Raw genomic sequence first — 140,780 nt, 5'->3', positions numbered from 1 at the left:
AGAAACTGGACAAAATATTTGGGGGGGAACCCACATTTTTTTTTTAAGATTTATTTATTTGTTACAGAGAGAGCACATTAGCTGGTGGGGGTGGGAGGTCAAGGCAGAGGGGAAGGGAGCGAGAGAATCTCAAGCAGACTCCCTGGGGAGCTCGGAGCCTGACTTGGGCTTGATCCCACGGCCCCGAGATGATGACCTGAGCTGAAATCGAGTCAGACGCTTAACTGACTGAGCCACCCAGGTGCCCCAAACCCCACATTTTTAAGACGTTGAATAATAGGCCACATCGCGCTGAGATCCCCGAGAGAACAAAAATGGGTGATTGTTTGGCCTCTCTGCCTGGACGAGCTTTCCACATCATAGTGCAGAAAGCAGGGGCCCAGGGTAGCAAGAAAATGTCACCGGGCTAAGGAGACAGAGACGGCAGAGTACAAACCGAAGTGGCTGGAATTTGCGGAGGTGGGAACTCCGCAGAGAACAAACTCCAGAAACCAGATAGGAATCTGCCTGAATCTCTGACTAACCATGAAGCTGTGCATGCACAAGGTGAGAGTCCACGAAGCAAGACAAGGAACAGCTATCAAAGAGCTGTGACCTTGACCATCCCCAGAGCTCACACAGGGTGAGGAGATGTTTGAGCTCAGGCCAGCCAGATGGGAGAGATACGTGCCACAGATGAAAACAACATTAGGGTAAGCAAAAGAAGTCAGACCAAAAAAAAAAAAAAAAGACTGCGTATTGTGTGATTACATTTATAGGAGATTTCTAAAAAAGGTGAAAACTATAGGGACAGAAAGTAGATCTGTATTTGTCCAGGGTTGGTGGGGAGGGATGGGGATAGACCGCAAATGGACACCAGGGAAATTTGGGGGAATAAAATGGTTGTATTCCAAAGCAGGAATATTGTGATGATTACACAACTGGGTAAGTCTACCAAACTCACCAAACTGTTAAAGGGAAAAAACTCCTGGCACGCTACCGGGCCCCGGCCGACATGGAGCACATGCCCATAACGGCAAGTGTCTGTGTGGCCAGGAGTGCCCGTCAGGACCTGAATTCTATCCTCCAAGGGAGCAACTGCAGTTCCCCATAAGGTGGAAGTAGTATGTCTGGGCTCGAGGACTAGCGAGGCCAGAGGGCAAAGGTAGCACCAGCAAGTTGCCCAAACTCATGCCGCTTACCGCTCACTGGTGCTCTGGTACCTGTCCCTAAGCTCTCACCATCTCTAGCCACAGGGATGGGAGGCCCTTATGATTGGATGGAGAAGGAAAATAACCAGCTTGGTTCACAGGTGGGATTGCTCAATGTAATATTCATTTCTGGTGGGCGCGGTCATGAATCATCACAAACTCAGTGGCTTGAAACAACACAAACTTAGTATCTTACGGGTCTGGAGCTGGGAATTCTGAAATGGGTCTCCCTGGGCTAACATTGAGGTGTTGATGGGGACAGGCCTGCATTCCTTCTGGAGACTGGGTGGCGGGGGTGTGTGGGGGGGAATCTGTTTCCTCGCCTTTTCCAGGTTTAGAGGCCACCCGTGTTCCATAGCATGTGGCTCCTTCCTCCTGCAGAGCCAGCAGCACGGGGCTGGAGGGTTGAGGCCTTTGTGCACTGACCTCCTTCTGCTGCTCTGCGACCTTCATCCCATCCCCCTTTCTGTTGCTCACACGGACTCTCACGAGATCCTTGGGAGGCCACTGGGCCCACTCAGGAATTCAGGGTCATCCCGCATCTCAAGACCAACTGGTCAGCAACCCTAATGTCATCTGCAACCAAAAAGTGGCCTCTTTGCCAATTAAAATATGCAATTTAACACATTCACGGGTTCCAGGGATTAGGACATGGCGGTCTTTGGGGGGCCACCCACTGCCTTTGGTATGTGCGTGCAAGCCAAAAGTGGGATGTGGCCATAAGGCATCCCCGTCCAGGGGTGGCCTTGAAAGCGCCGAGTCAACATCTGCAGGGACAGAGCTTCGGGCGGTGAGCCTGGTATGCATTTCATGTGGAGAGAGAAATGGCCCACAGTTAGACTATATGGAGACTGATGAGCCGGGGTGCAGGACTTGGCAGCTTGGTCAGGGGTCTGAAAGAAGAAAACTGGGGACAAGAAGATCTAGGCAAGAAGATGTGAATGAACCTAAGACAATGAGCACCAAGAAGAAAGATGTTTGTGTCCCATCTGAATGCCCTCCAGAAAGCATCCAATACATCCCCAACAGCCAAGCAGACAGACCTTGACCACCAGCCCTTGTCATCAGCTACCCTGGAACTGACACCGTAGTCTCATGAGCTGATAGGCCGCAGAGGCAGGGATGGAGGCTAGGCTCGGGCCCAGCTGCATGGGGCAGGGGTGGGGCGGGGGGCGGGGAATGCACTAAGGCTGATCCACCTACTTCCTCCACCAGTGTCCAACCTTCTCCCTCCCGGGTCCTGCTTCCTCCCACTCCCCAAAGGCGGTGATCCCGAGAACACTTCCTAATAAACCGCACCCAGATCTCTGTCCCCCACTCCCTAGGGAACCCAACCTGGGTCAAGATGCTCAACAACTATTTGTTGGATGGAACTGAACTCACCTGCTTCCATTGTAATCGGGGTCCTCCTTCTATCCTCTGTGGACGAATGCAGCTGTGGCACCTGCCCAAGGCTAAGGATCCAAGTCTCCAAGGATGCAGTTCTTTCCTAGAAGATTGACCCCAGAACTACCCCCACTACCTTCCCACCTTGGGGCCTCAGTAACTCAGCCCACAAGGCTCATCATCTACACAGGAGACACCTGCTCCCAGCGCGGGTGACACCATCTTGCCAATGATGGTATCCCAGAGCACAGGGCAGGCACCACCATTGAACCGGACGAGTAGGTAGTGAGTAAGGACGGGAGGCCGTTAGAGCACCTTCCCTTCAGGGGTCTCCGCTGACTGCCCCATCCAAGCATTCCCAGCCGCGAGCTCCGCGTCTTCCTTTGCTGGCCCTTAACGCAGTCTATTCTTATTTTATGTGTCATTTGTTTACTTACGTATTGTCTGTCCTTCTAAAGCATAAGCTTCATAAGGGTAGGACCCTCTCTATCTGGTTTGTTATTACATCCTCAGCGTCTAGCACAGCACCTGGCCCTGTGGATTAAGAGCACACATTTGAAGACACGCAACCTCTTTCGACCGCCTGCAGGCTGTGGAACCTCAGGGTCATCGGTGAGCCTCCGGGTCCTCATCTGCAAAATGAGCATACAGGGAGCTGTTGTGAAGATAATGGGGTAACCCAGGAACAACGCACTGAGTGTGGTGCACACGGAAAAACACGCATGTGCAGGTAAGGGCAGCACAGAGCCCCTGAATGAACCAGAGGCAGAGGATCTGCTGGGGGAAGATGCTGGAGGTTTGGAACAGATGCCGAGAAGAGGAGGAGGTGGAGCTGTGGGGAGCGAGCAGCTGACTCTGGGCACCATGGCTCTGTGGGCACCAGACATCCTTGCTGTGGGATTTCCTCCACTGGAGCGCAGAAGCTGGTGTAGGGCGGAGAAGACAGGTGCCTTGCAAATCCCTGGCTCAAGTTGGGCCGGATGAGCAGGGCGGAAGGACAAAGGGGCAAAGCAGCTGAGGGTACTGGCAAGAGAATGCCTGTGAGGATGTCCTGTGTGGTCTGGAGGTCTGGAGATGGGGAGCTGGGAGGCACTGCTCCACGTGGGAAAGTCTAGGGAGTGGAGCTTGGGGTGAGGTCAGCGGGGGGTGTGGTGGGACGGAGGCGGGAGAGGACTGGCAGCTTCGGAAGCTGTGGTCAGGGAGTGGGATCCCGGAGTGCAGTTGGAGCCGGCGGGGTGATGACAAGGCCCAGGGTGTGGGCGGCCGGAGGGGAGCGGAGGTGAAGGTCACGGGTGAGGAGGAGGTGTGGGGAGGGACCCACAGTGCTGGCAGCCCCCTCCTGTCTCCTCCACTCGCTTACTTCCCTTCCTCTCTGGGGCCCCGCTGCCTGGTTTCTGGAGTTCTGTCCAACCTCCAGCTGACTCACAGATGTGCCTCTCTGGCCCTCACCTCTTAGCCTCAGTTCCGGCTGTTCTGTTTTGCCCTCCACCTAACATGGGAGCAAGCTCTCACCGCCTCTGGCGACCGAACATTTCTCAAATGGAGCTTGTTTTCTTTCTACCAAATCCTTCCCTTCCTTAACCACCCTATCATTGTTTTCCCAGTCCCCCAATCTTTATGTCGCTCATTTCCTCTTCTTTGCCGGTTTCGCTCCCGTCGTCCTCTCTTACAGAGCCTCGTGAATTATTCTGTCCATAACGGTTTTAAGCTAAGCCCCTTCTTTCAATTTTCAGAGCTAAAATCTGACCCAGGAATTGGCAGCACAGACCTGAAAAGTGAGGGTTGAGAGATGGGCTGAATCCATGGTGAGCGGGAGAAACGCGGCGGGGGGAGGGGAGGTGCGGGGAAGAAGTCCTCCGATGGGGTAGAAACAGCCGACAGCTGTGTAGTCGGGCAGATGTGAGTCCTCAGCCTGGCTCAGCCAGCTCCATGGGGGGCTGCACACAAGTCCCTTCACTCGGCCTAGCAGATATTGTCAATACTCGCTGAAGTTAGCTCTTAGCATGCCTGACCCGTAGTAGGTACCTGCCCTATGCTGGCTCCTTTCCGGGAGAACTGGCCCAGCTCTAGCCTTACCCGCAGTGCACCGCATGGCATGATAAGCTCTGGGCCAGAGTTAGGCCCGGCTGCAACCCGGACGAGCCGTGCACCCGGCTTCTGAGGCTCCGTGATCTCCTCTGTCAAATGGGGTTAGTAATATCTGCTTTGTCCCCGGCACAAGGCTGTTGGGAGAATCAAATATGGTGATGCACGTGAAGGGCCTTTGCAAATGAGGATGTTTGAGTCTCAAGCGAGCTAGCCAATGATCATCCTGATTTACTAATAGATGCCTACTGCCAACATGTACCCCTTCAGTCTGGGTCCAAGGAGAACCCTCTCCCTTAAATGCTATTTTGTTCCTATCATTCAGAACCTTCTCAGCGGAGGCTTGTCACTGTAGACGGTGGCTGAGGCAGGAGTTCTGGAGCAAAGCTGCTCAGGCCCTAACCCCTGTCTCTAGAGCCACCAGCTGTGTGCCCTGGACATGTGACCATGACGTGACCCAGTTTCCATAGCTGAAGGGTGGGGATGGACAGTGGTGATAGGACCATCTCACTGGGGAACTGTGAGCATTTAGGAGCGGGCCTGGGGGCTCTGAGGACAGAGTCCGGCACACACAGCGAGTGCTCAATGTTAGCTACTAACCTTATAATCAGACTTTTCACGAGTTCACCCCACTACCCGAAGGTTGTCCACACGTTCCCCCAAATGCGTGGGGATCTCTGTCATCTGCTCTCTTGAGATGGTCACACAACCAGATGTCCCAGGTTGAGTGTCCCATGGCTGGACCCCCATCCACAGTGACCCTTCCCCTTCCTCAGTGCTTCCCAACTTTGTTTTCTCTTATTTTTTATGCTACATACAAACCCCACCACCACAGGCAAAACTACCCAGAAAAAAATGTTAAAAGTAATTGATGGTTTGGTCATTTGTCACCTCGGCCTCCGGGAGAGGAGACCTTTGTGCGAGACGTGTGACAGGAAGGGAGGCCCTGGGGTGGGAGAGGGGTTGGAGCGGCTCTCAGAACCTACAGGGGGCCCCAGCGACCCCTCTGTCGCCTAAAGTCTCTGTTTGCTCTGGGCAGACATCGCTCGCCTCTGCCTCCAAGCCGCAGCACACACCTTTCCTTGCAGCTGGGGCGCTCGCCAGCCCCCCTGCGCCCCGCCAAGGCCCCCTTTACAATGCAGGTGGACACTGGCGCTCCCACTGGAGCCCCCCAAGCCAGCTCCGTGCCAGACCAAACGATCCTCTCTGTGGACACGCACCTCCCGGCGGTCCTCGCTTTTACTACTCGAATTGTTACTGGCTTTGAACGTGTGCCCTGCCTCTGCTGTCCGCGCTTACAATGTTTCTTGCCTTTGTTTCTTTCCCTCGGTGACACCCACCCCGAACACTGTACCTCCTACCGCACGCTTTGTTATGTGGCGTGGGGCATAGAACGGTGGGAGATTTTCGGGGTTTGCAGTAGAGAAGGTGAGACAGACGGGAGAGGCAGGCGTTCCCAGGCAACTGTGAGAAAGAAGATGTTCGGGGGCGGGGAGGACAGAAACATGCCTGGGGGCGCAGGGCCGGCCACAGTCACTCCCGAAAGGGCACCCCAGGCCCCAGGAGGCTCCGCGGGCCAGGCTGGCCTCTTGCTCTCAGGCACTTTAAACAGGGGAGCTGCCCTACGAAAGGGGGGGGGAGTTCATCCTGGAAGCAGGGGCAGGGAGCAAAGAGGGAAGGCCATTTAGCCGAAGAGCAAAAATATCTGTCATGGGGGAATTTTGGAATGTTTGTGCCAGAGGCAGAGAGGAGGAAAGCGGTAAGTCTGAAAAAAGCTGCCTCCGTCCGGGGCAGCGGCGAACCCCGTCATTCGAGACCACCGAGTGCCACCTAGTGGATACCTGGGGAAATGCTCCCTGCCGGGGGAGGGGGAGGGGAGGTGCAGGCTCAGGCAGGTGGCTTCTTAGAGCTCAGGATGCTGAGAGCAAGGGTTAGGATTCGGGTTAGGGCTAACTCTGGGCCAGGTGCTTACCTCCCTGAGCTCGCCTTACTCCGTGCTTGGAGGACTCTGGATTCCAGTCCTGCCTCAGACACCAGCTGGGAGACTCTGGATCAGAAACTGTCCCCTGGGAAGCAGGGGAGGGTCCTTCCTTCTGCTCCCATGTTCTGGGATTCCCATTTGCTGCCCGCCCCTGCCCTGGCTGTCCTGCCCGCCCTCCCTGTGGAACTGGGGTGAGTGTGGAGGAAAGGCAGACTCCCCAGGGCATGAGGTCCATCTTTAAGCTTTCTATTTTGCCACCAGCCGAAGACTAGCTCCGATCATGGATGCCAGGCTATCGGCACGGAGCTTTGCTGGTGTTAAGTGCTCCAACAAAGATCTGTTGGAGGAAAGAGCCCTGGATCTTGAGTCGGGACTCTAGCCTAGTCTAAACATAAGCACCTTGGGGATGAGAGGAGAGCAGTTCTTCTAGAAGCTTCTCCCTGTTCCTTAGATAAAATTGGGCTCTCTACAATTCTACCCCATTTGTCTTTGTTTGGCCGTCTGAAGCAATTCAGAATAACTTTTTTGTTGTTGTTGTTCCGTACCTGCAAAGAGTTTTCACCTTCCCTGTAAATATTGTCATTTTGGGCTAAATGTGCCCAACTTCCTTCATTCTTTAGACCAGTGATTCTCAACCAATGATTTTGCCCCTCAGGGAACATTTGTCTGGAGACCATTTGGGTGTCACACCTGGAAGAGCGAGGCTGCTAGTGACATCTAGTGGGCAGAGACCAAGATGCCGCTCACCTCCTGCAGGGCTCCGACGGCCCCACCCCCCAGCACACAGACAAAGACTGATGCAGCCCCAAACGCATTAGTGCTGAGTTTACAGAACCTTACCTGGGAGTTCCGAGACTTCTCGGCATCCCAGTCCCTCAGGCAGACGTTTTCCATTTGTCGTGGATATTTCTACCATCCTATGTAGTACATAGTACAGAATCCCAGGCCAGCTCTGACCAGCCTAGGCATCTTGGGGGTCTACCTGCTGGGTATCTCTCAGTGGAGCCAAAAGACTACATCAGCCTCCTTAGCAATCCTTTGCTCATACAGCTGGTACATTTTTGAACAAAGCACTTATCAACTCAACCATGCATACAATTAAATTCAAGACACATACTACCTAGAAAAGCTAGTATTATATTTTCACACACACACACACGCACACACACACAGATATTGGGTAAAATGAACATTCCTATCAGATGGATTCAGTTTTAAATAATTACTATTCTATAACTATGTTTTTCTTAACCATTCCCCTCCACAAAGAAATGGCGAAGCCCGGCTGGAGCTCTCTAGAGCAGACAGAACAAAGAGAAAAAAAAGGATGCTTGTCAAGTAAAATATGAAAGGCGTGCTCCAAGCTCCCCTAATTACATCTTGGAAGGGAAGCTTTGTCCTATTGACATTCAGGATCATTTTTCATAAGCTCAGGTTACCCCCTTGAAGATTTTTAGGAAGTTTCATGATATGGAGACGTTGTTGAAAAATTGGCTGCTTGACGTCTGCTAAGCAATGAGATTCAGAGATCAAATCCATTCCTGCCCACTTCGCTTTGAGCAGCGCCAGTTATCTTGGGCAAAATGAGTTGGCAACTTTAACTTGGACTTTTAAGAAGGCAGATGGTTTACCCTGCTCTTGTGTGTGTGGTTTTTTTACAAAGGATCTCTGAGGAATCTTGGCTGAAGGTGTGGATCAACTCTTATATCTGACATATTCTGTGTTCATAAACATCAGAGTATTTAGGGGACAACAGATACAGTTTTCATCTTCATAAACTAGAGGCGGAGGAAATAAAATCGCTTTCACCAGACCCTTAGGTCTTTCCTTTAGAATATAAAAATTCTAAAGTAAATTGTGGGTTCTTCTTGCCCTGCCCTGAATTTCAAGTGTTTGACTGCTTAAACTATCATTAAAACTTAATGAAATTAAACTCGCTTGGCTCTGTTGAATCTTGATTTATGCACATCTGTTTATCTGCTCATGGAGACTCTGGAGGAGGCTGTTTTTATATGGGGTCAAGATATTAAGACCTCCTGTTTCTGCGCTAGGCCTTCATTCCTGGGAACAGGAGTGTCTAGCAAATAGGAATATATTATAAATCACATTTTTAGTGAGAATGACAAAGCTTAGTAACCCTCGCCTTAGGGAACCTGTCCAATTTGTCAGTTAAAATTTAGCCTTCTGATATAAAACGAGCCCATTCATGTTGTGTGAGGGCTGATTCCCCGCGGAAAGAATCTGTTTGGGAGCTGCCAACAATGCAGAGTGCTAGTAACATAGGGCGGAGTATGTGGACCTCTGCAGAAAGCTTTGCAGCGTTTCCTCAGTTTACCACAGGGCCCCTCCATCACTCATCCCCCGCCCGGTCTCACAGCGGCAGGCGGACGAGCCTCTGAAAACACAGGGTTCACACCCAGGGGAATTTCTGGGCTGCAAAATGAGGACACGTTTTGGAATCTGTTACTTTCGTGAACCGGACGGTGGAAATGTCAAATCTACAAACAATGACCAAAGTGAAAAGCAGTTCATTGAAAGGAGAGGGTGAAGACAGACGCACTTCCGTCCACGTTTGGGTCTAGACTAGACAGGCCCTTCTGGGATGGGAAGAGGAGTGGGGGTTGATCCTGAACCCTATCATTTGGTGGTTCGGAGAGTGTGCCGTGGACACGTCCACCCAGGGTCTGTAGGCAGCCGTGCAAGGGAACTTTGTGCTTAATAACACCACCACTTTGGGGAGGAAAGAGGATGTGGTCTCTAGGCCCACAGCTCCAAATACTTTGTTCCCTCAGTGCCCCAGACGTGTGGTCTCCACACCCAAACCCAGGGGGAGCCCAGCCCCGTTGCCTCTGGGCTCCCGGGGCGAGCAGCTCTCGCCAGCCCAGCCGCCACCAGGGACGGCACCAGCCCTGCACCCAGGCCACCTGTCGCAAGCTCTGACGCCCACAGGGCGGCTGAAATCACATTTCCTGCGACCCCCGCCGCAAGCCTTCTGAGTCAGGACCCCCGTGTCTCGGTGATTGGCCGCTCCCCCAATCAGGAACCACAGAGCAAGCCTCAGTGGCTTTGTCCAGTCGGACATCCAACATGGGCGTCCTCGAGCCCTACGACCTCAGTGAACAGCTAGAACACAGGTTGGAATCTACGGAAACGTCCAATCGGAAATAGCCCCTCTGCTCAGGTCCCTTCCAGCCCCCGACACGTCCCCGCAGAGCCTCACGGACCCGCCCTCTCCCCGCTCCGTCTCCTCCACCTCTGACTGCTGAGTGGCCCTTCGGACGTTGGCCTGTTTCGGCCCCAGGCCGGCAGCACCACTGCGCGGACAGGGCCCAGAGGCTCGAGCCCTCAGGTCTCACCCGACACGGTCTGTGTCGACAGAATGTGAGAACTCCACTAGGCCCAGACTGGCCTGCGGCTCGGCAGGGGAAGACAGCAGGACCGTCCGTGAGCTGAGCTAGCAGGAGCGAGAAGCGCACAGGGCATCGGAGGCCCTTGACTGTGGGCCCGCTGAGCTTCTTCCTGGTTGTATTGCTTTGGGTATTTTGGTTAACCGCTCCGAGACTCAAGTGCTCTATCTGCAGAGCAGGGAAAGGGAACATCTCTCTGCCTCTTCTCAGGGGTGAAAATGCTCTCACCATGCCCAGGCCACAGGCAGGGAAAGGCGGGGGGGCTGGTCCTGAGCCTCTCTCCTCTTCCTCCCATCCCCTCCCCTCCCCTCCCAATCTGAGCAAGGGGAGAGTGTAGACAATATTCTACATGGGGAGAGGATAGACAGTATTCTAGTTTTGTTCCTAAGGTCTTGGCAGACGTGAAGGCCTGGGTGCCCCCAAGCTGAGTGTGGCTGCCCCAAATCGCCACAGACACAAGGCACCCAGCTGCCCCCACGAGCCACCTGCAGTCCCCCACACTGGAACGAACCCCCCAGCCTGCAAGCCCTATCCCTTCAAACGGGCAGCTCCATGCACGGGTCTCAAAGCAGGAGCCAGCATGGCCAGGAGGGAAATTCAGGCACGACTTTCAACCAGCACCTCCATAGCCCCCTTCCTCTGGACATAGGGACTCTTCCCCAAGCCCTCCCTGCCCACACCCCAGCCGCCAGGACCGGCCCCGATGATGCTTGGGCTGCCAGCTTGGGACAGGCCTGACCAGGGACCAGAGGGTCCAAAAGTCTGTATTATTGACTGTCCCCGTCGACCCTGAGAAAAACCCACAGGTCTTCCTAGACCCTGCCCCGGCCCCTGGCTTTAAGGAGGCTTAGGATGGTTGTACCCTCAGAGACCTTAGGACCTGACAATGAGGTTTCCCCCTCGCTTGCCTACGGAGATCTCCAAGGACCAAGAGTATTGATGGGGGGGGAAGAGGTAGGGAAAAGAGAGACTCCCTCTCTCCCTCCTGCTGCACCCCCAGTGCCCCGCTATCCAAGGACAGCCACCACCCTGCACTCCCCCACCGCCAAGGCTTCACTCCCTCAGCATCTCTTCATTCTTCAAGACCCACTTCAAAAGCCACCTCCTCCAGGAAGCTCTCCCTGGTCCCACCTTTTAACTACCTGAGCCTTTCTGCTCCCACCCGGTGCTCCAGGCACCTCTCACTCGCACGTGACCTTGGCCGTGGCTTTCCTATCTCCCTTCACACAGCATGTCCCTACGAGGACCGTGTTTATTTAACTTAGAGACGTTTCTGACGCTCCTCTCCTGGCTGGCATTTCACGAAATTGCTCTCACCTTGGAGGTGCAAGCTGGGCCTCGGAGCAGAGGACCTGTGCCGTGAGACTTCTCTCCAAACCTGCTGGGTGATGGGAGACAAGCGCTTTCTCCCCTGGGGCCTAAAGAGAAGGGGTGGCCGGGACGAGGCCTGTGGCCAACCAGGCTGCAGTCCTGCAGTCCTCTGCCTCCCTGGCCTCTCTAACATCCGCAAGGTGCACCAGTCCACCTGGGGGGCGGGGGAGGGGGTTGCTCTCAACAGCCCTGCCAGGCAGGTTCTGGGACTGACCCTGGCTGCTGGAGGAGGAAGCTGAGGCACAGAGAGGTTAAGCCACGGGCTCGGGTCACACAGCGTGGAAGGTGAATGGTGGGAGTCTCCTGCTGTTGGCCAGGCTTGGCTGTGCGGTAGAGGGCCTGTGTCCAGCCTCACTCTCGCTGGGTGGCGATGGTCATCACCGACACTATTCAGATCAGGTACTTGCAGTCCTGAGGGAAGGAGGCAGTGGTGGAGAGGGTTTCTGTGAAGGTGGTCTGGATCTACGAGGAGGGCCAGAGGCAAGACCCAGCTGGGACAGTTCACCTCTCGTTAACCTTGGCGGGGACCCCCCGGGCTGGTGGGCGCAGGAGGAGAAAACGCTGACTCACTAGGGCGCCTGGAATAATAGGAAGCTGAGACACTCCCTTCAGGCGCGACCACAGCCTCTGGCCCCAGGCCAGGCCCACGTCCCTCCCAGGGTTGCATCAACGTGGAGACCTTTCCCACCTCTGCACCCCACAGCACCCTGGAATTGGTGACTCACACCTCCTCCCAGCCCTGTCCGTGTGCCACGAAATCTGGACATCATCCTGGGTCCAGTAGGGAGGCTTTACCTCTACTCCGATCTGTTTGTCAAACGGAAAGGTTGCTTTGTGTTTAAGTCAAACTATCCTTAATGCATTTTCCATTCTCTACAGAAACCGCAGCCGCTAATTTAACAAACACACACACACACACAAACCACGAAGCGCACGTCTCTTGCCTGGTTGACCATTTTCTTTGATCCATTAAAATCTGAGAGCCGGTGGTCCTCCTTCGTCTCTAGAGTGAGGCAGAGAGGGAATAATTATCCATAAAGTGGCCATCCAAGTGTTTGCTTTGTGATGAAAGAAAACTTTTGAGAACTTGGAATAAAGAAGGAATATGTAAGCCTCTCCAGATCCCATCAATAATAATATAATGAATTAATGATTTACTCAAGTTTTATATGTCTATTTGCTTTGCTATTCATAAGCATACAGCGTTTCCTTAGTAACCTTGACATCGGACCAAACTTCATTTCTCTGGGAACTGAAGGGCACCTCTCAAGGAAAGGCTCATGGCTTCTCTGGCTTTTTTCAGTGTTTGCAAAAGAGAAAATGATGAATGGGTATTTTCTGAAGGAGGCATTTCTCGTCTTTCCTTTCCTTCCCATTATCACTGAGATCTGACATTTGAAACACCTACTGTATCAACATCTAATTCTACCGCCTCCCTCGCAAACGATGCCTTCGGTCTTAACCAAATAGCATCCCTGTCGCCGATGGGTGTCATTCATTTATAGGTGTGTGGGCATGCGCACACCCACATGCATATATACGCCATCAACGTCTTACGGACACAAATGTTGATTTGTTTCCTTAGTCGACTTAAAAAACGTCAGCACTCTTCATGCCTTGTACGGGACTGTGCCTAGACTGAGTAAGTGCTTACACAGGGTAGGTCGAGGAGGATGGAAGTTTCTGGATGTGCCAACTAGAAGGCCATTTATCCACAATAGCTCAAGTGGCAGCAAGTCAAATTTCCTTGGCGCGAATGCTTGCAGAGGAATCTGGTCAGACAGACGAGGGTGGGTGACTAAGAATAGAATGGATATAGATGGAGACACATGCCCAGCTGGGGAACATTTTCTTTGATCTGTCACTGCTGCCGAGAATCTTCTTGTGGGGAGGATTTTGTCATTTTCCTTTTGAGGGACAGGTTACAAAAGAAAGGGAACAGAGTGGGGGAAGGGCAATCTGCTTGCTGAGGAAAAACTAAAATGGGGGAGCCTGTGTTTTCTAGCAAGCAGGAGCCCAGGCGCTGAGAACTGTTGCCCCATATCAATGAACGCCTTTCAATGTTATAGGCTTTTCCTTCTCTGCGGTCGCTGCCCTATCTCAGGTCTGAGGAGCACCCATCTCAGTCCCGTGAGGCTTTGTGGTAAGAGTGGCTCAAGGCAGGAGCCCTCTGTTTGCACCCAAAGAAAGCATCCTCGGGGGCAAGACGCAGCCCTAGGCCTTGGAAAGCCCCTGGCCTGGCCAGCTAGATACCCGGACAGCAATAAAACGGGGTGCCGTGATAGACAGGGAAGCACACAGGGGTGAGGGCTCACTTGGCCTGAAGGGTTTTGGAAAGGTGTTACCTGGACACAGAGGTTGAAGAAGGCGTTGGCAGGTGTGCAAGTCAGGGGACTTTATGGCAAATATTGGAGTCCCAAGCTATCATGTCCTTTCCCGGGTCAGCAAAATACCCCCACAAGCAAACAACTCAGCGGGGTTAACCGCTCTGCTCCATCACCCCCATGGAATCCTCTCCTGGTCATTGTAAAAGCCGGTGAGGATTTCGCTTCTCAAATACACATCAGTCAGCTAGTCCTGAGGATGTGGAATATTAATGTGGGGTGAGTGGTCCCAGCTCTCACTGCGTGGGCCAGAGAGGTTGGACGACTGAGCAGGGAAGGAGAGCTAACCGGAATGGCCCGATTTTGCTGATCCCTGATGTCCTGTTTGTCTGAAACTCACTGGGGATCTGAAGTTTAAGGCGGGAAATGTTAGGACGTCCTGAGTGGAATCGAGTTGGCCCAGAGCTCAAACCATGAGAAATCACCCAAAATTTCCCCTGTTTTTGTTTTGTTCTCTTTTTTGTTCATTTGTTTGTTTGTTTTTACCAAACTTGGGCCTCCCTTGTCTACAGTCTGACCCAGGTTTTGAGGGAGAGAGCCCAGCTTGCTTGAAGGCTTGTAAGGGAACCCGAGACCAACCTGTCCGGCCTCCCACCCACTCAAGTTTTCCAGTAAAAAGAGTGACCAGCACTCTTTATAACTGCTCCCATGACAGGGCAGCCGACCCGCAGCCAGGTGCCCGGCAGATGAACAGGGAATCAGAGCTGGCTAGCGGCAGGGAGGGGCTGGAATAGCACTGTCCCCCCTTACCAAACGTCACCTCCCTCTCCCCACCGGACCCACAGCCACCAAGCTCAGAAGTGAGGCCTTGGAAGGCTCTAGAAACTCCCTGAGCCACGTCTCCGCGCCATCTCAGAAATGAAAAGAAATGGCTGGCTTCACTTGACTGTGTTCTGAAGGGCTTGCAAAGAAGAGTCAAAATCAGCTGCTTTAAATCACTCTGAGAATGGAATATTCCTTGTCGTACTGCTGTTCCTCTGGTTGGATTAAAGTCAGGCAAAGAGGGGATCTGAAACATTTCTGTACATATCGTGAGGCACACGCGAGGGGGTCCCCGGTCCTCTTCAGCGGGTGGAGGCTGCCTACAGCTTGTTTGCCTTGTCATCAAGCAGGCGCCTTTTGGGGGGCCCCCGTCACAGGGCTTTCCTGGGAGCACGGTGGGGGTCTGGCTTGCAGATCTCTGCCCAGCCCCCGCCACCCAGCAGGAGAGCCAGTCATTTACCGCGCGTTTTCCCTGGGACCCCTCTCTCTCTTTTTTTCTAAAGACCCCGTCAGGTGAACTTCAACTGGACATTTTAAAAAGAAAGATCCACTGTAATCAAAGCAGGTGGTTTTAGAATACAGTGTCTTGATTAACCCCCATCTGAGAACATACGTTTTTCAAAGTATCAAGAGGCTCTAGAGTGTCAGGGTGAGGGGCAGAGAACCCGGCCCTGCCCGGTCCACCCTCCAGCAAATGCTGGTGCTGACGCCACGGACCACTCCGTGCCTTAGTCCCCTTCAGCCATCTGTGTTGGAGAGTTCTGGCCTTCTGCCCAGCTCTCCCCGTCCTTGTGCCCGTGGCCCTGGTGTCCACAGGTCGGGCCGGGCTGGTCTTACCGTCAGCACCTCTGGGAGTCAGACTCACCACTCCCAGGAAGCAGCGATGAGCTAGCTGGCTCCTTCTCGGGTCTGAGGCATCTATCAGCCCAGGCCCTCCCTGAGGCTTCATTTCCATGACTAATATTTTCCAGGGTTGACCCTGAACTACACACTAGGGTCGCTTCTCAAGACAAAACAATAGCAACACACTCCGGCTTGGGTGGCTGGAAGTTAGGTCACCATCCGGGGCTATCTGTGGGTTGGGAAGACAAACACTGGTGCCCCCGCCCATCCACCCCTGCCCCCATGAAGGGATTACAGTCTGCAAACCTGAACACAATGCCATTCTGTATCCATCGCCTGCTCTGGGGGACAAAGAATCACTTTCAAGATGGGGTCAGCCAAAGGAAAACTAGACAACTTGCCCCTTGACCCACGGGGCAAAGGGCAGGTCGGGCGCTTCTCCAGTGGGGGGTAGGATGGTAAGCAGCCAAGGCAAGACTCGGTCTGGTCTGCTGGGTGGAGGACGCCAGGCCAGGGATGCACAGGCCCCTACAGGCAGCGCCCACAAGGCCTGACTCCTGCGTCCCCCTCTGCTTGGAAGGCCCTTCTCCCCTCATCTCTCTCCTCCTCTTCCTCCTTAGGACAGAGCCTGAAGTCAGAGTCAGAGTCTCTCACTCTCTAGCAGTACACAGATTCCTTTATTTCTTGCTCTGCTGATCTCCACAGAAAGATTCTCTCTCTTGTTCCGGAACATTCCTTTTCAGCATATTCTGTTCTTGTTTTATAAATGTAGTATCTCCACCCATCTCACTAAGGGTCTTCATCAGCAGTCTCTGGGATTCCTGTTGTTTTATCTCCTGCCTTTTCCCTTAATTCTCTGTCACTCAGGGATTCTCCTCTGGTTGCTTTGGTCCTGATGCTGCGGAGCGGACCAGGCCCTATGCCGGGGGAAGGCCTGAGTGGTGGGTTTCAGGCGGGAGCCACCAGTGGACAGCGGCTCCCAGGTGTCAGAATATGGAAAGCTGGTCTTTAGGGAAGAATTCTGGGGGGACAGTGGGGGACAGAGGCCGAACCACTTGGGATTCTCAGTGAGTGTAGGGTTGGCTGTTCTGAAAACCGGATTTGAATTTATCTTGGGGAGACCGGTGCTCAAATCTGCTTCTACCAGGTACAGCTTGGGCAAGTCTCTAAAGCTTCTGATGCCTCTATGTTCTGGTTTGAAGGAGATAATTCTGGTTACATTTTTACGGACCCTGCTCCCTCCAGTCTGTGTAACAACCACCTTACCCAGGCCCTGCAGCTGTGATGTGTACTGCTCATCTGATCACTGCCAAGTTAAGGGGCGTTCCGCCAGGTCTGCAGGACCAAGGGCCCGGGGCATCCGGGCCCGTGTGCCGCTCATGGACAATGCCATGTTCTTCCTTCCTCCATCCTTTGTCTGCTGCACAAATCCCCCCAGCGCTTCCTCAAGGACAGACCATGTGTGGTTCCTCCTAATTGCAATTTACCTCATTTGCATGTGGCTTTTTCATTATAATTCCCTGAACCCAAGCAGCCATGTTGCTAGGGCAACAGAGAGCACACTTTCCAGCCTGCTCACTGCTGTCTGGGGGACCCCTGACACAGCGTGGTCCGGCTCCAGCTGTGCTCTCGGCCCCCCTTCCCCCCCCCGCCCCGCCCTGAGAAGCCACGGTCTGCAGAAGCCTCCTGCCTGTTTTGTCTGTCTCTCCACAGGGGCTCCATGACCTTTATGCGCGCCCAGACTCACGCGTCCCCTCCCCAGCCTGGAGCCTGCATCCCTCCCCCACACAGCGAGCCCCATTCCCATCGGTGCCAGCTGGGCTCGCCTCGGGGGGTCTCGTGATGCCCAATGAGATGATGTGCGTGAAGCACAGAGCCTGTGGAATCCTGGGGACCCGTGATGACAGTTACCTGTTGTCATGCTCCAGCGGGTCTCAGTGCCACACCGGGAACTCAACCCACGTGTGTTGTCTCACCAAGCTCTGTGCCCCCCCCTTCCTGCATGGGCCCCCCAGCCCCTCCATCTCCTCTCGCTCCAGCTACCAGCCACCTGCCTCTGTGCCCGGATGGCAAATGCTTCCTCCCCTTAAAACAGCGTTTAAATTAGAACTCAGGTGAATCTAATTGAACTACGGCTTAATTACAGCCCTTGGTTCCCAGCACGCTCTGCTGGGAGGGAACCAGTGAATGCATGAATGAGTGAGCCTCCACTCTGTTCCCACCCCTACAATCTACTTCAGAGATGTGAATTTTGGGGCCACTTCACAGTTTAATTGGGGTAATTGGTGACGAAGGGCGAGGGCCAGATGCAGTGAACCAGCCCATACAGAACCTCGAGCCACTTTGAGCCATGACTTCCACACTTTTCCCTACAGCTATTAAGCGGACCAAAAGGCCGAACTTGCCCCGCAGACCCCCCCGGAGGAAGTATAACTGTGCTGTGAGATTCACGGAGGGAGGACAAGGTGGGCGGGGGAGTCATCTATGAGGGAGTAGTGTGAGGTCAGGTGCCTAAACTAGCTAACTCTTACCCAGCTAGACTAGTGAGCGGTGGCCCGCCCGACCACGGCATGTGGCCGGCCCCAGGATCGTCCTCATTTCTGACAGAGGAGCGATGGGAGGGGCGACCGGGGCGAGAAAAGCCCAACAACAACTCTCCACATGACAGACTGAGTATAAAAGGTCGCATTTCTAGAAGCTGAGCTCATTAACACTTTTATGGGGGCTGGGGGCGGGGGAGGGCGTGTTAAGTGACAAAGAAAGGAAAAAAAAGAGAGAAATTCTGCCTTTTAATTCCAGCTCAGCATCTGACCAGCTTTGTGACCTTGGCCAAGTCATTCATGTGCCCTACGATGTCATTTTCTCACCCCTTGCCCAGGATCTGGTAGGTTCTCTGTAGAAATTGTGGCCGAGGGGCGCCTGGGTGGCTCAGTCGTTAGGCGTCTGCCTTCGGCTCGGGTCATGATCCCGGGGTCCTGGGATCGAGCCCCCACCGGGCTCCCCGCTCGGTGGGAAGCCTGCTTCTCCCTCTCCCACTCCCCCTGCTTGTGTTTCCTCTCTGGCTGGGTCTCTGTCAAATAAATGGATAAAATCTTTAAAAAAAGAGAAAGAAAGAAATTGTGGCTGAGACCCACATCCATTGTTTGGGTGGGGAGAGCGTATGACAAATTACAGGGGCCGTGACTGCTCGTGAGGACGGCCAGCTCGCAGGTAGGACTTGGCGCAGGACTAGGTACTGCTCACCGAGCAACCACAGCGCGGGGCGTGCGTGAGTGCTCCCACGTCCGCCACCAGGAAATAGGGAGCTGAGAGGACGTGTCCAGACCCAACAGCTGTCAGGTAAGAGGCTGCAAGTCTCTGGGTTTTTCCAGTGGTAGGTTGCTTGCTTGGAGCCATTTTCAAAGGCCATACCTGTATCTCCCGGAAGAGATGTGATGTTTTCTGCTGGATATGCCTCTAACAGCTATAGTGGCATCGCCAAAAAGAGAGAGAGAGAGAGAGAGAGAAGAAAGGATTCTTTTTGAGGGTGCAGGGTGTGCTGGTGGGGGCCCCAGAGAGGCTCTTCTGCCGGAGTGAGGGCCGCCACAAGTCATGCTATTTTTATTTGTTTTTGTTTTTTTGTTTCTACTAAGTGTATTCCTCCTGCCAGAAAGCATGATCGCTGAGCTTGAAGCAGCCACAAATCTGTCTTGCCGAAGTGAGTTAGTTTACCTTTAAGTCTGTCCAGAGCGGTTCCCAGTGATTTCCAGGTTGGCTCCAGCGAGGAGACAGACGCGGAGAGCCATCCCCACCGGGGCCCCGCCCCAGTCACTCGGATCACAAGCATCCTGGGTTTCTAGAAACCTTTTACAGAAGTGAACATGCCTTACCGCGGCGTTTCCATTGATTTGTTGTGTCCCGTTTCGTTAGAGGTTTGGGAGTTTGTTTTGCTTCACACAGTCCCCGAAAAGGAATCCAGGGCGAGACCTACCCAGCAGATAAGCGTCGCCGCGGAGGCCGCTCCCTTGCCACGAAACGTGTGTGGCCCGGGCCCTTGCAGATAAGCCAGCCGTGCCAGGGGAGCTCGGGCTGGAAACACACGGCGCAGACCTGGCCTCGCCCCCGTCCTGCCAGCGAGCCCCGGGGCTCTGCAAGAAGGGCGCAGACTTTGCAAATGTTACATCTCAATATCGTCAGTAATTGCTTTCAGTGCCATCAGAGGCTGTTTGCTGTTTTGTTTCTTTCGCCCCTGTTTATGCCTCCGCTCTAGATCCAGGGGCGAGGGCTGCGCTCAGAACAGTAACCGCGCCGATGCGTCTTGAAAAAGTAACCCACTTCACATTTGGCACACGAGCTCCTCAACCCTGGTACTCTCCAGGCTTCTTTCCCTGGCGTCCACGCCCGCCTCCCTCGACTGCCTTTCAAGAGGGGTGGGCGTGCCACACAAGAGCTATTTCTCGCACACATGTTCCATCCTGGAGCCTGGCAGGCTTTGCCAAAGATGACTCAGGTAAACATGTTATCAAGCCGAGCTGCCAGGAGCCCTGCGATGATCCGGCCAGTACAATCACGCCGGGCAGCCACCTCTACGCACCTGCGCAGCTCCCAGAAATTCCCTGGCCTGTCTGCACTAGAATTGGGAGGTGGGAGAGAAGAGCAGCTGTTGGTTTCCCCCCCCCCCGGCCCCCCACACCCACAGCCCGGGAGGAGGACGAGGAGAGTGTGAGCGGAGCACAGAGGGAGAGGAGGAAAGCCGCTGAGCATCAGGAAAGACTGGGGGTGCCAAGTGCTCGGCCGGGGGCTGGGAGGGCGGCCAGGAACAACACAGATGTGCCCACGCCTTTGAGGAGCGCGTGGTCTAAAAGAGGCAACACAGATACATTACAAGATGACATAAATAACAAGAAGACTCATTGTGCCGTCGCAATGTATGGCAAGTTCTAGAAAGAAAAAAAGAAGGAAACGAGAGGAGATGATGAAAGGCTGTGAAGGGGAACTGATGGGAATTGGGAGAGGGGTCGAAATGGACAGTTTGCAAAGGAACGTTTGAAAGGGAGTCCTGGGGGAGTGGAGCGAGCCAGGTGACGAGGGCCCGGACGAGCATGCTGACCGAGGGGACGGCGCAAGGGCTCCACTGTGGGAAGGGGTTTGGGCCGTCTGAGGAGCGGAAAGGAGGCTGACGGACCCAGAGTAGCGAGAACGTTGGAATGACACACGTGGAACGTGGCAAGGGTGACCCGCAGATCTGTGAAGCATTTTGCATTTTTGTAATCCGGGAGACAATAGAATAACATCTTTAAATTGCTGAAAGGGGAAAAAAAACACCCTGCCAATCTTTTTGTAGAAGATATTTTTTTTCAGAAATGAAGGCCAAAGCAAAAATGTCTTCAAAAGCTAAGAGAATTAGTGACCAGGAAGTCAATACACAAGAAATCCCATGACGTCCTTCATGCTGAAGGAAAGTGACCCCAGATGGAAGCACCAACCTACAGAAAGGAATGAAGAATAGGGTCAATATAGAGTAACATTAACTATCTAGAGCAATAATAAGTGACCAAAGGCTAAAATGCGTGATATCTATGGCACCAGGAAAGGGATAAATGGAATCATGGAATATGTACCAAAACAGACCATATGCTGGGCCCTAGAGCAAGTCTCAACAGATTTCAAAGGGCTGAAATCACACATTTCATTCTCTGTGCATTCTCTGACCACAGTGCAATTAAACAAGAAATTAATAACAGAAAGATAATTGTTGAATCCCCAAGTGTTTGGAAATTAAGCAATACACTTCTGAATAACTCACAGGCCAGAGGAAACATCACAATGGAAGTTAGCAAATACTTTGAACTGAATGATAATGAAAATAAACGTATTGAAACTTGTGAGAAGCCACTGAGGAAGTGCCCAAGTGAGAATTTTTAGTTTTAAATGCATGAGCTAGAAAATAAGGGGGTTGAAAGTCAGTGATCTAAGCTTCTGTCTCAGGGAAGTAGAAAAACCCAGTAAATTAAATCTAAAGAAAATGGAAGGACCGTAGTAATCAAGAGAAGAGTTGACATCAGTGAACTAGGTAGGAGAAGTACAACAGAAAAAACAGCAAAACCAAACTAGGTGTTTGAAAAGATTAACAAAATTGATAGTCCCGTCAAGACTGATCACGGAGAAAAACCAGAAAACATAGCCCCAGATTTTTTTCACATCGATATTGGAAATAATAGAAGGCCATCAGTACAGAGCCTGATACATTTTAAATGGGATAACAGGATATTATGAAGAACTTTATGCCGATAAAAAGGACACCCTCAAAGAAATGGACACATTCTCTAAAAACCACAATTTAGCAAAACTAATACAAGAAGAAATGGAAAATCCTAAGCATCCTATACTTACAGTTTAAAATAACCAAATCTGAAATGAAAAACCTTCTCACAAAGGAAACTCCAGACTCAGATGGCTCCATGAGTCATTTTCCAAACACTTAAGGAAAAAATAATACCAGTCTCACACAAAGTCTTGCAGAGAAAAAGAAAAAAGAACACCTCCCAACTCATTTTCTAAGGCTGGCAAAACCCTGGTATTAAAAATTGACAAGGACATTACAATAAAAGAAATTTACAGCCTTATATCTCTCATGAATATAGACGAAAACCCTACATAAAACATTAGTAAATCAAATCTAGAGATACATTAAAAGGATAAATCTTCTTGACCAAATAGCTTATTCGAGAAGTGCAAGGTTGGTCTAACACTTGAAAATCAATCAGTGTAATTTGTAATAGTAACAGAATAAAGGATAAAAAAGTATGATCATGCCCATTGATGCAGGAGAACATCTGATGTATGTATTCATGATATAAACTGTCCATCAATTAATAATAAAAAGAAATTTCCTTGTTCTGATAAAGAGCATTTTTAAAAACTCTATGGTTAATGTAAATGAAACTACTAAGCACTTTCCTCTTGCCCACTATCACCATTTCTGTTCAACACGGTACTGCAAGTCCTAGCCAGTCCAAAAAGGCAAGAAAAAGAAAGAGATATAAAGATTAGGAAGGAAGAAAGTAAAACTGTTTTTATTTTCAGAAGGTATAATTACATACTCGAAAATCCAAAAGAATCTGTAAACTACTAGAATCAATAAATGAATTTAGCGGCATCACTGGATAAAATGTCAATATATGAAATTTAGCCTATTTCTACATACTAGCCAATGACTAGACAATGAAATTAAAAACAACTTACAGTAGCATAGAAATATAGAATGCTTAGGAATGAATCTTTTGAAAGATGTGCAAAATTCACGCTGAAAACTACAAAACATTTCTAAAGAGAGATTAAGGAAGGACCTAAATGAATGGTGAGATATACCACATTCATGGACTGAGAAGTACAGTATTGTTATGATGTCCAGTCTCCCAAAGTGATCTACAGATTCAGTGTAATTTCAATCAAAATCCCAGCCGTGTTTTTGTAATGGATATTGACAAACTGATTTATATGGAATTGCACAAAACCTAGAATAATTGGGACAACGTTGAAGAGGAAGAACAAAGTTGGAAGACTTACCCTAGTAGAGATCAAGATCTACTAAAAAGTAACCAAAATTAAGTGGTAGCAATTAAACAGTGGGATTTTGCTGTTAGAGTAGACATAGACCCATGGGATCAGATTCAGAGTTTAGAAACAGACTCACACATTTACGTCCACTTACTTTACAATAAAGGTACTTAAGCAAGACAACGGAGGAAAGGTTGTTCTTATCAATAAATGATGCTGAACTGGATATGCATGCAGAAAAGAGCAGATCCTGACCCCTACCTTGTAGCATGCACATTAATTACCTTGTAGCATGAACATTAATTCAAGATGAACTATATTCCTAATGAGAAGGGTAAAACAATAAAGCTCCCAGAAGGAAACATAGGAGAATATCATCATGGCTTTCAGATAAGCACAGATCTCTTGAATGACATAAAAGCCATTAATCATAAAACAGCTGGTTTATAAATGGGGCCTCATGGAAATTAACAATTTCAAATTAACAAATTAGCAATTAACAAATTCATTAAGAGAAAGCAGTAAGTGAGTGAGAACACAACCTGTAGGCTGGGAGATATATTCAGAGGATTCATAACCAGGATATATAAGGAAATTTTACGAATCAATAAGAAAAAGACCAGCAACTTGATCAAAGCTGGACAGAAGACTTGAGGAGCTCTCTCACTCAGAATTTTCAAAGGACCAGAAAGCATAATTGACGGGGCTCAGCCTCATTAGCCATCACACACACAAAAATTCAAGTTAAAACCACAATGAGATATGAATTGGTTAAGAAAGTCCTTGAAGTCATATGGCCAACCCGAAAGGCTAAAATGAAAGTGTCAGCAATTCTAGTGTTGGCGAGGCTATGGAATGAGTGAGCCTCCCATGCGATAATGTAAATTTTACACCCATCAGAAATGGGTGCCTGCAATCCACTAAAAGACACAGACGAGGTAGTACATGGCGACTTTGTGATAAATAAATCGTAGTTCATTCACACAGTGGAATACTACACAGTGATCAAGAAGAATGTCTGAGGGGCGCCTGGGTGGCTCAGATGGTTAAGCGTCTGCCTTCAGCTCAGGTCATGGTCCCAGGGTCCTGGGATCGAGTCCCGCATCAGGCTCCCTGCTGCTTGGGAGCCTGCTTCTCCCTCTGCCTCTCTCTCTCTCTCTCTCTCTGCCTCTCATGAATAAATAAATAAAATCTTTAAAAAAAAAGAAGAATGTCTGAGACATAATATTGAACCAAAAAAGCCAGATACAGAAGAGTACATCCTACATAATTCCATTTACATCAAGTCCAAGGCTAAGCAGAATTATGGCAGGAGTTAGGATAGTGTTCACCGCTGGGTGCTGGGCCATGGGAGCTTTCTGGATCCTGGAAATGTTCTATATTTGCCGGGGGGGGGGGTGTTTACATGGGTGTATACACATATAAACATTTTTTCTTTTTAAAGATTTTATTTATTTATTTATTTATTTATTTATTTATTTATTTATTTGAGACGGTGAGTGAGAGAGAGCGAGTAGGCGGAGGGTTGGAGGGAGAGGGAGAAGCCCACTGAGTGGGGAGCCTGATGTGGGGCTCAGGCTTGATCCCAGGACTCTGGGATCATGATTTGAGCTGAAGGCAGACGCTTAACTGACTGAACCACCCAGGGTCCCCCATTCTTTTCTTTTTTTAAGACAGAGAGAGAGAGAGAGCGCGTGGGCACATGCTAGCGGGGGGTGGATGGGGGAAGGGCAGAGGGAGAGAATCCCAAGCAGGCTTCACGCTCAGCATGGAGTCCAGCGTGGGGCTCAATCTCACAACCCTGAGATCATGACCTGAGCCAAAATCAAGAGTCAGATGCTCAACCAACTAAGCCACCCAAGCGCCCCAAATATAAACATTCTTTAAGTCGTGTGCTTAAGATTTATACAATTCACTCTATTTATATTAAACCTCACTTCAAAACAACAAACTAAGACCCAAGTGTAGAAATTGCCTTTTTACGAAATTATTGTAGTTGAACCAAAACTTCTATGAGCCTGATCAAATATTTTATTAGCAATGTTGCACATATTCTCGTGGGGCAACAGCTCCATTCGGGCTCCTGCCTGTACCCACACATGGGTCACATGGGCAAAGCGTGAAACACAGCTGGTCCAAGTCCTGGTCTTGTGATCCCCCTGGACCACAGGAGCACAGGAGGCTTGGCCACAGGAGCACAGGAGGCTTGGGGGGAGCTGCCACCACACCCTTTGTCACTCTCTTCCCTGTCCACCAAGGACGCTGTCATGAGACAGTTAGGGAAGCGATGCGATATCCAGTTTCTCACGCGCTCCTGAGCTCTGATGAGGTATGAGACTTCGTGCCTTGACCCCCCCAGGGTATAGCTGCAGGATATGAAACCACTTTGGGCAGTCTAGGGTCAGCTCCCTGCACCAGGGCATCCAGCCATTGGGATTGTCACCTGGCCCTTTGTCTTGCTCTTGCTGGCACCGGTGGCTTCTCTCCCTTTCGCTGTCTACGTAAGTAACAAACCGTGTGAATCCAGTAAGGCTCATTGTTCTTCACTGCTGGTTCCATCAGGCCTTGGCCTCGCCTTGCCTTGTGATTGCCAATTCTTACATATGGAAAGTGGATCGTTCGTATTCTAGGGGCTATAAAGGGAGCTGGTATTTACCGCAAGCTGTGTGTCGAACACCGCACTAGGCATTACGGCTGTAACTGAATTTCCTCGTTACAGATTTGCCTTCCGCTCTTTTGGACCACGATCACGCTCTCTGTTTACCTAATGCTTTGTTGGCATCGCGATCATTTCTGCCTGTTCTGTGGGTTTGCATCCCGCAGAGACTAGGTGGGCAGAACATCCAAGTCAAGCCCTTAGGAATTAGCCCTGCTGATCTGCAAGACACCAGCCAGAGTAGTTCTGAGAAGGGGACGGTGATCATTGTCCCTTAGAGGCTGCCCTCCACAGATGGAGGGCAGTTCAGAGACAGGCTGAGCACGCAGGAGGGTATCTGGAGTGACCTAAACTGACAGGACTGTATTTTTCACCGTATGCTGATGGGGAAGGTTGGGGGCAGGGGGCTGTGTGTCAGGTGCCATGCTCGGAGCTTTCGCTAGTGGAATCGGGGTCCCCGTATGAATCGCACAGAGGTTTAACCACGTGCCCACACCACAGAGCTCACGGCAGTGGAGCCAGGACTCAAACCCAGGCCATCTGCTTCGGCGGCTGGGGTTGAGACACCAGCTCTGCTGGTCTCAGGAGCTGGTGCTCCTGTCCCACGCCGGCCGCCGAGCTCTGCCCCGCCGCTCAGCCAAATGCGGGGCTGCTCCGGGGACAGGGCCCATCTGACTCATCTCACTGAGCAGGATTGTGTCAGCCACGCCCCGCGGTGGTGGTGGCGAGTCAGCGTTTGTGCTACTTTGGTGCCTCCTTGGAGAGCCCTAGAACACATCAACTTTGGTAGGGGGGCGCGTATGGCCAAAGGAGGAGGCTACTACCTTATCCCTCCACCGAGAAAAAAACAGCAGAGACTGGCGTAGGGCATTTCCTAGAAGACAAACATTTCAGTGTTCATTTTCAGGTGATTTCTTTTTCTTTCTTTCTTTTTTTTTAAATTGTGATAACATCTACATACTATAAAATTTACCACTCTAACCATTTTTAAGTGTGCGACTCAGGGGTGTTAAGGACATTCACACTGTACAACCATCACCACCAACCACCTCCAGAACGTTTTCCGCTTTCCAAACTGAAACTGCTCCCGTTAAGCCCTTCCTCATTCCCTGGCACCCACTACTCTACTTCCTGTCTCTATGAACTTGACTTCTCCAGGTACTTCGGGTGAGTGAAATCACACAGTGCTGTTCTCTTGTGGCTGGCTCATTTCACTGAGCAAAATGTCTTCAAGCTCCATCCATGTTGTAGCAGGTGTCAGGATCTCCTTCCTTTTTAGACTGAACAATATTCCACTGTGCAGATGGACCATATGTTGTTTATCCATTCAGCCACCGAAGGACATTTAGGTTGCTTCTATCTTTTTGGCTCTTGTGTCAGGTGATTTCTATTGTCATATTCTCTTCACCTTTTACAAAATAATAATTTATGCCTCATTAAAAAAAAAGATATGAGGGGTGCTAGGTGGCTCGGTCGGTTAAACGTCTGACTTTTGGTTTCAGCTCAGGTCATGATCTGAGGGTCCTGGGATTGAGCCCCCCATTGGGCTCTGCGCTGATTGGGGAGTCTGCTTGAGATTCTCTCTCTCTCCCTCTGCCCCTCCCCCTGCTCGTGCTCACGAGCTCTCTCTCTCTCTCTCAAATAAATAAATAAATCTTAAAAAATAAGCAAAAAAGGATATGAGATGACTTCCTCTAAAAAACATGCTTTATTTAGAACAGTATAGAGTAAGATAATGGAGATCAGAAACAAGGAAGGAGGTAAAATTAAATTTTAAATGTCAGCTAGGGTATTACTCAATTGGACATTAAATTTAGACTTGAGCTTCCTAATGGCCAAAGTGAAAAGGAATATATTGAGTCTCAGGATTCTGAAAGCATACGGTGGTGCCTTTATTAGTAAAGTCAGTGGAGTTAAATTATGACCGATTCATTGGAGGTTTCTTTGAGAACTTATTTCTCTAAATATTTGTGAAATTGAAATGAGTTCTGTCTTAAATATCCTGGCGCATAGAGGAAAAACTGACAAAAGAGATGAAAACAAAACTTAGTCCAGTAAGTGGCAAGAGACAAGTAAAGAAATTGGCTTCTTCTGGGCCTAAAAGGCGGCTACACTATTACCCTGCGGGCCACTGTGCCTCATTCACTGTGCCTCCAGGCCTGGCTCTGGACCTGTGTTATTGAAGATGCACAATCAAGATTTGCTTAAAATTAAAAAAAAATAATAATAATCGTGCATGAAGTGACATTTACTGAGAGCCCACGAAAGAACCAGAACAGGTATTCTCTGAGCTCCTCTGCCCGGCCAGACACTGGGCACAGTAGTTTACATTCACCATCTTACTTCCTTTTCCCCAAAGCCCCATGAAGCAGCAATGAGTGGACCCATTGTTCAGATGAGAACACTGACACAAAGAAAAGTCTGAGGAGGATCTTGACATGAGCTGGAGAAAAGTGCTAGGCATTGGGTGTGGCCCTATAGGGACGGGAGGAAGGGACCCCTTTCCAGGCATTCAGGGCCAGAGGCGCGACTTCTGGAAGGTTTTGTGCCCGTGCCACAGAGGAGACTGTCCTGGGGCCTGCGTCCATGCCTACTGGTTTGGTTATTGTTGTGCTGTTGTTTTTATCCTAGGGATTTACACACAATAAAATTCGAGTGATTTTTATCCAACGGAACTGAATGTAGTTGGTAAGGAGGAAAGACTGGCTACACAGAGTTCATCAGAGCTTAGGCGGAAGGTGGTCTCTCCTGTGTGTCTGTCTGTGGTGGAAAGAGCCTAGGAGGGCCCCAGAGGAGGAATTGCTAGGCTGGGGGAGTCCCTGAACTTCTGAGGCTCAGGTAGGTCCTCTGCCAGGTGGTATTAGTGGTAAGGACCTCCCAGTGCTGCCTGGAAGTGGTGTATGGTCTTTCTCTAAAGAAACCCATCCTCGTCCAGTCGGAAGTGTCTTTTCTCTTCCAATCTCTGTTAGAAACAGACTTTGTGAGCAGCAGGTGGCTTCCATCCCAGAGCTCCGCAAGCCCGCCTCCTGCGGCCGGTGCCCTGCCTCTCCCCTCCCGCCCCCCAACGACCAGCCGAGGGAGCCCGGGGCGCAAACCTGCCATGCCAGGCCTCACCTCCAGCTTCATCTGTGTTCCTGTCGCATAATAAACAGAAAGCTTGGCAGGAAAGCCGCAGACCGACCCCATAAACTATCTCACGTTACCCCAGGTTAGTGTCCTCCACCAAAATTTGGTGGAACAAAGAGAAAAAAAAAAGTCATTTTTCCCTCCCGTGGACCAGAGGAAGTCTGGAATGTGGACAGTGGCCCCTAGACCACCGTTGGGTTAATTGTGCTGGGAATGGATTTCTTCCTGTTCACCCACAACACTAATGTTCTCAACACAGACCAGAGGGGGTTCTCTCTTGACGTCAGTGCCATTAGCACATGGCCTGGGGATGCCGGGCACTTTCTGGGCTGTGATTTTTGGTTTTGGGAGGGCGACGTGCTCAGGTTTCCAGGGTGACACTGCTGGGGGCGCTGCGGCAGTTCCTGACAGTAAAGGCTCATCGAGGGAGACAATGCAGAAATCATTTCTTTGTACAAACGCAAACTCTTCGCGCTGGGGCAGGCAGGCTCTGCTCTCTACGGCAAGAATTAAGCACCTGCAGCGTGCATAGCAGTGTACTAGTCAGAGAGTAAAGGATGTCCAGGAGAGTTTCTTCTGGGATCTATCTGCCTTTGCCCACAAGGAATGCAGAGTAGGATTTCACCTCCTAGGAATGACCCCCGATCACTGGCTTCTTGACAGACAGACTGGAATAATTCACCCATAAAGGTGCAGGATCTGGGGCAGGGTGGCCAGGGCGTGGGACTCAGTGCTGAGAGGGAGGGTTTCATGCAATAATACAATGTCAGGGTCATAGTTGTTGGCCGATGTCACCATTATAGTTAGCTCTGGTACCTGCTTGGATTTCCCGTTTAGGACCTTGGCCCTTGGCCACTACTCTGAGAGGTCTGTTAGCAGGCTGTTAGCAGGCTGTTAGCAGGCTGTTAGATGGCCACGTTTGCTCTGTGACATCTCAATGGCTTCTGGGTCTCACCATCCAGGTAACCCCTTCTTCCTTGGTCCTATTCAATGCCCAGAGCTCTGCATGCCTGTCTCCTGCCTCCATCACCTCCCACCCCTGCTTGTCCTTCTTCGTAATAGTCTTGCCCAAAGCCAGGACTCCTGGGAAGACTCTAGGTTCCTGTAGGGGTGTGGGGGGAGAGAGAGGTGCTGGAGGGGGGCTTCAGGCTTCCCTACAGCATGGGCTTCTGTGATATACTTTAAGGTTATCCCGGGCTCACAGGCAAGTGATTAAGGTGACCGTACACAGACACCATGTACTTTGTCCCGAATTCCCTGCAAAGGGAGGGAGGTGGACATCTGCAGGGTAACGGCACAAGGGAATTATTCCACCACCCCCTCTGCAACAGCCCCGGGCCGTGCCCCCCCCTCCTGGCGCTCCAGCACCAGTGGCTGCATCGGCCCAGTTGGCGGAACGGCAAAGTAGGGAGAGGCCCTTAGAAATGTGTGCCTGCCAGATGCGGCGCCAGAGGCCAGGAATCGTGGTGATGGTGGTGGAGATGGGGTTCATTTAAAGGTCTGGTTTGGGGACTGGTTCCCTGCCTCCAGCAGCCAAAATATTTGATCCAGCGGTACCAGGGCCCCTCTGAGGACATACCTGCTCCAGATGACAGCTCTCTGAGCAATGGCCAGGCTCCCTGAAGACCGGGGGAGGGGGACCGGAGGGTGGGGCTGCATCTGTTCCTCAGCATCGTGACTATGGCCAGGACTCAGGGAACCAGCCCAGGCACAGGTGCGTCAGACCCTGAGCTATGTGCTCCATGGGAGGGGGGGAGGGTACAAGGTGGGGGGGGAAGGAAGTAGAAGCTGGCTTTCTAGAAGAATCTCAGGAAACCCAAAGGGAGAATGGCCGAAGCCCCAAGGGAAGCTTTTAACTCTTTTCAGCTCCCCTGCAACTACCCTGGCAGGGCCTTGGTTCCAAGGAACATTCTCAGACTTGACCCAACAGAACGAACAGGCAGTGGCAAGGGCCACCAGACTCCCAGGTCCAGCCGTCCTGGGATCAGTGCGTGTGGGGAAGACCCCGCTCGCCGGCGGGCAGCTCCTTCACACTGGAGACCTGGTGCAGAGGCGAGCCTGGCGGCTCTCCAGGGGAGTGGGTGTCGGGCTCCCTGCTCCTAATAACCACCTTCTCTGGGTGAGTTACCTGCACACAATTAATTATGCAATTATCTAGGCTGGGTTGAGAAGAGCAACCATCAAGTTGTCAAGATAGGCCGTGGGATAAGAGCGTTTCCACTCTGCAGAGTGGAAAACATTCCTTTCTAATTTCTAAACCCCATATGGCTGGCCGCAGTTAAAGCAACATCTAGTGCTTTGGGGTTATAGCCCCGCTTAGGCATGTATTTATCATTTTTAAAACCTAAACCGTAGTTACGGAGGTATCTAGCGCTTTTTATCACTGTGACTGCTTCTCACCCTGAAAGCTGGCAGTGTTAACACAATATGGCAAATATAGAATCTGAAGGGGAGAAGGCGGTCCTCGGTGCAGACCGGAGGCTGGGGGGCGAGGCAGGGGGAGGAAGCTGATGCAGCTCCTGGTCTTTGCCAACCCCGACCTGCAGGCACAGGCTTCACTTCGGAGAGGACACTCTCGGTAGAGGGCACACAGGCTCCTGGGGGCGAGACCAAGGCCTCAGGCCTGGTTTGGGGCAGATGTGAGGTTGGGTCTTGCACCCGTGGGTGTTGGGCCTTTTCAACGAACGACCTCTTTTCCGGTGAGGCTGAAGTTACAGTATGGGGGAAAAGAGGAAGGTGAGAAGGGGCGGATTTAGGTTGGATCGCAGAAAGAAGTCCCGCAATTAGACCCTAGACTATCTCGATTCTTGAGAGACCAGGAAGCCCCCCGCCACCCCGCCCGAGACTGCCCCTTCTTTAACTGCCACTGCCAGCAGCGCCCCCCGACCACGGCGCTGTCACGGGTCGCCAGGTGGCTTGATGGGCCTGTGTGTCTGTGGTGTGTCATGTTGTGGTTGCTATACCAGATACCGCAGACGGAGGCTTTCCCTTCATTCATCCTTTGCAGTTCTGGAGGCTGCGATCCAAGATCAAGGTGCCAGGAAACTTGGTTCCCGGGGAGTCTCTCTTCTGGCTTGTAAACAGCTACCTTCTCATTGTGTCCATATGATGTCCATATGAGATCTCTGGGGTCTTTTCTTCTTCCTACAAGGACACTGACCCTATCAGTTCCGGGCCCCTCCCTGATTACCCTGAATCACTCCCATAAAGGCCCCATCCTCCAAGAGTCACACCGGAAAGTGGGGTTTTAACATACGAATTTGGAGGGGGGGGCCAATTCAGTCCACAGTACGGTGCTTTTAAATTTCCCATCCAATAAACATGTACCGAGAGCCTATTCTGTGCCTGACACTGTGACAGGGGAAAATCCCGAACAAGGATGAGTCCCTGCCCTCCGGGCGCTGGCCCTCCGGCAGGCGGCAGGCCCTCGAATGGGCATCTAAAGTACTGTTCAGCAAGCAGGTCCCACTGGAGGATGGATTCCAAATGCACAGAGGAGGGAAGAACTGATCACACCTGGGAAATTAAGGGAGGCATCTCAGAGTAATTGGCATTTCACTTTTAGAGGTAAAAAAAAAAAAATGAGGGCCGCCTGGCTGACTCAGTCGGTAGAGCTTGCAACTCTTGATCTCGGGGTTGTGAGTTCGAGCCCCATGCTGGGGAGAGAGAGTGCTTAAAAAAATCTTTTAAAAATTATGGTAAAATACACATAGCCTGGCAGTTATCATTTTCGTCATTCTTAAGTGTGCAAGTCAGTGATACCAAAGACATGCACAATGGCGTTGTCCCTATGCCTTCTATACCTCAATGTTTTGCATCCTATCCTACCCATGGAACACTGGCTCCCTGAAACATCCCCTTGGCCCCTGGAAACCTCTGCTCTACCTTCCGTTTCTATGTAGTTTTCCTCTTCTAGGTACCTACCCCTTAGAAGTAGAACCATATAATAGTTGTCCTTCTGTGTCTGGCTTATTTCCTTCTTTTTTATGGATGAATCATATTCCATTGTAGGGATAGACCATGCTTGTTTGTGCAGGCATCTGTTGACGGACTCTTGGGTTGTCTCCATCTTTTGGTTGTTGTGAACAATGCTGCTCTGAACATGTATGTACAAATATCTGTTCTAGTCCCTGCTTTCAGTACTTCTGGATGTGCACCTACAACGGTTGGCATTCTGTGCTCGGTCTTGTAGGGTCAGGAGAAGTTCACCAGGCAGAGAAGGTGGGAAAGGGTGTTATTCAAAGTGGAGGGATCTGTGTGTGCGAGGAAGTTCCATGTGTCTGGACCCTGCGTGGAGTGGGTGGGGGAGTGGTGGGGAGTAAGTGGAGGGCCAGTGTGAAGGGTCCTGTAGCCACACCACGAGGTTGGTGTGGGAGCCCCTGAAGCATCCGGGACCAGCGGGAGCTCCATCCGATCTGGGTTTTGGAAGAATAGCCTGGCAGCTGTGGGATGACTCAGGTGGAATGAGTCACCAGTGGGTGGGGGCGAAGCGAGGCGACTGACTGACTGACCGAATGAATGAACGAATGAACTAAAGAGAGTAGATGAAGGAATGCGACCAGGTGGGGCTGGGATCCAGGGTTCTCTGCTCTAAAGGAGCAAGTTACCAGGGAGCAGCGGGACCTGGAGTTCTGAGAGTGTCTAGGATGGCCCATGGACTGGCTCCAGGCGGAAGGGACCTGTGCTTGTCTCACGGGGCGCCAAATACACCATCTGCAAGACTGCTCATAGGGCGATAGCCCTAGACTCCGAGTCCCTGCAGAAAGTCAACAGGAACAAGCCAGGGTGACATTTATCGGCAGGGAGACCAAGTCCAGGAGGTTTTAATGATTCGAAGTAATCACTTCACTTTGACTCGTACTGTGGACCCTCTCTCATACATAATTTTATGCGTGATTAAAGTACCATGGCCTACATGACACCGAGTCATGCAGGAGATGACACAGATACAAATAAACCAGCTGTGTTAAAAATGGATCCCTCGTCATCACGCGCCAAAACCTTCTAATGCCCCCTAATGTTGAATAATTAAATCGTGGCACCTTGAACTTGCAGTGGCCACGGGGAATCACCGCTGAATTCTCCAAATGGAAGGCGGCTGCACTTTGTCTGCCACTTGCTGTCACTCAGGATGCTTGTTTTCACTGGAGCAGTCATGTTGAGGTGGATGATTCCCTGTGCTCTGTGTCCCCCCCAACCCTCCCACCCCCAGCAGCAATTCCCAGGGAAACAGGTGCCTCCGATGGAGCTGCTCTCCTCAAGACTGAGACCAAAGGGACATGCAAGGCACATGCACCCACACTCAGGTGTGCCTCATTTCTGCAAAACATGAGGAAATAACGTATTAATTCCCTATCTATGATGTCCAAGAAGTATATAAGCCAAAAGATGTATTATGGAGCAGGAATTTTAAAAATATACGTGCACATGTATGTACACACACACACCACGCTATCATTTTCCCACGGCTGCGGCAACAGATTATTTGCAAACCGAGGAGTAGGTTAACAGAGCAGATATGTATGCTCTCCCGCAGCCAGAAATCGAGGTGTCAGCAGCGTTAGCTCCTTCTGGAGGCTCTGAGGGAGCATTCTTCCCGGGACTCTCCCAGCTTCTGGAGGTTGCTGGCAATCTTTGGCTTGTGGGTGCGTCACTGACCTCTGTGTCCCTTTCCACGTGGCCATACCCTTTGGGTCTGCGTGTTGAGTCTCTCTCTCTTTTCTTCTATAATCCCACCTGTCATTGGATTTAAGACCCACCATAAATCCGGGGTGGGCTCACCCAGAGATCCCCCACTTGATCACATCTGCAAAGACCCTATTTCCAAGTAAGGTCGCACTCATAGGTGCTTGGGATCAGTACTTAAAGCTATCTTTTGGGGGGAGACTATTTAACTGCCTACACATAGATAGTACCTTCTAATTTTGAACTTTATTTCACTTATCAGAGGCTGAGGGGATGTCGCTCTAGCCCCCTCGCCTCACCTCAGTCCCCCTGGCCTCCTCCAACCAGACGTGGGAGCAGGTGCACAGGGGCTCCCGCTCACACTCTTCCCCTTCCCTTGCCTCCCCAGCCTCTAGTTCCTGGCTCTGATCACTTGGCCTCTCAGTGGCCAGAGCCCTGCCTGGAAGCAGGTGACCACGCCTGGGACTCCAGGTCAGACAGTCCCGGGATTATGCAGGATACACGCTTCAAACGTGTGTCGTATGAAGGGAAGTCTGTGCCCTGAATGGTGGGGATCCAGGAGAAGCCTCAACTCCGGGAGACATATTTGGGCTTGAGGTTTGGAGAATAAAGTGGAGAATAAAGCAAGTCCATTTGTTGTAAGCCGTGAACACAAGGTGGAGGCTGGTTTTGTAGAACAGTCCCAAGGTGAATCCTTTGGTAAATGAAAAGTTCCTTTTGTTAAGGAAATAATTGCCTTGTCTTTTGCTCCCCATCCCCCATCCCAGGGATCAGGTGTTTTTTATCTTTGGACCCTCGCCACCCTTCCGCCCACCCCGCCCCCGCCCCACCCAGCAGGGTCCTTCAACCCATCTTGCTAAGTGCTTGTTGAGTTGAATTAGAAATACCATAAGTCACTTATTAGAAATAATCAAGGAATCATCGTTACTATGGTTTGGTGTAACAGGTATGGTGGTCACGCTTTTAAAAGCCCTCATCATTAGAAACGTATATGAAAAAAGTGTTTAAAGTATTTAAACATGAAATAACTTGATGTCTGGGATTTGCTTTAAATTATTCCTGCACTCTGCCCTCAAGATGGTGGAGAGGAAGTCCTCATCCCTGAATAAGTCCCCGGCTGTGCATAGTGCCTTCCTCCCAAAGAGGACAGAATGGACACAGGGTGAGAGTGACTTCACGTGGAGAAGCCTGACCGACGCACCTCACCTAGGTGATGAAGGTCAACACTGACAATGACCAGCCCTGTGGACGGCAGATGCCCGGACAGGAGGGGCTGGGAAGGGCACTTCCCTTCGGTGGTCATCCCGAACCCATAACCCAGTCCAACCATGAGAACACCATCAGGCAAATCCCAGTTGAGTGGCATCCTACAAATATCTGCCCAGTACTCCTCAAAACTGCCAAGGTCATCAAAAACAGGGAAAGTCTGAGAAACTGTCCCAGCCCAGAGGAGCTAAGGAGACACGACAACTGAACGTAACACGGGATCCTGGATGGGGTCCTGGGGCAACAAGAGGATATTTGGTACAAACCAGTGGAGCCCGAATAAAGTGCATGTTTTAGTTAACAATGACGTATCGTGGCGCCTGGGTGGCTCAGATGGTTCGGCGTCTGCCTTCGGCTCAGGTCATGATCCCAGGGTCCTGGGATCGAGCCCCGCATCGGGCTCCCTGCTCCTTGGGAGCCTGCTTCTCCCTCTGCTTCTCTCTCTCTCTCCCTCTGTCTGTCATGAATAAATAAATAAAATCTTTAAAAAAATAAAAAACAAAACAAAACAATGACGTATCGATATGGGTTCATTAATTACAAGTGTACCAGACTAATGCAAAATCTTAGCAATGGGGCAACTGGGGGCCAGGTGTATGTGAACTCTGTCCTATCTTGACAACTCTTCCATGAATCTAAAACAGTTCTAAAAAATAAAGTTTATTGAAAAAAATATTCCTGTAACATAAAAGGAGCTGGGGGGGGAGGGGAGAGATGAAAGAGGACCAGCAAAAAATTGGTAATTATTGAAGCTGGGTGATGGGTATGAGAGGTTTCATAGACTCTTTGATGTACTTGAATGCATTTTTTGAAAGTTCTACAATAGCAAGTTTCAAGAAAGTAAAGTCACAGATCTAGTACACTAGGGACAGCAGCATTGTGGATCCGTGCTAGTATATCAAGAGCACAGGACAGGCGGTGACACTGTGAATCGACACCGTGAATTCTGTAGCGATGGGAGTGGAGGATCGTCCCAGGGATGCGACAGGTGTCTTCTTGGGAGAAGACAGCCCTGAGCTGGCCTGGCAGAGGGGCTGAGGATGAAGTGTGTGCGCACGCGTCCGTGTGTTCGGGGGGACAGTTGCAGAGGCGTTCCTGACACATAACAGGCGTTGTACAAAATGTGATGTGAGATTATTCGGGGTCACGGTGACTGTCCCCACACTCCCTAAGGGTCATATTATACAAGTTCTGCTGCGCTCTACTTCTCCCTTGAGACTTCGCAAGTCACTCAAGAGTCACGTTCCGTCTCATTCCACTTCCAGGAGGACGGTGAGCAGCCCCTAGGAGCCCATCTCTTTGGCATGAATGATGCTGGGAAGTGTGACAGGAGATGAGGACTTGTTGCCAACACCCAAACCCAGACGTCATCTGGGCGAGCAGAGTGCAGCCAGGGACAGGGGCACCATATGCGAACTGGCCCAGGGGGACGGTCCAGCTGTGGTCCAGGAAGTGACCCGAGGACAAGTGGACATGACCTCTAGCTGCTGGTGTCCCCAACAGAAGGAGCAAGGAGTCTGCAGTGGCAGCCAGCTCACACGAAGCCACTTTAGGTGACTCATAAACCCCTCTGGAGTCTTGCTGTGTCCACGGCTTGTCCACACAAGACTAACTGAATAAAGAATGCCTTCTTCAACTCTATTTGTAATGATAGCGCTATTTCCTGGGGACCTAATGTGTGGTGGTCCTTGTGCTGTTTATGTAATCAGATCATTTTGTCCTTACCGCCGCCCCCATGAAGTACAGGGAATTATTTTCATCCTGTAGCAGAGAGAACCAAGGATCTGAGACACGAAGCAATGTGCCCAAGGCCACACAGTTCGTGAGTGGCTGGATTTGACCTTGAGCCTGCAAAACCCACAGAGCTTTTTTTTTTTTTAAAGATTTTATTTATTTATTTGAGAGAGAGAGAATGAGAGAGAGAGAGCACGAGAGGGAAGAGGGTCAGAGGGAGAAGCAGACTCCCTGCTGAGCAGGGAGACCGATGCGGGACTTGATCCCGGGACTCCAGGATCATGACCTGAGCCGAAGGCAGTCGCTTAACCAACTGAGCCACGCAGGCGCCCAGAGCTTTTTTTTTTTAATGTGAAATTTAATATCATCAAATCATCATTTCTTCGAAACACAAACTGATCTTGTAAAATGTTAACGGTAGGATCTAGGTGGTGGGTACCCTGGTGGGTCCAAACATACACCTCTGCTGTATGTTTGGAAATTTTCATGATAAAATATTGGGAACGAAAAAATGTAGCATGATTTCCAGGTGTTCTTTTTCACCTGAACAAACTTGAGGACCTTGATGGGACTTAGGAAAGCTAACCTCCTTGGACTCTTGGTGACCGGGTGGTCACCACCTTAACACTGGTCCCTCCAGGACGCCAGGTGACCCAGGCTGCAGTGCTCCTCTGAATATTAGTGTAGGTTCCCTTCATTCAAAACAGACACAGCTTTCCGGTAGAACATGACAGCAAAGACCTTCTGGAACCTTCCCTCCAACTTTCTTCTGCTACCAAATCAGCAAAGACAGTTCGGTCTAAGGTCTGTGTGCCTTTGCCTTCTCATCCTGCTTATAAACTTGCTTTCCCTTTAGTGACTCCCTTCAATTATTTTGTCCTAAGGCTGCAATTAAAAAGGGATCACTGTGGTCTGGGGCCCAGAGGCCCTGCTGGTTCCCATTAGCTGGGCCCCTAATGTAGCCGAAGCTGGGCCCTGGTAGTAATTACTTGGCAAGAATAATGGGACACTTATTGGTCCATCCGGTGCCCAACCCAGAGCGTGATATCCAATATGCAAAGTCGGGCTCTTGTGTAATCTACACAACTGTCTCCCCAATCTCTCACGGGTGGCTAAGAAAAGGAAATGCAGAGCGCATTGGTGTGGCCTGACTGACAGAGGCCATCGCTATCATCGTCTTCCTCCTCCTCCTCCTCCTCATCATCACTTTGAACGGGCACAGGTACGCAGCACTTGACAGGTGCAGAGCCCTTCTGTGCTCCTCGTCTCCGGCGCTGCGGGCTGCCATCGAGGGCGGCGCGGCCGGGCAGGGATCACTGCCTCCACTTTGCAGGTGCAGAAACCGAGGCTGGGCGGATGGCGGTGGTTCGCGCTGCTGGCCCGGTCTGACTCGGCCTCTCTGGCTCTCTGAGTCACGCGGGGCAAGGGCCCGGCTCACTCTCTTCCCCTCTGCTTTTCCTCCTGGCAGCTCCTTGCCCTCGGCGCTTTCCCTCTGCCCGCTCCCACACCCCCCCCCGCCCACCCTCAGGAAGGTTGATTGGCCAACGTGGGTCACATGCTCTCCCGAGAGCCAATCAAAGACAGGAGGCGTGGCTCTGTCCGCCAATGCCAGCTCCCACCCTAACCCCTATAAAGAGAGTGGGAAGGCCTTTTCCAGCGGTCCTTGCTTCTGTCCTCCCACTCTGCCCCACCCAGGAATCCCCCGAGCAGGAGAAACCTCCCTCTCTGAGGGCGTGGGCCCCAACTGTCTGGCTCTTGCAGACTTGTCCCCCAAATTGCAGGCAGGAAACCAGAACCCCAAGTGGCCTTCTCACTTCCTGCCCATCACCCTGAGGCTTCCATTCCTGTGATCGAACCCCAGGCCCCCCCTTCCCTGCCAAGACCCCAATTCACTGGCATTCAGAGCTTCTCGGATGGCTCCTTGGATTGTTCCCGTTCTCCCCCTTCCCACCACTTCAAGATGCCCAGGCCCCGCAGGTCTCGTGCCTGGCTGGCCCTGGCCTGGCTTTGACAGACCAATGCCCAGAATGAGTGACCTCAGAAACACAGGGAGGTCCCAAAGGTGGCTAGAGACTACATTCTGCAGTTGGAGTAGTGCTCATTTCAAAGACCAGAACACCAGCCACTTTGAAATCCCAACAAGGGTGACATTCCATGTGGGGCTGAGATCTTGGCCAGTGCCAGGGTCCAGGCTACTGAGATGAGCCGGAACATGGGAGGAGAGAGGCAGTGGGGTCCCTGCCTAAGACGATCCCCAGGGAGGATCTGGAGGAGAGGCACGTGTGGAAGCGAGGGGCCCTGGTGCTGAATCCCCGTGGGTCCCAGCGTGCTGCAGAGCTTAGGCTGAGGCTGCTGGGACACCCTATAAACCCAGTCTATCTACCTCTCTTCTGACCCAGGGCTTCACAGAGGGATGGAGTTTGGCGCCTGATAAACTGAATTTGAATCCCGGGTCCCTAAAAAGCTGTGTGACTTGGGCAGTGGAGTTCCTCTCTCTGAGTCTGTTTGCTCATCTCGAAATTATGTCTGATCATGCCCACCTCGCTGGGTTCTGGGAGCAATGAATGAAGCACCACAGGCCAAGTGCGTGGGGACTCACTGCGCCCTGGTGGTCTCTCCTTCCTGCTGAAGGGAATCGTTATTTCTCCCCTGTGATTTCTAGAAGGGACCAGGATCCCATACGGAATACTATCTTGCCTAGCGGGGCTGGACGTGGGGCATGGAGTGGGCTTGAACCACACTTGTCAGAGGGCATCGTGGTATCAGAAATGACATGGGTGGGAAGCTATTCCTATACATGGGCTGGGCCCCACCCCAGAGCCTCCCAGGGGGCAGGAGGGTCTCTAAGAAGGCGTGAAGGGGCATTCCCAGGTGCTTTGCTAGAGGAGACCCCCCTTCTTGAAAGACTCATGCACAGGCCATCAGGAGGATCACAAAACTGTTTATTTTCCCACCTCTGATAAGAAAAGACGGATGCAGGGTGCAGAGAAAACCCAGCCACTCCCTTGCTGACCACACAGGGCCCACACACAAACCCAACAGGCTCTGTCTTTCTTTCCCGAAGAATTTTTTCTGCTTTAACAGAACCGTAACGCACCTTCTAAGTGCTCCCCGAGGCGTCGTGTCGTGCTGCTTCTGGGCAGAACTGGTCATACCTGCTACTCGACGGCAACCGTGTCATTGGACATACAGCATCCGATTGGCAAAAAAGGTACCAAATGTCAAATTTCATATGATCAGTGCAAGAACTGGTTTTCTCCTGGCATCTAGACTGGCTGCCCCCTGAAAAATGTCTTTCTTTCCTTGGTCCTTAGCAATGCTCAGCCCCCAGGCAGAGAAAGGGAGCAAATTTTAACCTTTGCGTTAAAAAATAAGCAAGGTTTTCAACAAACAGTTGAGTAATTGGACTCGTTATTTAAATACCAAAATACATCAGATGAACTTATTCATCTGGCCCAGCTTAATACATGTTGGCCTAACACTAAAACAAATACATCAGTTTAAGAAATGTCACCAGGGATAGGCATGGTTGGTATGGCAATGACTTGGCCTGGAGGCACAGGCATGGCTGCACCGTGGACAGGCCCTCAGAACCAGTACTCAGAGACAAAGATGTGCACATTGACCACGTTTCGGTGGGACACCACACCCCCGACCACGTAGTTCATCTCCAGCTTCAGGACGGCATGGAATGGGCCCACAATGGGCCGCACCTGGCGCACGACACCTGGGGAGAAACAGAAGGCATCTTAGACCCCCTCAAGGCCCATGCTGAGCCAGATGTTTTAGTCCCCTGCCTAGCATTCACCTCCCAGTGGTCACCCCTGGGCTCTGCTTCCACCTCCAGGGGACAAATGACAGTGAGCTCACTCTGGCCATCTACCGGACAGAGGATTTGGAAGAGCCTAGAAGCAGGCCTGGTGTGGAGTGGATGCCCAGTAGACGCTTGTCCCCCTCCTTCCTACCCACCGTGCCCAGTTCTGACCCTGGGGAAGAAGCAAAGCAGATGTGATCCTGTCTCCTGTGATACTGAAGATCACAGCGGGGTCCTGGAAACCCTTTAACCAAGCAGAGCTGTCTCCATGGGACATGCCCCTGGACCCCTCGCTGTCCATGCCTCTCTGGAGGGTGATACCTGAGCTCACCAGTGTTGCTGGCAACCGATGACCAAGAGGCCGCTCTGCCAACAGAGCCCCAGAGCAGGTCCAGTTTGAGCAGCGGAGCTTGGCCAGGGCCGTCAGCAGGAGGACAGGTGGCGGAGGGACCACACAAAGGCCATGACTGGCGGCCTCTTCTGCTGAGGCTCAGAATACAGGGCACAGACAAAGCTCAGCTTGGAAGAGGGAACAACTCGAGGCAGATTTGCAGGGGAGCAGGACTGGGGGGGAAGAGTGGATTCCGTAACTCTCTCCAAACCCGTGCCTGGCCATCTCCCTGTCTCCAGGCCAGGCTTTGCTAGCGCAACCTTGCCTCCGCGGGACACCCAGAGGCTCAGAGCGAACTTTCCTGCCCTCTGGGATGAGATGGATGGGGCTAGGGTGGGCATTACCCTGGCCGGACTGTGGAGAAGCTGCTGCCCTTTCTGGGCCTCGGCTTTTTCAGTGAGCAAATGATACCATGTGACCCTGTGTTTCTGCAACGCACAATCCAGATGACCCAGCGCGGCAACTGCCCAAAGGATGAGCTGCAGGTGTGCAGGGCCGCCTCCCCGCCAGACTGAGGGCTCAACCTTCACCTCCACCTGCATCCATACATTCCTCCATAGGCACCAGGAGCCGTTCTCAGTGATACAGAGAAAATAATAGAATCCTGGTTTCAAAGCCCGTGAAGGATCAAAGTTAAGTGCCATGTTCTCTAATAGAAGTCCAGCAGAGGAGAATGGAGGAGACGGAGTCTGAGAGAGTCAGGGAAGGCTTCTTGGAGGAGGGGCTCCCCCCTGCCGAGGAAGCAACGCAAGCAAAGTCTGCAGGTTGATGGATTCCCGGGGCTTGCGGCCGACCAGGTGCCACCAACAGCTGTTGACATTTAGGAATGAATGACGTCCAAAGTCCTTTCTCCGTCCCGCCTGCTCTGATATTAGGACCTGCCCCAAGTCGCGTGCTGTAGAGGGGTGGCTCTCCCGCTGGACTGTACAATCTCCGTGGCTGATTTTAAGCCGCGGAGGCGAGGCCACGGAGGGCGGGGGTGTCGTGGTTTTTACTACAGCAGCGTGCGGGCAGGGAGCAAGCTCGGGCCCGGCAGCTCCACACCACGTGCTAAGAAATCGCCACTGGATTGTTTGCTGCTTCAGACTGCTGACTCCCTGCCACAGACCTAGGACCCAAGCACGGGGCCGCGCCGTCAGGCCCCGGGGCCGCCCCTGCCCACGTCAAAGCCAATGGGGGCACTGCAGGCTGGCAAAGGCCTTCTGCAGTGGCGCCAAGTTCATGCTCAGAAGGGGAATTTCGGTGTGCCATCCCCCCTTTCAGTCTCTGGGCTTATGTCTCAAAAGTGAAATGCCCAGCAGCTGGGGTGGAATTCCAGGCTATTCTAAGTAAACAAGGGCTTTCGCTCGGATGGAGAGAGATTCTGCAGGCTGTCAGCACCCTTTCTCTGGCCCTGCCCGGCGGTGACATTGTAGCTTTGTCCCGGGTGAATGCCCGTGAACATCTTCAGCTCGCTGCTAAAGACGCGGGCTTGTCAGCAGCCCTCCGCTTGCCAGTGGCCCCTGACGACCCGGCCGCTCCCGCTCCCGCCCCCCCCCCCCACAGAATCTGGGCTGGGTCGGTGGGGGCTCCTCAGTGGGCCCCCTCCATGTCAGCTTCTCCTCTCCCCAGGCCTGAGGCCCACGGTGCTGCCCACCAGACTCAGTGGTCCGGGTTGCCTCCTGACTTCACCCACCCTCGGGGCAGAAGTTACTACTCTGCTTCCAGTGCTCAGAGACGTTTCCGGGTCTTCAAGGAAGAGGTGAGAGGCTGGGGGAGCCTGAGAACTATTTTGGGACAGAAGAGCAGTGGAGTAGAGAGTACATTTCTGCAAGCTACGATTGGATATGTATTTATTTCTATTTATCATTATTATCTTTATATAGCATATAATTAATGTGATATAGATTATAAATAATTTAAATTATATTATTATAATGCCAATATATAACTAGATACTATGAAATATGTAAATATACTTACTTAAATATATATTTAAAATCTTATATATAAATATTAATATAAAAATGTATAATTATATATTTTAAATGTATGTAAACTTTTATATATTTTTTTATTTTATATAAATGTGTTTATATAAATTTATGAATATTGTATAAAATATAAAATGTACTTATACATTTATATGTAAAATATAAATATTATAAAATTATTACACACACACATTTGAATGGCATGAACGGTTCAGAGCCACAGAAGTTTCTGGGCATTGTCTATGTGTGCCAAGCACTGTGCTAAGTAAGTACGTAAAGGCAATGTTGGGCTGTCCTCGTGGCTCAGCATGGGGACAGGGAAGAGCAGTATGACCCCAGAAGAGTTTCTTAACCTTCCTGCATTTTAATTTGCTCTTCTACGAAATGGGGATTAAAAATAGCAACCTTCAAAATCAGAAACAAAACAAGCACGAGAGCATCCTCCTCTCTCGCCCTCAGAAAGGACTACTGGACAGCAAAGAAGCATTTCACAATTCCAAATTAAATGTGATCTGATTTTCAAAGTATGGCTGAATTCTGGCATGATGGAAAAACAGAGCAAGTGTTGAGTATTTTTACGGGATTGATTTTAAAATTGTACTAAAAGGAAAGCCCCGAATGTGTAGAAAGCGTTTGCATCTAAATCCATTACGTTGGGCACTTTTCAAGGTTTGGTCTCTGCCCTGCGATGGCTCATTGTTCAGCTGCAGCTGAGTGCTGAGACAAAACAGGCGTGGAAGGAAGCCAGGGGCTGCATTAGTGAAAGGGGCACTGGGAAGGGCCGGGGGGTAGGGGGGCCTGACTTCTGATGCAGGTCACACTCAGAGCGGAGATTTCTGCAGGGTATTTGCATTTAACAAGAAAAATGACTAAGGCGGGACAAATATGCGTGCTGCAAGTGTGAAACAAGAAATCGTGAGTGCACAGAGCAGAGTTCAGAAGTGTGTTCCCTGCCTGCCCCCCTGCTCCCCCCGCAACCTCACCAGAAGGAGCTTCTCTACCCCTTCCCTCTGACCTGAAGTCAGCACTGAATCCCCACCTCTATCCATAATCCCAGCTAACCCAGGGCTCCCTTTCCAGGCCACACCCATTCTGTGGACCTGACCACTACTTCTTCTGCTTAGTCACACTTCCCCTGGAGCTCTGGTTTGGGTGAACATGTTTCCTCCTCTCCCAGGAGAGTCTGAGCTTGAGTTCCACCTCCTAGTCCTCCCTTTGACCAAGCCCAGGCTTTCTCCTGATATCACTTCATTCTTTACAGCTTTCCTACCCATCCATCCACCAACCCATCCATCCACCCGGTCATCTATCCACTCATCAATCCATCTACCCATCCATCCATCTATTTATCCATCCACCCACCCACCTATCCATCCATCCATCCATCCACCCATCCATCCATCCATCCACCTACCCGTCTATACATCCACTACGTACCTATCCATCCATCCACCCATCCATTCACTAATCCATCCATCCATCCATCCATCCATCCATTAGAGGACATTCTACACAGGGCAGGTTTAATGAAGATTCTACAGACATTTAAATTGGATTTTGAAGAATAATTATGAACCTAGGAAGCAGGAAGGACTTGGGCAAATCCCAAAAGTATGATGGTTCAGGCCAGTTCTCAGAACGGTGTCAATCCTGGGAAGAGAAAGGCAGATGAGGCTGAGGAGCTGCTCACAGCCTGCTCCCAGGACCTCACACCTCGTCAGTCTCACAGAACCAGGAGTCTAGGTTTGCAGTCTCCTGGCTTCCTCCCCACCATGGATTCTAGACCAGTGTTCATTCAGAACCACTACCAACCTTCCAACAGCAGGGAAGCAGGGGAGGGAGGAAGAGAGGGACACGTGCTGGCCATCTGTGGCACCACAGAGATTGAAACTTCTCCCCCGGCGGCCCAACTCTCCCCTCAACTTGATTCTGCAGATATGATCCTGGCATCTGTTGTGTGCCAGGCATTGGGGACCAGCTGGACCGCTTAGGTCCTCTTTCATGAAGCCTCCCCAGCCCTGGGGTACTTGATACCTCGTCCCCCTCAGCTCTAATGCTGCATCTGCCCACGGCTGGGAAGCGACAGTCAGCTCCCCCTTCAAGGGGCAACCTCTGCAACTCATGCATCCCACTGTCCCCAGCACAGGGCGCCATCATGATGACTGAGTGGGATACAGGCGGGGCAAGAAAGAAGGGACAGGAGTCCTTGAGGCCCCCCACAATCTAGGAAGGAAGACAAAACTCCCTCCTGTAGGAAAGAGGAGCCACGGAAGACTCTGAAGGACACTAGTCAATGACCAGTCTCGCAGCAAAATGCAGGCCCAAGGGAGAGGGGCATTTCCATCAGGCCTGGCGTGTCCGTCTGACCTGCTGGGGTGTTTACCTCCTCAGCTTTCCAGAGCCCCAGAAATAAAAACAAACAAACAAACAAACAAACAACAACAAAAAAAAAACCACCGTGGTGCCGAGTTCAATTGTGTTAATCTTCCAAATCCTCGTCTTTGGCATTTCTGCTTCGGGTCCCAGACGCTGCTAGTATGCCTTGGCGTGTGGACGTGTCTGCGCCTCTTCAAGACATAATTAAGCCTTTTTTTTCCCTTTGAAAAATGTAGGCCCCTCGGGCACTTCACCTTCACGGCTCGTCTCTGCTTTGTAAATTGCCGCTGATGTGCTGGGATCCAGGAGCCCGACATGGAGCACACAGGTCCAACGGGGCATCTTGGTCATCCCGTGGGGTCTGTGGTCGGCCCTCCGGGCCCTTGAAGCCACCCCCCCAGTGTCTGCTGCTTGGCGTGGCACCCATGTGTCCGTCTGTCGTTTGGAAGGATGGAAAGCAGCCGTGGAGCTCTCTGCACGGGTCTTGTCTCTGACACGGGACGCTGATCTATAAAGAGACCCGTGATCACAGGCTTGGGTTCCGGCGCTGGCTCCACACGGACCAGAGGTGTGACCTTGTGCAAGTCACCGTGCAGCCTTCAACCCAGAAGTCCTGTGATTCTAAATGACAAAGTATAACGGCGTGAACGGGGTTGTCAGAGCGGATTTTAACAAGCCAGGTAATGCATCAAAAGACTTCGTGGTGATCTCATGTCAGTGGAAATTAACCGTGCTTTTAAGAGAGATCCGGCTTAGGAAGGAGAGAGGTCGGAAAGTCACGTGCCGGCATAATAAAAAGAGGGAGAAGCTATCACTCCGTGAAACCCGGTTATAGAACCATCTGCTCTCTCGGGAGTCCTCAGTCTCCCCAGGGCTGTGTAATTCCGGAGGCCGACAGGACTACCTTTCCGGCCACTCTTGTGTCTCTGGCATGTGCCACAGAGCAGGTTCTTCATCCTACTTTGCACTTGACGCACAGGAGGTCCTCAGCCCACATTTGCTGAATGAATGAGTGAACGAACTGAACATCAAAGCATTAAGCACAGTTTATAAAGTGGAAAATTATCGCCCGGAGAGGAGAGCATGGGAAGAGGGAGAATGCACAGTAGTCGAAGGCCATTGAGTTTCCCGGCTTAGGTGGAAAGGGGAGGAGGCAGAGCAAGGCCTCACTGTCTGGCCTCGGTGGCCACCACGCAGAGCCACAGGCAAGGAGGAAGGCGGAGTGCCGGCCGAGGTGCTGGGACCCAGGTGCTCTGCCGAGAACCGGGAGGTCAGAGGAGACCCACGTGGTCACGACAAACACAGACATGACTGGCAATCGGGAAGGGGCACATCATCACCCACATCTCAGTGAAGTGTCCTTGGTACAAATAATGAACCCTGCAGACGAGGAGGATTAAGAGCACAAATCAACGGCAAAGAGCAGAACCCAAGAACATGAAGATACACTGTGGGTACATACAAAGCACAGCACTAGGTGGGGCGCCCGGCTGAGTCAGGAGCGTGCGACTCTTGATCTCGGGGTCGTGAGTTTGAGCCCCACGTCGGGCCTAGAGATTACTTAAAACAAACCAAAACAGAACTAGAGCATGGATGGGCTCGGGGAGGGACACACAGCAGGCGAAGGGGAAGGGAAACGGGTGGACCTCACGGGCCCATGGCTTCTTCGGTCCTCACCACAGTGTTGTCGGGAACAGACCGTCCCCTCCCTTCCCTGGGGGAGTAGAGTGGGCTTGGAGGGCCGGATGCCCCGGGTCCCACAGCGCACAGCTCCGGATGCCATCCAGCTGGGACTGATCCCAAAGCCCAGCTCTTCCCAACCCCCTGCGTCTCCTCCCTCTTCACAGTGCCACGCGACATGGAAGAAACTTCCAGAACGTGCTGCCCTTGGCTGAGTCACACATATAGGGCAAGCATGGCAGAAAGGAACCAGGAAGCAATCACATCGGTAATCGGCAGTGGAGGAACTGAGCTCCCGAAACCCCCTCTACTCTTCTCCCCCTGAGAAACACCCAGGCAGGAACTTGGAAGGAAGGGGGACAGGAGTCTGGGCTGCATATTTAAAATACCAAATGGCACTCAACATGTCTCCGCAGAACTCGCCATCCGCACTTCTCGATTGTTCTAAGTGTGCTCCCCCCGCCGGCCTCCTGGGAGCTAAAGCAGCCTGGACGGGACAGCTGCAGGCACGAGAGGCAGCCCCCGGAGGCCACCCTTCCCCTCCAGGAGAAATGTGCAAAGCTAGACCTTTCAGCCTTCCTCCCTGATGTGGAAGCTGAGTTTCTACCGCGCTTTGTCCTTGGGAAGCCCGCTCGCGTCTACCGTCTGGTCCTCCTCCTGTCAACCGCATTGTCTGTGCTCCCGGAGGAGGAAACGGGCTCAGTGGGGGCAAGTGAGCATCAGGGAGCCCGCCCCGGGCCACCGCCCCTTCCGCCGAGCAGTGTGGCTCGCCAGAGGGAGAGGAGGCCGGGCACTTTTCTGGAAGGGATTCGCCATCTAACGCACCGACTTTAACGGAGTTGGCCAAAAATGTGCCCATGAGGGGTGGGATGAGAAATCATTTGCTGCCCCCACCCCTGCCTGCTGGGGTCCTTCCGCCCCAGACCCAAGCTTACCGGCCGCTCAGATCTCCCCAGACGCTCCCTTCCCCCCAACCCGCTGCTCTTCTCCAGTCTCCAGAGAACTCGGACCCATCCTCAACAGGCCGCCTGGCTTCCATCCCTCCCGCTCAGTCACCGCGGACGCAGACGAATTCCATCGGCAAGAGCGTCCACGCCCTCCTGCCTGCTCTGGCCCCAACCCCGCCTCAGGTCAGGCCTGACCTTACAACAATTTCCTCCTCACCCCCAACGCACTGCCCCCACTGCGGCCACAGCCAGCCTTCTAGAACACAGGTCGGATCCTGGGGTTGAGGTGTGGCTCTGCCAAAAATCGCATCTTCCCCACCCCAGCCCCCGGCTCACAGCAGGTGGAGCTCACCTCGCTCAGGTCCCCTGCGTTCTCAGCACTCTGCCCTCGCCGCACTGAACCCCTCGCAGTCCCCCCAGGATGTGCAAAGGTCACGGAAAGGCAGGTGTGCACAGTCTTGCCAACTGGACTTAGAATTAGAGACTTGGGAGTACCAGAGTGAGCCAAGTCCTGCCCTCCGCTACATTACCTCCTTCTTCAGAGGCAACCAAAGGCCCCGAGGAATTAAGACGCCGGCCCGGTGTGCAGCTGCTGAGTGCAGAGTAGGGACCCCGAGCCCCCACTTCTGGTTGCAACATGGCGCCCTCTCTTCTCTTTCCTTTGGCAAGCATGGAGCCCATGCTCTGGGCATGCACCGCGCTGAGTGCCACGGGTATAAACACTGCCCAGTGCTGGTGAGGGTCCTCATGGAGCTCTCGGCCCTCTGGGGGAGTCAGACGTAGATGGTGGGGCCGCAGAGGCTGGGAAAGTGAGGAAAGAGGCTTCGGGGGAGCTCGGGAGAAGTGCTCACCCCAGACCGGGCCCTGGCAGCCCATGGAAGCTTCGCCAAGGAGTTAGTCTCGGCTGAACTTTGAAGGACAAGTCGGCCTGGCAAGAACAGTCTGGGGGGGTATGCTTGGAAATGCAGATGCAGAGGAATTTCAGGACTGGGCTGGACCCCGAAGCGTAGGACTTCACCCTGCCCAAGGTCGCCCAGGAAGGTCATGGCCCAGGAACCCCACATGGAGTCCCGACACCCCGCGTGCACTCTTGACTGACGCTCCCTGAGCCTGAACCTGCTGCGTGCCTCAGTTTCTTCCTCTGCGGGTGGGGAAAATCACCTACAGAGTTGCTGTAAGTAGCATCTCCACCATGCCGGAAGAGTGGCTGGCACACGGCAAGGTCCCCAGCGGGTCAGCTATTAGTCTGATGACAGTGATAACCAGGATGCTACTTGGGGTCCCCTGTCTCGGCCACGGAGCGGATGTTCCTCGCAGAGTCCGTCCAGAAATACCCAACATCGAGGCTGCAGGAAACACTCCTCCTGATAATGGGTGACGGTGGGCATCTGGGTCCTTTGCACACTTATGGTTGTGAGGTGAGGCGGCTGGAAGATTCGGATCATCATCCAACTTTTCTTTCCTAAGTTTGCACAACATGCCTCTACTGCTGTTTGGCTAAAACCCTTTAGTTTATTATTATTTTTTTTTAAATAAAGAACGATTTATGAGTGTGCCGGGTGATATCAAAGGCTTTTCCAAAGGTGCATGATGGCAGCAGTAGGATGCTCACCAATCATTCTGGCTGGACACAGACGGTCCCCGGGAGAACCTTGGGGGACGCTGAGAGTCTGCTCTGGGCTCGCTTTAACCCCGCGGTGACTCTGGAAGTCAGCAGGCGTGCGTGGTCTCACAGCCTGCCGGGCGCCGGGCCTGGGTGACTTCCTAGTGCGTGTGGTGGGTGTGTGCACACACGTGTGTGTGAGAAAGACAAACAAACAGGGTGAGGAAGGGGGGGTGTTGCACGGATGAGCCCCTCGTAGGTCCTTGCCTCCAGGAATTCATAACCGTTGGAAGAGCAAGATCAGCAAGAGCTCAGGAGGCCGTGAGCACCGCGCCCCTGCCGCAGGCACAGGCATTTCTCTGCTCCCGTTCCAGAAGGATTCTCCAGTGAGCCTGCTCTGAGCGTCTCCTCTCCACCCTGTCCACCGGGAGGGCCTTGCCAAGGTCACCAGTGGCCTGGGCGTCACCTAATCCAATGGGTGTGCCCTCCTCCGGGAAATGCCTTCCCCTCTTCCAGGACATCTCGGCTCCAGGCTCGCGGGCTCACCCCGACCTTGAGCATGAGGGCTGCAGCGCCCTATCTTGGCCTCTTCTCTGTGTCTACACTCGCTCCCTCGGGGAGCTCATGGGGTCACGGGCTCTGACCACCATCCCCACGCTAACATCTCCCGGGCTCATCTGTTTCAGTGCTCACCACCATGGGGCCATGGCGTCTTGATCCTAATGTCCAAACTGAACTTCCGGCCTCCCCAAAGCTGCAGTGTCTTGGCCGTCTCGTCTCAGCAGACGGCAATGCCAGTCTTCCCATTTTCGGGCCAAAATCTGTGGGGTTATCCAGCCTACATCCAACTCATAGCAAAACGTGGCACTCCCTTCCAATGACACCCCGAATCTGTCTCCCTCTCATGCCTTCTGCTGGACCTGCATGGGGGTCCCACCATTGCCTCAGCCCAGCCGGCTGTGGGAGCCTCGGCCCCGCACCCAGAGTCAGTCTTTAAAGCCTTAGGTCATCTCACTCCCCACCTCAAGACCCTCACGTGGCTCCTCCCTCACTCAGCAGAAAAGCCAGAGGCCTCACAACGGCCTCAAGACCCCGCCTCACCAGCCACCAGCTCATGCCTCTGCTCCAGCCACGTTGGCCTCCTCGCCGCGGTTCAAAGACACCAGGCTTGCCTCTGCCTGCCTCAGGGACTTTGCACGCGCCATTCCCTCTGCCTCAGGGACTTTGCAAGTGCTCTCTTCCTCACATCTCCGTGTGGCTCATTGCCTCAGCTCCTCGGGTTAGACAACTGTCTCCGACTACCAGATTTAAAGTTGTTCCTCTGCCCCACACCCTGGCTTCCCCCTCCTCCTCTCCAGCCCTCTGCATCGCACTCACCACCCCCTGACCGTGAACATATTCTACTCGTTTCTTGTCTGCTCCCACCCCCTGGAATAAAATGAATATGTGTCAGGGATGCATGTCTGTCTGTCTTGGTTGCTGCTGTGTCCCCTGGACCAGGACCTGCCTCTGCAGGGCATGGATATTGTTTGCTGGAAGAAGGGATATGCGAAGAGTCCCAAGAGAGGCCCATCCAGGCTGCTGTGGAACACAGGGGAGCGGCGGCACGCTCAGCCTGTGGGGGTGCGGATGGTGGGCAAGAGGAGAATTTGACACTGACCTGGGCTTTGAGGGATGGATAGGAGTTTACCCAGAGGAGGAAGAGGGGAATGTCCTAGCTAATGCCCAGAAGAGGGGAGAGGCCACGGATGTCTGGGGTCTGAGGCACGGGCTGGGGGGCTGGAGCCCAGTGGACAGAGAGAAGGGACGAGAGTGCTGAGCACCAAGGGGGACAAAGACAGGCCTGGGGGAGGACGCCTCTCTGGCCGGGCAGCAGGGGTTTAAAAGCCGGCAGTGCCGGCAGCAGCCGGTTGTGGGGGTGTAAGGGGAGCCACTGAGGGGGCATAGAGGGTTCCTGGCTCCTGGCTTTAGGAACCGAGGGGCTAGGGCACATTTCGCCGTGACATGGAAGCACACTGCTGAGAGAGGAGGGATGCTTTGGCCCCGCTCAGCGCGTCCAGCTCGGGCCACTGCGGCAGCCCAGGCAGGAGCAGGGTTCCCTGCGTGCCTCACTCGGGTGGACTGCAAAGCCCTGACCCCCACCGAGCCCTCGGAGGCTCCAGCACAAGCCTGGGGGGCTGCCTGGGGGCATCGTCAGCTGTGTGAGGGGTGACCTCTGAGAGTCTGTGTCGGCGAAACTGGCGGTCGAGAGCCCTCCTTAGAGGGTCTCGGGGGCATGGTGCTGACATTTGAGCATGGTCACGAGGTGAGGCGCAGCACTGGGCCCCACGCCCCCCGCCCCATCTCTGCTCCACGGGACCCCAGCCCAGGGGGCACAAGAAGTGTTTGTCCCTCTCATCTCCATCCTGCCCCCTTCAAGAGACCCCCCCCCACGTACTCTCCACCTCCCACCGCCCTCAGTGACACTGCCAGCCTCGGGGTGAAGATGGGCCACAGCCCATCCTGGGCTCCGAGGCTGCTGGGCCGTCACCCCGGGAAACACGCTGGCTGCTGGCCAGGGTGTGGCCCGGGGTGACGGGCAGGCTGCGTCTCCGGGAGCAGAGAGAGCGCCTAATCCCTGGGATTTGCCGTGAAAGCCGGGACAGGGCCAATCACTCGTCACCCGGCAGGGACAGCCGCACTGTTGTTTTTAGGTGGAATTTCTGAATGTCATCTGTAATGTGTACTGATCCCGGGCCAAGCTTTCTGAGTCAGGCTGCAGGACAGGGTCAGCAGCACATGTTTAACCCCTTGGGGTAATGATTTTAAAGAGGTGATCTGCGCCCTGCTGGCTGGGACAGCCGAAGGTGACCTGAAGCCAGATGGTTGGGCAAGCAAGCGCTTTGCTCTGAAAGAGGCCTCCCTCGGCGGGGGGCAGAGGTGCCGTGAGCTTGGGATCTTCTTCACTCACGAGCTCTTATACCAGGGCTGCTGCGTACTAGTCCGTATGTTGTGCACTGCACATGGAAGAGGCTGAAAACCCTGGGGCTTTTGCAGTACACAACATATTCAGCTGGACAGAGCAGCCCGGCCACACCCCACTTCTCTCTCCCTCTGAGACATTAACAGGTACGGGGCCTACAGGCACGCAGATGGCAGGATACTAGGGAAGCTAGGAGGCGGCTTGATGAGAGAAAGCTCTGTGGCTTGGGTGTAAGTGTGCTGCCCAGCACCCAGCCCGGGGCTTGGCCTAGAGTAGGAACCCGGGATGTCCTTGTTGAGTGAGCAAGATAATTCACGGGTGGCAGAACTTGGACGGCGCGGCCTCCACCATCCTGCTTCCGGCTCGGCCTGCCTCGCCCACCCAGGCCACAAGGACGGCTCCCAGGCAGCTGGGGCTGCTTTGGGGTGAACACTCTCCGCCCTGTCGTCCCCTCAAGGGGCGCCGAGCTCTCACCCACTCCAGCTCCAAACGGCTCCTCACCTCAGCTCATTTATCCCCTAACAACCCACCCAGCTGTGTTCGAATACGCTCATCCAGTCCTCCTAGCAGGCGGTTATCAACCCAGCAAGGCAAGTACTATGGCAATTTTGCTGAGATGAAAACCGAGACTCAGAGAGGTTATGCAAATTGCCTGAGGTCACACACCTAGAAACAGGGAAGCAAGAATCAAGCCAAGAATGTCTTACCCCGAGTCCAGTGCTTAGACTGTGGCCACAGAGACTCAATCACGTTTTGCCCCAGAAGGGCCACCCCAACTACTGATCATTTTCAAACAGTAAACTGCAATAGAGTAATAATCCTTACACTCACAGATGAAATTCGGAATGCTATTTCAAAGTGAAAATGTTTTTAGTTTGTTTTAAGAGGAATACTGTACAACGGTGCCCGCGCCCTGGTTGGCACACATCAAGCTTTGGCACAGACAGCGGGGCAAGTGGGGGCTGTCAACGCCTTTCCACGGAGAAGGCTCAGGTCCCACTAGGACTGACTTTCTGCACACTCATTGCATGCCAGGCACTGCTAGGGGCTTTCACATAATCATTTCATCTAATTGCATTAATGGGCGTCCATAATTAGGGCATATCCCTTCTACACCTAACATCGGGAACCATCTCTAAGGTGAGTGGGACAATCACATGACCCTCCATTCATTCCGACTTTACCGAGGACAGGACTAGCTGCCACGGGGCCAGGGGCAAGAACAGGAGCCCATCAGTTTCTCGGGGGGACCCAGGGGCCCTCAGAGCCGCCCATGAGGCTAGGGAGCTCGGGGCAGACAGAGCACAGAGTGGGCACACTGCAGACAAGCTTTCCAGCTGCAGCTCTGACTCGCTGGCTGCGGGACCCAGGGCTGGCCCTTCAGTCTTTTCTTATAGAAACAGCGACGCCAGCCCACAAGGCAGCACGAGGAGTGTTTTGCTCACAAGTGCCGAGCGTGTAAAGGGTTCTGCGCACGGGAATAAGTGAGCGCACATGGGGGCACCAGGTGACCTCTCCACTCCCAGGCAAAACCATGAGCAAAACCTCCAGATCCTGGCCCTGGGCCCAGGGTGGCTTTGCACTGAGGACAGGAGGCTGAGTCTTGATATTATAGGGTCATCCTTCTCCAAGCCAGCAAGTATCACACATCTCAGAAATCAAACCCTGTGTGTGTACACACGCTCATCTGCATCCTCCTATAGACCTAGACACTTAGCCACACCCATGCCTACACACGCCAGCATACACTCACCCATAAACTCACACCCACACCCACACACACACACTGTCAGACCAGAGCGCTTTTCCAGAAACAAAGGCACAAATAGAGTGGGATCTGAATTTCTCTCCAGATTTGTAGGTTATAATTAAAGCATGTTTCCAGCCAGAGTCCTGCCCAGCCTAGAAACAATCCGCCTAAGTTGCAAGTGCCCATAGCAGGTGTGGCTTGGCCCAGGCTGAGCAGCTCCCCACTGCAGCCCTGGACCCCCCTACCAGCCCCCTGTGGGCAGATGGGGAAAAGGCAGGCCCGAGGGTCCCAAGCAGCAGCGCCCCCCCCCCCCCCCCCCACGGCTGGCCACCTGTGGGAACAAGAATGAGTTCGCACTATTCAGGTGAAGAATCAGAGAAGACTCTTCCCGGACCCTGCCCCCTCCCCAGCGTGGTGGTGATGAAACCTCATCTCTTGACCATGTGGGCTTGGAGGAGCTCTTTACTCACAAAGGGGTAGCCTGAGACCCAAGACCTCATGGCTGGGAGCACTGTGGCTACTCGAAAGGAGATGCTTCACTACCTATCCCCTCTGACTGCTGCTGACAGATGCTGGTGGTATAGATGTGTCAGCTGGTGTAGACCAGAGGAAAACAGGGCTGCACCATGAGGGCCATGGGGGTGGGAGGCTCTGGAGACAGGTGGCCCAGGTCCAACTTCCGTCCTCAAATGCTCCCCAGCTGAGAGGCCCTGGCAAGCAGCTTAGTTCCCCTGGCCTCAGTCTTCTCATCTTCAAAGTGGGGATAACCACCACCTCAGGCTGCAGGAGGCTGCAGAAGGATCTAGAAGCACCTTGGGCAGTGCAGGCCTCCCAAGGAGCGTCACGGACCTCCAGTGGTTCCCTGTGGGCCACAGACGTCTACAGAGGCCCGGCCCTGTGACCCCTCCCAGCCTCTCTTCTCGCCCTTGCTCTGGTAGCACCAAACTGTGTGGGGTGCCTTCCCACCCACTGCCTCTCGTCACACCACCCCTGGGCCAGGAATACTGCCTCCTTCAAATTGATATGGTCAAGATGTTCAAAACACCACCACGCTGAGGGCGAGGGGAACAAGGTCCGGGAACAGCCTTGTCTGATTCTTCACCTGGCCAGGCCGGAGCCATCCAGGCATCACCTCCTCCCTGCAGCTCGCGACAGTTTGCCCAGGCAGGGGCGACCCGGACTCTGCACCCACAGCACCTCGGTGCTCTCCTGTTCCGCTCCGGGGACTGTCAGCCTCCCTAGAGGCAGAGACTGCATGCTCCTCACCCAGCACACAGTAGGTGCGCGGGAAGCACTGTGGCGTGCGCAAGCTGGTTAACGGATCAGTCCTGGTGGCCCCGACGCCCACTGCCAACTGCCCATGGGGGACCAGGGAGCCGCGTTAGGGCGGCCAACATCGGATCCTTGCAGACCGCCACGATTTAATCAGAACGGGAAGGGGGGAGCGGCTGCTCAGAGGGACACGGGGGCAGCTCAGGGGAGCAGCCTGTCCCGGAAGCTACGATTCATACCCGCATGAAACCTACACGCAATAGTTTATTTCCAGGATCTCTGCAGCCGGAACGCAGGGACCGTCACGTCCCAGTTCAAGTGGAAAGACTAGTGCAGATCTCACGAGGCCCAAGGCTAACAGCGGGGTGACACTGACACTGATCTGTTCTTTTGTGTTCCTGCTCGTTTTTAGTAAAATTAGGGCCTTCCCAGTAATTATGCAAAACTAAAAAAACAAAACTCCCCACTCCACCGGGCAAGAACAATTAGCAAGTCCATCTCTTTTATTTCAGCCCATTTTGGGGCTGGGAGAGCTCACTAACTGGTAGTTTTAGGGCTGTTCTTACCTTAATTATTGTCATTATTTATAAGGGACGTCCGCAAATACAGTCAAATTTTATGAACCTCACCTCACACACACCAGGGGCCAGGCGTGAAGGATTCCACTAAAAACAGGAAACATGAGCTGTAGTCACGGCTCCACCCCAGTCCGGTGGCCCTTTCTTGCCAGGGCGAGGGAGTGCCTCGGGAGGCTGTGACCCTTGGAGGCTGTGTGAGCCGGGGTGCTCCTGGCCCTCCAGCGTGGCCTTGGGTAAATATTCGCTCGCCCACTCTATGTCCATGCCTGATGGGGAACCAGGGTCCCGGCCTGCATAGAGCTCACGCCCCGCGTGGCTGACGTGCTGTCCAGAGGCTCCCCAAGCACCCTCCAGCTCACGAAACGGGTGTGTGGCAGGAGGGGCCGACTGGCACAAAGCCGCTCAATCTCCCGTCAGCGTGCCCACTGGCCAAGGATCAGGCGGGCCTACACAGAAGCGAAAGGTGGGTCTAAAAAGCCACTCAAGCTCCGCACTGCCTAGCTCCTCTTGGCTTTGGGGAGGTGTTCACAGAAATGTTGGCAAAGCTGACCCTCAGGATAGACGGATTTTATTTTCCTGTCCTTGGAAAAAGAGCTGAAAAGAAGCAGGGAGGAGGGAGGGTGGCGGAGAGGGCTGAGGCTAGCCGGGGCCCAGCGGCCCCGGGGAGGGGGCGGCCCCCAGCGGCAGGGAGGCTGACAGGACCCAGCCCGCGCCGGCTCCGGCCAGGGCACCCCCGCAAGTCCCCCCATCCCGAGCTAGTACCAGAAGGACCCCCTTCTTGGCACAGCCCCTGACCACAGCCAGTAGCCCGCAGAGCGAAGCCTGAATCCGGGGCTGGGCGAGGAAGGCTTTGTCGTGGCCCGAGAATACCTCAGGCATTAAGAGGGCATTTTTGCACAGGCTAAAAATGCTTTCTTCATTTTTCACTGACAGCTGGTTAAGGAGGAATGCAGCAGGATGTCTGCTCAGGCTTTGGGCCGACAGCAGGCTCAGCCCCGCTGCAGAGCCGCCTTTATCCCCTCTAAGAACGGGCTTTTAAAGGATACGTTAGGGGAAGGCCTGGCCCTTTCAGGTTCTGAGTGGACTTGGGGCACTTTCTTCTTCTGTTATCTGGGGGAAGAAGGAGCTCCGTGGCCTCAGGGTCCTGGCAGCTTGTACACGCGTATTTCTCTGGGACCCAAACCCTCAGTCACTTTGCCCCAGTCGGCCCCAGCCGTCAGTGGGCTCTGGCCCCGGGTGTTTGGGGAGCACCAGGCTCTTCCTCTCTCTGGTCCTTGCCGCCTCACCCGGGAACAGCGATAGTCCCACCATGTCACAGGGGTGTGGCGAGGAGGAAACGCCTGCTCCTGGTACTCACACTAGGTGTCAGTCACTCCTTCACATGTGTCGAGACTCAGCTCAGACCTCACCTCCTCCAGGAAGCCTTCCAGACCCCGGTGTCCAGTGTCCGAACAGGGCATGGCCATGTTCAGCCGACACCTGTGGGCGGGTCAGTGTCCCTTCCAGGTGCTACAGGCAGCGTGGAGCTGCACAGTGGTTCTCACTGGGCCCAGCTGGGAGCCCCCCCACATCCTGCTGGATGCTGCAGACAGGAGGCGTGAGTGGCCCCAGAAAACAATTTCTTCCTTTCCACTGACATACAGGGTTTCTAAGACATTGCTTGAAAGGAGAACTGCGCCCCTCAAAACAAGTTTGCAAACACCCAGGCCCCAAAGGGTTTCAGATGCCCGGTCCCAGGTGGTTACTTAATTCTGTTCCCTCCTTTGCCCAAGGGAGACGATCACACCTGTCCCTGAAGGTGTTTGTGAGAACCGAGCTGGGTGCGGGGTAGACAACTTGGCTGCGACTGGCGGGCTGCTCACGCTTGGGCTCAGGTCCAGCAGCAAACCATCCACCGCAGGTGGACAGGCCTGGAGCTGCAGCGTTGTGCCTGCGTCCAGGGCCAGCGCGCACCAGCACGGCCACCCTGGGGGCCCAGAGCTCCCGGGGCGCACAGGAGTTATTTGGGACAGAGGCGGGGAGGGGAAGAGGTGGGGTTAAGGAAGTCCAGGGAAGAGACCCAAGCAGAGGAATAAGGCAGGGACGGGTGGGCATGGAGACGAGGGCCCAACCCGAAATAAAGTCCGGGTCCCACCCCAGCGGGACCTTGCCACCTGGACTCCCCTGGCCTCAGTCCCCTACCCAGGAGACGACACCGGCACGAGGACCCTGGGACCCCGTGCCAAACTCCGGGCCCCCGGCCAGACGGGTGCCCTGCAATCCGAGCGAGCCGCGGAGCAGGCCGAGCCCACCGGAAGCAGGACGAATTTTCCGGAGTCGGCCTGGGCCCTCCTCCACGAAGCCCCAGCCCGGATTCCAAAGACCAGGGCACGCGTGACCGAGCGCAGTGAGGGACAGCCGCTCTGTCTTTGTGACCTGATCCACATTCCATTCCCAGGGGCTCCGTTCTGTTCCCCACTCTGCCCCGAGGCACCATGAGAAGCCTGGCACACCCTCACGCCTCTCTGGGCCTCGGTTTCCCCCTCTACAAGCGAGTTGGAAAGAGATGGTCTCCAGGAGCCTCCAGGCTTCGACACGCCAAGATTTTCTGCCCCAGTGGATGGGAAGCCGAGAAACAGAGGCTCCCAGGTCGATTTTGTCTGGAGTACAGATGCGGCTAGAAAAATGCGCTGGTGGGCACTGGATCTGGGCCCAGCCGCTGCCCAACCCCCGGGCTCAGGTCACCCAGGAGGGATTTAGCTGGGAACTGCAAGGCGCAAACTCAGCAAGAGCCACCCCCAAGAGGTTTCTCTGGGGGCCACAGAGGCTTGTCAGTCTCTTCAGAGTCAGATTTTGATGATTTGTTTGTGGGGCCATCTCTCTCCCCCACTGGAAGGCAAAGCCCCTGAGGGCAGGGTCTGCATGGTGGTCCTTCACCTGTGTCCCCGCAGTGTCCAGCCCAGGGCCCGGTACAGACGAGGGCTCGGGAAAGGAGCAGAAGGGCAAGAACACGTGACTGGAGCAGCAGGCTCTGAGTCCAGTTCTTATGGTTCCGAAGCTGTGAACTCTCCCGCGAGGCCATGATTTACCCCCGCGAGGCCGTGTTGCAGCCACGCCCGCCGGCCTAGCATCAGGCACAGGGCTGGTAGGAGGTGGGCTTCTGGGCACCAGTGTCTCAAGTAGCTCACCACCACCCCACCCAAGCGGGACAAAGCCTGACCCTCCCTCCTCCCGTCTGCCCTCACCCCTGGGGCCCTGAAGGTCTTCTTCAGCTAACATGGGGGAAACTGAGGCCCAGGGTGGGCAGTGACCCAAGGGCAAGCAGCAAGTTTTATGACTGCTGACAGCCAAACTGCACGCCCTCCCCTTGGGATCCCAGCGAGGACTAATGTACCATTAATTGTAATTAACTAATTATTCCTGCTGCCAACTAGCGGAGGAGGCGGCTGGGGGTGGGGAGCCCCTAAATGACTCAGTCATGTTTACAACATGCAAACCCATTTAAGAGCTTGTAAAGTCGCTATAAATGGCTCTTTGGCAACAGGGGAATAACGATCCCCTGTCTCCAGCTGCCAGTTTAACAACGGTTGGGGTTGGCGGCGGGTGTCCGGGCGCAGGGACCAGGGTTCTGAGAGCCAACAGCGCCACCTAGAGACCTTGTTCCAAAACTCTGCTGAAGGGCCACACGCTCGGACGCTCCTTCTGGTCAACACCTCACAGAATCCATGGCCCAGGACACCACAAAGCCCATGCCCACCCACCCCCATTCGCAGTGGAGAAACTGAGGCCCACGCGAGGACAGGGCCTGGTCTTCAGCTGCTCATCTGCTTTGAACATACTCAGAGTCTAAATCTAAGTCGAAAATGGTAGCTGGGATGGTTTCCATTCCCCACGAACTTGAGGTCTCTAAAACTCGACAGTTCAGGAGAGGTTTACAAGCCGGTTCCCCAGACTCACCTGCTTCCCACCTCCACTGGCGTCCCCCCCCTCCCTCTCCGCCCCAGCCCCCTCCGTGCTCCCGCGGCGCTGCCTCTCGGCGGAAGCCGCCGGCAGGCTCCCCGCTCAAGGGCTGTGCGCGTGACGTGCCGGGCGGGACATCGACTGGACACGTGGCAAGGCAAACGGTCTGGGGCCGAGGCCCAGAGCACGGGCTCAGACCCTCCGTTTGCTATTCCTTCTGTCGTGCCACAAGAATAAAACTTACATCAGGTCCCACTGACCTGGGGACGGTCCGAGCCCCGAGACAGGCACGTCACCTGTGTGATATCGTCAGTTCATGGTTGTGAGACAGAGATCTAGTTAATCCACCCATTCACAGGCAGGAGACAGAGGCCCACAGGGGTCGCCCCTGGAGACCTGGCGCACAGCCAGGAGCAGATCCCACTCCTGGCCTGTGATTGCCTTGGGAGGGGGCAGGAGGGGGTTCCAGCTGGCCCTGAAGAATTGGGGGGATTTAGGAGGGGGATTCAGACGGGACCTCGGCTGGTCCAGAGGGGTTTTCCCAGCAGCCCGGCACAACGGGCCTCCACGAGGCCATTGGCTGGGAGGACCTGAACGTCTCCGGCCACTCACCCACAGTCATGCCGTCCATGTAGCGCTTGATGATATCAAAGGAGTCCCGCAGGTTCCCTTCGGTGATGTCGAAGATGATGTCAGCGTGGTTGGCAGGATACACGGGCATGATGGCCCGGAGAAAGATGATCTCTGCGGGAGGGAAGCACATCATGGGGCCCCCAGAGATGCCCCCTCGGGTCCCAAGAACCCAGGGCTGGCGAGCCCTGCACCGAGAAGGCGGAGGAGGGGTCCTGAGGGCTCACAGGTCATCGCCTACCCCCCTTGTGATCAGCAGGGAAACTGAGGCCTGGAGAAGCTTTGGGTCTTCCCCGAGGTCCTGCGGCTAATGGGCAGTGGTGGTAGAGCTGAGGGGCACTTGGTAATTAGTCATAAATCTTCATGAAGCTGGGAAGAAGGGGAAGGGCGGTGGTTGTGGGGGTAAATGAGAGAGGTCAGCAAGGGCAAGAGAGCAGGCCGGTCTCCTGCCCCGTGGTGACGTGGGCCAGAAAAGCCGCTTCTCGGGTGACGTGGGCTGGGCATTTTGGTGGTGGTGTTCCTCTCCTCGGCCACCCCGTGTAAAGTGGGGCCAACCGCCCTGGGTTGGGGGCACAAGGCCCCGAGTCTACCCTGGCTCTGGGTGATCCGGAGGGGTCTTTCCTCTGGGACTCCATTTCCTCATCTGGAGAGTGAAGGAGGCAGACCGCCAGGGCCCACTGAGGGTCCTTTTAGCGCCAAAGGTCGAGGTCAGGATTTCCTGGGCCCCAGATGTTAATAGGCACCTCCAGCCACGCTCAACTCCCTATAGAATCAACTTCCAGACCAGCACTGCTCAAGAGGCCACAAAACCGGCCGTTAGGGGTTTGGGAAGGATTTGTATGTGGTTTGGTGGAACCGGTCATTTGGCATAAGGCAAACACGAGCCAGTGGATTTTCCCCAATCCAAGTCCGTGCTCTCTTGCAGAGATTCTGCGCCTCTCCTTTTCTAGAAGAACGAGTCAGTGGGGAGGGGAGCAGGGGGCCACCCGTTCTTTCAGGTGACCATGTCCTTGGGGAGCATCTCCTGCCCTCGTCACCCCCAGGCCCCCCACAACCGGGTGCTATGTTCTGGCATGTGCCCCTGCGTCACCCCGTGGGATGCTATCACAGTGTGTAAACTGTCCCGCTGGCTCAACTGCACATCTCCCCTCGGAGGGTCAGGGAGCTCTTCGTTATCGTTGGGCCCCAGAGCCTGGCCCTGAGCCTGACACCTAGGAGGCTCCATCAGTGTTTGCTGCGTGAATCAATCACGCAGCAAGGCCAGGGATAAAGACCCCACAGAGGAAGGGGTGGCCTCGGCATGGGGGCTGCACACCCAGAAGCAAGGTGTACGGGTGCCAGGACGGTGGGGTGCCCCAGGTCCCACCCCAGTGGAAAGGGTGCTATGATGGCAGGTCTGTACAGCAGGCCAGGAGCCGCCTGGGCTCCTACTTCACTCCTGGCTCCCTGGATCCAGTCTAGCCCCTCGGTCTCCAGGGTGACATTTCTGTACAAAAATAGCATCAGGCACAGCCCTGTGATGGCTCCCAAAAGCCTTGCAGTGGAAGCCCCAACCCCAAGCTGAGGCTTATCTTCCCAGCCTGTCTCTTGCCAAGCCTCTCCCACTCCAGCCAGAAAAACTTGGCTTCGTTCCTCAAATACCCACCCCCCCAAACTTACCTCCAGACCTTCCAGATGAGTTCTGCTCCACTTGGCACCCTCCTCTCTCCCTGCTCCCCACTTTTACTACTTACCTCCTACTGACTATTTGGGCCCCAGCTTGGAAGTCACTTCCTCCCAGAAGCCCTCCCTGACGCCCCAGCGCTTGGCACAGAGCCAACGCTCAACACCCAGAAGCAGCAGCCTCCTGAGCTGAGAGCCAGGAACGGGCCGGCATGGTGCTGTGCGCTCTGGGGACACTGGGAGTTGCAGAGGCAAATCCATGTCTTTCCCAGGGAGTAGCTCCTTGGGGCCAAGCTCTCGGCTCAAGCACTGGGAAGCCCCAGAGGAGGCTGCCTCGCAGGGGCGTTTCTCTAGCCTTGGGGCCCCCGCGCCAATTCTAGCCGTGGGAGTCACCACTCACCTTCAGGGCGGGTGAACTCTCGGAAGGTGGGCAGTGACACAACGGTATGGGAGATGGTGTGCACTGGGTCCAACATGCAGGTGACGTCGTTGGGGCGGCAGGACTTGATGCAGCGGACAGTGTCTGTCTTCTCTTGGCGGAGCCTGAGGGGAACCACAACACAAGGGGCGGATGGGAAAGTCAGAAGTGCCACGCCCACAGAGACCCAGGTTCCAGGAGGAGCTGCAGGTGGCCCGGCAGGGGGGCGCCTGTCCCAGAGACGGCCCCACCAGAGAAGCGCAGTGGCCTCCACAGCCAAGCTGCTCGGCGGGGAAGCCGCGTAGCCCTTCCTGCCACCTGGACCAGGACCCACACTCCGGTCCCCATCTGCCCTGGCTGCGGATAAGCGAAGCTTTGCTATTTGCCAAACTGTATGGACTGAGCTTCAGCTTCCACAACTGCAGGCGGATTCACCCGCTTGACAAGTGTGTTTTGAAGGCCTGCTGGGTGCGAGGCACCAGGGACGCCGAAGCAAACATGGGAGACGTGGTCCCGCCTCCCCGGAGCCCCCCCACCCCAAGTCAGGTGGGTCGCAGGGGTAGTAAGTGACAGACCGGATAGGTAGTGCCCAGCTCGGTGCCCCAGCACAAAGAAGTCAAACCCACAATGTGGTGCGACTGACCGGGAGCGGAGAGAAGAGGGGGGAGCTCGTTTGCTAGACATATTTTAAATCCTCTTTATTGTAAAATAAAAGCGCAGATGCAAAACCTACCCGGAACAAAGATGTAGTTTAATGAGCAGTGGAATCACCACTCGGGTCAGGAAAGAGATCCTCCATGTGCCATCTGAGGCCCTTTCGTGCGCCCACACCAATCTCAGTGCCGGCCTGCCCGCCCCAGCCCTCCCAGGACCCCTGTCCTGATGGTGCCAGCGTCGCCTACCTGGGTTTCTTTATGGTTCCTATCACATGGGTGCGTGCCTCAAGACAGTCATGAGAAAAACATGCTGTGTCTCAAGTCCTTTTTAATGTACAGGTTTCCTCTCTATCCCTTCATTTCCCAGGCACTTGACCTGTTAAGGAACTGGAAGCCTCTGAACCATAGAGCTTCCTACACGTGGGCTCGCCGACTGCATCCTCGTGGTGCGAAGCAGGCTGTCGATCTGTCCTCTGCATTTCCGGCACACTGGCTGCTGGATCCAGACCTGACCAGAGGCAGGCCCGGTGCCTTTGGCAAGATGACAGTTGGTGGCGTCTCTTCCACTGGGGCGCACTTGGTGTCTGGCTGTCTCTCTCTCTGTGATGTCAGCAGCTGTTGATGCTCAGGGCCTAGATCCACCAATCCATCGGGGATTGCAAAATGCTGGTAGTCCAATTCTATCATTTCTTTAGTGTGTTAGTTGGAATACATCCGTAAAGAGCGCTGCCCCTCATATGCTATCTGGTTACCAGGAGGTATCATTCACAGAAGCAAAGCAAGATCAATGCCTGATTCTTGCCTTATTTTTACAGGTTTTCAGGATCATGAACTTGCTCTCTCTCCGTCATCATCCAGAGGTTACCAGTTGGTTTTTTAAAATATTAGTATGAACTCATGGATTTAAACTATTTGATGGATTTCAATCCATTGCAATTATTATCCTTTGTTGGAACTCAAGCTTGCCCATCTTTGGTCAGAGGGAAGATCAGAGTGGCTCCAGAAGTCTTCAGTAGGTCTCTTACTCTGTGGTCCAACAGGGTGGTCCAGCCTCATCTTGTACTTTTCCTGCCCCAGCTATTTCTCCAAGAAGTCTTGGTTTTGTGTGTTTGTTTGTTTTGGTTTGTAGTGGAAAATGGTATTTCAAGACCACACCCTAGATACCAGGTATGGTGGGTGCTTCTAGGTTGGCCATTGCTTCCAGGCCTCTTCAGTGGATTTTTAAAGGGAAAATATATCATGAGTTCCCACTGATATTTCTGGTTCAAAGCAAGAACCACACAGACTTTTAATCTCTTCTATATTACAAAGGAATCTCTTTTCTTCCATAACAGAATCCTGGTTCTTAGGAACACAGGAGATGTTAGAATAGCCCATAATTATTGACGTAGTTATTCCATATTCTGACACAGTAGTCTCAGAAGAGCAATACTAAAATTACCACCACTGACACAAGTACTTAAAATAATGTTTGCTTGGATTATGTCCTCCCTATTCTACCTATTTTAATGGATGTGCTGTATCTACATTGTTTGGACATATAGCAATTCATAGTATACCATTTCCTTATAACACTCACTTAGTTGTAGCTGGAAGAGTAACTATGCCTAATGCCAGCACGCTGATCCTTTTCCTGTTGGTAATACTTTGTGTCCTTTGTCCACACAAGTCTGTTTTGTTGGGTATATAATCCTTGGCCTACGTTTTCTTGAGGATCCTAAGTATTCGCCTTCTCCTAGCATAAGTGTTGCTGTGAACAAGTCTGATGACAACATAATTTTTCCCCTTAAAAGTCATTGCTGGTTTTGCCTAGATGCCCTCTAGATGTTTGTCTTCTCTTTTCTTCAAAGTCTGATAATTTTACGAGGCCATGTCTTCATATTTGCTGCTCTGAATAGGTATGTTCAGGCATGCTGTGTGTTCTCTCAATGTGGATTTTCAAATCCTTTTTTTTTTAATTTCTGGAAACTTCTTTGAGTTACCATTTTTAATACTTATTTTTTCCTTTGTTGTGGGTTCGTTCCTCAGAGATTTCTACTATCTGTACGTTGCGACTTCTTTGCGTGTCTTCAATGTCCGTCACTTTCTCTTCAAGTTTTTTCATCCCTTCTATTCCTTTTTTGATTTATAAAATTTGTCTTCTTCTCGGTCCCTCCTTCTCTCTGCAGTTGCTTTTTGCTTTAATTTTCAATTATTTCCTGGGTTCTGTCACTTTATTTCTCAATTTTTCCTAATTCTGACTTACAGTTTGCATCCATTTTTTTTTTTTATCATTTTCTTAATGCTTTTACTTTGTTTTGATACAGGCTACAGTTCTGACCTGGATTCTGAGCATATCTTTCTGGTGTGTTTTCATTATGCAGAGGGATGTCATTCTGTTCCTTATTATCCTTTCTCTTACATAATTTTGTATGAGATTCAACATTGATTCTTTTTGGTTGGTCATTTTCAAGTGTATTAATTTTCCTGAAATTTTAGAAAAGGGCATATTCACAGCAGTTTTCCTGACTTCGCAGAGCTCCCTTACCTGTCATTTGGGGCAGTGTGCTTTCTGAGATTCCTCTACATTTACCTGGACTTTCTTTATCCGGAGTCTATTGTCTCTTTCCTACTTAAACTCTGCATTTCACTTCCAGCAGCTTCTCCATAGTGCGAGACCCTGATCTTAAGGCAAGCCCTGCTGGCTCAGTTCCAAGAGTTCCTAGGGGCTAGACGGTTCCATTCCCTCAATGCTTCCATGAGCTCCTTGCACACACTGGAATGGAATGAGTAAAATGTCTCCCGGTCTCAGCTGCTGCCCGCAAATTTTTCTACTGTATTTTCCAGGGAATACCTGTTGACTATTCTGGAGTCTCCCACTGCTTTCTTCTGCACAGGTGCCAAGACCATGCAGGTGGACATAAACTGTTATCTTGGGGCTTGTAGGGATATCATGTCACCTTCTTTAGTTGGGCATGTTTTCTGTGGATTTTAAAATTTTTTGCCTAGCCATCTTGGGTTGGGTTGGGATCTTTGGGTTGGGATCTTTAGTTTGGGATCCAGAGAGCTTCAGACACTATGCTGCTGCATCTTCCCAGATTCTCTGTGCTTAGAGAGTTTGCACAAATTATCTCATTTAATCTCCACAGCTCTTCCCTCTATACCACACTGCCTCCCTCTTTAGCTAATAAAACGTCCAATTCTATACCTGGGAATTATAGAATAGGGCTCATATCCATGATTTTGGAAATGAGGCCAGAATAACAATCCGACCAGCACTGACTAATCCCAGCAATCCTGCCCTCTTCACAACATTCAAGGCAGCAGGGGGCAGGGTTTCAGAGAAGACTCCAGAGCCAGGCTGCCTGGGTTTGAATCCCAGCCCCACCCGATACCAGCTGTGAGACTTTGGGCAGGTTACTTATCTGCTCTATGTCTCCAAGGCTTCCATGTGAAATGGGGATCATAACAGTATTTTCCTCACAAGGCTGTTGGGAGGGTTAATTGAGTTAAATGCTTGGAGCAGTGCCCGGGCCTCAGTAAACAGTACACGTGTTAGCTATCATAGCTATGATTATTATCATAATGATGACAATCATGATTATTATCACTTGCCCTTAGGAGCTAAGGTTAGTACAGTGATCGAGTCAGAAGAGCAAAGGCCTAGAAGTTAGTCAGAAGTGATGGCAGTGACCTTGAACACATCCAAACCCTCTGAACCTTCATTCCCCATTTAACTCAAGATCCAAATGAACACTCATGTTCCTTCCAATGAATGAAGAAACCAACACTTATTGGCTGCCTACTATATATACCAGATAATGCCTCATCTGCAATTGCATGTAATCTTCAAAATAATCCATGAGGGGGCCATGAAAGCTCTGAAAGGCAAATGACTTATCTATGACTTTGGATAAGTCATAAAACTAGTAAATGTCAAGGAGGACCTTCAAACTCTTGTTTATTTTGTTATGTTTCTGCCCTGCATGATCTCTGCAGCACGATGTAGGACGATCACTATGTAGTCCCAAGGAACTGTCGGGCAGAGATGAGGCTTCAAGTAATGCAGATATAGCCTCGCATGTGCACTCAGGCACACAGACAGAGACAGCAGAGATATCCTGAAATGGAATGAACCACCTTATGAGTTAAGGAGTTCCACAAACAAAGGAGAGTGCAAGCAAAGCTGGAAGGTCAGTTGGTGGGAATGTTGTACCGGGGACTCTGGCAAACCCTGTAAGGTCACTGCATGGCCTCTAAAGCCCCTGAGAGTTCTCCCCCACTTGATACTCCTATGGACATGAAGGAAAAGTGCCTCTTCCAATCTGAATGATCTGGAGCATGATGAAAGGATAATTGAATACAATAACTAGATCCCTGCTGTAACTTGCTGACTTCACACAAGAGATATCTGAACTAGTCTCGAAAATACCATCCATCCATCTATCATCCATCCATCTATCTATCCATCTGTCCGTCTATCCATCCATCCATCCACCCACCATCCATCCATCCATCCATCCATCATGCATCTATCATCCAGCCACCTATCCATCCATCCATCCATCCATCCATCATGCATCTATCATCCAGCCACCTATCCATCCATCCATCCATCCATCCATCCATCGATCCATATATTTATTCAGATGTTTACTGAACTCCTTCTACAGGCCAAACACTCTGAAATGATAGAGAATACAGACATAATCCCTGTCCTTAAAAAGGCCCCAGTGCAGTAGGGATAATAAAAAGTAACATCCACAAGATAACAGGAAAAACGTTCGGATGGAGTGTGTCCAGGGCTATGCGAGCTCAGAATAAGGAAAGGCTTCACAGAGGAGGTGACCTTTGAGCTCACGCTTCAAGGAGAATAGCAGTTTGCAGAAGGATGGCATGGCACATGCTAAAGCCAAGGGCAGGCACATTCAGGGAAGGGCAAACTCCGCGTGGCTAGAACAAAGAAGATGAGCTAGGATGGAGCTGGAAAGGTGGGCAGAGCCTTGAATACCATTCAAGAGAGTTGGACTTTCATCTGCTCATAAAAGAGAACCACAGAAGGTCCTAAAGAGTGAGGCACATAACCAGACCGGCCCTTCAGAGGGGTCCTCTCGCTGCAGCTTGGAGAATGCATTAGAAGATAGGAGACTGGGTGCTGGTCCAGACCAGACATGATCAGAGAGAGGTATGGGAGACAGATTGGAGGCTTGAGGTGACTGGCCAGAAGTGTGCATGGTTCCATGGCAACTTAACTGCTGCTTCTGTCAAAAGTACAAAGCGCAGAGTTTACTGTATGTCTGTCTTCCCCACCAGACAGCAAGGCCAGGACACCCTCCCCACCAACTTACATGTCATTGTAGAAAGGAGCTTAGGATCCTGCAATATCCTTTACTTGATTCCTCTGTGGTATTCTGCCTTCCCCTCTTGTTTCTGCTTGGAAACAGCATCGGCAGTCACAGAAAATGCTACAGACATAAGCCAATGTTGACAGAAAGTCATCCACTCCCTCAACAGACATGGACAGAGCACCTAGTGTGTATGTTACGCACCTCACCAGGAGCTAGGGACACGTCACTGAATGACACAGAGCTGGTCTCTGCCATCACAGAGGCTTCTGGGTGGTGGAGAAGACAGATGCGAAACACAGACAAAAGGGAAATGCAAACTGTGATAAGCATAACGTTGAAGTGTTATGAGAAAGACTGACAGAGGAGACAACGCAATGGTGTTGAGGAAGGCCTCACTGAGAAAGGAACACTTAAGCTGAGCTTTAACCAACTTTCAAGCCGAGGGTGCAAAGCATGTGCAAAGGGCCTGAGGCAGCAAGAAACTCAGCAGTGTGGCTCAAGGGAAGTGATCAAGGGGAGAATAATTCGAAGTCAGGCTGGAGATGCATGCAAGGACTAAATTATACAGGGCCTGAAAGGCACCCTAGGGATTTGTGACAATGGTTTGGCTGGAATCATGGTGGGGAAGATGAAGGGAGGCGGGTGAGTCAAGGCCCATGTTGAAGGTATTGTGATAGAAAGGAATAGTCAGAGTCGTGGAGGCAGCAAGCCAGGGTTCAAATACCAGCTGTGTGATCTCGGGCAAATCACTCACCCTCTCTGAGTCTCTATGGGGATGAGACACCGGCCTTGCACCCCCCGGAGGTAAGGCGCACAAAGGACCTGAAGCACACTCAGTGGTTCCCGTGAGCGGCACATTTATTGTGTCGTCCTTCACCGCCTCCCGGCACAGGGGCAAAATCCCCAGTAGAGGCAACTACCCTCATTTAGGCAAGAGCTGCATCCAAGATTCGGCAAGTGTGTTCGGGGTTTTTCCACCACAAGTTCAGGCCTCTCATCAAGACAAACAGAACGAGAGGCTCGAATCTCAGGATAGAGTTTTTCTGACTCCACTAAATGCTCAGCTCCATACGATAGAGCAAGGAAACCAAGCAGAGCCAGAAGACCTGGTCCCCACGGCCCGGCTCTGCCACACACGGGCCACAAAACTTTGGCCGAGCCCCTTCCCTTCTCCGGGCCTCAGTTTCCACATTTGTAAAATGAGAGAGGAAGGAGCTCAACAATCTTTCAACGATCGCCTCATCCTTTGGGCTCAACACAAAACGAAGAGATCCTTCATCTGAAATGATACATGCGAGCCTCCTTCTCCCCGCCCCTGGGCTCCCTGGTGGGGTGTATGGTGACCTCCATCAACAGGGACCCCCAGATGCACGCTACTGTATGAAAAACACTTCGTCACCGCACGGGGGCGCCAGGCAGTGGCAGGTTCCTGCCCCCCGCCCCCCCCCCCCCCCGCCCCGCCCGGGGTGAGAAACAGCACAGAATCCCCACCATGCGAAATAAAACCAAGGCACGCGAGGCATGCTGTGTAGGGATCGCCTGCTAAAACTTTATTAAAATCCCGGAGGGGAGGGTTAGGAAAGCGACAAGGGGGAGCCCCCGGCGGCCCAAAGCAAGTGCTCAGAGCTCTGCGGACACAAAAATGAAAAGCTTGGCCACAAAGGAGCTGACGGTGCCGTGGCGGTAGAGGTCCATCTTGACGGTCAGGAGCAAGTCCCTGGGCTCAGGGACGGGCTTGGTGAGGGCCACCACCCCACTGTGGTGGCTCACCTTCCGGGTGGTGAAAAAGCCCTCCTCATTGCCGCCAGTGATAGCCAGCTGCATGCTGTCCCCAGGGACGGCACTGGAGGGGCCCATGCGGAAAACCACCGCGGGCACTTGGATGTTGGTGGGGAAAGAGAGGTGGTAGTAGGTTATTCTCAGAGGCAGCTTGGGGCACTCCTGATTCTCATGGCAAGGCAAGCGCTCGCAGCGGCTGCAAGAAAAGTGGACAGAGAGACAAGAAGAGGGTTAGAGCAAATTCAGCAAGCGGAGGAACAACAGAGCACGAGGGAAAGCGGGGGGCTCGCTGTGCGGGGCCTCCCGCCACCCCTCTGGCCAGTTCAGCCGACAGGAAGAGCCCCCCTCACTCACCTGCGGGAGGTGCCGTGGACCTCCGGGCCGCTGACTCAGCCACTAGCCTCTTCCAACACCCTCAGGGGGCGCTGGGTGGCTGGGGTCTAGGGCTGTGCCGGGAGCGAGGCGTGTCCCCTCTCACTGGCAGAGCCCCACCCCGGGCCACACTCACCAGGCACACCCTGCCCGCTGAGTGTCGTCCAGGCGCCTGGCCCCTCACCCAGACAGCAGTCAGGGCCATACAGGGCTCTTGGTGGGTCACGGAGATGCCCCTGGGAGTGATCATCTCCGCCACTAGCAGTCATGGCTGCTGCCATATATCAAGGGCTTGGCCCTTCGTCATCAAGCTTTCTCTAGTGTGATCACTGTAACCGCACTGTGACAGTGGGTTGAGTGCCATTCTTCAGGTGAGGAAACTGAGCCTGAAAGAGTCGGGGGCCTTCCCAAGGTCACAGCGAGTGAGGAAGCCAGGTTTGTGCTCAGGCAGTGAGGTCTGTTCCTCAACCCCCCCGCTGAGCCTTGTGCTCCAGGCCCAGGTTCCTGTGTGTCCACTGGGACAGCCAGGGCTTGGAGTGGAGGAGAAGACAGGTTCTAACTCCCTGTGACAGGATGGTGATAGTTCCTAACTTCCTGTGACAGGATGGGGAGAGGTTCTGACTTTCTGTTATAGTTCTAACTTCCTGTGACAGAAAGAGGACAGCTCCTAACTTCCTGCGACAGGATGGTGATAGTTCCTAACTTCCTGTGAGAGGATGGAAAGACGTTCTAACTTCCTGTGACAGGTTCTACCTTCCCGTGACAGGATGAGGAGAGGTTGTGACTTCCTGTTACAGGTTCTAACTTCCTGCGACAGAATGATGATAGCTCCTAACTTCCTGTGACAGGATGGAAAGAGGTTCTAACTTCCTGTGGCAGGTTCTAACTTCCTGTGACAGGATGGGGAGAGTTTCTAACTTCCTGTTATACGTTCTACCTTCCTGTGACAGGACAGGGAGAGGTTCTAACTTCCTGTGACAGGTTCTACCTTCCTGTGACAGGATGGGGAGAGGTTCTGACTTCCTGTTACAGCTTCTAACTTCCTGTGACAGAATGATGACAGCTCCTAACTTCCTGTGACAGGATGGAAAGAGTTTCTAACTTCCTGTGACAGGTTCTACCCTCCTGTGACAGGACGGGGAAAGGCTCTGACTTCCTATTATAGGTTCTAACTTCCTGTGACAGGTTCTACCTTCCTGTGACAGGATGGGGAGAGGTTCTGACTTCTTGTTACAGGTTCTACCTTCCTGTGACAGGTAGGTGATAGCTCCTAACTTCCTGTGACAGGATGGAAAGAGGTTCTGACTTCCTGTTATAGGTTCTAACTTCCTGTGACAGAACGATGATAGCTTCTAACTTCCTGTGATAGGATGGAAAGAGCTTTTAGCTTCCTGTTACAGGTTCTACCTTCCGTGACAGGATGGGAAGAGGTTCTGACTTCCTGTCACAGGTTCTAACTTCCTGTGACAGGGTGGGAAGAGGTTCTGACTTCCTATTATAGGCTCTAACTTCCTTTGACAGGATGGAAAGAAGTTCTAACTTCCTGTTATAGTTCTAACTTCCTGTGACAGGATGGTGATAGCTCCTAACTTCCTGTGATGGAGATAGAGACAGGTTCTAACTTCGTGAGAGGATGGGGACATGAACCATCTTCTGCTTCCTGAATGCTACGTCTTCACACTCTGATGGGAGCTACCTTAGGAAGTGGAACCAAAGGGCCGAGCCCTATGCGACTTGGCAGAGCATGTCCCAGTAAGTTCTGCCATCTGGACTGTGTTGGGATCCTCCAGCCAGGAACATGTACTGTCTGGTCTTCCATCACGTCTCCCTTTCAGCTCTTTAAGTCTCCATGCCTCGTGTTGGGTCACTTGGACTTATTTTACACTTGGCGTTTATTGTCAGTGTGGTCTCTTTTTACATCCTATTTCCAGCTCTTTATCAGGACTGGTAGGAATCATTTCATTTACTTGGCCATTTACCATTCTGAGCACTTAGAAAAGACATCCCTGGGCATGAGCTCCATGGCCCTCCCTGGGGGATGATCCTCCCTGGTAGGTGAGGAGTCACCTCACGCATGGGAGGGGCCCCAGACACAGAGCGGAGAGATAGGAAAGAAGGTAAGCAGAAGAAGGGTGCTGCTGAGGGGCTGCCTACTCCGAGACACCTAGGTCCAAGCCAAATGGGAGTGTTCCTGGTGATTTGGGAGTCACTGAGGGATGGTGCCTAGCATCATTTTGGGTTCATGAGGGCTTCTCCTTCCATTAGCTCACTTCCTTGTCCTACTTTGTTCTCCTGTCCTACCAGCGGGAAGATCAAAGCTCAGTGAGGACACGTCCACGACTCCATAGTGTAGTAAGTGGCAAAAACAAAGTTGGCCTCACTTGAAAGCCTTCGTGCGCGCACATACACACACGTACCCGCTGCTTCAGGAAGGGCCTGGTGGGTCTGTCCAGCAGGTGGCACTAGAGTCTCCTTCATGTGACTCAAGCTTGCCCACTTCTGTGTGGCCTGTACCCTGTCCAAGGACAGGGTTTTGATTTGTCCGATGGAAGCATTAGCCGAGCGTGTATGGGGGGAGGGCACGTGAAGTGTGCGTGATGCTCCGGTATAGCTCCCTTAGGCATCGCACACCAGGGAACTGGACACTCCCTCTTCAATGGGCTCCACACCGCTCCCCTGACCCGAAAGCCAGAGCACCCCAAGCTCTTTCTCACACTAGGCATCTCTGAGCTCTCACCTCCCAAGAGCCGGGCGATGGCTCTTTGGTTTTATCTCCAGTACCCAGCATGTGACACCTACTACGTGCTTCGTAAATGGACCCAAATAAATATGGCCCTGATTTTCCCGGTCAGTTCCAACCTCAGTGATCCTAACCTGCTCTATCCTACACTTACTGAAACATCACAGAAATCGTAACTACTGCAGCTGGCAAACTGCCTGACGCAAAAGTCTTTGTTAGCAAGTATGTCTGGACTGAGGAGGGGCCGCCGTCACGCAGAGAACGGCCAGGTCCCTGGGACCGCACGTCTTGGTTTCCATCTCACTGCGTACAAGAGAACAACGTGCCCTAATTTTCCAGTTCAACAAGTTGGATCAGAACACCCTATTTTCTGTGAAAATGCAGTTATTGGAAGTCGGCACACACCAGAGAAAGAAGGTCCTCCAGGCCCAATCCCTTCTTCTGGAAGGCATGGCCACTCGGGCCACCCCCCAGGCTGTCTCACGCTCACAGCCTTCCCCGCTAGCACTTCCCCGACTTCCATTCTCTTGTCATTCTGCGGAGAAGCCCCAGGACCAGGCGGAGGCAGGACTCCACCCCCTCTTGTCCACCCGCGGTACACCCTCAGGCCCAGAGCCCGGCCAACCGAGGCTGCCAAGCCCGCCAGCCTCAGGGGTCGGCCCTGCTGAGGGGACAAAGCGGTCTTCCGCCCCATCCCAGGCTCTGGAACACTTTGACATTCCTCCTGTGGGTCAGAAGGAATCGTACGGTCGGGATCTTAACAGCCTGGACGATCCACGAGGCCCAAGCCTGTGGTTTGTGGCCCAGCCTGCTGGGTCATGCTCTAGTTACCGCCCCTTGGCTGCCAGGGACACTGCCCAGAAGCAGACTGTGTGAAGAGAAAGAGAAGGCTGAGGCCCAGAGAGAGAAAGAGAGAGACAGTATGCACGTCTTAAATCTTCTCTCTCAAGGCACCCTAAATGTTAACCTCAGAAATGCTGGCTACTGGGTCTTTCCTAATACAGTACTTTTAAATTTTACAAATTGCTTTCTGAAGGTCAGATTATAAATTCTTTAAGGGGATTCTTGAGGAGGAGGAAAAGAAGCCATAAAAACGGTAACCTCCAGCCTGAGCCGTTAGCAGGGCTGAGAACATCAGCCCCTCCTTGCTCAGAGCTCTGGCCTGCGTCCTGCCCGTGTCGCTTTCAACTTGTCAGAGGCTTGTCACTAGGTTCCCACTAAGCTATGAGCTTCCATGGTCCCAGAGTAACTCCCCTCACTAGGAAGGGGCACCCAGGATAAGACCCCTCCTGTGGCCACTCAACTTGGGATTCCAGCCCCAGCCCCCACTTCCTACTCTGGGCTCCTGGCCGGCTCCCTGTGGAGCCACAGGGATCAGCAAAGGAGAAAATTGTAACCGGATGGATTCCTGTGTGCGGCAGTGACGGCCCCAACCACCCAGCCCTTCAGAACCCCCATCTCGTCTCCCATCTGAGGGCCGGGCAACTCCATCAGTCACGCGGTCAGCAAGCAACAGAGCAAGAACGGCAAAGTTACCCCGAGGAAACTCCGTGTCGGATTTGCCGTGCCCCGAGGAAGGGAAACGGGGATGTCTAGTGATCATTCTCCTCACCGCGACTTTTTCTAAGCATGGACTATGTGCTGGCACTGGGCTGGACGCCTGGAGCTCGTTACCGCTAATCCTCGCTAATCCTCAAGGCCTTGCCAAGCAGGCGTTGCAGATGCAGAAAGGGCCCCTGGGTGGCCAAGACACTGACCTGAGGCCACAGCCCCAAGGAACAGGAGAACGAGTCTGGAAGCCTAGAACCCCGGTCCTGGTTCTTCCCCTTTCCACACAGTCCCTCGGGCCATGCCCGGACCTGGACACCAGGGGCACCACCCACCTTCCCTTCATCCATATTACCCTGGCAGTGAAATACGCCTTTGGGGTGCCTACCCACACCCCACCAGTGTGAGCCCAGTGTGAGCTTCATGAGGGGGCTCTGCCCCACAATCACTGCTCACCCCACGGGAAGCTGGCAGGGTGACACCACCACCCCCTTCACAGCTCGAGTATGGAGGCTCCAAGAAGCTCAAGGACCTGGAATGGACTGAGTGGGGAGGCAAACCCAAGTGAACCTGACTTCAAGCTGGCATCCCTCCAGAATGCCACAGCATCCCCAGGAGGCTTGAGAACAGTCACCAGGGGCAGGTGCACCGGGTGTCAGGTCCAGACTCTGGCTCCCAGCTCCTTTCTCCTCCCCACCCCTGCTCCCACCGCTAGGTGGCGCTGGGGAGCAGGCCTGTGCGTTAATCTTGGCCATCTTCCCGGGAGGGGGGGCTTGGAGCCTCACCACCCGCCCCCCTTGCCTGTACTGTGGGTGGGGGCCCACTTCCTGTCCTCACAGAAAATGACGAGCCCCCTCTTTATCTGCCCCAGGTACCGGCTGATGAATCAATCCATGGGATGGGGACAGACTGAGCCTTGGAGCATCAACCCCCCAGTGAATGGAATGTGGGTCCAGGTTCCCTGCTGAATACCCCATTTCACGGCTGGAACCCCTTCGCTCCCCTGGCCACAGCTCTACTGTAGTCCTGCCCACCACCCCTTCCCTCTCTGCCTAACTCAGCTCTTACCTGCCCATTCTCTCTAGCATCGCCTACTCCAGGCAGCCCCCCGGCCCCCACCCCAGCCAGGAGGGAACCCTGCTATACTCTGCAGTCACTGCTGTTCTGGCATGTGCCCCTAGCAGGCACGGTGCAGGGGATGGGGGCCTTTGCGGGCCTCCTGTCTGCCCAGGTACCTGCACACGGTCTGCCCATGGCCCCCAAACAAGTAAAAGACTTTCTCCAGCATGCGCCAACATGTGGCAAGGAGCCGGGTCTGCTGATTTCAGCCACGACCTCGACACACAGCGCCCACCTGTCAGCCCCGCAGGCTTGGGAGGCGTGCAGACCCCCACAGGGCAGCCGCCTCCTCTGGATTTCATGGCTGGGTGTGAGAAGTCCATGCCCAGTGCCAGCCAGTCTTCCAGAGTCCTCAAACCCAGACACGGACAAAGGCCTGGGAGAACAGGAACTTAAAACACACAGTGGCATCCCAGCCTCAAACTGAGGACACGGAACTTTCTTAGCAGTCAGAGGAACGTCCTCACTGCCCTCTAGACCTCCGGGTAACCCACGAGGTCTCTGGAATGCCACACACTCAAAAACCCAGCTCTGGAGGGGATCTTCCCTCGCGGGGGTGCCTGGAAGACATGAGCTGTTGGGTTTCCAGGCAGACAAACATACCCGCGCTGGGGGAACAGAGCGGGCCCATGGAGGTGGGGGGGGGGGGGCAGAGGATGAACGCAGACACTGGGAAGAGCCCAAAGGGCTGCGGGGGAGACGGGTTATCTGAGCATCTCCTGTTCTGGCATTCGGCAAGCCGGAGGCCGGGCCAGAACCACAAGCCAGGGCAGCCACCCCTGAGGCTGAGCAAGTGGACACCAAGGCCAGCTGCACCAGCCAAGAAGGCCCTGACCCTCAAGGTCAAAAGGCCGAGTCACAGTCAGCCTAGCTGTGCGCTGGCTTTGAGCATTTCCAGGGATTGGAGGGAGGGGTCATGCATCTGTGCTCCCAAATCTGGCCCCACCGGAGAGCTCTTCCTGAGACTACTGACAGGGGCACCAAATGAAACTCGCTGAATAAAATCAGGGGCAGGGTGGCCAGTAGGGAGATCAGAGGGTTCTCACGACGCCCTGAGGAAGGGGTTTCTGGACGCTCCTGCACACATCCCGGTGGCCTGGGAGGGAAGGAGCTTCCAATGACATGGGAACACATAGCTTCAAGTCTGGGACACAGACCTTTTGTGCTGGCCCCACACTGTCACCGGGCTGAAGGGAATCTGGCTTTTAAGAAGGGGGGCTGCTGACTGACGACGCCCCAGCAATCACGTCGGCTCACCCAGAACCAGCACTACCTTCATCTGGGTCAGAGCACATCCTGACACCTGCATTGTGCAGATGAGAAAGCTGAGGCCCAGCAAGCTGCCCTGCACCCTGGTCTTGCCCTCGGAAACCAGAGGCCTGGGATCTCCGCCTGGCTCCATGCACAGGCTACCCCGGGGGCGGGGGGCAGGCCCGGCCGTCTTGAAGTCACTACCTTGGTTCTCTGTGCTCTCCTGGTGTTTGGGGACTAAAGACTCAGGGGTCCTCCAGTTTCCCGGGTCATCCCCCACCCCCGGGGGGGAGGGCACAGTCGGTTAACTGGCCGTCCAGGCCGGGAGCCACACCCCGCAGGAAGGCCGACGCAGACAGACCGCGGGGGGGCCCGAGGGACTTACGTGTCTGCGGAGCGCCGGTAGTTCTTGGGGCACTCGAAGGCCAGGCAGCGGAATCCCCCCTGGATGTTGAAGCAGGTCTCGTTGATGGAGCAGTTGTGGATGCCAGTCACACACTCATCGATGTCTGCGAGAGACCCCGAGGCAGCCCGGTGAAGGCGGAGGCCGCCCGTGCTGTGCCGTGGCCATCCCCAGCCGGGGAGACCAGGCCTCCCACCGCACAGCTCCTTTACTTACAGGATATCAGTATCTATAGAGTTTCTACTTGTTATTCATAGTTCCTGGGATGACGGTGACAATAACAGCTCTGGAAGTGCTTTGGGGAGTTCTGTCCCTTCTAACGCTTCCGCGCACAATACCGTTATTATCCTCATCTTAGGGAGGGGCTCCCAGAGGTTCCGTGACTCGCCTAAGGTCACACGTTTCGCAAGCGGCCGAGTCGAGCTTTAAACCCACACGGGCTGGTGCCAGGGTCGGTGCACCCTTATCTCACACCTTACCTCGTGTGGGGCTTGTGACATCCCGGCAAGGACATGGCAGAAGCTACTGGCCCCATATGGTGTAGGGGAGGACACCCAGGCTTACAGGAATTCTAGGTTGCGCCCAGGGCCCGGGGTTGGCGATGCTGGGGGCATGGTCCTGAGAGGACTCTGGACGCGGGGAACTGTCCCCCTTCCCACAGCTCTCTGGAGCAGCCCCATGGTGGGGTCCGGGGGACGCCACCAAGCCTGGGAGGCATCTGTGAAGAGGGGCCAGATGCCTGATCTTGGGGCAAAAACAACACTCTGAATCTCAAAGACCGAGGTTCAGGAATGTGTTTCTGCTGGTCCTGGCAGAGCACCCAGGCTGCGGTAGTCATCTCTTGCGCCAGAAAGGAGAAAACAAAGTGACTTCCATCCAGAGCTACAGGCAAGCTGAGTGGGTGCCTCCCAGGAAAGGCCACAGCTCCTGCCTGCCTTTGATCAAAGCCACCTTCTTCCCGACCAGAACTGACAAGTGCAGAACCCGGGGCCTCTTGGAGCCTCTGGGTCGACAGTCCTGTGGGGGGCACTCATGAGGAAGGGGCCGAGAGACCCGACCTCTGTGATCCAGCTTCTGGGGCCGTCCCTGGATCCATTCCAGGGTCCTTCATTCACAAATATCTACTCAGCAGCTCCTCTCAGTTGCCAAATGGCTCAGTTCCAGAGCTCACGATGACCCCTAGAATGTTCTTAGACATGGGAGCTGAATACAGATGGGTGTCGCTGGCCCCCTCATTTAGCCCATGCTGGAGCCGACCCCCGGCCCCAGCAGGACCCTCGCATCCATAGTGCTCATAACTACAGGGACTATGCTCATAACTACGTAAGCTGTCACACACCAGAACACACCCATCCCCTCGACCGGGCAGTCATCATCAGCACCTGGGGACAGAGGCCTCCACCATCTGCTCACTGTTCTGCCCTTAACCCTTGGCAGGCTCGCATCAAGGGTTCGTCGAATGGGAGAATGCAAGATGGAACGAGCGGTCCTGTGCTGTGGAATGGGGCCTTCTGGGCACTGAGCTCCCATTTCCTCCCTGGCTAGCATCTTCCTAAAGGCTGTCATCCCCTGTTCTGGTCCCCTTGGGGCTGTCGAGGGCCCAGCAAGGGGGTCAGAACCCCCTGAAGACAGGGGTGCCGCGTGCGGGAGACCAGGGTGTGTGTGCGGAGGCCTCCCCTCGCCCTCCCGGATGCACCCCATCTATGGTGTGGCCCCTGGGTCAGGGGAGCGCATCCCCACAGCTGGGGGCTGCCTGGCCTCAGCTCCCCAGCACCGCAGAGCCCCGCGCACAGCCTAAGCAACCCCCGGGGGTTCCACAATGCTCACCTTGGCAGTTGCGGCCATTGGGGGCCAGCCTGTAGCCAGACGACGGGCAGCTGCACTGGAAGCTTCCAGGGATGTTGATGCAGCGATAGGAGCAGATGTGGCCGCCAGTGGGCAGGGCACACTCGTCAATGTCTGTGACGGCAAAGCCCCCTCCTCAGCACCCCGTGTGGACCCCGGCCGGGCTACATTCCCAACAGTGGGCCAGGATGGGGCAATCTGGACACAGGAAGCCTCCAGGTGCCGGGGCGGCCTCAGAAACTATTATGCCAGAAGGGGAAACTGAGGCCCAGAGAGGGGAAGGGCCTCGCCTAGGGTCACAGCGAGTTCGTGGTGTGGAGCATGCATACGTGGGGGAGGAGGCGGACTGGGGGCTCAGGGAGGGGACTAGCACATTATACAGGCCACCTGCAGGCCCCAGGTACATCCTGATGCTAATGAGAACAAATGTGCTAATAAAAAACACGCCTGCCGGGAAAGAAGTAGGAATCCTAACAGCAGCTGTCCTTGGAGCACCCGCGGTGCACCAGGCACCGTACCAAGCACGAGTCGACGACCGGTTTAATCGTCCGACAGCCTGGTGGGTCTGGGCTCAGCCCTCAGGCAGCAGGGGATGCACAGCCTCGGCCAAGGAGAGGCAGAGCTTCGGGTCAGGCCTGTGGGCAGCCCCTGGGCCCCCACCTCGCCCCTGGGTCGCCACCACCAAGCCCAGCCACGTGCGCGGTTCAAAGTCCCGGCACACGTGACCCTCGCGGTCACGTGTTTGCTACTTTCTAAACCTCACTCGCAATGACTTCTTTGTATCCAAATAAATCTCAGTTGGAGTGGAAAAAAAAAAAAACCCCACACCACCTGCCAGCCTGAAAGGGCGTTAAGCGGAAGGGGGGTGGAGGTGCTCTCCCCTCAGCCGAGCGGGGCGCCCCCACCTTCGCAGGTGACCCCATCCACGTCGCTGAGCTGGTAGCCTCGCCGGCAGTAACACTGGTAGGAGCCGTACACGTTGGCGCACTCCTGGCTGCAAGGGCTGCTGCTGCACTCGTTCACGTCTGAAAGAGACAGGGTCCCCGGAGGTCAATGCTCGGAGCCAGCCGCCTGCCCGGGCTCCCTGGCAGGGCTGTAGACAGAGCACCTCCCTCAAGTTAACACAGAGGAAGGGCCAGAGGTCCCACGGTGGTGGGGGCTGGGGACCCGCCGGGGGTCATCCCGAGGGACAGCGGCTGCCACTCCATCCCCCATGGCCGAGGGATCGGGAACCTCTCATCAGGACGAACAGTAAAGCCTCCGGTCTCAGCCGCCCCCGTGGGGTCCCCATCAGACTGCCGCCAGGTCAGTTCTAGTCCTCAAATGGAGATGTGATCACGGCCCTCCCCGTTTCACCTCCAAGATGATGCCCTCTGCAGACAGGGAGGCCTGGGTGAACAGCCGAGATGCCAATATTCCTAACACGCCAATGCTCGGTGCTCACCGGCCCACTTGGCAACCCTGGGATCCCGCTTCTCGGTTCCCTTCACTGAGAGCAGGGATCAGCACACATCCGGCCCACCTCTTGGTTTTGCAAAGAAAGTTTTATGCTCTTCTCACTCATTTACCCCGATCTGTGGCTGCTTTTGCAACACAGCGGCAGAGGTGAGTAGCTACAACACAGATTATAACTGGCAGAGCCTAAAATATTTACTACGTGGCTTTTAGGGAAAAAAAAAAAAAAAACAACTTTGCCAACCTCTGGCCTAGAAGCCTCCTCTCACATTTATTTACTGCTAACTCCTAGCAGGGCAGGACGGGCGAGCAGCTGAGAATATCCATTCGCCTCTCACCCCGTGTTTCGTCCTGCAGTAGCCCCGTGCCCAGCCTGGCCGCCACCTGCTCACCTGGTCATCTGCTCACCTCCGCTCTCGTCACATCCTGGAGACACTCCTTGAAGGCAGGAACCATGTTCCCACCACACACCTTGTCAGGGGGCTTTCATAAAAGCTTAGTGGAACGACATGGCAAAGCTGGCCAGGCCCTGGTTTTCTGTCCCCAGGGTTGCTGCTAATGTAGACGTGAATATCTCCTTTCTGGTCACTTAGCAGTGATGAGGAACAGCATAAGCCATGAATGATAACAGCAAGAACACCCGCGGTGTCCATAGATGGCACTTCAGTGCACGCAGGACACCAGGATGAGCTCTTCACGTGCTTCATCCTCATGGCTCCTGATAAGGTGGGTCCTGCTACCCCACACTTTTGCAGGTGAGGACACTGGGGCCCAGAAATGCTGATTTACTTCTTCAAGACCATAACAGGATTTGAACCCAAGCTCAGGGGACAACCCCCCCCCCCCCGCCCCGCCATGTGTGAATGCTTTCCTTGCCAATATACATGTATTGGGTCTGGTTCTTGGGGGCAGATCCTAACCCTTGGGAGGACCCTAGGACCCACGATTCTGTCCCACTGCCCAGCCTCCAGTTTGAGAACTGTGCATACTGGGTGCATCTGGGCATATCTGACTTCTGTGATCGTTCGGCTGAGGGTCCAGAGGCTGTGCTGGGCAATGGGAGGGCATCACTGAGGGCTGTCAAAGCTCTTTCCTTTGCTGACCTTAGAACCTAATCCCCACAGAAGACGTGATACCTGTTGAGCACCTACTGTGTGCCAAGCCCTGTGCTGAATGCACTTCACGCCATCGCAGTCCATCCCCAGAAGAGGTTGGTGCTATGCGCTAACCGAAAGACACAGCACGAACAAGTCCGCCCAACCCCCACCTGGTGGACGGAGAGACCTGACCACACTTTAGCATGGCTCCTACTGGCCCAAGATGGGGTACTTAGGATGATGGCCTCAGACCCTTAAAATGCCTGCCTGAGAAAGCTCAGTGCTGCCCGAAGAAGATACTCAGTATTCCAGCCAACACCTGATGACATGCCCTGGCCTCCTTCTTCTTAGAAGTATTTACTTTAGAAAACTTATAAATGTAAACCCTCTCTCTTGTCCCTTTGAGATGTATCCTCTGCTACCCAAGAGTCTTTCTCCAGGATGCAGGAACCACACCTTTGAGATGTGGTCATCAAAAGGGGAGGCACCCCTCTCCCAGTCTCTGCGGGAGGGGAGGAACCAATTAGCAGGTGCAGCGGCCTCGGTCCATCCCACCACAAATCCTGTGGTGCCTCTCCTTAGCACGCCCCCGCATCTCAAAAGCCTCTCGCCTTTTGTTTCTGCAGAGCTGAGATGGATTTACACTGACATCTGTCTCTCTCCGCTACTGCAAAAGTCTGAGTAAAACCTGTCTTTCCAATTTACTTGAAAATCTGACCTATCAGGTGCCTGGGTGGCTCAGTTGGTTAAGCGACTGCCTTCGGCTCAGGTCATGATCCTGGAGTCCTGGGATCGAGCCCCGCATCTGGGTCCCTGCTCGGCAGGGAGTCTGCTTCTCCCTCTGACCTTCCTCCCTCTCATGTTCTCTTTCTACCATTCTCTCTCTCTCAATAAATAAATAAAAATCTTAAAAAAAAAAAAAAGAAAGAAAGAAAATCTGACCTATCAACCCCATTTCTCCTGTTAGGACACGGAGGCAGGTGACATCAGCCACTCCCCACGGTCACGTGAACACAGGGTGGGTCGGACGCCTCCAAATCCCACACTCTTAGCCATGTCCTACACAGCTTCTTTAGCTCATTACTCCCCACGTGCGTGGCCCTGGACAGATGCCACCAGGTGCTCCAGGGCCCGGGAGGGACTGGGTGAGCGGTCATCTCTGACAAGCCACCTTTTACAGGCGATTCCCCAACCAGTGCGTCACCTAATACGTGCTGGGGAAACAAACTCGAGTCCGTCCCCAGGGGCCTGCAGGTGGAGCAGTGGCTCTCCCCAGGAGGAGGGGGTCCCGGAGCACCCCGTCCTGCCCGCACCGCCTCACCTTCGCACGACCGGCCGTCGGCAGACAGCCGGAAGCCCACAGTGCAGCTGCAGAAGTAGGAGCCGGGCGTGTTCTCGCACTTGTGGCCGCATAGACGCCCGGGGTAGCGGCGACACTCGTTGATGTCTGCAACAGAGCGGACGGGGCCGGCTCAGGGCAGCGTCCGTCCCCCAGCAGGCAACGCCTCACACCGCCTCTGCTCGCCACCTCTGTCCCCCACCGCCTGCAGCCCCATCTCTCGGATGAGAGAGGCAAAGCGACTTGTCCCAAAGCCACAGCAAGTCAGCAGGGGTGCTGGGACCACACCCGGCCTCTGCCTGTCCGCTGGGCAAGTCTCAGGCTCCTTCCCTGACAGCCGCCCTCCTGGGGACGTGCCCACCCGCCAGTTCTCCACCCTGGAGTCCTGAAGGAGGGTCCGCTGGGGTCTGACACGGGGCTCTGGGGCTGAACGGGGCAGTTGTCAGCCTCCCCATGAGCAGCCTGGTTTGGGGGTGGCAGGGGGCGGTCATTGGGGGTGTCTATTCCCGTTCCTGGCAGAGAGGCGGCCATGCCACCACGGGTTCTTCTGCCGTGATCCGTGCACACAGCCCTGAAGCCCTGCGGGTGAGCATGGACTTTGGGAAATCACTCGTGCTTCTGGACATTTGTGGAGCGGGCCGCAGTCTCCCAAACCCTTGCCGGCCTTGGGTCAAGCAGAGCAACTGCTGTACAGGCAGGGGGCCTGGCTCACACCCGGGAGCGCAGTGGCAGGTGGAACCAGAATGGGGGGTCACCCGACTCAGGGTCTGCTCTCTGGGGCTGCTGTACTGGGACTTTCTCAGGGGACCACCGAGGCCTGTGGGGACACCCACGTACCCACACACGTCCTGCTGATGCCGTCAAAATAGTATCCAGCCTTGCACTCGCAACGGAAACTTCCAGGGGAGTTCACACACAGGTGCCCCGGCCCACAGGGCTCAGAGGGTGCTGCACACTCGTCCACATCTTGTAAAAGAGAATGATGCATTGAAAAACGTTTAGTGTGAGGGTTTTTTTCCCCTAAGATATCAAGAGAGGAAGACAAGAAAGCAGCAAACTAAAACGTATGTTAACAAAGCAACATTATTTGTCCTTCAACACGATGTCACAGAGTGCCTGCTACGTGATGCGCCCCATGCTGGGGAGACAGGGGACCCAGGTACAGCCCCTGCCCTCAGGGGCCTCCTGCTCCGGCTGGCCAGCAACGGCCCTAGGGAAGGCAGGAAGTGCCCAGTGACCCAGAGGAGATGCTAGGGAAGTGCTCTGGGAGTCACAGGGAGAAAGACTCCTTCCTGCTAACAAGGACCTGGATCCAAAGGAATGTAGCAGCAGGTGGGCAGAGGGAATGATGTAAAAGCAGAAAACCACACAGAGAGGAAAGGGTAGGGCTTGTTTAGGGAGCAGCAAGACCTATTTCATCTGAATTATAAGGTTTTCAAAGTTGGGTCAACCTCAGGAGGACTGAATTGTAAGCAGGGTCGCTGCCTGAACTCTGTGTCCCACCAGTGGGGATTGTGAGCAGGGAGGCACCAAGGGAGCTTTCAGCTCAGGACACCCCAGACCGACTGAAAGGGACAAAGCTGGGCGCAGTGGTAGGCTGGCATACTGCAATGGTCCAAGCAATCGGAGGCAAAGGTCTATGCTTGGAGATGAGCAATGAGATGGACGGACAGGTGGAAATGGCTTCACTTTGGGGATCTCCTCTCCCCTTTCAGAGAAGGGAGGGGTGTGCTGGGAGCAGACAGAAAAGTTGGTTTTATTTTTTAATACCAACCAACACAGCGGGTTCCCTCCTCGTTGAGATGGTAGCCACGGCCACAGTTGGGCACGTTCTTCTGGCATGTGTAGGAGCCCTCCGTGTTGATGCATGTCTGCCCAACAGGGCACGGGGCACTGATACTTAAACACTCATTGATATCTGCAGCAGGGAAGACAGAGACAATGTGGTTAAACACAGAGGGCCTGCAAAAACCCAACAACCCGGTCTCCAGAAAACCCCTACTTCCCCCCCTCACTACAAAACCCCACATGGTGCCCCCTCACCCTGGACCACACAGCGGCCTCCCAAGCGGCTCCCAGATCTTGCCAGCACATGCCACCTTAAACACCACCTGCCTGGCCCATCTCCCTGCCCCTGAACCTTCAACACGTCCGTCTTTCCCTGCACGGCATCTGAGGCTGCCTGCCTGGCTCTCAGGCCTGCCCACGGTCACGTGGCCGTGTCCCTTCTGATTTTCACATGCCTAGTGAGTGCGAACCAGTAAATGCACAAGGATAAACTTTTGCTCCTCTAGCTACAATCCGGTGCAAAATCACAGAGGCTGGGGCACGGGGGTGGCTCAGTTGGTTAAGTGTCGGACTCTTGATTTCTGCTCAGGATCATGAGATCGAGCCCCGTGTCAGGCTCCACGCTGAGCATGGAGTCTGCTTAAGATTCTCTCTCTCTCTCTCTCTCCCTCTGCCCTGCACCCCGCTCGCATTCTCTCTCTCAAACAACAACAACAACAACAAACCGCACAGGCTGAACTTCTTACTAGGGGAGACTTCTAAAGGGACCGAGGTTTTTAAGAATTCCCCTTTTCAGATACTTACAAAGCATCTAGGGGACAAAGAGAAGGGAGTGATGGTAGAAGACCCCTGAGCTGAAGTCAAAAAGAGGGACTGGCTGAACTTCTCCCCTCCCGGCCACACCCCACCCTCCTCGGACAGTCAGTGACCAGCCGCATCTTCCCCCTTGAGTTGGCCTTAAGCATGGGTGCAGTACTTAACAGTTGACAAAAGCGTTTAGGTCCATACTGCCCTCACCCGCCACAGCTATCCTGCAAGTTAGGCAGGGCCGGGATTATTCTCTGCATTTTATAAACAACGGAACTCCCCAAGCACACAGATGGGCCTAGGGCCCACTCAGCTCTAGAACCAGGGAGTCCTGCCTCCCAGCCCTCAAATCAGGGGTGGGCAAACCATAGCCTGCCAGCCTACCAACCAAATCTAGCCCACTGCCTATTTTTGTCATAAAGCTTTATCGGAACACAGCCATGCCCATTCTTTACTTATTGTCTACAGCAACAGAGACCCTAGAGCTCATGAAGCTGGTACTTAGTATTTAGCCCTTTACAGAAAAAAATTCTGCATCAAGAATAAATGCAGTGTTTAGCAACAATATGGCCTCCCTCCAAGCCTTGTGCTCGCCAATCAGATCTACAGTTCCCAAACTCTGTCCCCGGACCTGTGAGCGTCCCAAGACAGAGGGGGCCAGCGTGTGGGAAGCCCGCTCTGGTCCTCTCTGTTGTCCTCACTAAAGCAGAAGGGAAGACGATGCACGCCAATTGGGAATCAGAAGAAACGGGGAAAAAAAAAACAACAAAAAGATGGGATCGTCTCAAGGCCCTCAGCAACCAAACCTCAAGGTTCTAGAACATTCTATGTCTTATAATAAGGAAAAAGGCCTCTGCTTTCTTAGAGCATGGCCATTCTTGTGCACCCCCCTCTCCCCCCCTCACCCCGGGGTAGAGCTCTACAGCTGCTGGGCTGTCTGCCGGTGGTGGCCGGAGGGGAACAGGCAGGCTTGTGGGGCACCAGGAATGCTTCCAGGAATCCCGGGAAGATGGATTTGGCTGCCCATGAGGTCAGAGCTTCCCACCACCTCACGCTGTTCTGGAGGGGGTGAGGGTGCCGTTGGCAGAGGTGTGCAAGCCGAAGACCAGGATGCACACAGGGGAGGGGAAGCGCCCTCTCCCAGGTGGCCTCGAAACTAGCATTGGATCCTGATACACTTTCTCCTTGTAGAGAAGTATTTGGGATGACGAGGTCATTTTTAAAAAGATGACATAAAGGTACTGACGTAAAATGATGTCAAAATACATTGTGAAGGGGTTGGGGGCGGGGCGGGGAAGCACTTTGCAGCTCCGTCTGGCCCCATTTGCATCAGAAACAAAGAGTCTCCAGACCGCAGGAGCCCAGAAGGGCACTCAGACACTGCTGAGCAAGAGAGGAGCGTTTCCTTTCTGCACTTTGGGATTTGCTTGCATTTTTGTAAATATATATAGATATGTAACTTCTGAAATTAAAAAAAAAAAATTTTTAAAGAAAGAACCCTGAGTCTGGTTGCGAGGAGTGTGGGCACATGAAAAGGGGGCCGCCCCAGGGCTGAGATGAGGGGCACCTCATGGTTGGTTTGCAAACCCTCCAAATAACCAGGGGCTGGTGGGTGGGGCTCCTTTGGGGCTTAGCTCCACTCACCCAGGCTCTCCCTGCATCTAGGGTAAGACACTGAGGGGGACTGTCCCCTCCCGCTACTCTCACACCTTGTCCTTGCACGGTCTGCACCCCGTAGTGGGGGAGGAGGGGGCCATGCTGAGACTTGCCAATGTTCCTTCTTTGTGGAAATCGGGGCTGGTTTTGCCATGAGTCAGGGTTTCCATCCCGAACAGATGCCAGTCTCCTTGGCAGAGCCCCCTCCAAGCACAGGGCAAGTCCAGGCAGGCCCCTCCTCCCTGCTGGCCCTGGGAGGGCTGTCAGCACCATGGTCCCCTGCACTGGGTGGAAGATGGTGAGGGGCCAAGCCTAGCCAAGCTGAGCCCCTCCCCTGCCCCCCAGCTCCGAAGCCTCCCCACACTCCCCGCACGGGATGACAGGGGAGCTTTAAAGAAGAAGGCTGGGGCAGGGCTCCAAGGAGGCCCCCGTCCAAAGTGAGGGTCACTGTTCTATTTGTCTTTAAATATCCCAGGGTGGTTAAAAAAAAAAAAAAAAAAAGCAAGGAGAGCTTTCAGTCCAAACTACCATTTCAGACCAAAGATCAATACAGATTTCTCTGAGAGTGGGTGAGCCAGACCGAAGACAGACACCCGCCATCCCTCACTCTCGGAGGTGTCAAACTTTCAAAGAGGGTAATGGGGCAGCCCCCAGGGAGGGTGGGCTCTAACGGGTGGCATCTGCACTCTCACTGGGAGAGAAGTCTCCTATCCTCAAAGGCAGGACCCAGAAGCTTCTGCTGAGCAGAGGCCAAGGCCAGGCCAGCGGATCTGGACGCAAAGGCCAACAGCACACAGTGACCGAGCCAGGTGGTTAGCCGGGGTGAGCCCAGGAGAAAGGAGAGTCACCCCCCCACCCCCCCCCCGTACAGAGCAGGTAATAGGTCTGCTCGGCTCCCTGCCCCTCCCGCACGCTGCTTCCCTGACCTGAGCCTCTCGCCAGGCCTCCTGCATTTACTAGTTTACTACATTCCCACGGGATTCTCTTTCTTTGATAGCAACAGAGTAGTTTTGTGGGGCTTTGTGGTGAGATATACGTGACAGAGAATGTGCCGTTTTCCCTATTTTTAAGTCTACAGACAGGTGGCATCAACTACGTTCGTGCTGTCATGAAACCATCACCACCAACCAAACATGCAAATTTTTAATTTTCCCCGACTGAAACTCCCTGCCCAGTAAACACTAGCTCCCCACTCCCCTGCCCCAGGCCCTTTGCACCTCCCGTGCTCCTCTCCTCTCTCCATGAAACTGACTACTAACACAGAGTATCTCTTAAAACAAATCTTTAATACACCAGACACTTCACAATCCTCTTCTTCGATCCTTGTCTCAAGCCTCTAAGGCAGATATTATGATTCTTCCCATTTTATAGAGGAAGAAATCGAGGGTCAGAGGAAGGAAGTCAACTACCTTAAGTCATTGAGTTCTAAACCAGGTGTCTCTGACTCCAAAAATGAAGCCAAACCGGGGGTTTCGTCTAAACCCAGGGGCTGCTTAAACTCTAGCCCTAGGGCCAACCCCAGCCTGTACCTGTTTTTGTAAATAAAGTTTTATGGGGACACAACACCGCCCGCCCGTTCGTTCACTCGCGTTATCTGTGGCTGACTTCCAGCCTCAATGGCAGAGCTAAGTAGCCACAACAGAGACCAGACGGCCCACGAGGCCTCAGTGTTTGCTCCCCGTCCCTTTATAGGATGTGCCTGCCGACCTCTGCTCGGCGGCCCCTCACGTCCCAGAGACGTGGCCCAGCACCGGGGCGTCGGCCCCACCTGGGGGACCCTACCAGCCCTGGTGACAGAGTCTTACCAATGCAGTTGCCTAGAGCATCTTGTATAAAGCCACTCTTGCACTGTAGCTTGGGTCTGCAGCGGAAGGATCCCAGAGTATTCTGACAGATAAAATCGGGGAGGCAGTTATGAATACCACTCTCACACTCGTCAATATCTGGTACGTCATAAAAAAAGGAAATTGTTAGCAAGAGTCCTGCCAGAAGCATCATACAACATTTAAAAATCACAAGAAAATTTTTTTTTAATGCTCATTACTCAGACTACAACCCAAAACATTCCAATAGAGAGGTCACATAAAAAGGAGCCTCAGCTAGCCAAATAGTGCTCGCATTGCTAAAGACTGAAAACTCTTTTTTTCCCCCCAAGGCTCTTATGAGGCAAACTTTCTGTTATATAATAAATATCCCAGGCATTTTCCTGGCAGTATGTGGGATTTTTTTTTTCCCTTCACTTTAGGCTAAGTGCGTGTTTAGTTTAGATAATAAGCAATGATCTTAGTGGCAATAAACACTGTCCCTATAAAGTTATTCATTCTGAAATCGTCATAATCTTCCAAACATGAACAATGGTGATTGTCATGATCAGACACGTTGGCTGCCCTTCCCCTGAAGTTCATGGCTGTCAAGTGTTCAAAAGTGTATACTCAGCTGGCTGGGCCCCTGGGTTCTCAGGGTCCAAACCGCCCAGCGAGGGTGGAGTGAAGTGAGCTTGCCCAAAGGCCGTCAGACGTCAGGAGGGTGTGCCTGGCTTTTGAGTTACCCTCGTAACTCAACCAAAATTTTCACACAAGTGGTTTTGTCATTCTGGAGGGCTGGAAACCCTCAGAAGAAAACTATGTTCTAATAGATCCTCATCAAAGCCTTATCTGCCAAATCACATCTATGGCTTGGCGGGGAAAGGCCAGCAGCCAAAAATGTCATGTTTTTATGCAGCGGAAGAGAATATGCTTTGAACTTCAAGGAAGCCTGGAGTCAGATGGAAGGCAGCTGTTGTACAGAAAATATTTTGGGGGGGGGAGTTGCGAGGAGAAAGCACATGTGAGCACCTGAAATTCACCTCTGGTCTTGTTCTGAAATGATCCTGCTCTGAGCCTGCAAACTCACCACTGTCATTAACTCAACGTTACGGTCAAGAAGGCAAATCTTTACCAAAGACATAACCGGCCAGCATCCCTGGGCAGTCACAGGGAGCCCAGACCCCCGGGAGCCCGGTGCTGCTTTACCAGCACATCCTATCTAGTCCCAGGGAGCTGAGGTGTGTAGACTCGGAGCATGTTATACCTTTGCAGTCATTGTCCTCCGTGAGCTCATAGCCAGTCCCACAGCTACTGTCTCTCTGGCAGCGGAAAGAGCCCACTGTATTGACACAGGACTCTCCAAGCCGGCAGTTGTGGTTGCCCATGACGCATTCATTGATATCTAGGAGAGATGGAGGCAAAGCAGGAGTAACCAGCAGGAACCACGGACCCCCGCGCTTTATCAAAAGGAACATCCCGGAAGGTGTGGTGCAATTGGTTGCCAGCCGTCTGTCCAGTCCCCCACGCACATGCCTAGTCGGGGTCCTGGGCACCCACCACCAAACCAAAAGCAGTGGTTTCTTTCCCCTGCTCGGTTTCAGATCTATTGCTCTCCTTGAGCACCCACGGAGCAAGTGTCAGGCCCTGAACCCGAGCCACGTGATCCGTAAGGCCCCTACGAGAGGCGATCACCTTGCTCCATCTCCCCCACCTCAGACAGGAGGGGCCAAGAGAGGCTGAGGGACGTGCCCGGGGCCACTCAGCAGATCCCGGATTCAGAGCGCGGTCAGACCGCAAAGCCAACCCTCTTCCCCAACGCGGTTATTTGTGCCTTCCTGGAGGAGAGCCATGGCTGGGCGCCGTGCGCTGCAGACTCCAGGGAATGCTGTTCCTCACCTACGAGGGGGGCCCCGCGGTGTGCAGGGTGGGCCCTGCCTGGTGCCAAGCCGAGGCCGAGGCCCCCAGGGCGGCTGCGTGCCGTCCTGCTGTGGCCGGAGCACGGCAAAGGTTACCTTCACAGGAGACGCTGTCGGGCAGCAGCTGGTAGCCCACGAAGCACGAGCAGACCACCTCCTCCCCCGTGTCTCGGCACTGTTGCTTGCAGGGCCCGCCGCCTGGAACGAGAGCGGATCAGAGCGAACGTGAGCCAGGAGCCCAACACACACCAGAGGCCCTTTGGGTTGCCAAAGGGTTCTCTTTGGACTGGGCCAGAGCAAGCGCCCTCAGGGTGGACAATACACGAAGGCAGGCTCCCCGGTTTGGAGCCCACCCTCTCCAGCCTAGCACCCCTCCCTTCCCACGCGAGACCCCCACCCCAGGATCTGGCCCTGGACAACCTTGGAGCGGCTGCCTCGGGTCCCAGCCCTGGTCATCCCTGCAGGTCGTAGTGGCGCCAGGGATGCTGCCACCCAGCACAGACATGGAGGGGGCCGTCCCGTGAGGGAGGCCAGGCCCCGCAGAGGCCCCACGGGCCCCCACAGCTCACCTGGCTCCCTGACTGTCCCTGGTACCGCCCCCCCACCCCACCCACTCCAACCACACTTCCTACAGGCTGCTGAGTGATGCTCAAAGAGCGACTCTCATCGGGACAAACCTCTACCGGCTAAAGATGCTACCAAAGCTCCGACTGCTGCCCAGGGCCTGTAGGCCTCTGCCTGCTTCCCCAGCCTCCCCCTCTATCCCCCACCCCACTCCTCCCACATGCCATGGCCCACCAGACTCACCCATGCCACGTCTGGGTCCACATGTCTCCACTCCTGCTGCCCAAATCTCTGTCCAGTGGTACTTTCCTGGCTAACCTACACTCACCCCTTGCAAACCAGCTACATCCTCCCCAGGAAGGCCCTCCCACACCCCCCAGGGAGTTTTCTGGGCTCTCTGCCTTCCCCCCGCACCCCAGCATCCCCACCCCCACCCCTGTGCAGACTGGCACTGTGCACTGACCACGTCATTTTGTGATTACACTGGCCCCCCATCAACGCTCCAGCCACAGGGCAAGTCTCCGAATGGAGCTTTGGAGCAGACTTACCAGTCTAGACATGTGGGAATGTTCCATGAAAGAGAAATAACGTTTTATCACATGAAAAACAAACCTGTCAGGCCCCACTCACTTTTAATTTGCAAACGTCTCCCTTGCCAGACAAATGGATACAGTCCAGGGCACCTTCTGGGGCTCCAGGACCCAAAGTCTAGTAACGCTCCTCCCTCCCCGGGTGTTCACCCTTCGCAGAGCCTGTGTTTAGGTGGGTGCTGTGGCTGGAGTGGGGGGGGGGCACCTCTGATGCCTGCTTCCCACACGGCCCCCTCCCTATCAGCCCACCAGGCCCCAGCTCGAAGGGAAAGAGAAGGTGGGAGCCCAGGAGTGTGGGGAGGGCAGACAGACTCGAGCTGACTCGCAGCCAGAGGGCTCTTCGCACGTGAACCTGAGCAAAACCCGAGGTCGAACTCCCAGTGGGATTGGGAGGTAGCAGGGCCTCACCTCTGCAGCGGTCGTTCAGGTACGGGTCCTCCTGCTCCTCCTCGATCTCTGAAATCTTGGCTGAGGGGGAGAGGCAAAAACGACATGTATACAAAGGCAGCATCCCATCGTGTCTTAGCAGAAACCCTGAATACTTTTTCTCCTTTTTTAAAAAATATTCTTTTTTTTTCCCAAGATTTTATTTGTTTATTTGACAGAGAGAGAGAGAGAGAGCACTAGCAGGGGGAGCGTCAGGCAGAGGCAGAGGGAGAGGGAGAAGCAGGCTTCCCGCGTTGCAGGGAGCCCGATGCGGGGCTCGGTCCCAGGACCCTGGGATCATGACCTGAGCCAAAGGCAGACGTTTAACAGACTGAGCCACCCAGACACCCCACTTTATCTCCTTACAAATACCAGGCAGTCATGCCCATTTGGGGAGCTCAGGGATTGCCAAGGGACGTCAGGCACTCCACATTACTCGCCCATTTCAGCAAATGTAGTCCCAGTCCTGCTCTAAACCGGGCCATGCCCCCCAAACCTTAAACAGTGCACACGGTAAAAACTTGTTGTTATTGGTTGAATGGTGTCACCCCCCTCAGAAGATGTTGGAGCCCTAACCCCTAGTACCGGCAAATGTGACCTTCCTTTGGAGAAGAGTCTTTGCAGATGATCGAGTTAAGGAGAGTGAAGGCACGCCCCCAGACAGTGTGTCTGTGTCGTTATAGAAAGAGGAAAGTGGACACAGAGGCAATTGATGTGAAGACACAGCGGGGAGACAGCCATCCATGTACCCAAGGCCACCAGAAGCCAGGAGGGCGGCCTGGAGCCAATTCTGCCCCACAGCCTCAGAGGGACTCAGACAGACAGCCAACACCTTGATCAGGGGCGTCTGGCCTCCAGACTAGGAGACAGAACATTCCTGTTGTTTAAGCTCCCCCCCAACTCCAGTCCATGGTGCTTTGTCAGGGCAGCCCCAGGAAATAAATAACTATACACAGTCTGCCTGCAAAACTCAATTTAGTGCGGGTCATTAATAATCACTCACTGGGTTCACTCAGACGAGGTATCTGAGCATCTGCTCTGTGGGCTGAGCACTCGGCCGAGACAAGGCCCCCACTCTCAACAGGGACTTCAACAGGGCAAAGGGAGGCAGTGGGGCCAGTGGGGCCCCCTAATTTAATCTAACAAGGTGGTTTTCCCCTGGTAGTTCCGGGTGAAGAGAAGAAATGGATTCGTCCCTCCAGCTTGCATAAGACAGCCAAGGGCGGGAAGGATCCCTAAAAATACCCAGAAACCACACCCCGGGAAGTCGAGGCCCCTTCCACAAGACAGGATAGCGGCGGTCGCAGTTCAGGCATGAGTCGGCAGCCCGGCACGACTGCGATGGGCGGGAAAGCGTAAATCCAAGCGCATCCACCGCACACTCGCGCCCACGGGCGAGAAGCCAAAAAAGACGCAGGGAAAACAAGGAAAGGAAACGTGACCTAATGGAAACAATATTTCTCTGTGTCCATTTCCTCTTTCCTCTGCTTCATGTATCTTCCACAACGCCCACAGTGAGTGTGTAACACACACACCGGAAAAATAAGCATCATCAAGAAGAAACATATTAGTAATTGCTCTAAAAATTCAATACAACATTAACTCATATACACTAGGCACAAGGCAGTCTCTTTCCAGGGCTGTTAAAATCTGGTCAGGGTCCCTAAGTAAGCCTTTCACTTGGCCAGGAACTAAGCCAAAAGACCTTTAGAGTGTGAATCATCTCTTCTAGTTTAGGGGCCTAGGAGCGCCTTTGCTATGGTCATTCAACTTGGGGACTCTTGGCTCACTTCGGGCATGCAGTCGAGGCCGAGGCACAGGCCGGGGTGTTGGCCAGGAGAACCCGTGAGGAGCTACCTCCTGCCCGGGCAAGGAGGCCGTCGAGGTTGGCATGGTGTTCTGTGGGAGCCAGCGAGCCTGGCACAGAGACACCACCATTTCTGCCAAAAAGCGAATCCCAAACCTGGGCTTCTTCAGCCTCCACCTCCCAATCTGTAGAATGGGGACAGCCAATATATGTCCCAGCACACGGTTCCTCCCAAACTCTCTGTGGTAAAGGGACAGGGCTCTCTCCCCCATCATAGGCCAATACCTTGATAACATGTAGTATAAAGTAATTACCAGAAAAATTAAGTTATGAGAACAGACAAATAGGCCCCCATTTAGATGAAACAGACATAAGTCATGCTATCAAAGGCTTATAAAAGTTTCTAAAAGCTTACTCTCAATTCGTGTACTTAGTTTATTAGAGGCCACCAGTGGTCTGTGGACTCTCTGTGCGGCCCTGCGGCAGCACACAGTAGGCCTGCGATAAACACCCTTGGGAAGAAAGGAAGGCGCGCCTTTATCTGTGAGGAGGAAGGGCAGGGGGTCCTCACATAGACTTTGGGGGAAAAGTCAGGGGCAAGAATTGGAGCAGATAAAAGACAGAAGAGAAACAAGACATCTGGAGCGGCAGCAAAGCTCAGACATTGTTATGGAAACAAGACATAAATCAACAAAAATCCTCCCCAGAGACACAGGAGAAATTCTCCACCAGGACAAATAGTTTGGGTTTGTTCAAAGTGAAAATGTTATCTCTGGTTTCAAAAGTCAAGGAGGGAGCCAGAATGTGGTTCCAGACCTTTATGACTGAGATATCTGACATCAGCCCCACGGCATCCAGGAGAAATTAAAAACAGAGAGACTGGTCTGTTTGACCCAGGACCACAAAGCCACCGGGGTCATGAAGCCAGAATGATGGGCAGCCTGACTTAAGGAGCACAGGTCTGTGAGCTCCTCCTTCCTAAGGCCTTCCTGCCCTTAACCCTCCAAAGCTCCCTTGAAACTGTCCTTGGGGTCACTCACCCCTTTGCTGAATAAATATCTATTAGTTAAATGAGCCTAGCCAGCTAGTAATGAGTGGTAACCTGCCCGCCTCTTGTCGACATGTCATTGGCACCAGATGGAGAGAGAAAGGGCACGGGCCAAGGGGCGGAAGGCCAAAATTCTCCCTCCCCTGTGTGTTGGTCATCTGACCTTGAGCATCAGGCCCTCCGTCCGTGAAATGAGAGCAGGGCCAGCCACCATGCTGACCAGCCCAGGGCTGTCGGAGGCACAGGGAAGAATCTTGATGACGAACATTTATGGAGTCACCCCAAACACTCTATACTCATTTTCCCAAATAACCCTCCCAGAAACCTTATGAAGCAGGATTATAATTATCCCCATTTCACAGATGAGGGGACTGAGGTCTGGATACATCAGTTTACTTAAAATACATGTTAGGACAGAAACATGAACCCGGATTTGTCAGATCCTGGATCCCAAGTCTTTGGTCCCACTCTAGGGCAGTGGCTCTCTCAGATGGGGTAATGAACACGAAACTGCTCTGACACCTAGAATCAGTCCGTGCTGAGTTAAGGAAACAGCAAACAGGTGTGCCCCCACTCCCTGTGATTGTTAATTTTATGTGTTAACTTGCTTGGGTCACAGTACCCAGAGATATGGTCAAACACCAGTCTGTATTTGCTGTGACTGCATTTTATTTTATTTTTTTAAAGATTTTATTGATTTGTTTGAGAGAGAGAGAATGAGAGAGAGAGAGAGAGAGCACGAGAGTGGTGAGGGTCAGAGGGAGAAGCAGACTCCATGCTGAGTAGGGAGCCTGATGCGGGACTTGATCCTGGGACTCCAGGATCGTGACCTGAGCTGAAGGCAGACGCCCAACCAACTAAGCCACCCAGGCACCTATGACTTTATTTTAGATGAGATTAACATTTAAATCAACAGACTTTGAGTAAAGCTGATTGCCCTCCATAATGCGGGTGGGCCTCGTCTAATCAGGCGAAGGCCTGCAGAGAAACATCGACCTCCTCCAAGCAAGAAGGAATTCTGCTAGTAGATGGCTTTTGGACTTGAGCTGCAACATCGGCTCTCTCTTGGGTCTCTGGCCTGCTGGCCAAACCTGCAGACTTCAGACTTGCCAGCCCCCACAACTGAGTGAGCCAATTCCTTAAATCTCTTTCTCTGTACACACACACACACACACACACACACACACACACCCCCTATTGGGCTTGTCTCTTTGGATAACACTGACCAATGCACTGACCAAAAGGGAAAAAAGGGGGGGGGGAATTACCTGCTTCTTGGATGTCCCCAATGTCCCCGGGGGCGAAGTCAGTGGTCTCCTGGCCCTTGACGCAGCACGCCCGGAACACCAGCCCACACTGGTAGCCGACCATGAGGGTGTACTCGCAGCTCTGGCCCTGGGCCTGGGCTGCCCTCCCCAACAGGCAACAGTGGCAGCATCTCTGCAAACACAGGCAGAGACTCGGGATGGAGAAGCTGCCCAACACGGCTGAGCCCCCCAGGTCTCTCTGGTCCCCGTATCCACTCAGCCTGCACAGCAATGACACTGTGGGACTTAGCCATCTCTTCTAAACTCTGGCAGTAAGCAGCTCAGCAAGCCGAGCCCGAGGCGTTCTGCCTCCCGAATCTCACAGGTCCCGGGTTTTTAAGGGAACCTTAAAGGGGCTTGCACCCAACACTTACCCCACCACACCAGACTGTCCCCCCCAACATCCCTGCCCCGCCCCACTCACATACCTCCAGGAGGAATTAGCTATAACAGGGGCCCTCTGAGGGTCACACAAGAGCTCCCCGAAGGTCCCCTCCTGGTTTGTGGTCTAAGATTTCTCTACCATGCCCGGAAAAATGAATATGCACTTGTCTCTTCCCTCCTGAATGCGGGTGATTTCGGCAGCAGGAAGCACATCGTGCATTTGAAAAGCACGAGAACCTCCAGACAAGTCATCAAGCGAGGGACAGAATCACTGCCTGTCACCTGGACCCTGGTGTTCCTGAAAGTGACACCTGAATCCCGGGGACGACATTCAGCCTGATATACGAAGAGCCCCATTTCAGTCCTTACTATCCTAAGAAAGGCACAGAACTTTCCAAAAGGCCCCCAGCAGGAGCCAGGAGGTGTGGCTTTGCTTGAGTTTCCGTCGGGATTGATGGGTCTTCCATCCCGCTGGTTCTACAACCTCCACGCCAGAAAGAACGGGGCACATGTTACCTCCTCTGCCTTCCAGGGCATGAGTAAGCCTTCCCGGAAACACAAATCACCCATCTGCCAAAGTGGCCTGTTCCCACCCCCGTTAGACTGTTCCATGCCTTTTCCACACCTCCCTTTCTCTCTAGTCTGGGGACAAGGGCAGAGCTGTCTGCTGGGCAGATGGCGTCTGCAGGGCCCCAGCCCTGCCTGGGGAGGCGGCTGCTGGACGCCCAGGCTCCTGGCTCCGGGGGCCCCCTTGACCAGACCTCCCTACTCTCGCCCCACCCAGCTCCCTCACGCCAGAAGCCTCCTCCCATGAAGGCCCACAAAGGCTGCAGGTGGGCGGAGGAGGGGCTTTGGACTCCCCCACACCTCCCTCCCAGAATTCAGACTCCATTCCAATTCATGCTCCTTGAAATCGCTTCCTGGCCCTCCTAACCGGGAACGGGAAATCTTTCTTCCTGGAAACGCAGCTCCAACGGGAACCCAGCTGCCCAGGTTAACTGTCCAGAGCTCCTTCTGGTCGGGCTTGTTTTTCTCTCGCAGTGGGTGGTGAGGGAGGGACAACCTAGTTAATTTGCAGTTTTCAGGCCCAGAAAGTGGTCAGGAACTCCTCCACCCCCACGGGAAAACGCAAACCTTCCACAGGGACAGAGGCCCCAGAGGCACCCGGTGCAGACCCACAATGGATGATGTCACTCGCTCAGCACTCACCTCCCCTCAGGCCCGATGGACCTAGGGCTGCCTCGCCAGAGCCCTCCCCTGCTGGTCTTGAAAGTACCCCTAGCCAGGCCACTTTGGAGTGGGGGCCTCTCTGAACCTCCCTCTTCTCTTCTAGGGCAGTTTGGGAGGTCGTGTGTTTTCAGAGGCCCGGGTGGGGGCCCCTTCTGAGGTCCAGGCTCCACCTCGCCCTGCTGGGCAGGAAAGCTTCAGGGCCTTCTGCTCCTGGCAGACGCGGGTGGGAGGGCCTGCCTTGAACTGTGAAGAGGGTTCTGACGGCCCCGGAGCTCAGGCAACCTCTGCTCTGATCTCTGCATTCCGGCTGGAAGCCCGGGGACTGGGTGTCCGCAGGGCCAGCCTGGGTCCCTTAGTCCCTGTCTCCTCCAGGTGGTCCAGGGCTTACTGACTAGACTGCAGGGGGCGGGGGGCCCGAGCCACCCCGCCCCCCACTGCTCAGAAGGACAGGCCTGGGCAGGTGCTGCAGGCAGGAGAGCACCCAGGCCTCCCGCGGGGGATGGGGGCGCCTGCGGCTGCGGGCAGGAGGACGGTCCTCACCTTCACAAACGTAGCCTCGAGGCTGGTGTTGTCACCGTGTGGCGTGGCGCAGCTGTCCTGCTCGTTGGCCAGGTTGATGCCTGTGGCGCAGTGTAGCTCCTCCAGCTGGCTGTGACAGCACTGCTCCCGGACCATCCTGTGGGCGCGGGGGCGGCCGGGCTGAGGGCAGGGCCCTGGGAGGGCAGGGGTCCCGCCTGGGGGTCCACGGGGGCCTGGGAGCGGTAGCCCCTCAGGGAGGGGAGCTCTGTCCTTGTTGGGTGCCTCCCCTTCCCAACCTACTCCCGCTCTCACTCACTCACACGTGCGCACACACGCACGCACACTCGTACCCACGCTCACTCGCACACTAACCCACACACTCGCTTGCACTCGCACGCACACTCACCCCCCCCCCCGCACACCCGCATGCACACTCGCATGCACACCGTAGCTGGCAGAAGGAAGGGGCTCCAGAAGTATATACCCTTTCAGGAGAGCCTGAAAGCAGAGCAGTGTCGGGGAGGGGGGGATCAGGAGAGCCCGTTGTGCCGCCCGAGCCCGATTCAGCTCTCTGAGCTCTGAGTGTCGTCCTACAGAACGTTCCCGCCGCGTTGAAAAACCAGGCCGGCTGACTACTGACTCTGGACCAGGCACCCTCATCCTTCACTGCTCATCTCTCTCTTCCAGACTCAGAGGAAATCGCTCCAGAGAGGTGGAGGAGCTTGCCCACGGCCACAGGGCGTGGGACGGTGGCAACGGTGACACCGGGCTGGGGCGTCCCATCTCCTGGCCCTGCTGGGGGCTCCGGGAAGAAGGTCCTTGGAAACCAGAGGACACCCGAGCGTAAAGGCCTGTGTTGGCAGAAGGGCCAGTGGCAGCCAGAAGTGGTGCCTCAGCTCAGAGCGGGAAGGGCTGGCCTGAGGTGGGTGAGCAAGCGGGGGCTGTGTGTGAGTCACAGGTATGGCTTCCCCCAAAATAACCGTGGCTTCAGCCAACCCCAGCAAGGGCCGGAGGAGCCGCCTGACCTGCGCCAGTCCAGAGAGAACGGGGCCTGCCGGGCCTCCTCTGCCTGCGGAGCAGCAGCCCTCAGTCCGTCCTTCCCCCCAGCCCATCCTCCACCCCACGGGGCCGGAGCTCTCTGCACCTGGCTTCCCATGTGCTTCCTGAACCATCTGGAAGGATTTGTCTATGCTTGTGATACTACACATTCCACTCACACCTTCGGTGAATTTACAAACAATAGGGATTCCACTAGATTGTCAAGAACAGCAACCGGATAGGCATCCATCTGTCCATGCATTTGAGGATGTTGGCTGCGCGGAAGACAGTGTTGGTGAGGAGGACAACTGGAAGGTTTAGGCACTGCTGGTGGACTCGCAAATGCTGCAGCAGCCGTGGGGTAGCTCCTCGAAAAATGAAATATACAACTACCGTACGATCCAGAGATCCCACTCATGGGTATACACCCAAAGGAACTGAAGGCAGGGACTCAAGAAGATAATTGCACACAACACGTTCAGGGCAGCATCATTCACAGCGGCCAAAAGATGGAAGCAACCCCATGTCCACTGAGGAATGGCCAAGCAGAATGCGGTCCATCCGTACTGTGGCACCATGATTCAGCCTCAACAAGGAAGGAAGGAGATCCTGCACCTGCTATGCACATGGATGGACCTTTCCTTTCCCATGACACAGAGCACCTTCTCACAAACCATATAGTTAACTTATTGTTTGATCATCTGTATCCTTTACAGAAGAGATTTTGTCTGTTTTGTTCACTGATTTATCCCCATCTCATCGAGAACGGTGCCTGGCACCTCGCAGGCCCTCGGGGATGTTTGTGAGATTAAGAGATGGAAGTGTCCGAGTGTGACAGGTGTGATGAAAAACGTCAGCCTTAGGTTTGGGTTCAGTGCGTATTCAAACTCCTCTGAGCGGTCCGTGGCCTTGATTCAGTCCAAGGTTTTAGTAAATTTAGATAATAAGGAACGTTGGTCCTTGGTTCGGGCTGGGGTGTGAGGTAATATGCGCCTGGGGGAAGCATCAGAGCTGCTGTCCCCTGACTGCCCCCAAATGTGTCTCGTTTAGAGGCTCTGGCAGAAGCTGAATGCACTTGGCTGCGCATGTGTGCAGAGAGGGCTCGGCTCCTCCGGCGGTCCTCTGGGGTTGCCCCCTCCCCGCCCAGGAGAGCTGACCGCACCCAGGTCTGCCCAGGAGGCTCACCTCCCACCTTTAGTGACACCTCTCTTTGAGCCAACAGTCCAGGCTCGGCCTCTGGTCTCTGCAGACGAGGTGGGGTTCAAACCCCAATGTTAACTGAGCAAAGGGGAAAATATGCAGGGGAGGTCTGGCGGGGGTGGCAGACCGTGACACAGTTAGAGCCAGCGAGCTCGATGGCTGACTATTCACCAAGAGGCCCTGGACACACACGCAGCCCGGCCCGTGAGTTCCCCAGGACGAGCCAACTAGCCTCCTGGGGCCTCCGTGAAACAGAAGTTTGGTCACTGCCAATCAGTGGCCCGTAGGCGGTGTCCTGGGAGTCCAATGACATGTTTTGAGGACACTGTCATGTGGAAATGTGCACCCCCCCAACCAGAATTTCCGCAGGCCCCTGCGATGAAGTGAGCTCCACCAGCAACACGTGGGGGGGTCAGGGGGAGCCCGGACTTGCAGCCACCTTTCCCACAGAGAGAAGAAATTCCTGCTCAGCCGTTCAGATGATATTCCTGACGTTTCAGGATATCTCTTGAGGCCTGTTCGAGATTTACCCTTGACCAAAATGCAGGTCATAAACAAAAGCCTTTTGTATGCTAAGAAGGTGTATTTTCTACGTAATCTGGGGCCCAACTGGGGATTACAGATAACTCCGGAACTTAGAGACTTTGATGGGTAGAAGTCACTAACAAATTTAGTAATGACTGAAATCCAAATTCAAAAGTAGGGCCCAGCGGCCTCCAGGTCTCTCTGACCCGAGCCCCTCCATCTGCACGTTGAGAGGTTTGGCTGGCTGATGCCTCACTTTGAAAGTCTTTGATTTCAAGAAGGATTGATCATAGTGGCTCCCTGTTACAGGTTGAGCTGTGTCTCCCCCCCCGCAAAATTCTATGTTGACATCCTCACCCCTCGTACCTCAAATGTGACTATATTTGGAGAGAGGGTCTTTAAAGAGGTAACTAAAGTTAAATAGTCATTGGGGTGGGCGCTAATCCATTACAACTGGGGTCTTTATAAGAAGAGGGGGTCAGGGTAAGACGCACAGAGGGACGACCATGTGAGGACACGGGTTGAGGACAGCCGTCTGCACGCCCAGGACAGGGGCCTCGGGAGGAGCCAGCCCAGCCCACACCGTGATGCTGGACTTCTGGCCTCCGGAGCCGGGAGACCATAAACCTCTGTTCTTCAAGCCCCGGTCTGTGGTGTTTGTGATGGCAGCCTGGGCAGACTCTGACATTCACACTGTCTGGCTCTGTGGTGCTGGCTTTTTCCCTCCCCTCTGTCATTTTTCTCAACCCTGAAGGGATGTCATCATAATCCTCCTTTTCCACTTGGGGAAACTGAGGCTCTGAGCTGGCTCAGGTCACACAGCCAGAAATCCAGCCCCGGTCCATCCAGCTTCTCCCGGCCAGGCTACTTGTCGTGGACACAGTCTGCAAACAGAACATTCGGTGCTGACCACCCAGCTTGGCTCCGGCCCCTCTGACGTTTCTAGGCCTGAGCCACGCTCGGGAGCCAAACTCTTGGCTCTCACTCCTCAGATGCCCCGCAAATCCTGACTGCGGGGCCTCCCAGTCAATTCCAACAGCCAAGCTCCTGTTTTCTTTTCCTTTGTTGGGTCTATAATGCTCTTGACTTTTCAAGAATTTCCTAAATCGAGATTTACATCGCCCAGCCGCGTTGGCAGACTGCACGCGATGCTTGCTGCCAACATAAATGCAAAAGTCCAGAACGAGGCGAGCGAGCCTTCCCTGCACATTCTTTCCGTGGCCGCTCTCCGCCCAGCTGCCCACAGCCCGAGTGTGGCTCGGCTTAGACCCGGACGGGAGGCAGAGCAGACCAGGGGCCGCTAAGGGAGGGAATGCCGCCTCCGCGACATTTGCTCTCTTAGGCAAGCTGATCTGGGTTCACATCCGAACGCCGTCCCCTACCAGCTGTGTGCACGGGGGAAAGCTCAGGTTCCTCATCTGTGAACCGGGATTAATAACAGTAAAATGGAGTCACGTGCCACAGTGCACGGCACAGAGGACGTGTTTCCCACAGACTTGCTACTATTTTTACTATTACTTTTACAGTGACGATCAACATTACAGGTCTTCATCATTTTCTCTAAGCGTGTATCCTCCCAAAACTTTGAAGGACCTGGGGTTGATTTAAGGGAAGAACAGCAGATCCAGGTGTCGGCTACTGCATAAGGGGGAACAGCCATCTGGGGGAGCTCTGCTCCGGACTGGCCTGTCTGCGTTCTCGGGGTCTGAAGGCAGTCCACACTTCGCCTCGCCGGTCACGTGATCGCATCCAACCCCACAACAGACCCCTTTTTGTCAGGAGGAGCCTGACGTGGCCACAGTGCCCAGGAGCGGCAGAGAGAACAGCAAACCCGGGTCTCCCTGCTCTGCAGCCCGGGGAAGGGGAGAGATGCCCCGGGCATCCCAGGGCGGCCCGGGAAGGGTGAGCTCAGTCCCGTACGGGGACGTGGGAGCGCAGAAGGAGGAGGCAGGGGTGAGCCACCACGCCTCCCACGGCCTGGGTGGACGTGGGCCTGTGCGCCAGGCTCTGCCAGGGGTCCTGGCTCATGCTGTTCCTTCTTCCCCGGTGTTCTGCTAAAGGAACACCATTCTGGTAGCACAGTGGCCATTGGCACATGTACCTGCATTCCTTGGATTCCGAGGCATAAGGCAGCGAGCAGTCCCTGTGCTGTGTGGCCATGCTATGTCCGTCCGCACAGCAAGCCTCCATGAGGGTGTCCGCGGCCACTGTGCAGGGAGAGAGCAGGGTGCCTGGTCAAGGAGCGACTCCCCCCGGGCCCACGGGAGGTGCCCTCTGACATGCAGCCCCCCTCCCAGTTCCTCGGGCCCCCACTACAAGTCAGGCCGGTCTGAACGGGCCTGCACACATCCGTGAGTCACTCCACAAACGTGAGTGGAAAACCCACCGGGTCCTGGGCTGGAACGCACACCCGCTCCTTTCTAGAAAGGCCTGATGTCTGAACTACTACCTTCCGAATCCAGTTCTTATGGGGCTGCAGCTCAGCCCCCGGGATCCATGCTCACCCAGGCTGATTCCCTGCTCCAGCCACGTGCCAGAAACTCAGACGGGGACCCTGCCCAGACAGGTTGGGAGCGCAGCTACGGCAGGAACAAGGCGTGAGCCAGCTGCCATCCAGCCCGACGGCGAGGGGGTTCAGGCACCACCAACCTGACTCTCAAGAGGGTCAGAAATAGGGGCAACCCGGAGGTTCCCAGCAGGGCTGACACCAGACACTGGGACAATCCAAGAAGGCTCCCCCCGAGGAGAGATCCGTCGGGCTAGCTGGGAGCGTGCACCAGGGAGGAGGTGCAGCAGAAGCGAGACTCGGGGGACAGAATGGAAACGGAGGCCACACCGCCACAAGCCCCCTCGGTGACAAGAGCCCACGTTTCTAGACCAGCTTCTGGGAGCTACAGCTGTGTTCTCTGCTGTAATTTCTCCAAGCTCCTTGTTAGCGAGGCGTCAGTCCTCATCATATAGCGGCCAACAGTTCCTGCCCTCGATCTGCGCAAGACCGCGTCCTCGCCCACAAAGAGGACAGCAGAAGGGCTCACGTGGGTCAAGCAGCCAGCTGCACACGCCCTCACAGCTGGACAATGGCCCTCCAGTCCCCAGCCTGGCTCTCTCAGCCTCAACCCAAACGGCTGCCCGCATGAGCCCCATGCCTGGGGGGAAGGAGAGGGCCCCAGTGTGCCCCGAGGAAGGAGCAGCTGCGTATGGAGGTGCCCCCAGCACAGGGGACTCACGTGGCCAGAGCATTAGCCCTGACGACCTCCACAGTCTGGGTGGAAGGCCACACTGTGGCAGGACGTGGCAAGATTGGGTTTTAAGAAACACCACGTTTTCTTACTGATGGCTTTCCGGCACCCAATGGGGTAAATCCTGATGGGCTCGGCAGAATTTCTTGGCACCATCGGCCACGGGTGTTTTGTCTGGGCTCATTATTCTTCCAAGGCTGGGCCCTCGAGGTGGCCCCAGAAGGGAGGTTCACTCTTGGGCTTAGCACGAGGCCACGACTTCCTAAAACACCAGCCCTGACAACCTGCCATCAACTGTCACAAGCACCTCCGCAGTCAGACGGGGTGTGGGACACGCTGCCCTTGAACGCCCAGTGGGCAGAAACTACCACTGCTCACCAAGAGTAATTGCTTCCAGAAAGACGCTGGGACAGTTCGTGCTTGGCCGGCCTTTCCACATGGCCAGGAGGAAGAGGGGTGTCACCTGGAGCCAAGTCAGCACCACCCCTTCCCTGGGGCTCCCGGGGATCTCTGAGCTGCTCCCCCCAGTGAGAGATGTGCCCTGACCTGTTCTCACCCTCACGGGGCGAAGAGTGACAGACACCCAGTCTGCTGCCACCTGGCCACTCGGCCCCTCCCCAGCTCAGCTGTCGCCCCTCCTCATTCCCTGACAATGTCATCTGGTGAACACGGGAGATTCACCGTGGGGCCAGGGCTCAGATAAACCTGCCTGGCGTCACGGGCCTCCCAGCACAAAAGCAGGAGCACTGTCCCGAGGGGAAGCCACAGAGTATGGGACAACGTCGAACGTTCCCATTCACGTACCCACTCGCTCATTCCTTCATTCTTACCCTGAAGTTAGGAAAAGCATTCACGAAACAGAGGACCTTATCTCTTGGAGATAAAACATGGCCTGCGGTTCACCCCAAGATGAGCGTGACCCAGCCGGGAGGCTGATCTCCCCCACGCCGCCAAGCCCAGCTCCCCATCCGCCCCGGCTCCAGCTGCGCCTGCCCAGCCCTCCTGCCTGCGGTCTCAGCCCTCGGGCTTCTCACAGCCTCTCAGGTCTCCAGTGGCGGCCTGCCCGCCCCCCCCCCCAGCTGGGCCCCCCACTCCTGCAGCCTGCCTGGCCCGGGGGCCCCCTCTGCTCACACACCACAGCCTGCACGTGGAGCGCAGCTCCCTGCTTCCTCATATTCTGACGGCCTCACCCTCCCACCCACAGGTATCTCGTGAGCTGGGCCCATCTCTTGTCCTTACGCTCCTCTGCACAAGGCAGCTACAGAGCTGATGAGAGCCTGAGCTCTGGGCTCACAGCTCCAGTCCCGGCTCCAGCTCTTTCTTGCTCTGTGACCCTGGGCAGGCTGCTTCACCTCTCTGAGCCACAGCTTCCTCGACAGTAAAACGGGGCTCGAAGTACCTTCGCAGAGTTGCTGAGCAGATGGATATAGCTTCTAAAGTTCTGAGCAACACAGGGAGCCCTCAGTAAACGGCGCTTGATTAGGTGTTAAAGGAACAAAGGAGATTTGCTTGCTGTGCGTGGCCCATGAGAAACGGGGAACCATGGCCCCGGGTTGGTGTGCGGAAGCCCCCCGGGGATGAGCAGCAGCCCCAAAGCCTCCCTTCGCCCCTGAGAAAGGCAAGCACGAGGGAAGCTCGGACTCCCACGACCAGCTCAGTGGGGTGAGCACTTTGTGCCCTGAGCCGTGGAAACATTTGGAAATGATTCTCGCTGGGGAACCTGAGCACTTTGAACTTTGCTCTCAGCAGGACAATAACACGTTAAGTTCTTTCCTCAGTCCAGAAGTTTTGGAATGTCCCTGGAATGCTCCAAGCAGCCACGGAGCTGGAACTCGTGCAAAACAGAGCCGTCTGGGGGCCGGGGCCGGGTGGGATCGGCATGCAGCCCCCCTGGGAGCCACAGGGACGTTCCCACACGGCCCCATCAGATGCGCGATGGAGAGCCCCCCAGGGACCACGGCCGGGCCGGACGGTGACGAGGCCGAGGTGTGGGGAACAGACCCGGGCATCACTGTCCTCATTGTAACAAGCATCCCTGACACGTGACGAGTCTCTTTCATTCACCATCTTTATCCCCCTCAACCCCATACCCCCCTGGTTATGCCACCAAGCAGGGCGCATGGCGTCACACTGTCGAGTAGAAGGGGCATCTTTTCCAACCTATTCCCTGTCTCTTGGCCCCTTGGCCACTCCCTATATTTTATTCTCAAGGGATGAACAGCTCTGGGTTGAACATCTCTATTCATACACCGTCTTTCCGAAAGTCCTGAGCATTTGCTTAGGCAGCCGAAGGAGAGGAGCTGGATCAAAGGGAAGACATTCTCAAGACTCTCCAAACAAACAGCGGACTGCTATCCCGAGAGGCTTCCCTGCTCACACAGCCCTGCCGACCCTGTAGCTGGAGCAAGGTGACCAGGGACGTGTTTGGAGCCAGCACCTGTGGCCGACGGGTGGCCTGCTGGAGGTGGGCTGACTGGCCGCAGCTCACGGGTTTCTGGTCAAGGCGGAGGCACGGACCTGGGGACGAGCTGAGAGCCCCAGCTGCAAGTCAGAGGGACCTGAGGAAGAACGCCAGCCCCTGTGTTTATCATGCTCCTCCGGAGAGCAGCAGGGCAGAGGGGAGGATGGGGTCAGCATCGGGCAGGCCTAGGTTTGAGCCCCTGGCCCACGCTCTGCAGCTCACCATCCCGGGGCAAATTCCTGAAGCTGTCTGCACCTCGGATCCATGTCCCAATCTGTGAAATGGGGCTCGGCCCACCGAATCACAGGGTTCCTGTGGGCGCCCGGCACACGAAAGGCAGCCAGGGATCTTCCTACTCCCGTTCCTGCTCCATGCTCATTCACCACTGTCTTTAAACCGTATGCCATAAGTAACGTGCAACCAAACCGTCACATTAGTGGCTGTAGGTCTGGAAGCTGGACTCCAAACGTAATTACAAACCGAAGAAGCCAAGTGGAGTTAAATCCCCCAATAGTGATGTGAACATAAACGCTAAGGTGTTCCCGTCCCCACCGGGACCAGGCCTTGCCCTCCCAGAACCAGTGGGTGGCCAGCTCTGCACAGGTGTCACTCAAAATCCCCGATGCTTTCCTGCCAACTTCTCATCCCACTGCTCCTTGGCCTGGGCTCTGGCCCCTCCAGGCTCTGGTCCTTCTCTGGCCAGCACCGTCGCCTGCTCACCTCCAGACACTACCCAGTTCTGTCGAGATATTCCTCAGCACCATGCCTCCCCAACATCACTGCCATGGCTCAGTGAGTGCTCCTCACTGAGTGCTCCTCACTGAGTGCTCACTACGTGCCAGGCACTGCACCAGCACTTACTCGGTTCTCACAAGAACCCAGAGAGGCCAGTTCGTGATGCTCCCCGTTTTGCACATAAGAAAATTCCAACTCCGAGAGGTTAAGGGACTAGCTCAAGGTGACACAGCCTGAGAGGTCAGCCAGTGAGCGGCAGAGCCAGGCATCGGGCTTGGTTCTGACAGCCTCCAAAGCTGGTCTAGTCTGCCTCCTGGTGAATTAGAAACTCCTGTGGGGCAGGGATGCTATCTTTCTACTCTCAGTGACTCTGAAGCACCCTCCCATGCCCAGCACAAACAGCGAGGCTCAGTGTTAGTTCAACAGGACAGATTGGCGACAGGCATCTTAACCAGGGGCCTGAACTGCAAGGCTGTCCTTGGAGTGTAGGGTTTGCTGCAAACACGCCTCTTCACAGGGAGGGAATGACCCCCAAGGAACAATATGTGATTGGAGCCGACTACCCCGAAGAGCCGGACTGCTTAGAATTTCCGCAAGAGCCCGGGCCATGCTGGGGCATGGGTCTGGGACTCCAGAACTGCCACTTGCTTGGCCTTAGAGACAGCTGCCCCCAACCCATCAGAGCCGCAGAGAAAGGAGGAGTCTCATGGAGAGAGGGGAACGCCCTGCAGAATTCTCTGGAGTCCTGGAGCAAGATGTCAACAGAGATACCATCTGCAGTAGGTCGGTCTTTAACAGATGCGTGCATCTCGTCCGAGAAAAGGTCTGTTATTAACTTATGTTCTGAAACAACAACAAAAAAAGCCGCCCAGCTCTTCCCAAGCGTTTCCTCTCCATGGGGCGGGACCAGGCTCTCAATGCTATTCCCACCCCGGGACACACCTCTTCCGAGACACACGCCAATTCGATAGGGGCACGGAGCTGTCTTCGCCGGTTTCATACTTATCCCCTTTGGAGTGAGCAAGCTTTACTCTGGTGATGAAAATCACATTAGGCCAGAAAGGAGGCATGGTGACCCAGGGAAAGAGTGCGAGATAGGGAGCCTGGGCTGGCGTCCCCACCTTGTCTCCCTGGTGCTTACCAAGGGAGGTGCGGTCACTATCAATGTTTGCCGTAACCTGGACAGAGAGTATGAAAACCACTACCTAATGTGTTCAGAGGCTAGAGACCCCAACCTGCTGTTCTACTAAAACCATTACTCACCCTCTCCCATTCCTGTAGAATAATGGCTATGCATGCATCCTTGGGTTAAAATTAACTTAAACTTCCCCACAGTTGTTTAAAAGCTGAGCACCTGATACTGAACAAAATGTTTTGTTTAAAATTTTGTTGTTGGGATGCCTGGGTGGCTCAGAGGGTTAAGTGTCTGCCTTGGGCTCAGGTCATGATCCTGGAGTCCTGAGATCCAGCCGCACGTCAGGTTCCCTGCTCAGCGGGGAGTCTGCTTCTCCGTCTGCCCCTCCGCCCCCACTCATGCTCTCTCTCTCTCTCACTCTCTCTCTCTCTCTCAAATAAATAAAATCTTTAAAAAAAATAAAATAAAATTTTATTGTTGAAGACATCATGCTCAGTGAAATAAGCCAGTCACAAAAGGATCAACCCTGTGTGATTCCAGGTCCCTAGAGAAGCCACAGAGATGGAAAGTAGATGGTGGGCGCCAGGAGCTACGGGAGGGGGAGACAGGGAGCTGTTCCCTGGACACAGAGCTTCAGTTTCGGGAGATGAAAACATTCTGGAGACGGACAGGGGTGGTGGTTGCACAGCCACTGAACGGTGCACTTAAAAACGGTTAAAATGGCTAATTTTATGTTATGCATATTTCACCACGTTTAAAAAAATACATTTTAAAAAACTAAGTGTTTGCATGCCGTTTTGTACTGCTCTTTGCTCAGAAAAGGCCTAGATGTTCTGCTGATGATCTCACCTGTTGTTCTCAATCGATGTTTTAATGCACGAACACGCATACCGTAGAGAGGATTGATTTGGTAAACTATTTCAGAGCGTCCCCCCCATAGCAGTTTGGTGGTGACTGCAGTGTTTTACATAAGCAAGCTAGGTGACTTCAAAGGCAACAGGTAAAACGTTATGGAACGAAGTAAAGCAGAGGGCGGCGCTCACTCCCAAGCCCAAGGAGGAGCCTAGGGCAGGCTCCCAGGAGGTGACAGGGAGGCCAGGCTTCTGGAATCGCTTCCCCAACCACACACAGTAGGAATTCAGTGTTGTCAGTGGAAGGGAAAGAGAGAGGGGGCTCCCAGGCAGTGGCTTCACTCCGACACAGGACATACAGCTGGGCCCCGGGGCTGGGAAGGGCGTGGGGGTACAACAGGTGACACCTCCCACTGGACACCACATCTCACTGGTTCCACCAAGGATTTCACTGCGGTCGACAGTGTCGGATCAACCAGGCCAACCGGCAGCCACACTGGCTGGAAGCCCTCCCAGAAGGACATCGGTTCACAGAAATCCCATGCAGAGACCCCAGCACATCTGAACGGCCCTCAGCAACATGGAGCAAACAAAGCCATCGCTGCTTCTTCTACCCCTCACTCCCAGGAGCCATGCCAATATCGACGACGTTACTTCAGGTGACCCCACACTGGACACCCACCCATGCCCATTGCAGGGCTGTAGGTGCTCTTAAGAGGGAAGTGGTCTGCAGTCTCTCAGATCACTTCTCTTGCTTCTGAGCAGAAGCTTCAATCGAGCACAGTTTCCATCTCTGGTTCCTGTAATCTGACTGTGAACTGGATCCACAAAGCATTACACTAAATATACATGAAGAATAAACTCTCTTGCAAGATCTTGTTAGCCTTGGACGTGGACCTTCCAAGGGAAGGCGACGGACATGTGGGTTAAAACGGCCCAGGCCCCAGACCCGCCTCCACCTCACTGAGCCTCCCTTTCTCCAACTGTCAAGTGGGGTGGTAACTGGGTAGGACAGGGAAGATCGATGTGATCGTCCAGGCAAAATGCTTAAATTGGCGCCCAGCCACAGAAAGAATCTTCAAAATGGAATCATCACAGAAGTTACCCCACCACTGTGGGGAGGGCATTCCTCTTGAAGGGGATCACACACTCCCCAAGACTCACACATCGCCACGTGGCCAACACCCCACCACCTCCCTCCGGGAAAGAGACACACCTGGCAGAAGTAACTGGTGAGCAGGTGGACAGAGATGGCCTGGTTCAAGGGCATCGGATACCATTTGTCACCTGAGACAGCGGCTAAAATGAAATTTCTTCCAGGTGAATTATGCGGTCATAAAGACTACAGTGCGGATTGTGAGTTGTGGTGGTTTTGATGGACAAAGGCACGCCATGTGTTGGGAGCCACACCGAGGCTCACGGTCTAAAGCTGCGCACATTCTCGTCGAGGGGTAAAGATACAGACACATGTTCTTTCCAACACTACAGATGCCAGCTGGCAGTTGGAGGGGCTCTACTGCTTTAGGGTAGAAGCTTCCAGAATGTCAGCCTGCCACCCGTCATCATCACAGGGGCTCTGGGCAATGCCTGACTGGACTGTGAGCAGGTTAGCAGCAAGCCAAGTTGCTTGGTGTGCCATGTTGTGGTGGGACAGGCCCAGGGTCTGCTTACAGCTCCACCATCGAGGGTCCTTCCACCTGGAGCAAGGCCAGGCCTCAGTCTCCTCATCTGTAAACTGGGTGGAGAAGTTGGCCTGGAGTCAAGCGAAGGCTTGCCAAACCCCGCCGTGTGTATGGACACTGGTCTGACAAAATTCCCATTGGCTTGCAACAAAATGAACGAGAAAGGAAATGGCCAAGGGAGGTTTCCCACAAGTCAGCCTGATCCTGCTTAAAAGGCTTTCCCTTACTGAGACCCTGCCCTTCCAAATGCCCTGCGTGTATAGGAAATGGTGAGAGAGGAGGTGGTGAGTGGTTGGATCTCTGCTTTATATTTTAATATTCTCATTTGGCAAAATAAAAAATTGACAAGCTCTGTGCATAAATGAGAGGGGGGGGTGGGTAGGTGTGTCATCAGAAGCTAGCTAGCAAGTCAATTTTCTTGGTTTCCTCGTACAAGCTCAAAGCTGCAGAGAGCCTCGGGTGTTTCAGAATGGGAATGGGATCCTGGTGTGTCCTGTGGGTTCCCTGAACTTGCCACCCTGCAGGGCTCATGCTTCATCTGCTCCCCAGCAACTGGCTAAAGCTGCAGCCAAAGTTGGAGGGGGCCCCCGTGGTATCCAGGACACCCATCACCAGGAAGCCTGAAATGCAGTGAGACACCAACAGGAAATCGCGACCAAACAGAACCCTGCAAGACTCAGCCCACCCCTGCCAGGGCCCCTCGCCTCCTAAAGCTGGGGAGCCATCGGGAGTCCAGCCCAGGCCCAAACCCTTGGCCACGGCTCTCATGCTGTCCTAAGTCCTCTGTGCCTTCAAAAAGCCCCTCTGTGGCTGGCTCGGTGGGTAGAGCATGTGATCCTTGATCTCGGGGTTGTGACTTCAAGCTGCTCGTTGGGTGGAGAGATTACTCAAAAATAAAATCGTAAAAAAAAAAAATAAAAAAAAAAATCCCTCTTACAACACTTCCATGTGCAGGCTCTGGCTTGGGGCAAGGGATCCAGAGGTGAAACGGTAGGACCCGGTCCTCAAGGGAATGGCGCAGGGAGACACCAGGCAATTGTCACTGGGGTCTGGTGCGCCATGCCTCCGCACCCCTTGTGGGTCATAAGGGTAAGGGCAGCTGACCTCCCCAGGAGGAAGTGGGGTTTGCCGAGTTTGCTCTCGGGGCTCACACAAGAGCCACAGGTGCCTCAAACCGCCAGCACGAGAGACAGGGGTCTGGGGCAGAGAACCACCTGGCCAGAGGCAGCAAGAGACGAGGACCAGAAGGCACATCTCTGGGAAGGAGAGGAGAAGTGTCTCCCAGGAGACTCCCCAGCATCTCCAGTCTCCTCCCTACAGCATCCCACCCTGCGGGACCCATCTCCCCCGGTTTCCCTCTGAACTCTCTGGCCACCTGTCATGTGTCCTCTGCACCTGGCCTTTAGATGCTGGAGCTGGGTGGTCCTGGGTCCACTCCCTTCCTAGGACTGGCTCATTCACACCCACATCAGTTCAAAGGTCCTTTCTTCCAGAAGTCTTCCCTAACCCCCCCAACACACACACACACACACACACACACACACACACACACACACACACACACACACACACACATTCCATGGTCTCTTTGCACCCTGAACTTCCCAGCACCGAGCACAAATAATTAACTGCGTGTGTACTTAGCACCCGAGGGACTGGGACAAGCTCTGCACCCTGCCCCAGGCGGCCTCAGAGCAGGCACTCAATAAATTCCTGGGAAAGAACCAATGGACAAATGATCTCATGGGATCCTAGCAACTCTAGGAAACGGGCTCAGGGAGAGATTAAGCAAGCTGCCCCAGGCCACAGAGCAAACACAGAGGTGGCCTTGAGTCCGGCTCGGACTCGAAAGCTCACCCACACCCCACGTCACATGCCGAAGGAAACTGGCTTCCTGCTGAAGCCGGACTTAGCAAAATCAAGACTTTTCAGTCAGAAGGATACATGAGGCGGGGCAGTGTCCTGTTTAAGAACATAATCTGAGGGGCGCCTGGGTGGCTCCGTCGGTCGGGTCCGGGGATTGAGCCCTGCGTCGGGCTCCTTGCTCAGCAGGGGGGCCTGCTTCTCCCTCTCCCTCTGCTTCTGCCCCTGCTCGTGCTCCCTCTCTCTCACACACATAGATAAATAAAATCCTAAAAAAAAAGAACACAGTTTGAGAGCCATGCTTCCAGGTTTCAGTCCGGGTGGACCCACTCAGCAGCCGTGTGCCCACAGTCACACTACTTGGCCTCTCTGAGCCTTCGTGTCTTCACACCCTCCTTCGTGGATAATGGGGGATAATAACGGGAGTGGGGTTGCAGAGAGAAGCCTTATGTCAAAATCAGAAGCATATGTAGGCAGCAAAACTTACAGTACCTTTTACTCCAGTAGGTGACATGATCCAAAAGGAAAATTTAGGCTCAAGAAAAATACCCCATTAGCAACAGAACACACGGGTCCCTCCCATCACAAAACCAGTCCTGGCAGTGTCCCAGCTACCAGCCAGAGTTCTGGGAAGTCCCTGAGCGGGCCCGCTACCCCAGAGCTTCTCCTTCCTCAAAGTGCCTGGGAGGGCTCAGTCCTGTGGCCCCTCATCTCCCCCTGTTGCCATCTCCCCAGCCCATCTCCTGCAGCCTCATCCTGTGGGCTGAGACTCCCATATTTCTGCCTGCAGCCTGATCTTGCCTCCAACCCCAGGCTCCACCAGATGCCCAGCAGGAAGCTTACGGGGTCCACTAGGAACTTGGACTCTTCTACTGCCCCCCCCCCCGGCCCCACCACATCCAGCCTTCTCCAGCTCAGTCATTAGCAATCACCATCCATCCAGCTGCTTGCACCACAATAACAGGGTCAGCCTGAATTATTCCTTCTCCCTCACCTTCTCTCTCCCATCCCAGGGCAAGTCCTGGCCACTCGAGCTCCCAGACACCCTAGATCTATCCACCCTCCCAGTGGCCCCCTGACTACCACTCCGCCCAGGGCATCTTGAGCCCTGGACCCTGCAGAAACCTCCATGCTGGCTTATTCTGCCTACTCTCGTCTCCCCACAGTCCATTCACCATGCAGTACTCCAGAGTGGCTTCTAGAAACCTGAGTCAAATAAAGTCACTCCTCTGCTTAAAATCTCCAGCGGCTTCCCAGTGCACTCTGGATAAAACCCACAGTCTGCACCCTAATTTTTAAGGCCCTCCTGTCTCAGCCACCCTCTGCAGCACCCTCTGTCTCCCCTCTACTCTTCCCCAGAGGTACACCCTTCCCTCCGGTCCCTCCAATACACCCGGTCCTCCCTGGGGCCTGGAGCCAGCTGCTTCATTTGTCCAAAAGCTCTCCTCAGGTCACAGATGGCTCCTTGCCACTCACACCTCAGCTAGGTATCACCCCCCCCACCCACTTGAGAGGCACCCTTGTCTGCTGTCCCCAACATGGCATGTCACGGTCATTGTGGCACTGATTCCTACCGATACATCCTCGTGAGGGCGTCTATTAGTATATGCAGTGGCTCGAACGGTGGCCCCTAAAAGGATATATCCATGCCCTGACCCCGAACGTGGCCTTATTTGGAATAAGGGTCTTTGCAGGTGTAATTAGGGATCTCAAGATGAGATCCTCCTGGATCATCTGGGTGAGCCCTAAATCCCAAGACAAAGGTCCTTAGAAGAGACACAGAGAGGAAGAAAAAGCTACATGAAGACAGAGGCAGCCACGAGCCCAGGTGGGGACGGATCCTTCCCGAGAACCTAAGCAAGGAGCCAAGCCCTGCAAGACACCGTGCCATCGGACTTCTGGCCTCCGGGATGGTGAGAATATAGACCTGTTGTATCAAGCCGCTCGGTTTGCAGTAATTTGATTCGGAGCCACAGGAGGACCCACACAGCACACAAGCTCCATGAGGCAGGGACCTTGTCTGTCCCGTGTCCCAGGGGCCTCGCGCTTGCCGAGTACAGGGATGACATGCTGACAAATGTTGGCAGCGCGACGATTAGCTCCTCTGAGGCCAGGCCAGGCTCATAAGGGAGGCTCAGGAAACGTTTGCTAACTAGAACGGAGAAACAGCCGATAAATGACACTGCGGATCACTACTTCCTCCTCCTGGGCCTCAGTTTCCCCACCTATACAAAGACTGGATCAGCTGATCTGTGGTTTCCATGTCCTGATAGACGAACTATGTCTTCCCAAATTCACCTCAAGTGCGCATGACAAGACCCGTCCGGGGCCCCATCGGACCCCAAGGCTGGCTCTTTGGTTCTTATATCCTTGTTACCATCTGGGAGGTGTAGGGACCCCGGAGGATCCAGACCCCCTCTGTGTGGTGTCCCCTCTGAGTGGCCTGAAGCCGGCCATGCAGGCAACAGCACACACCACAGACCCTCCACACGGAGAAAAGAAGGTTAGCAAGTCAGCAGCAGGGTGGGCAGGAACCCAGGGCCCCCGCTCCCGGCGCTGGCCATGTCAGCACAGCCCTCTGGCAGCAGCACTTGGCAAGGCCGGGGGCCGATCAGGCAGGAATATGACCTAAACAATTTCCAGGGCTGTCTTTTCCAGATGCTGGGCCCGCCCTGTTGTGTCTGGAACCCAGGACCCAGGCCAAGAACATTTTCCTTTACAAAGGTGCCAGGAAAGGGGCGACTTTCTACCCTGCAGACAGTTCTAGACCTCACCCATTGTCCTATGGCCAGAGGCATCCATCCCTGCATGCACCACTTCCCCCTGAAGCAGGAGGAGCACTGCCAACGTAGGCTCCTGGGGGGCTCCCAAGCCCCACCCCCAGATGGCAGCAAGGAGGGCCTGGCTTGGGCCACACCCAAGGGAGAGGCAGGTCCGGGGCCAGGCCCTGGGCTGGGTACCCGAGCAAACAGCCCTCCATCACCGCGGCCCCTGCCTCCCCGGGACAGAACGGGCTTGTCCACAGAGCTGAAACAAGACAGGTGCCATCACCTGGGGATCCTACCAAGCCAGCCACAAGCCCCTCAAGGGTTCTGTGGTCCCCCATGAATGGGAAACACCTGTTCTTCCTCAGGACCCCCTCACATGTGCAGTTGTCTGTGGGGTTGAAGGCCTGTCCAACCTGCTTTTGTTTCCCCTCATTGGGTTTAAGGCAAGACAGCCAAGCGGTCAGGAGCGTGGGGTGCCTTGTCCTGGCCCTCGACTCACCACTGTGTGTCCCAGACAAGTGACTTAACTGCTCAGGGCCTTCGTTTATACATCTATAAAATGAAAATAAGGACCGTCCCTTCTTCATAGAATTGTTGAGAGGATTAAATTAGTGACTACATACAAAATATGTCAATTATTAAAATTTCCTAGGGCAGAGTGTGTTCCCATTCCGTACCTAAGGAAAAGTAGAGAGAGTATGGGATTGGTCACATTCAGAACTGGGACCAGTCTCCTCACCTCCTTTGAGTGCTGGCCCCCACCTGCTGGTAATGTGCAGGCAGCTGGAGCAACACGCACCTGACCCCCTCCTGACTCAGAGCCCGCTGAGGACCAGCCTGAGGGCTAAGGGAGGCAGCCCCAGGGGGAAGAGCGCTGGTCTGCAGCACCCAGCCTCTGGTCCTGCCCTGCCCGCTGCGACTTCATCAGCTTCCCTGCCACACCCCCTCCTCACCAAGGTCCCTCCAGGCTCAAGGGTCTCCGATCCCAGGAAAGTTGACAGAATGGGTGTCCCCGTTTGGTTAGGTGGCCACACGTGAGGTCATTACCAGGACACCGGAACCACACAGAGCCTGAAAAAGCGTTTATGAATCAAACTGTTATAATGTGATGTTTTGCAAAGGAGAGTCTTTTACTGGATAAAATATCCTGGCAAGACGACCGTGCGTGCTAGTAGACCTGTGTTCGTAAAACTGTATCTGCAAGGCTGTGCCACTCACTGCACCCGATGCTCAGAGCCCTGCCTTCAGAGGAACAGGGGGGAAGAGGAGACATGTCCACGTTCTCTTCCACCTTCTGGGCCCCTGCCTGTGCTGTTCCCTCTGCCTGGGGCACTGTCCTCCCAGCCACCCTCCCCAGAAACCCGGCAGCGCCTGCTGTATCTGCCAGTCTACAGGCTGTATCCTTCACCCTTGGGGGGGACGGCCCTGACTCTCCGCCGTGGGGTTGCTTTGTAAGGGCCTGTCCACTCGTCTGGCTCTCCTGGGGGGTGGGAGCCCCACAGGCAGAAGGGCCCGGCCTCGCCTCTTCCCTGCCATACCCCCCCACGATTTAGACCAGCATCCGGCCCGGAGCAAATATCTAGTGTGTAGACGCCTGGGGAGGCCAGCGGACGCCCCTCCGCGTGACCTTTCCCAACACGGCTTTGGCTCTCGACAGCTGCGGGTTCTGAGGCCCTCCTGGGGAAATCAGTAGGACTTTCAGAGCACTCTCGGGGAAAAGGACCCCGTCTTACCCTAAGGGAGGGTGCCACACAAATAATAGGTCATACTAATCCAGCTGCCTTGGCAGACGTGGCCCCATGTCTCCCCCCCCACCCCCAGACCCCGAGGCACACTAAGAAGTCGGTTTCTGCTCTCTTCGTTTTACAAATGAGGAAACCACCAACCCATCCTGTGGGCTTTTCCAGCCGGATACAGGCAAAGTTGTTTTCCCGCCCCACAAAAGCTCGTGGCAGCCCGCTGGGACCCCAAGATGAGTGAGCCATGCTGTCCCTGCTCCCCTGCCCCCACTCACCACAGTCCAGCGGGGGTGGCAAACGGAGCCCTGAGCTGGGGGGCCTCAGGCAGAGCCAGGAGAAGGTGTCACCCCAAGCCATGGGCCCCACAGGAGGGGCCGCGGCACTGCCCCCCACCCCGGGGCACCCCGAGCCTCATCTTTGTGCATCCAATTCCCTCCAGCAGCCCCCCACCCCCAGCCCCCTGCCTGGGAAAGTTCCAGCAGCGTTGCAGGCCACGTGCTTCCAAGCCAAGCCCTCTCCCTCTCCGGTCTTTGTTCTCCCTCCCAGAGACTTGCTCTGTAATCAGTCGGCAACGCTGCCCACAGGAGCCAGAGGCCAAGAAAGTTTGGAGAAAGCACAGCCGTCTCTCCCCAGTGCCCTCCTACTCTCCACTCCCGCCCACCCTGCTCTCAGGAAAGCCCAGCAGGACACACGGCGGCTCGGCTCTGTCCCCCGGCACGGCAGGTCAGCGCCCTCCTGCACTGCTGTGGCCAGGCCAAGCTTGTCGCAGCAGATTAGTGAAAGGGCCCACCACTGGGTGGCCTTTCCCAGGGTCACTTCTAAATTACGTGTCCTGGTGCGCCCCCCACCCCCCGGCTCTCCAGGGGTGGGCCCGTGCCGCCTCAGGGAACCTGACAGCCTCCAAGCTTGCAGCCGCAGACACAAACCAGGGAGCTGTAGCTCCCTCCCCCCACACCACACCAAACTTGCGGAAACTCAAAAGTCAGTCTCGATAAAGACGATGTGAGCCCCTCCAGCCTGACCAGCACAGTGATGGAGGAGCGGGTACTCAGCCTCGGGAGAGTTCACTTATGCCTTCTCTCTGGGCCTGCCTCAGTTACCCCATCTGTAAAATACCCAGGGGGCCCTGGGGCCCTTTCCATTTCCAACAAGAGTCTTGTGTGGTCTCCAATCAGAGCCCCCCACCCCACGGGTTTTCACTCCAGCCACCGGTCACCTTCTGATGAATGCCTGTCTTCCCTCTGCCTGCCTGACCCGCTCCTGCCCCAGCACCATCTCTTCCAACAAGCCTCCAGTGAGCCCCTGGGTGTACCAGGATGGCTCTCGCTGCCAACCCCAAGCCCTGTGCCTCCCATGACATCTCCCCCACAAGATGCCCCCCAGCACACGCCCCAGACAGAGCCAGAGGCCCAGGATCTGCTGCAGCCAGTGAGCAAGCCAAGAAACCTCCGCAGAGATCTGCCCTCTGCCCTCAACCTCTCTCAGGTGACCTTTTGACCAAAGAGGAGGGTGGTCACCTGAGAGTTGAAAAGAAACTAAACTAAGCCAGAGATAAAGCATCTAGGATTCTGAGGGTGGTCAGGGCTCTTGTCTAGGCCTGGCCCCAGGAAGAACAAAGCCTCCAGGCAGGCAGGCCTGACTAATGACTCATGAGTCATGGGTCAGCAGAGAGGTCAGAGGCCAGGGCTCTGCTCACCCGCAGCTGCTGTAATCCACGGGGCCTAATGCATCCCCGTGCGCCCTCCCCCCGCCCCCTCAAACCCAGGAGTTAGGCCTTGAGAATTACGGGAGAAAGAAGGGCCATCCCTGTGCTGTCAGTCCTGGGCCGAGCACTCTGACCCAGGGGTCTGCCCGGAGAGACACATGCCCCTTGCCACAGGGTGGGTGGGTGTGCAAGTGGCCTGTCCGCGGCCCAGGCTGAGTATGTAGCCTGGCTGAGCCTCTGTCTTGGGACCCTCTATATCCCAGGAGGGCAGACAGAGGTTTCCCCAAACACGGCTATCCCCTTAAAAAATCTATCTCCAGACCGCTCCCTTCCTTTCTGATTTTTCAAATCCACCCCCTAACGCATGAGTGGCTTTGTCTCCTGGACAAAGTACTGTCCCCAGTCTCAGTCTTCTCACCAACAACCTGGGTACAACAGCCCCTACCAAGAGGAGGAGGTGGGGGCAGTGGGAACAGATGGGTGCTCTGGATGCAGAGCAGGGCACCCGGGGGCTCAGCAACCATCAGCTAGGGCTCCCTCGCTGACCTCCCAGCCTTGGCCCCCGTGGGAAGATGGGTGAGCACTAGGGTGGGCAGCAGGAGGGTGCGGGCGACGGTGGGGGCGGGGAGGAGGAAAAATCTTCTTTCAAACAAGTGCCCGAGGTCTTCCAGGTGACTAGGACCAGGGCCAGGGGTGGGGTGAGGGGAGGGCACGGCCACAGCGCACAGGACCCCAGGACCGCCGCGGGGGCGCAGCGCCCAGACTCCCGCTACGCCTACAGGTCCAGGACTCCCGAGGAGTGCGGGGCTGGGAGGGGAGCCACCAGAGCGGGGGCCGTGGACTTGGGGCGCCCCTACCTCGGGCCGCCAGCAGCGCGAGGCCGCCGAGCAGCAGCAGCGGCAGCGGAACCCTCCTCGGCGCGGCGCGCTCCATGGGGCCGGCGGGCGGGGGCGGCGGGCGGCGGGCGGCGGGCGGACAAAGGCGCGGGGCGCGGGGCGCGGCTCCTGGGTTCCACGCTCCGGCCGAGCCTCCGCAGCCAACGCTCGGCCCCAGCTGCGCGGTTCAATTATCCCGCCCCGGAGGGGGGCGCGGCGGAGGCGGGGCCGCGGGGCGCGCGGTGCCCTCCCTCCCGGGCCGCCCCCCGCCTGGGGCCCGCGCACCCTGGTCCCGAGGGGGCGCGGGCCCACGGCCCGGGGCGGGAGAGGGGACCCCAAATCTCTCCCAGGTGAGGGCCGAGAAGGGGGGGCGCATTCGGGCGGGAGGCACCCCCACCCGCTGCCGCCCTCCCCCTCCCCCCAGGCGCCCGTGAAACCCGATCCCTTCCCCACCCGCCGGCCCGAGGGGCGGGTTGGGTATCAAAGGTTAGCTCCGCCCGACTCCGCGGAAAGGGCGGGGTCCCGGGACCAAGGTAGAGAGGGGTCCCGAAGGGTCGTAGGCACCTTCGGGGGAGGGGGGAGGAGACAGGGCGGTGCCCTTCCGAGGCGGGGGGTGGGGGGGCTCCCTGCAGGACGTGGCCCGCGAGCAAAGCCCCGCACCCACTGTCAGAGCGCTTCCCGCCTTCGGCCGCCTTGCACCCACGCACCATCCTGGGGCCTGCAAGTCCCTGGCCGCCCCAGCCGTGTCCTGGCACCTGGCGCTGCCCTCAGGAGACTGCCAGTCAGGCGAGACGAACTCGAACCAACATCCCAACTCCCGGGGAATGTGTTGAGCCCAGGACCCCGAAGCGCAGAGGAAGAGATTCGTTTTGCCGAGAGGGAGCAGCCCCTGAGCTGGGCCGGCAGGAATTACCTCTTTGTGCGGGAATTCATGGCTGCAACCAGACAGTGGTTACTGAAGGTGAATTAGTCTGTTGGAACCATAAATACATTTGTTTTAAACAAGGGGGGGAGGCCCAAACTAGTACAGGCGAAGGTGCGGAGGATGAGAGGAAACCCGTAAGAACGCCATTCAGTATGGACCCCCCGATGCGCCATGCCAGTTCCACGTTCACACCCAGCAAAAATGCACACATGTGTAAGCGTGCACCGCAAGCCAGGTACTAGGCTGTTGATAACAGCACTATTCCTAATAGCTTCTAATTAGGAACTGCCAGACATCACCAGCGTAGAATGAAAACATCCTGAGGCAGAAGCCACAGCTCTCTGAAAAGTGGGTGCTGCAGGATTCCGTCTATGCGAAGGACAAGAACAGCTTAGAAGTCAGGAGAGTGATAGTCCTTGGGGGAGCACAAGGGAGCTTTCTGGGGGGCTGGTTGGGATCTGGTTTTTAAATCTGGGTATTGGTTACAAGGTTGGGTTCCCTATGTGAAAATGTATCCAACTGTTCCATCATGCTATGTCCCCTTTTCTAAATGAACGTTAGATTCAAAAATAAAAAACAAAAAGACAAAAACTCATGTCTTCACAGGATGCCTCCTAAGGTGGAGGTTTGCAGAGAGTCTAGGAATGCTCATGAAAGGGCGTCCGTCACTTGCTAATTCCTAGGCTAAGGATGCCTCCCAAAAGAGGTGGCTTGGGATTGGCCCTTGACAAATGAGTAGAGGATGCAAAGGGTTCCCTGCCCTGGGCAGCTCGGGAAGATTATCTGGTCCACTTCACTGGATGGTGGGGGGTGTCTGCAAGAGGCAGAGAGCTGCTGGCACTTGGATGGGCGTGGGCGGGGAGCTCTGAGCTGGAGACAGATTGAAGACTTGTGCTTAGGTATTGTTGTTTTTTAAGCCATGGGAGAATAAGGAGGCCCTGGAGAGAGTTTATGGTTCAGAGTAGGTGTAGTATGTGCAGTGCGTATTACACGCCTGCACATTATTTTGTTACCACAACAGCCATGGAAGGTCTTAGTGCTCCCATTCTGCAGATGAAGAAACCAAGGCTCAGAGAGGCAAGGGCACTGGTCAAATGCTCACAACTAGGTGATTGACAGTGCTAGGATTTGAAACCAGGCCGGCTGAGTCCCAGTCCTGGGCTCATCTGAGAGTGAATAGTATGAACGCTGTACATACGTTTGCTTCACCACTCCCTGGGGACTGGACATTTAGGGCTTTGAAATTGGGGGGCCGGGGAGGGGGAGTGTTTAATGAACCATGCTGCGGTGAAACCTGCGTGTTCTAGGCTCAGCATCTAGTGTAGAAGAGGATGCCTTAGAAGAGCAATTCTGCACCCAGAAATGGACTGATTCACTCATGTCTCTGGAGAGAGACACGGCCAAGCCTGGAGTCTCTCCACTACTGCTCCCGCACTGAGTAACATCTTTGTTTAATTTGGGCTAGGTCCACGGGCAAAAGCAACGGGCGTCTCACTGTTTCAATGCATCATCAATCATCATCTGATGTATCACCACAGAATTTGAACAAGTTTCAGGGGCTTATTAGCCATTTGTATTTCTTTTCTTTGCGACTTCTTTCATAACCTTTACTCATTTATTTTTATAATAACAAAATTGTTTATTATAGTGAATGATCGAGAAAAAATGCACTGTCTAATAGCCTATTTATGGTGTTTATGATTAGATTCAACTATACCAATATTCTGTGGTTCAAGGGAATATTGTACCATTGCATAAAAGGCTGAATAAGATGCCTAAGTAGAAATAGGATCTTTGTGAACTAATATTATGTAAAAACAACAAGAAACAAAACAAAGCAAAAACAACAAAAAACAAAATTGAGTATGAGTGTATAGGTCCACCCTAGAAAGCCATTTTTATGTAGCTAGAGATCAAAAGGGAACTAAAAGAAATGGGGTATTGTGTTTACTAGTGAAAATTTTGTTGTTGTCATTATTATTATTATTATTTTTTTTTTTTTTTTTTTTTTTTAAGAAACAGTTGCGACAGAAAGGAGCAATTGTACCAGAAACCTGGAGTGGTATAATCCCTATACCTAAACTTGACTGAGTTTCTGGGCAACCAAAGTAAAAATCAAATTATGAGCACTTAAATAATTCCTGTTTTCTCACCAAAGAGCATGCATCCTTTCGTCAGGAGAGACCAGCTTCTTCTGGCACTAAGTTCTAACCATTTTCCCTCTGGGTCCTTATGTAAGAGTCAAGAAACTTGAGGAGCGGCACATTGCATGTTGCATGTCATTTGCAGAAGATGGGACTGGTCTTCAGGGAGGTTCCACTGGGGGATTAGGGACCAGGGAGGCCCCCCCCCACCATCTGACCCCCGGGTCCAGGGAAAGACGACACTCCACCCCCTCCCCCGCCCCGGTTCTGCTCCAAGCAGGAAGCCATCTGTCATGTCCCACTGTGACAGTCCAGCTTTCTCCCATCTCAGAGGAGCCGAACCACTCACTGCTCCCCACCCCCCATAACAAATAGCTCTCCATTTGTTTGAAAGATCATTGTTGGCACACGTGGACTGTTTTTCTCTAAGTCAGAAAACAAATGGCTTTGGCGTTGCCCAAACTCTGGAGGACAAGCCTCCTGTGGTTCTTGTATGTGCTCCCCACCCTAAAGGCAGTTGCTGCCCTGGCCCCCCACCCTTCCAGGCGCAACCTGGCCCCGCATCCCTAGCTCACGGCCCCCAGAGCACCCAAGCACCCCCCTCCCTTCCTGCCTTTTTGCTCCGCTGGCTCCTTCTGTCCTCAGGCATCTGCTAAGATGTCACTTGGCAGAGGTCTTTCGCTGCCCCTGGTGCTAACCCGAGTGTCCGGGCCCCCATGCTGCACAGTTCCATCCCCTTCATGACAATTTCCCTCTTCATACTCCCTTGCTTCTTTGTTAATGTGTTGGTTTTCTCTCTGGCCACTAACCTGTGAGCTCCCTGAGGGCAGGGACGGGGTGGGCACTTCCGTGCCCAAGAAGTCCTTGCTGAGCGCATCAGCAGAGAAAGCTGCCTTCCTAGCAGCTGGCCTTGCCATGTGGTAAGAAAAGCAGGGTTCTGCATCAGAGATACACAGAGCATCACAATGTCCACTGGGCTGGACATCATCCTTCCATACGACAGCCGAGAAGACTGAGCCGGGGAGGTGACAGAGTCCCTGACGCCCAGTGTGGCCCAGCTCAGGAGCTGGCCCCGAGCTGCGATCTGACCACCTCCACTCCCGGTTCCCCTCCCCGGCCCCTCCGGGTCCCTTCTCCATGCTCTCCCAGGGTCTTTTCCTTACGAGGAATGTCCTGGGGACAATGGCATGACTAGAGTGACAAATGAGAAAAGAATCCTGTCCACTCCCGGTGGCTGCAGAAAATGAGAGATTCCAAATTATGCCAAATATCCATAAAATACACAAAATAGCGTGGCCCGCTGGGCTCCCTGGAACCCCCAGCCCACGTCTCTCTCCCAAACTCCCACACAGCAGGGCACCGAATCAAGGCCCACCCTGGATGCCTCCACGTCTAGTGACAACTCCCTGTCATCAGGGAAGGCCATGACTAGGGAAGCCCCTGACCGGGGCCTTCTAATGCTTGTATCTTCCCCCGTAACACCTAAAGATGTGGATTTCCACGAGTCCAGCATCCTAGCATGCCTCGAGCCTTCGATCGAATTTCACTCACATGGCCAGCCGTGAGGGAGTCACTGTGTGACCCCTATTTTGCAGAGAATGAGGCAGGATCGTGGAGGAAGCTGCTGGCCTCACATGGACCAACTGCAGGGCCAGGAAGCACCCCAGGTGTGTCTTACCACCCCCCCGTGCCCACCCAGCACAGTGCCAGGTGGTCGGCTAAGGTGGGTGCTGAATTAGGCTCCCCCCAAGATCCACCTGTTGAAGTTCTAACTCCCAGGACCTCAGACTGTGACTGTCTTTGGAGATGGGCCTTTGAAAAGGTAAGTCAGGTAAAGATGGGGTCATGAGGGCAGTCCTCAATCTGATATGACTGGGGTCTTTATAAGACGAGACGAGTACACATACACACACAGAGGGATGACCATCGTAGACAGAAGAGGATGGCCATCTACAAGCCAAAGAGAGAGGCCTCAGGAGAAGCCAACCCTGCCGACGTCATGATCCCGGGCTCCCAGCCTCCGGAACCACGAGAGAATATAGCTCTGTTGTTCAAACCACGCAGTCTGTGGAAGGAAGGGGGGGGGGAGCGTACAACAGTCCAGAACATTCTAGAAGCTCAGCTGTCCCAGGACTCTATGGATCAGAACTATCAGGGCAAATTCAAATAAAACCACCATCATTCATTTTTGTGTTACACGTAAGTCTTGAGGGGCCTTGCTCTGTTTTGAAGACAGGAGCTCCAGGGCCATCCAAGCAGAAGCCCAGACAACAGAAAAGCCAATGGGATTCTGTCTTTGGGGGACCAGGCATGATGTTTGGGCTGTCCTAAGAGTAGTTAAGGGGAAGTGGGAAAAATGAAAGTCAAAAAGATTAAAAGCACGGAGCTCATGTGGTTAAGTTGTGTGTGTTGGCGGTGGGGGGGGCGGGGGCAGCTATTACATGCTGAAGCAAATGTAATTTTGTTTTGACAAAAATGAGAGGATCTAACTGATCAGGTTCTGGAAAAACTGCCCCCCTAATGCCTTGGGGACAGTGGTGGAAACTCGGACTGCCTTTTGTTTGGTTTTTGTTTGTTTCGACAGATCTGCATGTCTTGTGTTCTTTGCCAGAGATATTGCTTTGGAATGGGAATCTCGAAGCTTCCTGTTAGTCCGGGTTGCAGAGTCACAAGTGGGATTATAGGGACATCTACCATTTTCTCCCCTTTGTTTGAGGAAGTCCCCGCTGAAGAGCCTCATGAGGCAGCTCTGCTTTCTTCCCACGACAGAGCCTAAACCCATTCTCCGCCCACACCAGCCTCCCTTGAAAGCAGGGCGCGGGCCCTTGCCCGAGGGGAGCTAACCGCACCAGACTTTGTAGTGGGAGCTGGTAATGGGAAGAGGCAGGGCTGGTGGCACATCCCTTCTGTTGGCAGTGAGAAGCAACGGCAGCGAGAACATGGAGTTTCTGGGGTCCGTTCTGGCAACAGGGAAACCAGGGCACCAAGGGGCACAGGGGTGGGTGGCAGTGACATCACCTGACTGGCTGGCCATGTGGCCAGAATTTGTCTGCGGCCCAGGCTTTACTCCAGATGCCCCTGGTCTAGCCCAGCTTCTAGGCTTGGTCTGTGGTATTCCTAATAATTCTACAGGCTGCCCAATACCACGCCAGTAAACTTCTTTCCATACACATCGACCCCAGTCGGTGGCAACGAAGAGTCCTGATTGACACTTGGGCTTTGTTACAGGAGGAGGAACAGGCCTTCCCCAACTGACGGTGGGCCCTGGGAAGAAGGGATCTAATGTCATTCGCGTCTGAATACAATCTCTGAACATGACTTCGGTTGCCTCTGGTGGGAGGAAGTTCACAGCTTTGTAGTTGTATGCAAGAGAGTTGGCTTGAGTTCAGCAAAGACAAGCTTGTATGTATATATATATATATAGAGAGAGAGAGAGAGAGAGAGAGAAAGGAAGGTATATTAGGGTGCTGAGAGCGCCAACGGGCAAAATGTTGTGGGCATTCCCCCAACGGCGGAATCACACACTGCCATGACTCCCTCTTCTTGGAGAACTGCATCCCTTATTAAAACTTTGTATTTTTCAGAAGGAGAAATTTTACAAATTACTTCTTTAGTTCTAAGTGCTTTGTGTGTGTGATTGACATTCCATTAGAATATGTTTTCCATCATGGTTTCTACGTTGTTGCCGCCGATATAAAGGAGAGCTGTAAGATTGTACATATCCAATTTGTACAACTATATGGGCATCATGTGCAATTATATTTATTGCCATGAGATTTATAATAGAAACATGAGCATAAATGGAAACATAGCTACTAGTGTGTAGGAGAACGAAATAGTTAAGTAAATCTATGGCAGACCCTAGCTCTGGAATATCATGTAACTTCATAAATTTACAAATATGAAGACAGAGATGCTTGTTTTTTAATCAAATAAAAATGAAAGCAGAACTTAAAATTGTATATATACATATTGCATATACACTAAGGTTTGTTAAAACATATATAAATATGGAGAGATATTGGAAGAAAAACGCCGTTTCATGAGGGTGGTGGCACTTCTAGATCTTTCTGCACTGAATATTTTTTTACCCTCTATGTGTATTACTTTTTCACTGAAGAAAAATAAAATCTAAAATAAGCCATGCCAGTGGTTCTGCAGAACTTGTTTTTACAAAGTCAGGAGATCTATCTCCACCCCGGGAAAACCAGCCATTGTTTCTTTGTTTTGACTTCTTAGTTTATAATACACTTTTAACTATAACCACATTGCAGAAAATCAGGAAGATGGAGAGAAAAATTATCCACAATCCCACCCTCTGACAGAAGCAGAACTGTGGTGCATTCGTTTCCCGTATTTTGTATGCATAGTTTACATAGCTCATCTCAGGGTACATAGTTTTGTAACCCGATTTCTTTAATTAACATTCTATCACAAACATGCTCTTTGTGGCTGCAAGGCCTCCGTAGCCACGCCGTCTCGGTGGGCAATAAAACGCCATCCAGTTGGGGAAACATCAACTCATTCCCCTATTGGATATTTGAGTTCATTCCAGTTTCTTTGCTGATATAAGGAATACTGCAAAGACCGTTTATTTGCTCGTGAGGCTTTTCATATTCGGGATTATTTCTTTAGGACGGATTCCCAGAAGCCAGATGAATGGGTCAAAGGGCACATGCTGCTCCAATGAGCATCTCTCTCGAAGCTGGCCGAGTCACCTGCCGTTTGCTGGAAGGACAAATGGTTCTAATTAAAGGCCCAAAGTTTCCCCGTAGGTTCCAGCTGCGTGGAGGGGGAGAATAGGCTGGGGTCTCTGCAAGCAGAACAAACTTGCTAAACTAAGTAGTGAGTGCCAGAAGTCTCCGTAGGTAGTGTTTTTCTAAAAGGAACTCTGCAATCTTTTGTACTGACTCATGATAGAGGAAAATCCATATAGTTGTGAGCTTTACAGAGCGTCTGCTTGGCTTAGCAAGGAGCAGGCCTTCCCCAGAGCTGGCTTGGGAACTGCCATCATCCCTCTGTACCACCACACCCCAGTTTGGTTTATCAAGTGTTTTCATCTCTCTTTACCTCAAATTGTCCCCATTCTACAGATGAGAAAACCGAGGCTCAAGTGGGTGAAGGGACACGCCTGAGAGTCCACAATGATTCAGTAGCAAAACCAATGCTCCATCTAGTCCCTCCAATCCCAGGGACGCTTCAGAATCAATCCACGTTGGACTGGATTCATTCACTCTGCAAACGCTGAGCACAGACCTGTGCTGGGACCTCATGGGCTGGGGGGAGACATACACCAGCCATTTCAGTACCGGGGAGAGCCGTGGGAGCCCCGGCAAGGGGCGGGCTGCAGGGAGCCGGGGGGCTCAGGGTGCCCACAGAAGCGTGTCAGGTGCACAAGGAAGAGGGGAAACCCGGGAGGAGAGTGTGTGGCGAATGTGGGCAAATGGGGCGTGGGCCTGGCTCGCAAGAGTCTCAGCTCCTGGTGTCCTGGATGGAGACAAGCATGTGAAGCTAACCCTAGAGGAAAATAATCAGGACTCCCTCTGTGCACACATAGAGCACCAACGGACAACGTTAGAGACTACAGTCACCTGTCGCACACCTGGCAATGTCTCCTGATGGCTGAGAGCAGGCTTTGTCCTCACACACCTCTGTTTAAATGCTGCTTCTACCAATCACTGGCAAGTCCCTTACCTGCTCTGAGCTGCAGTGGCTTCTTTATAATAAAGGATATTGACGTCACCCTCATATCAGTGTCGAGAGGATTAAATAGGGTCACATATGTGAGGCTTCTCGACCTGAGCATGGCACAGGGAACCTGTCTGGCGAGCGTCAGCCATGGCAGAGGAGAAGAAAGGGGAGGAGGGTGTGTGGGGAGAGCTGATCTTGAAAGACCTCCAGGAGGTCCTGGAACCTGACCTGGGAAGAGGAGGAAAGGCTGGGGGTGGGGCACCTGGGGCAGAAAGCAGAGCAAAGGTTTGGAGAGAGGTCTTGGCCTCCCCAGGTGGACCTGGTGTTTCTGTCGTTTTTAGCAATATCCCGGTGTGTCTATAGGGAGCCCCGACCAAGGGCCAGCGCTGTGCCACCTGTTGGCTCGTCAGCTTCGATGGTGTTCCTAGAACCTGCGGGCCGGGAAGCTGCCATTTTACAGAGGTAGGCCCTGGGGGCGCAATGCCCCTCTGCACCCGGGGGCACTCTCTTCCCCCGGGCACAAGGCAGCCTCCTCTTGGGGTTTTGCTCTGGTCTGCTGAGCCCGGCTTGCCCCTCGCCTTCCTTCCAGTCGCTTGGCAGCTGTTTGTTTCTCGCTTCTTCTGGCCACGTGGCCACGCGGCGGTGTGGCCAGGAGAAGCCTTGCACACACACAGGCTTCACAGCAAGACGTCGGCCAAGCCCCTGGGCGGTCCTGGAGGGCTTCCAGGTTGGTGGCTGTGGCCGTGGCACTACCCAGGGTCTGGCGGCCCCACGCCTGACCCCACCCCGGGCACCGGGGGCAGTTGGGCAATACCGAGGGGTTATTGTTGCGTCCCTGCTGGCTCCCCGCCATCTGCAGGACTCCATCCAGGACCTCAGGCTGCCACGTGAGGTCCCTGGGACACTCTGTCCTGCCTGTTGCCTTCGGTGTCATCTCCAGCCGCTCCTGTAGGCACATTGAGTGGATTTCTCATGCATCCATTTGCTGAACGAGTATTTTATTGAACAACTATTATGTGCCAGACACGGTTGTAGATGCAGAAGCGAACCAAACAGACAAAATCCTGCCTCGCTGGGGCTGACACAAGGGGGGGCATGGAATTTCCATTCAGACATGAAGTACCCTTCCTTCGCCCGGGGCTGCCTTTCCCTCACCTGGGAAACCCCTCCCCTCCGGGCAAATCCATCCTCACCCTTCAGAGGTGCCCCAAGTGTTCCCAACTCCCCGGGGGCAGTCTAATGATGGTGGGGGGTGGGGTCTCAGCACTGCCCCCACTGACCCTCCCTGACCACACACAGAAGCTTCACGATCATCTGACGTAGAGTGTGTATCTCACCAGGGAATGGGCTCTGACCTTATCTTTGGTTTTAGTTTCAGTCTTAATATAAAATGTGCAGTGTTTACTCTGACACGGAAAGAGTCAGTCTGTGTTTTGGATTTCACCATTTATGAGGCTGACTTCATTTATGACCACACTTTACGTGCTTTCACGTTTCAGACCACCAAACTCCTTTAACTCCCTCTGGGACTTCGGGGTTGACTTCGGGCACAGCTGGGTGTTCGGTGGGGACAGGCTGGGATGCACGTCTCCTCTCCCATTGGCCCTCTTCTGGGTCTCCGTGGTCCTGCGCCCCCGAGTCTCACACTCGCCAGCCCGTGAGAGTGTGGACCATTTGCCCAGCTCTCTCACCACAGGGCAGGGAGGCATTCTGTCCATCTCAGACTCCAGCTCAGGGCTTGCCTGGACGAAGCGTGCATTTGTCCTGCATTCACCCACATTGAGCGTCCTGTGGAACCATGGGGAATGAATGAATGGGCCTAGCTGGTGAGTGTGTTGAATCAGACCAGTGACCTGAGCCTCCATAGCCGCCATCTGCTCATGCCTGTCGACCCCATGGCTCCAAGGCAGGCTTAGCCAAGCTCCGGCAAGCCAAAAACAGCACGGCCCTGAGTCCTCAAAGCACCCTGTGAGGTAGGAATATTGTGCCCACTCCACAGGTGGAGAAACAGGGACTCAGAAAGGCCAGGGCCTTACCAGCCATTGTGCAGCCAGCAAGAGGCCAAGCCTGGTGTTCCCCTTGCCCCAGCTCTCCTGGCTCCATGTCCACAGCTCCATCCATTAAAGTACCAGAAAATGAACAGGAGACTCAAATGGGCCAATGTGGTTAATTCTCCCCAGCTTTTTAAAGCATCTCAGTGAGGAGGAAGTCAGGGACCAGATGAAGTGTGGGGGTTCTCTGGAAAAGCAGGGATCACCTCGGGTGACTCAGCACGGGGAGAGCCGAGGGGCGGTGGCCCACTTACAAGAACCTGGGACACTGTCAGGCCAGCAGACCTCAGGGAGAGCCACATCACCAAGCCTGGTTTCCAAAAATGATATTTTTAAAAATTCTATAAGCCACATTTTAATCACATTAAAGGAAATCAAAAGAACAGAGAAAAACGGACACTCCCACCACCCCAACCCATGAGGCTCATTTTTCATGTTTCTTTCCAGTTCTTGTTCATTTGCATGGAGGATTTTTACAGTTGGAATGATGGCATAGACATAATTGTATATTTAGGTTTTTTTTTCACTTAGGCGTGATTTGGGGGCAGGAGGAGACAGACAGACAGAGAGAGAATTTTTTTTTTAAGATGCATTTATTTATCTTAGAGAGAGAGGGAACACCAGCAGGGGGAAGGGGCAGAGGGAGAGGGAGAGAGAATCCTCAAGCAGACTCCCTGCTGAGCGCAGAGCCCCATATAGAGCCTGACGAGGGGCTGGATCCCAGGACCTTGAGATTATGATCTGAGCTTAAATCAAGAGTCAGATGCTTAACCAACTGAGCCACTCAGCAGAGTGCACGGCAAGGAAGCTTGAGAGGGTTCAGATGCATGGATCATTTTTCCTGGTGGAGCATTTGCTGAGTTCTGGTGCTGTGCAGGGATCTGGGGAGCCAGGGGTCAACCTGGAAGGCAGCGTAGAGCTTCGGGCACAAAAGACAAGCTAGGGAGAGACCTGCCTCAAACACGCTGCCTGTTCCCCTGCTCCACATATTTGCCAGATGTGGAAGCCACTTGGCAGGGAGTGGGAGAGCTGGGCAGGATCCCCTGCAGGGCAGCGCTGGCCCTCCTGGAGTGTGCCAGGGCCGAGGAGACAAGGTCTCATCAGGTTCTCGATTCAAAGCTCAGGAGGACATGCTCTGGGGGCAGGGACACCCAGAGACACATGGACCATGACTAAAACTACAACCCAGACCCTTCCCTGCTCAATTTCTGGTTGGATCGGAGTGAAAAGCCCCTCATACTATTTATCGAATAGGGACAGTTTTTGTATTTAGCTTTTTTATAGTTTAGCAGGAATATTTTTAGGAGGTGAGGAGAAACCACTCCCAGAGGAGAATAAAGTCACCTGGAGCCCCCTTGCTTTCCACACACAATGTCCAGCATTCAGTTAAAAATCACAAGACATGACAAAAGTGAAGAAAGTAAGACAAATAATGAAGAGAAAACACAGGCAAAGAATGCATAACCACACTTGATGCAGCTACTGAAGTTAGCCAACTATTAAAAATAATGTCAAAGGAAATAAAGAAAAATGTAGGCAAAATAATGAAAGGTGATTTTCAACAACAATGACAACAAAATGAAAACTTCAGAAAGGAAGAACCAAATAACCAGATGGACATTCTTGAACTGAGAAATTAAGTGCCCAATGGAAAGGCTTAACAACCAATTAGGCGCAGCACAACCCACAAAAAAATGAACAGAAAGACAAGTCAGTAAAAAATATGTAAACTGAAACATGGAAAGAAAGAGAAAGAAGAATCGATTTTTAAAAATACAAGGGATAAAAGACCTATGGGATGTAATCAAAAGGTCTAACGCACACGTAACTCTAGCTCCAGCAAAAAAGGGAGGGGCAAGGCAGTACTCAGATTATGGTCAAGAATTTCCAGAAAACAAGGAAAGACGTCAACACACAGGTTCAAAAAGCTGACTCAGTTTACCCCAAACAGGATAAGCACGAAGAAAACCACATTCTAAAGCACAGAATAGTCCAACTGTTGAAAAACCTTAACGTTGAAAAATCTTAAAGGCAGCTGGGAGTAGGAGTAGTGGGAGAGAAAATACACTATCTTCAAAACACCCTTGATAAATTAAGGTGGGCAGAGGGAGGAGCATTAGGGACGAGAAGAACACCCCGTGCCGATCACAGAGACACAAACACATGGTCCCTCCCAGAGAGGCACACAGGCTGGGAATGTCACAGAGGATTGCAATCCCTCGGGATTTGTTCACGGCAGACAGAGGCTCAGAGGGGACGAGACAGACGACCCAGGCTGGGGCAGTGCAGTCTTCCCACAGAGGGAACGTCTGACTAGAGTCCTAAGCAACAGGTGGGAATCACTGATCAAAGAGAGAGGACATTCCAGACAGAAGCCACCAGCCAGGCCTCTCTGCCCCGACTTCCGGATGGCCTCCAGCCCACAGCCTAGGGCCTCCAAGAGTGCAAGGTCCCTGTTCTTCTGGATTCCCCAGAACTTCTCCTGGGAGTCACTCACCCCCATCAAGTTCTAAGAGAGGCACAGGGAGCAGGCACAGGCCTTACCCAGGGACTTGGCAGCGTCAAAACTCTCTTCCCCCCCCCTCTGGAATCCCTCCCTCCAAGCGAAGCAGCTCCTTAGATTTTAAGGCCCCGTCCACTCAGAGTTCCAAAAGTTCGTGTTGAACATGAAAGGCAGTATGGCATCCTTTGCCCTGAGCCATGGATCATACTCCTTGGGGACCCATCCATGTAACACACCTCTCGGTGTCAAACGTCCTCCAAAAATCCAGTTAGCTCTACTGAGCACCTAACACTGTCGGAAGTTGAGCTAGGGGCTGAAAATTAAGGAATAAATGAGTCCCAGGCCTGCCCTTGGGGAAGATCCTTAATAAGAAACAGTTGGGGGACAACCATGGGGTAAACTGCTTCCGAGCCAATGTGCTGTAATGCTATTTCTTTTCTTCCTCTAAAGGGGTTAGCTTTCGAAGTGCATTTGGCAAGCACTTTTAACAACCTGCCCTGCTCCCAGTGCAATCTTCATTATTGGCGTGCAAGAACATTGGAGCTGAAGCTATCCAAAACGCATGAGAAAATTGGGAGGTATGCAATCTCATAATTTCACACCTAATCTCAAATGCCAGTTTCCCAGGTTTGAGTTTTGGCCATTTAGAGTCACACTGGGGACATAGGCCAAACAAACAGAAAGCAAGCCCAAGCTGAAAAGGGAAAAAATACATGCACATATTATAGGCCATCATTATCTATCTATGCACGACTGAACCCCTGAAATCGAATCTGAGACATTCCCCAGAGAATGCACGTATTTTTTATGGCAGGTTTTACATAAGCCTAATCTTTTTCTGCACACGAAAATCACTTTAATAAAACTTCCCCACACGCTCACGTTGTAGAAAGAGAGCATCTGTTGGCAATTCTGAGATCTTATGACTTCATTCTGAGCCAGGGAAAATTCAAAATATATTTTTTAAACTTTAATAGAAAAATGAAACAGCCCGTAAAGACGTGACCTCTACTTTAGAGACACAAGTAAGAATTTGGTCATAGTGATTCAGAATTCGTAAGACTTTAGAACTGATCAAAAAAATCGTTTCCAACAGTGAAGTCGCCACCGAGGCCCCAAGCGAGGGGCTGGACTGCCAGTGTGACCCCCCCCCCCCACCGCCGCTGTCACAGAACATTCCATCTTCCCTTTAAAAACACCATACAGTAACCACTCGGGGATCAAGCGTGTTTGGAAAAGAACCAGTCCCACATGAGCAATTCTCCCCTTCCCCCCGGTTTTGACGCTTCTCCCTTCAAGCGACAAGCCTGTTTTTTATTTGGACAATTTTGAACGGAGAGATTTTAAAAAACGCACAATACATTTCCTTGCCTTTAGAAATGGAGTGCGAGCTTATATGGTTATGATTTCCTTTGATGGTTTCTAGCCGTAATGATGATGGAACACAGTCCTGCGTCTTCAAGAGCAGGGCTTGCTTGTGTCTAGCGTATCCCCACCCAGGACAGACACGCACTAACGGTTTGCTGATTGCCCCTTCCTAGGAGTGAAAGTCAGAAGCTGGAGAGACAGGGAGAGGGGCTCCAGCAGTCTAGGACGAATGATTCCAAGTTCTGTGAACTTCCCTCGGTGAACCTGCTCCCCAGACACTTGGGTTATGGAACCAAGGCATCAGGACAACCCGGAGAGAGAATTCCAGCTCCTGCACCGTTCTGGCCCGCTAGCCATGAAATGCTGCCCAAAAACCATGTGTTGCCTGCAAGACCCCTACCTGGGCCTGAGCTGGAAAGAACAAGAGCAGGCTTCTTCCACCTGCCCTGCATTTTGGAGAAGTAATTACACTTCGCTGGGCAATGGCCACATATTTCCAGAATGCCTCCTCCCTTTTGTTTTTAAAACATGCTTTATTGGAAGCTTGTGATCTCAGTGTTGTAAGAATGAGAGAGAGGGAGGAGAAGTGAGGCAGAGAAATGGGGTAAACCAGTGCAAAGAAGGCAACAAACAGAGCCACATGTACACATTTTAAATTTCTGAGTATAGTAGGGCTCACAAAGTGCTCTATCATCTTCTCAGTGTCTTAGCAAAACTGGAATTAGAATTACTTATATGGGTTGCAAACCAGAGGTCTGCAGCCAAGATCCACAAAGAAGCTTTTTTAAAGAAGTTTGAATTTGAGTGCTTTGCTCTCTGGCCGCAGACCCCACCACTCCCTCTTACAGACTCAGCTGCTTCACCTGTCGATCTTACTGGTTCAGCCCTGAAGCCATTCCAATCTGTAACCGTTGATCCAGAAGCACAGATTCGTTCATTCCATATGTGCTAAGTACCTGTAGAGGGACTCACGGTTAGAGGGGGAGATTCAAAGGTTAATAAGTGGATTACATCAAACATTTGAGATAAAAATGACACCAATTGTACACAAACTCAGAAAGCAGGAAGGGAATATTTCTCAACCCATTTTATAAGGCCAACATTACTCTCTTGCAGGAACACTAGAAGAAAAGGAAATTGCAGCTTAACATCTCTCATGAATACAGACACAAAAGATTCTTAACAAGACACTGTCAAATCACATCCAGCAATGTATCAAAAGGATAATACATTGGGGTGCCCGGCTGGCTTAGTCTGTAGAGCATGTCACTCTTGATCTCGGGATCGTGAGTTCAAGCCCCACATTGGGTGTAGAGATTACCTAAATGAATAAAACTTAAAAGGGGGGGCACCTGGATGGCTCGGTTAGTTAGGTATCTGATTCTTGATTTCGGCTCAGGTCATGATCTTGGAGTTGTGAGATCAAGCCCCGCCTCTGGCTCTGCACCGGGGGTATGGAGCCTGCTAAGGATTCTCTCTCTCTCTCCCTCTCTCTTAGCCCCTCTCCCCCTCAAAAAAAAAAAAAGATAATATATCATGACCAAGTTGGAGTTATGGAAATGCAATGCATGGTTAACATTTAAAAATTAATCAATGTAATTTACCAGATGACATAAATTATGTAATCATTTCTGTGTGTGTGTTGTGTGTACATATATATATAATCATTTGATATATACACCATCATTTCTGTGTGTGTGTGTATATATGTATATATACGATATATACATATAGGAACAGCATTTGACAAATTCAATGTCTATTCACGATAAAACGTTTCAGCAAACTAGGAATGGAAAGGAGCCCCTCAATCTGATAAAGGTCTTCCACACAGACTGACAGTGAACATGCTCAGGAACTGTTCAAGGACATCTGGGTTATTCCAGTTTGGGCCACTAAGAATAAAGGTGATACAAACATTGGTGTACAGGCTTTTGTGTGAACATAAATCTTTATTTCTTTGGGATAAATACCTAGGAAGACAAGTGCTTGGGGGGGTGCATATGGTAGTTGAATATTTAATTTTTTTTAATTTTTTTTTAAGATTTTATTTATTTATTTGAGAGAGAGAGAATGAGAGATAGAGAGCACGAGAGGGAAGAGGGTCAGAGGGAGAAGCAGACTCCCTGCTGAGCAGGGAGCCCGATGCGGGACTCGATCCCGGGACTCCAGGATCATGACCTGAGCCGAAGGCAGTCACTTAACCAACTGAGCCACCCAGGTGCCCTGAATATTTAATTTTTAAAGAAACTGCCAAATTATTTTCCAGACTGGCGGTATCATTTCACGTTCTCATTAGCAATGTACGAGTGATCCAGTTTCTGCACATCCTCACCAGCACTTGGTGTTGTCACTATTTTTTGTTTTAGCCATTTTGATAGGTGTGTACTGAATCATACCAGTATGGTTTTAATTTGCATTTCCTAACGACTAAGGATGTTGACCATCTTTTCATGTGCCTATTTGTTTTCTGTATATTTTCCCTTTTTTAAGATTTTATTCATTTATTTGAGAGAGAGTGAATGAGAGAGAGAGAGAGAGCATGAGTGGTATGGAGGTGCAGAAGGAGAGGGAGAGGCAGACTCCCTGCTGAGCCGGGAGCCTGACACGAGGCTCAATCCCAGGATCCCAGGATCATGATCTGAGCCAAAGGCAGACATTTAACTGACTGAGCCACCCAGACTCAAAGAAATGTCTCTTCATGTGCTTTTTCCATTTTCTAATTGAATTGTTTGGGTTTTTTTCACTCTTGAGGTTTTTTTCTTGTTTTGTTTTGTTTTGAGAGTTCTTGATACATATATATATATTTTTTTAAGATTTTATTTATTTGACAGAGAGAGAGAGACAGCAAGAGCAGGAACACAGCAGGGGGAGTGGGAGAGGGAGAAGCAGGAGAAGCAGGCTTCCTGGCGAGCAGGGAGCCTGATGCGGGGCTTGATCCCAGGACCCTAGGATCATGACCCAAGCTGAAAGCAGATGCTTAACGACTGAGCCACCCAGGCGCCCCAAGTTCTTGATATATTCTACATATTAGTCCTTTGTTGGATATGTGGTTTGCAACTATTTCTTCCCAGTCTGTAGCTTGTCTTTTCATCTTTTTAATAGGATTTTTCACAGAGCAAAATTTTTAAATTTTAATGAGTCAAATTTATGTGTCCCTTTTCCTGAATAATGCTGTGAACGTCACCTCTGAGAACTCTTTGCCTAGTCCCAGATCCCAAAGATTTTCTCCCATGCTTTTTTCTGAAAGTTTTATGTTTTAATTCCAGTCCTGAAACAAATATTACACTATGTGTTACCTAACAAGAATTTAAAGAAAAATTTGGGGAAAAAAAATAGAAGTTTTACATCTTATATGTGAGTTTGTGATCAATTTTGAGTTAATTTTTTAATGGATGGGAAACTTCAGTTGACACTTATTCATTTATTATTTATTTATTTATTATTTATTTATTTATTTTTTATCTGATGGATGTCCAATTGCGTTAGCACCACTTGTGGAAAAGGCTATCTCTCCTCTGTGTAATTACTTTTGCACGTTTATCAAGTCAGTTGGGCATATTCGAGTGGGTCTATTTCTAGGCTCTTTATTCTATTCCATTGATCTGTGTGTCTTTTTCTCTGTCAGCAGAACAGTTTTGATTACTATAACCAGTTTGTAGAATAAGTCTTCAAACTGGGTATGTTGATTCTCCCCACTTTATTCTTCCCTTTCAAAACTGTTCTAGCAATTCTAGTTCCTTTGCCTTTCCTTATAGATTATGGGACAATCTTGTCTATAACCATATATTGTCTATATCTTGCATTAAACATGTATGTATGTTTGGAGAGAATTGACATCAATGCTGTGTCGTGTCTTCCAATCCATGAACAAGGTATGTCTCTCCATTTACTCAGCTCTTCTGTAATTTGTTTCATCAGCATTGTGTAAATTTCATCCTGTACATGTTCTATTAGGTTTATTCCTAAGTATTCCATTTTTTGAGTGATTATAAATGATATTGTATTTTTAATTTTGGTGTTCACATGTTCATTGCTAGTACATAGGAAAAATAGGTTTCTTTTTTTTAAAGATTTTTTTAAAGATTGTATTT

The 140,780-nt window shown here is 53.4% G+C and overlaps 1 protein-coding gene and 1 long non-coding RNA gene across 2 annotated transcripts; both read right to left on the bottom strand.

Annotated features, from left to right (window-relative positions):
• Positions 1-18,177: 18,177 nt before the first annotated feature.
• LOC114218306 (uncharacterized) lies at positions 18,178-19,339 on the bottom strand. Its single transcript, XR_003611170.2, has 3 exons — positions 19,121-19,339; positions 18,821-18,872; positions 18,178-18,479 (listed from the first exon to the last, which is right to left on the bottom strand). It is a non-coding gene; the product is annotated as an uncharacterized LOC114218306 (long non-coding RNA).
• A 21,663-nt stretch (positions 19,340-41,002) lies between these two features.
• Positions 41,003-122,062, bottom strand: FBLN1 (fibulin 1). The gene is made up of 21 exons (XM_088025747.1): positions 121,987-122,062; positions 116,969-117,069; positions 108,874-108,925; positions 108,582-108,731; positions 105,987-106,097; positions 105,053-105,158; positions 100,210-100,345; positions 98,017-98,188; positions 93,876-93,935; positions 92,410-92,511; positions 91,662-91,799; positions 90,398-90,535; positions 86,116-86,259; positions 85,179-85,307; positions 84,324-84,449; positions 81,356-81,475; positions 80,433-80,564; positions 78,588-78,711; positions 63,393-63,535; positions 61,313-61,444; positions 41,003-41,142 (listed from the first exon to the last, which is right to left on the bottom strand). Exons 1-21 carry the CDS (start codon positions 122,060-122,062, stop codon positions 41,003-41,005), a joined length of 2,532 nt encoding a protein of 843 aa, XP_087881873.1.
• Between the last annotated feature and the right edge of the window lie 18,718 nt (positions 122,063-140,780).

Source organism: Eumetopias jubatus, unplaced genomic scaffold (assembly GCF_037043125.1).
Source record: "Eumetopias jubatus isolate StellerSeaLion01/CBP00866 unplaced genomic scaffold, mEumJub1_p1.0 scaffold_8, whole genome shotgun sequence".
Lineage (NCBI taxonomy): Eukaryota > Metazoa > Chordata > Mammalia > Carnivora > Otariidae > Eumetopias > Eumetopias jubatus.
The sequence above is the reverse complement of the archived record's forward strand: the minus strand, read 5'-3'. Positions and strand labels throughout refer to the sequence as shown.

Coding starts and splice junctions, on each gene's coding strand:
- FBLN1 (XM_088025747.1), bottom strand. CDS start 122,062: ATGGAGCGCGCCGCGCCGAGGAGGGTTCCGCTGCCGCTGCTGCTGCTC. Junction 81,476..84,323: donor CGACGGCCGGTCGTGCGAAG/GTGAGGCGGTGC, acceptor TGTCTCTTTCAG/ACGTGAACGAGTGCAGCAGC. Junction 61,445..63,392: donor AGAGTTCACCCGCCCTGAAG/GTGAGTGGTGAC, acceptor TCCCTCCCGCAG/AGATCATCTTTCTCCGGGCC.